We start from the raw sequence: 144,179 nt of genomic DNA, 5'->3' as shown, positions 1-144,179 counted from the left end.
GGAAATTAATTTAGTAGTTAATACGTATGTCCCATTTTGAGACAGAGAGGGATTGGAACCAGCAGCGCTCCGGCTGGTTAGGTTTCCTATCCTATGTTTGATAATGTGAGTGATACAGAACAGCTGATTTTATTTTTAAATAAATAGTTGACCCTATTGTAAAGTAGTAGTAGTTTCAATTCAGTAGTCCAATGTGTGGCCCTTCACTCACTTTATGGAAGTCAGTATGGCCCCCTGGGAAAAAATGCTACCCACCCCTATACTATGCACACTTGACCAGCCCTTATACTTTTATATGATATTGTTACTGTTTTTTGTTACTAGCTTTTCTGTACTTGTTCTCTACCCATACCTGTATCTTTGTTTCATCCTAATGACTAACTATAACCATAACAATAATACTTAGTCTTACTATGTAACCTTTTTCACGAATAAAATGTTATTTTGCCCAACCTGTATGATAGTATGTTAATACAATATAACTTATACAATTGGAGTTGTATTTTTCTAAATACATGTTTATTTTTTCATTTCCTGAAAAAAAAAAAAAATCTCAGTATCATTTTCATGATAGTCTTTGTAATGATGTGGATATGAGTAGTAGTACTGTAGCTTAGTGAGTACAATGGTAATAATGAAACGGTAATGAGAATGATATGAATACGGTATTAATTATGATTGCACATTTTGTCAGTCTTTTGTATCATTTTGCTTTCCTTGGGTTTTGTTTTGTTACAAAGCACACTGAAATGCATTTCTCATTATTTGACGCAGACACCAATTACTGTCTCAAAGGTACTGCTATAAAAACTGGTCAAACATTGGCCAAATTGTGAAATAATATAAGAAAGAGGCAACATTTTTGAAAATAGTTGATCTACAAGTCTCATTGTGAGCTTGTAGATAATATCACAGAGTTAGTGTCCTGTGTTTTATGATGTGTTAGATTTGTATTAATATCCCAATTTGGTTGTTAGCAGAAAATAAATTAAGAGGAAAATTGTGGGGAAAATGTCTATGAAGTGTTTATTTACAGAGAGAGCTGATAAGCCTCTCCCACCCTACTTCATTCCTTCACTTATTTACATCAACATAAAAATGCCAGATACAAAGCTATATACAAAAACAAAACAAAACTTCACTCTCATGGACAGTCACTGAGCACTGGTGGTTGCTCTTCTAAATTCAGCGAGAGTGTCACATCTGTAATTGACAGATATGCAGCATCCAGGCTGCTGACAGGAAGGCTTCAGTTCTATCTCCCACAGAGGACTGTAACATGCTGCATATTTCAAACACTTTTTCTGGAGTGGAAAGTGTCCAGGTCCTCAGCTCCTCTGAGCCCCGGTACAGCACTGCTCCAGGTGGGCTGTGGGGGAAAAAAGACACACAACATTAAACCCTTGGAACAGGGGTTCTCAAAGTTTTGATGCCAATACTTTTGTACTTTTACTCAAGTAAGATTCTGAGTACAGGATGTTTACTTACTATTTTATAAATATTATGGTATTTGTTCCACAGAGGCAGTACTTCTTCCACCACTGATTATGAACGATTTGAAGGTAACTGGTATACCTTAAATACATCTGTGGACTGGACATTCATGATTGAAGAAAAGGCATGGTGTTACACTGTTTGACCATTAGGTGGAGTCAGAGTCAAGCTTACCCGAGTTCTACTCCCTTGTAATCAGTCACAGCATCAGGCATGTATCTCTCTGTGTCACACCAGGCAGCATGTTGACCCACCATGACACTTGACAGGGTGACACACTTTGAAATGGCATTATTTGCATTTGGTTTATATTCCTGCTTGACAGTTATAAGGAGAAAAGAGTAAAAAACAACAAACAATGAGAAGCAGTGGTGGAAGTAAATGTCTGTATGGCATGAAAATATACGTACAGTACCAAAGTAAAAGTCCCCAAGCTTTTAATATGTCAAAACCTTTTCGAAAATAGCTGATCTACAAGCTCACAACGCGACGCGTTAGGCAATTTCGATTTCGATTAAATATATGTTTTTTAAGTTTTCAAAACATTGTAGTGGAGTAAAAAAGAAAAATATTTGCCTCTGAGATGTCGTGCAGTTGAAATAATAGTAACTAGGAATCTATCAAAAAGAAAAATGACACTCAAGTGCAGTAACTAAGAAATACCTCAAAATTGTACTTAAGTACAGTACTTGAGTAAATGCACTTGAGCTTGTACAGTAGCTTGGCTATTTTCACTATTTTACTTCTTTTTTAATATAATAATAAAAAGGACCTCTTTTAGACATAATGAGGTTTTCCACCCGACAGCGGCGATATGAGATCCCCGGGGGTGCCTGCCTGCCTCAGCCTCAAAACCCCCGCTGCACTTAATTAGTTCAAGAAATCTGCGCGAAAATCTCGTGTTGAGTTTATCCACCCCTAATTGAGATGTGCTTCAGACCACTTCAATGGGCCTCTGGTGTCAAAATGACTTCCCTTGCCACAAACCCATGGGGCTTAAACCCTGCAACATGTTAAGACCGCACCGCGCTGGGAGGAAATCTGGGTTTGCAGACCTCAGAGGGGAAACGCAGCAGGAGATGATGAGGTCTATAAAAAAAAGATGGTGGGGTTTAAAGACAGAGAGGGATTGGAACCAGCAGCGCTCCGGCTGGTTAGGTGCAGTGGTGGTACAAAAAAGTACTCAGTACCCCTGTACTTGAGTCAAAACTATAGGTGGTACAGTGAAGGCATGCAAAGTGAACAGTTTGCATACCCTTTAAGAGCAGTGGTTCTCAAACCTTTTCATGTCAAGGACCCCCTTAATTGACATGTATTTGGCCACGAACCCCCCATCTGAAAAGGTTTAGTGTCAGGGACCCCCATAAGAGAAGCTTTTTTACTTTTTCCCCCAATACTTTCAAGATAAATGTTTTCTTCTCCAAAATAGCAGATGTACAAGCTTGCAAGATAGCACCGACCGATTCATTGGAGGCAATGTAGTGTTCAGTGTCTTGCCCAAGGACACTTCGACACCAACTCTGGGGGAGCCCGGGATTGAACTGGGAACCTCGCGGTACCCATCCAGCCACTTTACCGGCCACTCTACTCCTGAGCCACCGCCGCACATGTTGGTGTCCACTGAATGAGTCTCAGTCTCTTCTATTATCATGCTGACGTCTATAATACATTTTCAGGTAGGTGACCAAAATGCCAGCCAATCAGGAGAGAGTACCCATTTATCATCTTCATTTTGATAGTGATCCAGTTCCAATTTTGTCAGCTCATTTATTGTCATCGCTTCCAATTTCACTTTCAGTTTAATCTGTATCCTGACTGAGTTCTCCATCCTGATTGGATAAAATTGGTATCCCGACCTGAAAATGCATTTTCTGTAAAGAGCTGGAGAGACATCCTGACTCCTGTTACTGAACAAACACTCTATAGCAATGAGTACTATCACAATATAGCGCTAATCTAACACTTATTTTAGCCAAAGAAAATCACTTACCCTACCTTTAAGTATTCAAAAGTTAAACATTATGAAGTACATTTTCTTTTTTAATATCATTGCATTGATATGATTGAGATGATGAGGTCTATAAAAAGATGGGGGGGATTAGACTGAAGGGATTGGAACCACCACACTCCAGCTGGTTAGGTGTCACAACTAGTGCAACACTGTAGGGGCGTAATCGACATAATTGATTTAATTGATCAAAAATAATAGATAATCGATTATCAGTGATAAATGATTAATAATCGTTTTGGGCATATGTATCATTGTAGACTAAAAAAGACAAAAATAGTGAAAATAACCTGTAGGAGCTCACAACACAGGTATTTTCACTAGTTTTGCACAACGCTATTGTAAGATGAAGTATAAAACAACGCTGTGTGGATAATCCTTGACCATTGATACATTTAAAAAAAGATACAACTTCTCAATGATTCAATTAATCTGAAAAGTAATCCATAGAAGAATCGCTAAGAAAAGAATGGATCTAACGATGGAGTTTGTTATTATCATGCGCCTCTCTTTTCATTTCCATCCTCCTTGCATTCTGTGCTCTGTTAGTGGTCAGGGTTGCCAGATCTGCTTATTATAATTTCCCCGCAAGATTGTATTTGAAAATAGCCGATCTACAAGCTCACAACGCGTCGCATCGCGACGCGTTGTGAGCTTGTAGATCTGCTATTTTCAAATAGCTGATGTAAGTGCTCATGTGGCCCATAGTCGCTTCTTTTGGGCTGGTTTTCCTAGACCTGGTTGCTTGTTTCTCTCACAGTATCTGGCAACACTGGTTAGTGGTTCTCAAAGTGGGCTCCAGGGACCCCCAGGGTCACAGGTCTGTAACTCTGAGAGTGTGAAAATAAAACCAAATGAACCCATTCATTTGCACACTCTCACGAGTTAAAGATAGGGTAAGGGGTTTTGTTTGGTTAACATAAGTGTTAAATAGCTCTATATTCTGATAGTACTCTACTCATTGCTATGAGTAGAGTACTGTTCGGTGTTTGAACGGTTTGTTCAGTAACAAGAGTCTCCATGTCTCTCCAGCTCTTTATTAAACAGAAAATGCATTTTCAGGTCGGGATACCAATTGTATCCAATCAGGATGGAGAACTCAGTCAGGATACAGATTAAACAAGTGAAACTGGAAGTGATGACACAAAAGAAATGAGCAGACACAATTGGAACTGGATCACTATAAAATTAAGCTGATAAATGGTACCCTTTCCTGATTGGCTGAAAATGTGTCACCTACCAGAAAATTCTGTTTATTAACTCATTGAGTGCCATTGACGTGTTTCACGTGTTTTTAAAAAAAAATGTAAAAAAAAAAAAACGTTCAGAACCCAAGATATCATCATTTGAAGATTTGCTGCTCCATTCACTTCTTGTTTAACTCATTACTGAAAAAGGCTGTATCTCAGCTCCTGAGCACTTTTTTTTACTATGTATTTTTGGCTGGCACAGTTTGCAATTCTTTTTTTATTTCATTGGCACTGAATAAGTTAAAGAGCTGGAGAGACAGGGAGAGTGATGCGACGCGTTGTGAGCTTGTAGATCGGCTATTTTCAAATAGCCTATATATAAAACAGGGCTAAAGTGGTTAATGTATGTTTTATAATATAATAATGCAAAGTAACTAGTAACTAAAGTTTTCAAATAATTGTAGTGGAGTAAAAGTACAATACTTGCCTCTGAGATGTAGCGGAGTAGAAGTGAACATTGGAAATACTCCATTAAAGTAAAAGTACCTCAAAATTTTACTTTTACTTGAGTAAATGTACTACTTTACACCACTGCATGACGTAACTGCACTTTTGAAATGCACAACAGCACTTTATTATACTGTTCTGGTAACTTTTTAAAGGATTGCACCATGGCACTTTGTATATATGTACTGTGCTAGTAACTCTCAGATGAATTGCACGTCATACATATTGGGTTTCTTAGATAGGTTTGTCTATGTTGTGGTTTAGATTTTGTCTGTTTGTGATGCCTTTTAAATGGCTTGTTGTTTTATAATGCACTGCAAGTGACTGAGGGGGAACAGTATTTCATATCCTTTATGTATGTAAGTACAAATAAAGCGATTCTGGTTCACTCTCTCTCGTCTGTCCCATCTCCTCCTCCTCCTCTGTGTGAATGGCAGCCGAGCAGTGAGCCTCAGTAAGAACTGTGTGGTCGTCCAGATATCCCATGTCTCTTCATTGTCTCCGCCAAGCCGAAGGCGTGGCCATGACTGTGATTTTTCACCCTGTCCATCAGTCCGTGTGTCCGTCCCTGTGTTCGTCCATCTGCGAGCAGCTAATATCGATCGATTGCAGCCAAACTTTCAGCCAAACTGTGCACACACACTCCCTGGATGCCAGAGCAGAACCTCTGGTACCGAATGTTTCAGATTGGCCTGATATAGCGCGGATGGAGGCCGATTTTTGCAAAACACTTTTTTTCTTATTGCTCCCACAGATTTTGTACATCACGCAAATCGGTACACAGTATCTCTATAGTCGTGTGATCAACACAGATCTGTCTGAGTTTTCATATTCCATCCTGATTGGCTAAGATTGGCTTCCAAAGTTTGCAGGATTGGTCCGTTTTGAACAGCATGCCTCAAATCATGAACGCAGCGTCCGATTTGGCGGTGAACCTATTATAGCGCCACCAGGAGGCTGCCTGACCTGGCGGAGACCTGTGTTCCGAGGAGCACTTTTTCATATCCTCCTTTCCCTCCTCACTGGCATCTTTTCCTTGCTTCTCAGCTCCTCCCATCAAGGATTCATGGACAACACCAATGCGAGGAAACCAAGGAGCATATCGTTGCTGTCGGGGAGAAACCTCTTATCTCCATATTCTAACTTTTTGTGTTTTTTCGTAAATCAACACCCTACTTAATCATACTACAGAGTCACAGAAAAGTATCAAAAGTAGCAGATCTACAAACTCGAAACACAGGTAAACTAAGCGAATGTATGAATAAAAACTATTGAATTGTTGATCTGTGTCCAATAATTGGTTCAGGAAAATAAAAGATCACACTTTCCGATCTTTTTTTTAATGTGCACACTATATCATTTTATTGAAGTATTTAAAAGAGCACAAAGTACGTTTCTTACTCTGTATCATGGATGAAGACAGTACCCAGTCAACTGTGCCCTTTAGATACCGCAATAAAATGATATAGTTTTGGCACATCAAAAAAGAAGAGATCATAAAGTGTGTGACGTCTACTTTCACTTTCCTGAACTGATTAGTTACAAAGACCGCCATAAATCCGCGTGACCTCTCCTTGTTCGATATACTCCTTGGCTTCTTCTCGCCCTCGCATGGTTTTGACCATGCATCCTCAGTGAGAGGAACTGAGATGCAAGGAAAAGATGCGAGTGAAGGAAAGGACGATTCAATTAAGAGACATGGGTTTGGGTCAAAGTGTTACCTCTGTCTGTCTGTGTGACTGTCTGTCTGTCTGTCTATGAAGGGGCGCAATAAGCAGACAGATAATGAGCTGTCGATCAAACATTCAGTGATGTGGTCTGAACACGGAGCCAAGCAAGGTGAGAGGGACGAGGGCAAAGGAGAGAGAGAGAGAGAGAGAGAGAGAGAGAGAGCTGATGGAGGAGGAGGAGGAGGAGGAGAAGAGAGGTGGTTAAGAGGAGGGATTAAGGAACAAATCAAGAGGAGATTTGAAATGTGGGAAGGAGAGACGGGTGGGAGGAGTAGAGAGAGAGAGAGAGAGAGTGTGTGTATGTGTGTGTGTGTGTGTGTGCGGGCGCGCGTGTACGTGCGTGCGCGTGTATGTGCGTGCGTGCATGGATTGTTTGGTACTTTGAGCCAATGGGACGGCAGGGAGGTGATAACATCCACATGCGGCTGCCGCACAGCCGCCAGAAGCCAGACTTCAAACATACGGACAAGACGCACAACTCAAAACACGCACACACACACACACACACGCACACACACACACACACACACACGCACACACGCACACACACACATGTGTGCGCATACACACAGACAGGCAAGTGCTCACAGTTAAGGCACAGATAAACACCGGCATATATACTGTACTGTACGTGCACTGCATTGAGGCAGGGTGTACTGCCACACACACACACACGCTGGAGATCAGGCTGCACACACACACACACACGCACACAAAGGCAACACACACACACACACACACACACACACACACAGAGACAGGGGTAAAACTCTCAGCAAAGCCAGACGTCCACACAGAGAGCCGAGGCACAGAAACCTTGCACACCAGCGCTCAGAGACGTATAAAAGAGGCAGGACACAGAGCAGTCCGCAGAGAAAACACAGAAGACATTTCACTGAGACTCTGACACACACACACACACACAGAGACCGGTCAGCCCCCCCAAAAACCAACCCTGGACACAATGACGGATAGCAGAGCCTTCTGAAGTTCCTGCAGGAGCTGGAATCAAGGACACGAGGACAGGCGGAGAAAACAACAGAGCTTTGGGGGGATTAATACATTAAAAAATAAAGCCACAACAAGAGGTAAAGCTAAACAGTGTTAAAGATAACAAGACAAAGAGAGATAAGAGAGAGAGGAGAAGATAACAAGCTCCATACGAAGTCAAAGGATCACCAGCGGAACCAGAAGATTCCTCCGCTGAAGGACCAGGGTCTCCAGAGACCACCTTCAGATTCAGGACCCCCCCCACCCCCACTCCATCCCTCCCTCCCTCTCTCTCTCTCTCTCCCCCTCCCCGGACAAGTACCAATCATCAGCTGCTGTGCTCCCTGTGAGCTCTATGTGTTCAAGCTGAATACGTTTAGATCCAGATAGCGACTGACCACCTATAGTCCATGGGCTATACCCAGCTGCCTCCTTCAGCAGATCCCACACCGCCACCACCAACCAGCAAGTCTCCAGTCAGACCAGTAGCCGACGAACCACCGACCAGCACCATCAGCAACAGCAGCACGGCGACAAAGACCCAAGCTGTGATCGGACCAGTACCTTAATAGCGGGCGGCACGTTGATTGGTACTCCTCCACGAACGGGGACCGGGAATCTGCGTCCGCTACACCGGCGGTCCATCGGCCAGAAGCGCGCCACCTGGGACTCGAACCTGTGATCACATCATCATCATCATCCCCGGCTTATTCCCCAGCCTGAGCTCAGCTCCGGACGGACCCGACGCAGAGAGGCGAGAGAGACAAGACGGAGAGACCAGCAGCATCTTCCATCTGAAAACCCAAAGAAATAAGGTAACGCTTCAATGTTTTTGCTCGTCTTGTTTCGTGTAAAATTGCAAGATGTAATTGATTTGTTCCTTCTACCCTAATAATGCTTGAATCAATAACCAGACAATACTTATTTATTTGCTTTACGAAGAGGAATACATTTAGTCTGTCACAATGTCACAAGTATGTACACTTTTTTTTTTTTTTTTTTTTGTATCCCTCGATTTTGTAACCCTTTTTTCACCCGGTGCCAGTATGTACACTTTTTCTAATAAAATAATAATAATAATATTAAATAATATAAGAAAATAAAGTATTTGATTTGTGACCAATACATAGTTTTAATATATAGCCTACATTGTATGTCACTGATTTCATTTTGGTTTAATGACCCTGAGCTCAATTTAATGAAAAAGTTAAAAGAGTAAAACAAACTTGAAACTTGAAAGGGATTTTGTATTTATTTAGCAAAAATAAAACAAAAATCCGCTTTCTTAACTGAATTAACCCCGACCCTGTGTGATGTAATTGAAGGTTAATTTGATTTTGGATTGTGCGAAAGCAAAGCTAAAGTTCCACGCCAAGAACCAGCATGTCTTCACACCATGTTATTGTGAGTGTGTGTGTGTGTGTGTGAGAGAGAGAGAGAGAGAGAGAGAGAGAGAGAGAGAGAGAGTGTATGTGAGCAGAGAGAGGGAAAGTGTAAGTACTAAGTGTGTGTGTGTGTGTGTGTGTGTGTGTGTGTGTGTGTGTGTGTGTGTGTGTGTGTGTGTGTGAGAGAGAGAGAGACTGGGGCTGTTAATGTAGTTAATGATCCGCTTAATGATGTATTAGACTTGGTGAGCGCTCCACCTTGCACAGTTAAGCCTCATGTAGACTTTGGCGTAGGACGGCGCGGCGCGCCAAAAATAGCAAATCGACAAGCTCAGAACGGGTCGCCTTTGCGACGCGTTCTGAGCTTGTCGATCTGCTATTTTCCTGCGCGCCACACTGCCGTACAATGGAGCATAAATTAGGCATTAGGCTTGTTTGGGGAAAGGGGATTGAAAGGAACAGGAAAAATCTGTAGACAAGTTGTATTTTTGTTCCATTTTCCTCCGTCTAGAGGCTTTTCCACTCTCTGTAGTCTCAGGTCAACCATTCACTTTAGATTTCTAGGAGAACATAAGTGAAGCCGTACAATACAGAGATAAACAAGGACATTAACCGTTAACAAAGAAAAAGTGCTCTGTGGAAAACAAAAAGAAGAAACTGAAATAACTGAAATTAATTTTGAATGTGGATGTTGTTGTGGATTTGATGGATGTTTGTACATCTTTGCTCATTCCTTTAATGGTGATGATGAGGATGAAATGTAATGATACTTCACTTGTAAGTAGGATAGAAAGTCTCTTAATTCAGGAGTAAAGACACAACTGGTATCGTGCCAGTAGAAATAACGGACCATCCCAGCCAAAGGCACATTTTACCAGTATAAGCCTATAACCCACGTTCAACCTCATTCCACAGCTTGGAAGGCAAGATGGAGAAGAGTCTAGGACAGTTTGGTTCTCAAAGTGGGGGTCCTTCAGGGGGTTCCAGGGGGTCCCCAGCAAAAATGAGGAACAGTTTAAAAACGTTTCTCTTCCATTTCTATTTTTCTATATTACGGCCGTTCAAAAATTGCTGAACTACAAGCTTATTATTGAAACATTTAGAAAGAAAATCGAGACAAATCAGTTACGGAGGTCCCCTGGCACAGAATCTTTTCAAATGGGGGGTCCGCGGGCCAAATGTGCACCAATTTGTGGGTCCCCTTGACATGAAGAGGTTTGAGAAGCACTGGTCTATTAGGACGCGTCATCGGGAGGGGTGGGAGAGACATGAAACAGAATGCTTGTTTAGTTAATCATGTTTTCTTTAAGGCAGCAGTGAGTAGCCTGCCGGTACCACAGCCTGTGAGGGTCGGCTCCTGGCTCAGCACATAAAACACAGTTTTCCCTCTCTCTCTCTGCATTATTACGGTGTCCCTCTCCCTCCGCTGTGGCACAAGGTCCCTGGGACAGCAGCACTTAACCACTTAAACCCCTGTCGCCTTAGAGAACCGGACTTGAGTTACGACTGTGCTTTGACCACTTCCTGCCGTCTACACCGGAATCTCTTCGCTCAAAAATAGCCGATCTACAAGCTCACAATATGCGTCATTGTGGGGTGGGGTTCAAGTGGTTAAAGGCGTTCTGCTTTAAGATGCTGTGTTGTCTACATTGTATTGTTTTAACTCCCCCCACTACATCAAATCTCTTCGTCGTAAATAACAGATCTAACAAATTCAGTCGCTTTTGACCTCACATGCGTCAGAGCTACTACTGTACTCCTCTTAATGGCTTAAGGAAGGTGACCTTTAGTAAGTCAAAAAAACGTTTGGTGAAACGTGCTGTAAAAAACTTCCAGAAGTGTGATCTGGACAGCATATCTGTCCTGACTATTTACCAGCATAGCAGAGGCGTTTGGTTTTGGACTCCTCCTGGTGATGGGTTGGTGTTTATGTATCCAGAAACACTGGTCTGCTGTTTGATACAGAGAAAAAAAAATGAAACAGAAGATTAGATTGATGCTCTGTTAGTGGCAATGCTTCAACACTATCTGCTTTAAACTGCTGCCTGACAAAGACCAGTTCGGGTTCAAATGTTGCTTCATAAACCCAACAGGAGAATGCCAACAGGAGCATGTGCCTATAGAGAGGAAAATAATGTCTTTCTGTAATTAACCGCCATCATCATGAGGACTGATAAGGATGCATCTTTTAAAAAAAAATATGACTGAAATGTTCACATTAACAGGACCGCAAAGCATCAAATTTGAAAACGGCAAAATTTGTTAATCTAATCTAAGTAAGGAACAGTTGTGTGCTTGGATCAAATCAAAGCAGCACACAGGAATCGGTGTTCCACGCCTATTAGTGAATCAGGTGGAAATGACCCCGCTTGAAGACAGATGTCACTCGTGAAACCATGGTGTCACTGAATGCTGAATGTCAATCAGAGCGAGACGCTACTGTTGTATCGTGTTGCACCTGTTTCAAATCTGATATCTGGGTGGCCCTGTTTTTTTAAATTTTACTTTAGTTTTTCAATACTTCTACTCCACCGTGTCAGAGGCAAATATTGTATAATTTTTTTTACTCCACTACAATTATGTGAAAACTTTAACATTTAACAAAATCTTAAAGGGATAGTTCACCCCCAAAATGACTTTTTTTCTATCAATTAGTCACCCCATGGAGACATTTTTTTCTTAGTTTTTGTCGCATTCCTAATCCCATACTTTGAGCAGCGATTCCGGTAGGAGACACAAAGAGTCTCCTTTGTGTCTCCTACCGGAACCGCTGCCTACCGGTCCGCTGGTCATCACATTATTGGCATAGGAATACGACAAAAAACGAAAACATATCCATGAATTCAAGTCTCCAAGGGGTGACTAATCGATAGGAACATTTTTCCCTTTAAGTGCATCTTCTTACCACTGGTGTTATGCAAGTGTCACCACAACAATTTGTCGTACTTGAGGAGGAACACAGGAAATACTGTTAGGTCTCCAACTGGACAGCCAGGGGAGCTTGATGTGAGGCCAAGGCTTCTGACGGTAAAGTGGGATGACAATACAAGGTTGTTAAGCCACACTTAACTCATTCAATACGGGAACGTATATCTCTGTCATTTAAGATTTCTTTGGCTATTCAGAAATAAGCAGACAAGCTCATAGCGCGGCACTCGGCTTGTAGATCTGCTGTTGTTGGGGGAAAAAATCGTATTGAATATACATATATTTTTCAAGCAAACATTTGTAACTCAAATCTTGGCTTCTGGGGGGTCATTGGAACAAAAATATTTGACAAATATTTGACAAATTTGACAAAATAGCAGATCTACAAGCTCGTAGCGCGGCACTCAGAGTGCCGCGCTATGAGCTTGTAGATCTATTTGGCTATTTTTGTATAGCCAAAGAAATCTAAAGTGACAGAGATGCGTTTCCGGATTGAATGGGTTAATAGCTGAGACAATAGTCGATGTTTTATGCCAAAGCCATAAAGCTTACCTACCGCACCTCTCGCTTTCACAATGTCTGTGCAAGCCAGCACTCGGGGAAACGTAATCATTCTGTTTTGATTCCAGGGAGCAGGTTTAGAAAACGCTTAATAAATCAAACGTTCGGCAAAGTAAAAGTTGGAGTCGTGTAAGGCAGTGGTTCTCAAAGTGGGATCCGGGGACCCCCAGGGGGTCCTTGGGGGGGGGGTGATACCAGGGGGTCCCCATCAAAATTAAGTTAGTATAGAGTTAAAATCACTTTAACCATATTTTATACTTTGGCTATTCAAAAATAGCAGATATACAAGCTCATAGCGCGTCACTTTGTGGCGCACTGTGAGCTTGTAGATCTGCTATTTTAGAAAAAACTTGAAAATTCGTGCAAATCTTTGAATACATATTTTTAACATTTGCTTCTGGAGGTCCCTGGCATAAATTTTTTTTCAGATGGGGGGGTCCGCAGCCAAATACAATATAATTGTGGGGGTCCTTGACATGAAAAAAGGTTTGAGAACTGTGTTACACAACATGACCCCCTTTCATGTCTCAAGACGTCGGTTTCGCGAGAACGGCAACAACGCAACTCTTCTTCTTCCAACCAGGATGTGATACTGTGCACAAACTCACCGTCCAACTATTCACTGTCAAAGCCGTTTCCCGGCTTTGCAGTAAAAAGAAAAAAAAAAGACGCTGTTTGTTTTACATCTGTAATTGCGTACGCTCCTGGCTCACCCATATCTCTACTGGCTCAGAGCGCTGACGTCGTAAACAGAGTGCTGTGCTTGATCCATCCTGCTTGACACCTAAATAGCAACAGAAGCAAAAGGCAGAATCATCACATGTTAAGAAGAAGGGGGTTTGTTTGCCAGGCAGCCTAATGGTAACAGAAGTCGTTTCAAGGCTATTTCAGGGCTGGATTCGTCTCAACAACCTGCTGGATGGAGGAGAGATGAATAAATATCACGTACCCTCCTCCCACGGATATCATCACCCTGAAGCTTCTCAGTTACAAGCCAGTATTGGGTTTATTTTTTTGGTGCTTGGCAGCTACCAGGTGTGAATGTGTAAAAAGCACTTGTGAGAGTTAAGCAGCAGTTGTACTGTAGGTGGGGAACAAAGAACTTGGGCTAACCCCCTTTGGTTAAATCGGAAGGCATTAAGAGGTTTAAATTGTTTCTTTTGTGAAAACGTGCTTCTCCTACAGTGAACTAGCAAAGACAGGAGGGAAAAACAGATAAGGATTAATGCTCTCATCTCCTAACCCCTTATCTCTTTCTTTTAGTCAAAAATTATATATTAAGCCATTAGTGCTTAAGTTGGACCTCATCAGGAAAGACACATGTATGTATGCATACAAATGCACATACAGTACACATACAAACTTGCATGTTATACGAGATACATCTCTCTGTGTCTCTCACACACACACACACACACACACCTCTGCCGCCTACCCACTTAAAGATTGATGGTGTGTGTTGTGTAACCGTCAAACTGTGGGAGATCCAGGCAGAGTGTGTTTGTGTTTGTGAGTGAGAATATGAATGTTGCCTTGTGTCTTTACATGCACTAATGTGAAGTTCCTGGGTTTGTGTGTGTGTGTGTGTGTGTGTGTGTGTGTGTGTGTGTGTGTGTGTGTGTGTGTGTGTGTGTGTGTGTGTGTGTGTGTGTGTGTGTGTGTGTGTGTGTGTGTGTGTGTGTGTGTGTGTGTGTGGGGTGTCTACCTGGGGGCTTTGAAAGGAGACAGAGGTTTAACTTCAGAAGATCCACCAGATCCCCCCTCTGAGCCAATCATGTCCAACACTGATCCTTATTGGCTGCATGCCCAGAGAGAGAGAGAGAGAGAGAGAGAGAGAGAGAGAGAGAGAGAGAGAGGATATAAGAGGAGGAGAGCTACCCAGCAAACTCCTGAGTGTTACTTTAACTCCGGGCAGTATTGTTACAGTGTATACAGTCTACCTCTTCCATCCAGTGTTAGTTCGGTCTGTAGCAGGCGCCTCCATGGCACTATAGGGGGATCAAACAGGCCTTTGGGTCTTTGGGCTCCAATCCTCTCTTGACGACAACATCCCCTGGACTGTATGATCCCTCTGGATCTTCAGCATCCACAGAGGCTCCATGCAGAATCAGAATCAGAATCAGAATCAGTTTTATTGTCACATCACAGGTTTACAAGGTAAAAAAGTGGGTGAAATTCTTTTTTGTACATCGTTGGGGGGGGAGAAGAAGAGGGTGGGGGGCAGGTGGGAAGGAGATCAAAAACAAGAGAGCAACAGAAGGCCAGACAAGTTATCTACATATTTACAAATTACCTGAGATAATAAATAAAACTAAAAAAACTAAACTAAGGTGCCTGAGCATAGCAGCAATGTATTGTACTGTGCATGTTATACTTATACTGTGCATGATAGACAAGGACGTTAAGGTGCTTAAGGAGCACAATAAAAAGACCCAAAAAAAGTCAGTGCGTTATACAAGGGATTAAGGTGCAAAAGGTCAGTGCGTGTCCACCTAGAGTGGACTGACCCTAGTATAATCCGCATGTAGCTCCATGAGGGAGCAAACATGTCCATGGTGCTTCTAGATACAGTATCTCACAAGTTAGGAATTGTTACCAGATCCCAGAATTGACATAAGGGCCCATTGATCAGTCTGGCATTGCCAGACTGATCACGTGGGATCACTCCACGCCAACTTGTGAGTGATCAGTCTGGCAATGCCAGGCTAGGTATTTCACCCTAATGAGAAACCATTAACTTGTACTCAGACCTATAGGCACTTTTAAAACCACTAGCACTGTATATAGTAGTGGTTAACCACATGAACCCCTAGCGTACCCATTCTGAGCATGTCATGAGGGGCAAACATTCACCGAAAATAGCTGAGCTTCTGTCATCTTGTAGATCGGCTTATTTTTTCGGTGAAGAGATTTGGCGTAGAGGGACAGGAAGGGACCCTGGTCAATGAAACACATGCACAAGGGTTTAAGTGGTTAAAACAAGCACTCATTCACTGCTGGCAGGGCCCAGCAATACTTGGAAAAACCTGCAATCTGTTTTGGTTCTGCATCCCCCTAGCTTAAGAACCCCATGCTGTGAGGAGTTTGTATATAAGCGCACCCCCGAGTTGAGTGAGTGAGATTTATGTAAGGGCTCAGACGCACGAACTTCTACCCTCGATGGCCTTCAAACCTCTGTGTCCGGCTCTCCTATCTGTCATCTATAGCAAAAAGGCCAGTGCAAAGATCTCCCACAGCTTGACAGAGTTACACACCCACACATCAATCTGCTACTGGGTGGGAGGCCGAGTTTCTCTCTCTCTCCTTCTCACTCGCTGTTATTCTTCCACTGTGATTGTGAATAGTTGAACTGAATCCTGTTCAAATTGGTCTAACCTTGCCATGCAACTGCCAAGGAGGCGTGTGTGTGTGTGTGTGTGCGTGCCGGGGTGTTATTTAATTGTTTATCTTTCCAGGCAACTGGGTTTACCCAGGGAGATAAGGCTGGATTTCCAGCCCAACAGGAGGCACCTTGGCTGGGGCAGGCTAAAAGCAGACGGGCCCCCCTGGTGGGTAGGGTACCACCCCAGGGTGACTGTGGGGAGGGTAGGGCAATTTAGGACAGTCGTATAAGGCAGAAAAACTTGTATCTCCATAGTTAAACTTTTCATGTATAGGGCGTTGAATGATACTCCTTTCATACGAGGTGTCACGCAAAAGTAGCGGAAAATTATGAAAATTATGAACGTTTTTCAAAGTTAAGTGTAAGAGGTGTGGGTTTTATCAATATTTTACCACTGAAAACATTTAATAACGTTTTTGGACATGCAAGATTTCCACCCGACAACCGCGGAATATTGTGTGCGTGGGTGTGTCTGTGTGTTCATGTTTGCTTCTTTGAGTGTGTACAAGACCATAGTATGTATCGTTGCCATTGGTTAGAAACCTTGTATCTCCATAATAAATTATTTATTTTTTTCGTAAATTAATGCCCTAATTCCTCATCATACAAGAGTGTTGCACAAAAGTAGTGAAAATAGCTGATCTACAAGCTCACAACGTGTCACGATGCGACACGTTGTGAGCTTGTAGATCAGCTATTTTCACTATACATGTTTTTTAATGAATTTTAATAAAAAAGGACCACTTTTCCACCCCAACAGTGACGATATTATATAGACATGAATCAGGACTCCAAACCACTTTGGGTTCTCATCCAATCAAACGTCCCCAGCTCAGGGGTGAAAGGGTCAACAAGCTACACTTGCGGTGTGAGCCAATCAGGAGCCAGGGTCAGAGGTCAAAGGTTGAGGTCAGCAGGGGTCACACCGGAGAAGTTGAGCTTTATTTAGCTGCAAGCCTCGGAGATACCGGGAGGTCACACACACACACAGACACACAAAAAAATCACAGTCACTCATACACAGTTGGTGGATTAAGTTTTCAGATTTTTTTACCTACTCAAAACTTTAATTGAATAAAAGTACAAAAGTATCTGTATCAAAATATACTATACGGTTAAATGAACACTGATGATTCTACAGTGTAGATTGAGGGGGTCCCCAAGATCAAAATGGTACCAAATTCGAGGTCCGAGGTCTAATGCATATCAAATGCTGGGGGGGTCCTTGAAATTAAAACAGTCTTAACCCATTAAGGCCTGAAGCCGATTCTACAAAATGTCTTTTAAATCCTAACAGTTAAAAAAAAAAAAAACTATGTTGGTTCTCAAACCTTTTCATGTCAAGGACCCCCCAAAATGATATGTATTTGGCCGCTGACCCCCCTCCCCATCTCAAAAGATTTTGTTCCAGGGACCCCCAGTAGCAAAGATTTGTTCGCTAAAAAAAATAAGAAGATTTGCACACTTTTTCACGATTTTTCTAAAATAGCAGATCTACAAGCTCATAGCGCGGCACTCTATGAGCTTGCAGATCTGCTATTTTTTAATAGCCAAAGAAATCTAAAAATGACACAGATGCGTTCCCGGTCTTAACAGGTTAAAATCACTGCTATCGCCGTAAAACAATAATCTCTTATGGGGGTCCCTGGGCATATCCTTTCAATAGGCGTCAATTTGGGGGTCCTTGGACGTTTCGAGAACCACTTGAAGCGCCGTATACTTTTTTGAGTAAACGTACTTAGGGGTTTCTACAGTAGATAGAAGACAATGGTCCTATCTATCTACTGTATGAGTTACTGTGTGAAACCTGTCACTGATGGCCGGGCCAAGATAGGACAAACGTCAACGGGAATCTACCATTTGATGTGGTGATGAAAGTGACTTTTCAAAAGCTTTAAGAACTACAGCCAGACTAATATTCATCTCTGTCTCTCTCACACATCTGCTCTAAAGATGTCCAACATGGAGACACGGAGGGAGAGAGAGGGAGAGAGAGAGAATTGTGACTCACGTAACAGAAGGGAAGGGGATTTTGAACATAATAGGCACAGTTTATTTCCATTTTTGACATGAACCGCCGATATCCTCCCTCAACACTTGGCGTGATGAAACGCAGAGTTGAATTTGAATTAACCCACTTAAACCGGGAATGCATCAGTGTCATTTTTAGATTTCTTTGGGCCATTCAAAATTTAAAAAATCCATAATAGTAGATATACAAGCTCGTAGGGCGGCACTCATCTATTTTTTGAAGATTTGTGAAAATGTTTGCAAATCTTTGAATATATATATTTTAAAGCAAACATCTGTAACTCAAATCTTTGCTTCTTGGGATGCTGCAAATTTCTAAATCCTAACAGTTTTCTGAAACACTTATGTTGCTATAATATCAGTGGTTCTCAAACCTTTTTCATGTCAAGGACCCCCAAATTTATATGTATTTGGCCGTGGACCCCCATCTCAAAATATTTTGTACCAGGCAGGGACCCCCCAGAAGCAAAGATTTGAGTAAAAAATTATCACTTAAAAATATATATATTCAAAGATTTGACATTTTTTCCCACGTTTTTCCTAATATAGCAGATATACAAGCTCATAGCTATGAGCTTGTATATCTGCTATTTTTTAATAGCCAAAGAAATCTAAAATGACAGAGATGCGTTCCCGGATTGAATGGGTTAAGATGGAGAAAGAGACACTGTGTGTGTGTGTGTGTGTGTGTGCGTGTGTGTGTGTGTGTGTGTGTGTGAGAGAGAGAGAGATCATTCCTATAGCTGCATGGGTCCTGTCAGTCTGACTGTGGGACAGGAGGACAAATTAGAGCTAATCTGTGTCTTCCTGTCCTGTTCTAAACTATGTGGGAGAGGAGAGAGGGATCACAGGAGGGAGGGAGGCAGGGAGGGAGGGAGGGAGGGATGGAGGGAGGAAGAGGAGCAGTGGTGGAAGAAGTACTCACATTTCGTTGCTGTCGGGCAGAACAGTTTGTGTTTTTTTGTTTTAAATGAATGTCTTAGTTGATCACACTACGGCGTCACAACAAAAGTATAAAAAAAAACAACAAAAGCTATTTTTGAATTTAAATCCTGAAAAGTTAGTTTTGGACATGTGAGGTTTCCACCCGACAGTGACGATTTGTTACTTGAGTAAAAATACCAGTACCACAATGTAGAAATACTCTGTTACAAGTACAAGTCCGGTGTCCAATATTTACTTGAATAAAAGTGCAAAAGTATTGGAATCAAAATATACTACACTAATGGTAAAAGTGCTCATTATGGAGAAGGTCCCATTTCACAAGTTGCCAAATGTATTTAAAGGACATATACATATTTTCTATCAATTGCACACCCCATGAAGCCTTGAATTCATGGATTTATTTTTGTTTTTGTGGCATTCCTAAGCCAATAATTTGATGACCGGGTGTGTGTCCGGTAGGAGACACAAATAATCTACTTTGTGTCTCCTACCGGATACATTAGCCGGTAGGAGACGGGAATCAATTTATTGGCTTAGAAATGCCACAAAAACAAAAATAAATCTATGGATTCAAGGCTTCATGGGGTGTGCAATTGATAGAAAATAAGTAATTTTTTGGGTGAACTACTCCTTTAAGCCTTTGGAAATAGCAGATCAGCTATTTTCAAATAGCCAAACTATATATAGGGCTGAAGTGGTTAATATGTTTGTGATAATAATCACAATCTACAAAGTATTAAGTAACTACAGTTTTCAAATAATGGCAGTGAAGTACAATATTTGCCTCTGAGATGTAGTGGAGTAGAAGTATAAAGTATTGACAAATGGAAATACTACAGTAAAGTAAAAGGGGGAGGGGGTCGGGTGAAGAACGGTTAGAGAGAGAAAGAAGAGGAGGAGAGAATGTGAGCAATAGTAAAGGGAATAAAGGGGGAGAGAGGCTAGAGACGACATTAATGGACATGGATGAGGGGATGAAGAAGAGGGAGGGGGAGAGAAACAGAGAGAGGGAGGGGATGAGTGACAGAAACAGAGAGAGAGAGAGAGAGAGAAAGAGAGTTAGTGTAGACAGACATGTACCTTTATTGATCCCGCAGGGGAAATTCAGGCGCCAGAGACAGCACAGCTGTAAAAGTTACAGACACAGTGCAAAGTAGTACAATAGGTACAGAAGAATGACATCACAATAAAGACTTCCTCAAACAAATATGAATAAAATACAGTATAGAGCAGAGGTCTTCAACAGGGGGTCCGGGACCCCTAGGGGGTCCTCAGAGTTACTACAGGGGGGCCGCCAAATCTTTGTGTGATAAGAACTTTTTTTTTTTACATTAACCACTTGAACCCTAGCATTCCTATTCTTTTTTTAAAAGATATTTTTGGGGGCTTTATTGATTGGAACAGCAGACTGACAGGAAATGGGGAGAGAGATGGGGGGGTGACACACAGCAAAGGTCGTCGGGATCGGGGGTCTAACCCGTGACACGCTGTCACGCTAGGATTACCAGCCTAGGTGCCCAGACGGATACGCCAACAGCCCGGGGCTAGCATCCCTATTCTGAGGAGAACTTTAGCCAAAAATAGCAGATCTACAAGCTCACAACGCCTCGTGTTTTAAGAGGTTAAATGTCTTAAACAAGTCTATGAAGAAATCTATGAAAAAGTTGAATCTGCAACACTATAGCGGGGGTCTCTGTTTCACCTCTCTCTCAGCTAGGGGGTCCTCCTTGGGCTGAAAAACGTTGAAGACCCCCTGCTATGGTATATTTAATGGAAAGAATAACTCTGACCCAGGGAGCTAGCGGCCTCTAGATGGAAATAATGTCAGTCTTGGGTTCTTTATACAAATGTATGCACCCTATAATCATCCTGCCTTGTGCAGAACAAGAGACACGGCAATAAATTTAAAAGTATACAGACGTATACACTCTCTTATCGTCTCTGTCGGTTGGAAACCTCATATTTCCAAAACGTGTTGCTTTTCAGGCATTCAAATGCCAAAACGTTGAAAGTAGCAGATCCACAACGCGTCGCTTTGTGCCCGTGTTTCGAGCTTGTGAATTTTGTGTGATCAAGGGCGTTCATTTACGGAAAAAATAAACAAATCTTTGCTTCTGGGGAGATCCATAGAACAAAACCTTTTCATGTCAAGGACCCCCAAAAAAAATTTTGGCCGCCGACCCCAATCTCAAAATATGTTGTTTCAGGGACCCCCCCCCCATATATGTATTCAAAGATTTGCCACAACAAATGTTCAAGACTTTTCCAAAAATAGCAGATCTACAAGCTCATGAGCTATGAGCTTGTAGATCTGCTATTTTTTAAATAGCCAAAGTATAAGCTAATGGTTAAAAGTGGTTAAAATCGACAATGACAGATGCTCTCCCGGTCTTAAGTCACAGAAAGCCAGTGACCGTTGCCTCGTTACACATTCTCAAAGCAAATCTCCTGTCTCCATATTTGAACGCCCTACTTGAACATACGTCACACAAAAGTAGCAAAAGCAGCAGATCCGCAAGCTCGACCTTGTAGATCTGCTGCTTTTGCTGTTTTACTGTTTTTGTACGCTGCCAATGAAGTATAAATACAGGGTTAAGTGGTTAATCAGACGAATCGATTTAGCCGATCGATGAATTGATATATATAAGGAATTAAAAACAGATTTAAAAAAAACTGCATCTTGATTATTCAATTAACCTACGCGAGCAAGATTAAGTTGGTTATTGATTCTAAATATCGGTTTCAATATATTTGAGGTAATTGCCAAGCCCTTAGAGAGAGAGAGAGACAGACAGACACAGTGAGAGAGAATTCACATGAGCAACCTGCTGTCGAAGTTGCCACCAACTGCAAGCCTGTAGTTGGTAGCAGAGGAGGGATGGAGAGAGAGAGAGAGAGAGAGGGGGGAGATGACTAAAGAAGAGGCCATTTGAAGGACGGGGGAAAGGAGGCGAAGGAGTGAACGTAGCGAAGGAAAGAAAGGAGGAATGAAAGACAAGAAGGCAGAGAGCCCGATCACAGACAGTAAGGGAGGAGGGTTGAAAAAAAGGTGAAGAATGTATTGGGGAGCGGGGGGGGGGGGGTGTAATTACACAGAGTAATTCGCCAAGACCATTTTGTGTACCAATCATCATATACATGTCACAGTTTATTCTTACACTTTCAGTGTTAAATTAACACCCCAGACTTTGCAGTGTATACATTGATTTTAAACTTTTTTTTTTTTTCAAAAAATGTGAGCAAGTTTGTTGCTTAGACGGACGTGGCGGGGGCCTCGGTCCAAAAAAACAAAAACTTTGACACGAGATACAGGCTAGGAAGCCTTTAGATAATCATTACGGTTTAACCGGATCACGGCCATAACACCCACGACTCAACCCCCCAAAAAAAATGACACAGTCAGCCGCACTCATAAGTCTCCCCTATAGGCTCAAATACATTCGCTTTAATCAATACACCCCCTGTTTATCCAAGCTTATTCTCCCAGTCAGCCAAAACAGCAAACACAAGTAATGGCTCAATTAAGACCAATTAAAGTGTCCCTCAGCCGACAAATTAATTTCCCCTTTTCCCGCCGAGAAAACAAACAGAGCGGGGCTGGAGGGGAACGAATGGGTGAGAGTGTTTTAAGTTTTTTTTTTTTTTTTTCATGCAACGTCTTGGCTCGGAGCAGCTCTTTGAGAGCACTTCAAGCATCTGTCACCGGTAATGCGTAATTTATGCCCCGCCGTACGGCGAAGTATAAATCAGGCTGGGCTCATGCTCTTTGAAAAACAAGCCCAGGAGAGGTTGTTGGGATAAGATGGAGTGGGCTCTAGAACAAGGGAAGCTTTACAATCTCAAGATGACGATGATGACACCGGTTGGAAGAAAGTAGTACTCAGGTTTTTTTGGCTAAAAATTGTACTTAAGTACAATACTTGAGTAAAGGCACTTAGTTACTATAACGTCTCTGTCGGAAACCTCATACAGTATGTCCAAAATACTGAGCTTGTGGATCTGCTACTTTTGATGCTTTTGCATTGTGTGACGCTGCAGTATGATCAAGTGGGGCGTTCATTTACGAAAAAACACAAAAAGTTAAAATATGGAGATAAGAGGTTTCTGCCCGACAGCAACGATAAATCAGACAGACCTGTGCTCTTTGCAAACGGCCCAGCAGAGGTTGGGATAAGATGGAGTGAGCTCTCGAACGAACAAGGAGAGCTTTACAATCTGAAGATAGATGATGGTGATGGTGGTGCTGGCAGTGGCTGGAAGAAGTACTCACGAGTTTGGACTCGAGTAAAAGTAGCAATACCAGAGTGTAAAAAATACTATTGCGTAAATATCGAGTAAAATGGGAGTAAAAAAATAAAGTGCAGTGCTTCAGTGAATGTACTTTAGTTATTTTAGTTTACACCACCTGGATTGCTGGTTGTGGGGGATGCCAGCTGTGGCAGATGTATTATAGCAAGGAAGTGTCAGCTTCCTTGTAAGAATCATTTGTGAAAGTCACTGTCGGGGGAAAACCTTGTATGTCCAAAACTGTTCCTTTTTTATAAAAAAAACCAAAACATTTTAACCCATTAACCCCCCTAAGACCTGAAGCCGATTCTACAAATGTCTTCTAAATCCCAACAGTTTCCTGAAAGAACGTATGTTTCTATATCAGTGGTGCTCAAACCTTTTCATGTCAAGGACCCCCAAAATGATTTGTATTTGGCCGCCGACCCCCATCTCAAAATATTTTGTTCCAGGGACCCCTAGAAGCAAAGAATAGAGTTAAAAATGTTCGCTTTAAAATAATATATATTCAAAGATTTGCACATTTTCATGATTTTTCAAAAATAGCAGATCTACAAGCTCGTAGATCTGCTATTTTTGAATAGCCAAAGTGTAAAATAATGCTTTTTAGCTCAAATCTAAAAATGACACAGATATGCGTTCCAGGTGGGTTAAACTTTTTTTTTTGTCACTAACTTTTTGTGCGACGCTCTTGTATGATGGAGGAAAAAAAAGAAAAACTAAAAACATAAAAAGGTTGAAATATGGATATACATGGTTTCTGCCCGACAGTAACGATAAATTGTACAGACACTGCAGCCAGGACCCATTTAAGTCCAGCCGGTCTGGTGATGATTGAACATAAATACTGCACGACGGCGAGAGAAATGGACATGGGCAGCATGAAGAGAGGTGGTTATGCACACAAACACACACCGGCGTTTATTCACTCACAGGGCATGGAAATGGACCTGTGATGATGATGAACGAGCACAAACAATACAGACAGTTATGAAGATGAAATATGAAACAGTAAAAGTAAAGACCGGGATAATTTCCTTTCTTCACGTTTACTTGGATGATATAAAAAAAGGGGGGAAAAAAGCAAGAATTCATTCATGCAAAATTGGAACAGGGGAAAGTGAATGCCTTGACAGCAGTGGTGTAAAGTAACTAAGTACATTTACTCAAGTACTGTACTTACTGTAGGTACACTTTTGATGAATTTTTTTTTACTTTACTGGAGTATTTCCAATTTTCAGTACTTTTACTCCTACTCCACTACATCTCAGAGGCAAATATTGTACTTTTACTCCACTACAATTATTTGAAAACTTTAGTTACTAGTTAGCTTGCAATTATCACTTATATTAATAATATTACAAATATTACAATATTATAAAACATACATTAACCACTTTAGCCCTATATTATTACATAGGCTATTGCAAATAGCAGATCTACAAGCTCGATGCGACGCAGTGTGAGCTTGTAGATCTGCTATTTTCAAATATTTTGGTACTTTAAGTACATTTTGATACAAATACTTTTGTACTTTTACTCAAGTACATTTTGACTTTTACTTGTAACAGCACTTCTACATTGCAGTATTGATACTTCTACTTAAGTAAAGCATTTGAGTACTTTTTTTTGTGGGCGCTGCTTGGTGGCAGAATGTAGAATGACATGGAGTCGTTGCTGACAGGCAGAAACCTTCCATCTCCATATTTCAACTTTTTCTTTTTATATTAATGCTATAAATTAACGCTCTACTGTACTTCACCATACAAGTGTTGCACAAAAGTAGTGAAAATAGCCACTTTTTTAGCAGCTCACAGCGCGTCACAACGTGACTATTTGAGTGATGGACTATTTTCACTGAATGTTCGCCCCAGAATAGTGACGCTAGGGGTTAAAGTGGTTAAAGAGCATACATGGTCAGCCATGGTTAACCATGGTTAATGATAGCTAATTAAAAAAGCTGTTACATACATAGTGTACATTTATACATGACAGCATTCTGTGAATGATCACAAGAAACATTTAGATGACGACATAACCCTCCTTCCTCTCAGCTTCTGCCTGTAAGAACTGTGGGAATCTTGAGTATGAAGGCTAATTTATTCTATAAAGCTTAAATTAGCCGTAAGCTTCTTAGAATTGCCGTGTGACCCCTCTGTATATCTACACTCGCACATTTACTAATGCGCGCGCGCACAAATATTGCATACATGCATGTGTATTAGAAGGTAAAGTAGCTACAGTAGACCTTTTTAATCCCTCTTGCTCTAATGCCATGTGGAGGTCTAAAGGCCAAGTAAGATTTATTATACAGCATTGCTCTCAGTAATGCACTCTTTGTAATTCTAATGCAAATAGTAGTTACTTAGAGAATATAGTCATTGTATTCTAAACATTACAAATCAAAGACTTACTTTTAACGTGTAATCAAGTTAATATGGATGACGCAACATTTGGAATGTTGCTCTTTTTCAAAATACACATTTTCAAAAATGTTATCAACTTAAGGTAAATAAGAACTCGTTAAAGGTCCCAGCTGATATAATACATGTATGATGTCGGCGGCCAAATACATATGAATATTTAGCAATTCTATATAACTTATATGAAAATTGTGCTTACCCTTTGAATACGCCAATCTATGAATAAAAAGGTTGCACGATGTGTCACTTGTGGCTGAAAGGTATAACTATAAGATCACAAACTAACAGCTTAGCGAGCTCAAGTTTGACCCAAAAGGTCCGCATGTGGCCAGATTGGTGGCTTTAGATGCAGTGCAACTATAAGATCACATAACCAGCTTACACAGAGCTCAAGGTTCCGTTTAGTGACCCATGCAGCCAGAACGGTTGACGAGTGAGAGTTTGGTCCAACCATAACATGATGGCATTCCTATAACATAATTGGTTGAACTTGAACATTGCACTCTGTCACCACCACTGACCTGCCAACATAAAGACCTGCAAGCTGAACCACAGCCAGTGTTGCCAGATTCTGTCAGAGAAACAAGCAACCGGGTCTAGGAAAACGAGCCCAAAAGAAGCGACTATGGGCCACATGAGCACTTTAACATATACATCAGCTATTTGAAAATAGCAGATCTACAAGCTCACAACGCGTCGCGATGCGACGCGTTGTGAGCTTGTAGATCGGCTATTTTTAAATAAAATCTTGCTGGAAATTATAATAAGCAGATCTGGCAACCCTGACCACAGCACACCTCATCAACTAGCATGGCTCGCGTTAACAACGCAAGCCACCCAAACTCCATTAAGTGTATGGCTCTGGTGAGAGCTGGCCGTTTCTTACCAGACCCTTGTACCACTCGGCTTCTTGTTTATATTACTGCAGAGAGAGCGATGAGTGGAACTGTGGTAACACACACACAAACACACACACACACACACACAAGAGGACAGAGAGAGAAAGAGAGAGATGAAAGACAGTAGTCAAAACAAATACAGCATAGCCCTGGGCAACAGCTATGTCCGAATAATTCCAGATTTTCAAAACCGCTTCATGTGCGAACGACTGCCTCACCATGTTTTTGCTTCTTCTCGTTTCTCTTCCCTCCTCCTCCCCCACAACTCCCCCAGGATGTATTGGAAGGTCTTGCTGTCAGTCCTGGCGGCCGGCTTCCTGTTCGCCGTCGGGGTCGAGTCGCGCAAGTCCCGCCCCCAGGGCTCCATCCCCTCCCCGTACAAGGGGGGCAACGGCAACACCTCCGACCGGCGCACGCGCAACAAACAGGAGGTCCTGGCCTCCAGCCAGGAGGCGCTGGTGGTGACGGAGAGGAAGTACCTGAAGAGCGACTGGTGCAAGACGCAGCCGCTGCGGCAGACGGTGAGCGAGGAGGGCTGCGTGAGCCGCACCGTCATCAACCGCTTCTGCTACGGCCAGTGCAACTCCTTCTACATCCCCCGGCACATGAAGAAAGAGCAGGAGTCCTTCCAGTCGTGCGCCTTCTGCCGGCCGCAGAAGTTCACCACGCTGACCGTGGAGCTGGACTGCCCCGACCTGCAGCCGCCCTTCAGACACCGCAAGATCCAGCGGGTCAAGCAGTGCCGGTGCATATCGGTCAGCGTGGCAGACTCCGGGAAGCAGTGATGGATCACCAAGCACCGTGGCTAAGGAATTCCCGGAGCCTCCTAATAAGATATATATTGTTAATATATACAATCAGATGGGCACTTTCATTTAAAGTGCCTTGCAAGTAACTTGAGTGCATACAGTACAGTACATACCCAGTGGGGAATAAGCCCTGATTGTCATAGTGACATGCTATACTCCATGAGCTACTGTACTCAACACTGGGCATCTAAAGCTCAAAGATGAAGAACCACCATAAGAAAACCATATTAATGTAGACTATTTTTTTTGGCCTCCGAAATGATCATTTTTTACACTCGCCGTAGCCCTTCACCAAATTCTACTGGTCGGAGAGGCTGATAACCCACGATGGCCCAGAAAAAGTCTCTTCATCTTGTTTTCAATCACAGCATTTTGTATCCCCAAATGTCATCATACCAAATACTTACAAGGAGGGACTGAAAAATGTCTGCTGCCAAATAGCGGCAGATGAGAGCGGGAGACATCTAATGAAACAAGGATTGTGGGGCCCACGGTTAAATGTGACACTGGGAACCAAAGATTAGACTTACATCATCATCATCATCGTACTGCAGTCCTTTAGCTTTGCAATGACCTTTGACGCTTTTCAGAACTTTGTACAGCTCTTATCACAACGGTGTTTACTTGGGAGTGTGAACTGATCCTTTTTTCTCTCTTTTTTTTAAAGAATGACAGAACATCTTGCATAAAGTTAATCTGAGGACCAAACTGTATGTGTATGACATGTCCTGTACTTTTCTGCTACATTATTTACTGAATTAGTTAAACTACAGGAGATTGTACAACACACGACATGCAAACAGCAGCCATACAGCCGACCAAACAGTTATGATACATGGTCAATTTTACGAGGCAACGCCAACCTGCGTAGATAAGGACTAGCAAAATGGGTTGCAACGAAAGTTGTGGCGGATATGACAAATTGCGTGGGTTTTAACATAACGGGTTATGCAACAGAAATCAATTAATCAATATGATATAAACAAGTGGCGCACTCCCTCACACATCTTTCCTAATCATCTCAGTCAGGGATTGCTTGGAGGTCTACCCTCTATCAGTATGGAACTATGGATGGCTACATTTCATCCTCAGTACTGGAGACCTACACCAGTGGTTCTCAAAGTGTGTGTGTGTGTGTGTGTGTGTGTGTGTGGGGGGGGTCAGGGGTCCATGAGGGGGTTTCAGGGGGTCCCCAGCTACATTTATTGACTGTTAGAAAGAAACCAAATGGAAACGAAAGCGAGAAAACAAGATGATACATCTCAAGGGGTTTATCCTTTCAATAAAGGTACTACGTATATATCAATGAACCCTTACATGTCTACAAATGGAACCAAATGGACCCGTGGCCCTAATGCATACCAAACTGGGGGTCCTTGAAATTAAACAGTTTGAGAACCACTGATTTACACGTCTAACTGGCTATGGAGCCTGAGTCTGCACCTAGAATCAGTGAGGGCAAGTGTATATAGAACCTAGGAACCGAAATGGTGGTATATAGGCTACTAGAATACTTTTGACAAGATTTTTGAAAAGACAGGTTTGCATAATCTGATGACATCACAGTTTTTCCTCTTAAAAGCGATGATGTTTAAAGTAAATTGTATTCAGAAATCTAGTGACCTTTCATTGGGTTCCAGCAGAGGTTATGTTTCGATCAGCACATGACAAATGGCTAGCAATAATAAAATAAAAGCAATGCAAGTAGTTTGCTAGGATATTTTGTTCAAATAGTTTTCTCTTTCTTTTGCTTTACTAGATCCTGTGACAACAAATGAAAATGTTTAAGCTAACTGCTCCCATTGTCCCATTGTGATGTATAACCCGTCACCTACCACGTGACCATTGACTAAAACCACATCCATCAACATTATCTCTTTTAAGACTTTTCTGATACCATGTGTGAAGATTTATAATTTTAAACAAGTTGAATGCATTATATCAAATGTTAGAACACATATAGATATGTCAAACGATGGTACATTACAAGAAAATGTGTACATATATACTGTATATACCTTTTAAAAAAATTAATAAATTATACACACTGTACTAAATTCATTCAAGTACTCAACTGTTTTGTGTAAACCCTTTTTTAGCGTGCGAGTGCTGCATGTGTAGAGTTGTTGTTTATGTTATTTCAACCACTTTATCCATGTTTTATACTTGGCTATTCTAAAATTGCAGATCTACAAGCTCATAGCGCGGCACCGAGTACCACGCTATGAGCTTGTAGATCTGCTATTTTTGAAAAATCTCGAAAATCTTTAAATCTTTTTTTTAGGAGGCAAACATTCTGAACTCAAATCTTTGCTTCTGGGGGTCCCTCCCTGGCACAACATATTTTCAGGTGGGGGTCCGCGGCCAAATGCATATCAATTTGGGGGTCCTTGGCACGAAAACGTTCGAGAACCACTGGTCTACTGCATTTGACAATGACAATATCACCACAGTATCATTCAGAAAGAAAAAAACATAGCTTGGGCGATCAAAAGGAGTTAAGCAGACCAAGTACAGAGCCAATTCAGGTCACGTTTACTAAGTATAGGGCAGGGGTCTTCAATAGGGGGTCTGGGACCACTAGGAGGTCCTCAGAGATACTGCAGAGTGGCCGCCAAATCTTTATGTGATAGGGGCTTTATTGTTCTATTTTTACATTAACCACTTGAACCCTCACAACCCTATTCTGGTGGGAACATTAGCAGATCTATAAGCTCACAACGAGTCTGTGACATGTCGTGAGCTTGTAGATCGGCTATTTTCGGCAAAGAGGTTTGGTGTACAGGGAAAAAAAAAAGAGCAGACAAAGTACCGAGCTAAAGGTTAAGTTTACAAAGTATTGAGGGTTTAAGTCGTTAAATGTCAGTAAACACACATTTAACATGAATTCAATATGTAGTGGGGGGGGTCCCTGCTTCATCTCTCTCTCAGCTGGTATAGAGGGTTTAAGCGGTTAAAATGTGTCAAAAACAAACACGGCGGCAGAAACCAGATACAATGCAGAATGTATTAATGAATTAATCAATCCTTTTATTTTACATAAATAACACTGCTCTCGAACCCAAAGCAGACATGTTGTGCAGACGACACGGGTAGAAACACACTTATTGCACGTGAAGCTGTTGAACCTCCCATCCTCAACCTACTGTGACTGACCGTCATGCTGGGGAACATTCATGAAATCAACAAAGTCTACCGTTTCCAACAGTGGAAATACTTCTTTACATTGATTTAAAAAAAAAATGAATTAGAGATATAAATACAATACTTTGCATCCAGCGTGAAGTTGTACCTGGATGCAAATTAGACATTTCTTCAGGCGGTGTTCTTACATAAAGATGATTAAACCGATGAGTTACTCCTCACATAATCATCGCTGTCGGGTGGAAAACCATTCAAAACGTTCCCTTATCATTTTTAAAACAATTTAAAATAGCCGATATACAAGCTCTCAATGCCTCACATTGCGAGGCATTGTGAGCTTGTAGATCGGCTATTTTCACTACTTTTGTTCAACACTCTTGTATGGTGACGTTGGGCATTAATTTACAACAAAACAAAAAGTTGAAATATGGACATAAGTATCTGCCCGACAGCGACCACACACACACACACACAAAATGCTATTGTATGATGGCCGTCACTCATGCAACAGGCATGACATCTCATTTCCGACATTAACTTACACATGTATGTTTACTTTCATATTCTTTCCCTCCAAAATAAAGTCTGTACAAGCACATATACTGTACCTGCTTTCAATGCCCCATACCTAAAAGCCTATTCAAAATTAGCAGATCTACAAGCTCATAGCGTGCCGCGCTATGAGCTTGTAGATCTGCTATTTTTTTTCGTTAACATTTTTGCAAATCTTTGAATATATAACTTTTTTTTTTTAAAGCGAACATTTGTAACTCAAATCTTTGCTTCTGGGAGGGTCCCTGGAACAAAATATTTGACAAACGTTCGCATTAAAAACATATATTAAAAGATTTGCACACATTTTGTGCGTCACTTTGTGCCGGGCTGCGAGCTTGGTACATCTGCTATTTTTGCACATCTTTGAAAAATCTTGAAAGTGTTTCAAAAACTTTGAATAAGACGACCAGAAGAAAAGATTTGTGTTAAAAAATTCAAAATGTTTTATCTTCTCTTCTGGGGGTCCCTGGCACAAAACATTTTCAGATGGGGGGGGGGGGGGGGGTCCACGGCCAATTACATAACTTGGGGGGGTCCTTGGCACGAAAACATTTGAGAACTACTGATTTAGAAGGCATTTGTAGACTCGGCCCCAGGTCTTAACGGCTTAAGTAGTATAGCTCATTGGTTCTCAAAGTGGGGTCCTTGGGGGGTACCAGGGGGTCCCCAGCAAAATGTGTTAATATAGCGTCACAATCATTTTAACCACTTAAACCATAGTTCATACTTTGGCTATTCAAAAATAGCAGATATACAAGCTCATCGAGTGCCGCTTGGAGCTTGTAGATCTGCCATTTTAGAAACATCGTGAAAATGTGTGCAAATCTTTGAATATATACTTTTAAAAATGTTCAACTAAAATCTCTGCTTCTGGAGGGTCACTAACAAACTATTTTTGAGATGGGGGTCCGCGGCTAAATTTGGGGGTCCTTGACATGAAAAAGTTTGAGAACCACTAGTCCCCTACCCAGAGGAAACCTGGTCTGGATCCAGGCCCAAGAGGTGAACCCGGGCGGGTACAGCCCGAAAAAAGGCGACGTGGATGTCTTTCCATCCTGCAGGTCCACCACCTACGAGAAGAGCTATCAGGGTCAGTTGCGCTGCCAGAAAGCTGGCAGTGAAGGTGGAGCCGGGCCTCGATGGACCAGGCCCTGGGTTTGTGATGTGGAACGTCCACAAACAGGGGGGGCTTACCTCTACGCACAGCAGAGGCTCTGCAACCACACTCCTGGAGAGAGAGAGGTTGGACACAATTCTTCTCCGGAGTTGCCCAAGGTGTGAGGTGCCATGCAGGTGTGGGAATAATCAGCCCCCGGTTGAGTGCCGCTACGTCTGAGTTTACGCCAGTGGAGACCCTGGAAGGAGTCCTGCATGGCGCCCCCAACAGGGGACTCCATAGTCCTACTGGGAGACGTCAATGCACTGATATCGTCGCTGTCGGGCAGAAATCATATTATATCTCCAAATTTTAACTTTTTGTGTTTTTTTCCGTAAATTCACACCCTACTTGATCATACTACAGCAAAAGTATCAAAAGTGGCAGATCCACAAGCTCGAAACGCAGCACGAAGCGACACGGTTTGAGCTTGTAGATCTGCTACTTTTGAATTTGAATCCTGAAAATTAACAGTTTTGGACTGAGGTTTCCACCCGACAGACGATATGTACAATGAAAATTACAGTTTTTAAGAGTGCATTTGTCTTGGTCAAATCTACCCGATTTATTTTCGCAGGTATAAATGTGAGTTTTACTATGGCCCCGTCGAATCGTGAATGGAACTGCCGACTCCAAATATTGAACACAATGTGTACTGTCACACCACAAATGTATGGTACTGTACATAGGTTTTTATTTTAAACAAGGAAAAACAACTTAAAATAAAAAAACGTTTAAAAGGGAGTTCTGGAAAAGACACATTGTCCAGATAAATTATACACAAATATATTGCTTTTGAAACACTTTAGACTCACTCTTGTGTGCAGTTATGGATTTGTGGACAAGCTTGAATAAGAGAGAGACGTCGGGCATTTTACACAAAGTGTACATTATAAGTGGCAGCCTGCAGAGATGGTGCATGTGGTCATTCCTTTCAAATAACACTATTCGTCCGTCACGTTTAGGCAAGTTGCGGTGATCCATAACTTACATGATTGCCGGATCGAGGCGCACCCTATTTGGGAGACGGTTCAACCAAAACAAGCGCACCTGCCGAGTCCAGAATCGCAGAATCCATCCTCAGGTGCGTTGGGTATAACGTTGTCAGTTGGCTGGAGGGGTGGTGCAACGTAAGGCAATGGGTCCAGAGAGCAGGCAGGGGTTGGGGGGGACTGGACAAAGTTAAAAATAAAATAGAGGGGGCTCTGGTTCAAGTGTAATAGTCATCTGCTTATACTGTACAGTGTACATGCAGTCCATACTTGTTCTGTGTCCCTGCGTTTCATCTTGTGAGCTTTCTTTTTATTTTGTGTGTCCAAGTGCAATCAGTCACAAACACATATAAGTCCTCAGATCTTCATTCCCAGCTTGGCTTTCTGTGAAACAGAGAACAAAACATTAAAAAGAAGAAAACAAAACAAAACGCTCACACATTCATAAACGCCAAGTATTTGCTGAACCGTAACGCAACAGAATGACAGTTGAACATGTTGAACGCTTGAAGTCAAAATTACTGACTAAAGCTGACTTTACCATTTCCTACAATTTTAAATTTAGACATTTAACAGATGATCTTATCCAGAGTGACTTACAAAGTTCAATGAACGGAATAAACCCTAGTCAACAAACAACAGTGTAAATAGTCAAGTAAATAGAGTGCCAAGAAAACAATTAACCTAGGTGCTGCTTTTTGAGGTCAAACAACGAGTCTGACAAAATAAAATGATATACACACAAACAAGTAACCAATATGCATCTGCATAGTATAACAAGCATCTACCAGAAAATAGGCAACAAGAAGTGATTCAAGGAAGGAGTGGAGATTAGGTGGAGTCTGGAGAGGTGAGTTTTCAGACTGCTGCAGAAAATGGGGAGGGGGGGAGATTCAACAAAAATACCAGATCTACAAGCTCACAACGCATCGCAACCAGTTGTGAGCTTGTAGAAAGATGTAGAGATTTGGTAGAGCATTCTGTAGCTCTCTGCCTAGGTTTATTTTCTTCCAAGATATTTTTGGGGCTTTTCTGCCTTTATTTGGATAGTACAGTGGAGACAGGGAGTGACACTCTGCAAAGGTCGTCAGGCTCGGGAATCAAACCCACGACTCACATTAGAGCCTATGTGGTATGCGCCTTAACCACTCGGCCATCTGCACCCCCCTCTGCCCGGGTTTCTTAAGTCAGTCTGTGGACTCACAACTGCTGACCTCCTAGCCTCAAACACATTTATCTGACCTTCAGATTATCGAAAACTATATAATATACTGTAGTCCTGCATATTTGAAAAAAACAGGATAAATTAAGGTTCAAGTGAACGTACGATGCCAGAAGCGTGTTTGGGCTTAACACTGTAGGTGGCCTTCTCCTTCGCTTGTCGGAAGCACTCCTCTGCTGCTTTTAACCTGGAGAACAAGTAAAAAAAAGTGTTACATCGATGGGATGGTTTCTGAGAATGCTGCAAGCAGCCATACCGTGGTTCTCGACAAGGAGAACTCCCTCTAACTCAAGTCAGGCTGTGGTCTCCGTCCTCTTGTTCTGTATTATGCTACAATGTGCCCCCCCCCCTCCTCTTCACCATAGCGTGCTGTGCTGTAGCTGTTGGGCTAGTTTACATGACAGAGTTATGAGTTGACCACTGAAAGCTCACCCCTTGGAGACCGACAAACACTCACTCACACACCCACACCATGAACACACACGCACAGACCAGAGACGCAAGAATGGGAGAGACAGACAGACAGACAGACAGGCACAATGGTCCTCACAAGGTCTATTTTTCAAATTGTACTATACTATATACACACACACACACAGGAAATGAGGAAGATTTAGCCATACATGTACAGTACTGTATACATATACACACACACACACACATACATACATACACACACACACACACACACGGAGGTAGGTGTTGAGAGCACATCAGCGCAACAGTAGCCAACAGGCTCCAATAAACATTAAGGACCACAAGAGGAAGAAGCAGAGAAGAGGGCGAGCAGGGGGGGGGAGGGGGGGGCAGGGGGTTCATCCAAACACGAGGAGATTGAAGTCAAACTAAACATAGTAAAAATGTAGTCATGAATAATAATACATATTACAATGATAGTGAATCTGACTCCAGGATAACAGCGCATGGCTAAATATGGAGTAAGTTAGTCATCACAAGAGAACAAACGTGTGTGTGTGTGTGTGTGTGTGTGTGTGTGTGTGTGTGTGTGTGTGTGTGTGTGTGTGTGTGTAGGTGTCAGCAGAGGGGTCCAAATAAGGTCTGCTGCTGTATGCTAGGTCACACACACAATCACACACGCAGGGTGGACTCACTCGACTGTGAAGGTTTAGCATGAGATGTAACACACACACACACACACACACACACACAGAGGAGTGGAGACAGACAGGATGAGTTTGTAGACCATGGAGGACTGGCATGAGAAATCAAAGAGAACGACAGAGCAGGGAGAGGATGAAGAGACAAGAGATGACTGGACACACACATGAACATGATTACTGTGTGTGTGTGTGTGTGTGCGTGTGCGTGTGCGTGTGTGTGTCTGCGTGTCAGAGAGAGAGAGAAGAGAGAATGAAAGAACAAGGCAGGGAGAGAGAAAAAGAAAGGGAACTAGAAAAAGTGCTCCTCGGAGCACAGGTCTCCGCCAGGTCAGGTAGGTTATTGTGGCCTCCTGGTGGCGCTATAATAGGCCAATGTGAAAAGGGTGGCATTTCTTCTTAGGCCTTTCAATCGGACACTGCATTCATGATTTGAGGCATTTTGTTCCAAAAATGTGTTTTGCTAAATTAGACCTGCTGGTGGCGCTATAACAGGCCAATGTGAATGTGAAAAGGGGGGCATTTCTTCCTCGGCCTAGTGGGAATCTCCATGCAAAATTTCACGGAAATTGCACACTGCGTTCATGTTTTGAGGCATTTTGTTCAAAACTGACCAATCCTGCAAACTTTGGAAGCCACTGTAAGCCAAATAGGATGGAATATGAAATATCGGACAGATCCATCAGAATCACATGACTATGGAGATGCAGTGTACCAATTTGCGTGTTTTTTTGACAGAATCTGAAGGAATAATCTCCAAAAATATATTTTACATAAGTCGGCCTCCTGGTGGCGCTGTAAAAAGCAGATGTGAAAAATGCAGTCCAGATGTTTTTCCTTGGCCTCTAGGGAGTGTGCGTGCAAAGTTTCACGCAGATCGGTGCAGTTATAGTTAAAAATGCAAATCGGCCAGTTATAGCGCCACCATGAGGCTGATTTGAAAATGTTCAACTAATTTTTCAACGAGGGTAAAACATACTCTCTCGCCATGCCTTTCGGCCTGGCGGAGACAACTGGCGGAGACAATAAGACAGAGAAAAGGAGACCTAGGGAGAGGGGGAGAGATCACATCATAAAGAGAAATGGAGGGAGAGAGAGCGCAAGAGGTAGTGAAAGAGAGAAAGGGGAGGAAGGGAGAGGGAGTGAAAGAGAGAGAGAAAGGGGAGCAAGATGTAGTGAAAGAGAGAAAAGGAGGAAGGGAGAGGGAGATCAAGAGGGAGTGAAAGAGAGAGAAAGGGGAGGAAAATTAAGATTCCTGAGTTGGCACATCTGAACAGTAGACAAGATGAACAACATCTCCAGCTGCTTCCAATAAGAACACATATATATTCATTCAAATACGACCAGGGTTCAAACTCAATGTGAAAAATATTCATTCAGATAAGACCCAGGGTTCAAACGCAATGTAAAAGGTGTCACGACCCACTAACAGCACGAGTCACCATCCTGTCCATACTTTAGCATGGAAGCTCATGTTAATGCTTCTAGGGAAAAAAACATGCCATGGTAGACTAGAATGGATCAGAACCAGAATTATATTATGCAAATCGGAGCAATATGTGGCTTTGAAATATTTATTTTAATTCATGCAGCATTTTCTCAAAAGTGTGTGTATGTGCCATGTGTTATAGGACTGTATACCTGCAGAACATTTTACTGTACAGTATATCCTTTTAATTACATTGTATCTACTTTGGACAGAACATTTAACCCTTTAAGAACTTTCTTTTTTCAAGATTTTTCAAAAATAACAGATCTACAAGCTCATAGCGCGGCACTCGGTGCCGCGCTATGAGCTTGTATATCTGCTATTTTTTAATAGCTAAAGAAATCTAAAGTGACACAGATGCGTTCCAGGTCTAAATGGGTTCAAATCAATTAATGTCAAATAAAAATAGATTTTTAATAAATAATTTAAACATGCGTGGGAGTATACCCATAATGGCCAAGGACAAACTCGGTGTAAGCCAAACATCCAGTGCATTAAGAGCCCTAAACCCAGACTTGAGATAGACACACTGCTTTGCTTTGCGGTTGGGGGGAATGAATGAATAAATGTATGAGTGACTGTGTTTTATCTGCGTGTCTGCTATTTGTATTCATTGACTCTAATCAGGAAACCGCATCTTGAGCACATGCTAAGCTAACCGTGGCGGTACAAGCTCTCATACTGCCACAGAGGGGATTGCACTCAGAAGCCAAATTCCAATACTCCAGTTTCTGCCCCCCAGCCTCCTCCATCCATCCTCCAGCATTGGCCGTGTTGCAGTGAAATTGGTGACCTTCTGAAATGCGTGACCATTTTGTAGACTTCACATGACATCAATGTCCGAATCATAGACTGTAAAAAAAATATGGATGAAGGGAACGGTGACGTCACCCATTGGTTTCTACAGACCAGTTTTGAAGCAACTTTTTCAGCTAATTCAAATCCACCATCTTGGAATTTCCGGTCCCGAAAAGCAACGGGAAACGAATGCTATTGGCTGGAAGGGCAGCGAGGGCGGGTCTTCACTCAGTAGAGCCAGTAGAAGCGCCAGAAGAATACCCTACTTTATTATAAATCTTCTAATTAATGGGACCATAGTTTACTAAAACACATATCATGGTAATTTAAAGAAGACTTTAAACTAGCGACTGAAAGCATAAGTTCTAAAGATTAATTTATGCTCCGTTGTACGATAACGCATGCCCAAAATAGCAGATCGACAATGCATCCACGACGTCTGTTTCCGGTACGCGACACCGTCGTACGAGGAAGTATAAATTAGGATTAAAATGGGGTTGTCTCTTTGTTGTCTCTTTGGTCTGAAATAGGCTTAAAAACAACTAACGGTCGTGATTTGATCTCGCATTCAGGTATCGCAAACTTATTTCAAGATCAACTTGTATTAAAGCATGGGCATTCTTGCACATGCATGCTCATGAAATTCACTCATGTTTTAAGAAGTATTCAATAAACAAGAAAAGACATTAGGATACCAGGTAGACATTAAACCAAGCATCAAAACAATTTAGAAATAAGCTAAGTAATAACATTTATACTAGTTCATCTACCAAAGTGTGTCCTTTGGTGCGTTCCAAGTTGTCTTTTATTATGTTTTGAAAACTTCCCTGGCCAACAAGGTATTAAATTGGCCGGTAAATTTCTAAAACCAACGGCGCTCGTTTTATCTACTGTCGAAAAGCCTGATTGCACAATTAAAACCTGCAGTCCGCAGGCCATTTTTTTTCTCCTCCTGCAGTGCAGTAACCAGTAAACCCCAGTGGGTTCAGTGGCCAGTCCGCCAGTCCGCCCCCCCCCCCCTGTCTGAAGGCATCTAAATGAGAACAGATAGCATCTAATGTCAAACATATGGAGCCACGTTACGGGAGAGTGGCACTCAGGGATGCATGTAACTGCAGTGACAGAATACTAAAGCAGTGACAGTGACTGAATACTAATCACATGAGCGGGGATACATCTGAATGTGGTTTCGCATTTTGAGGAGGGCTCGTTGGCTCATCTTGTGTGGCGCTCGATACAGCCACAGCATTACAATACGTTCATTCAATACAATAGCCAAATAAATCTTGACTATTCCAAACGTGTCAAAGTGGATTAGTCTGTGGATGCACTGCACGTCTCTGTTTATTGTCTTATTGCTCTGAAAAGATGGCTGCTCATGGCTTGTGGTCAAGCGTTGTACCATTAAATCATTTAGGGAGCACAAAAAAATAAAACTAACAAAGAAAAAAAAACGTCACTACTAACAATGTGCTCAACTCTCATTGCAAATGCTGAAATAGATGTAATTTCCATAAAAAACTATAATGGGAAAAAGAGAGTCCAATGTTCCCAACATAATAGCCTTAAACCACCGCACTGGTCTGATCAAATTTATGTTTGTTGTGCTTTTATCCTTTCGAATTAATTTTCAATAAAGTAATCAATCAATATATTTTTGTTTGCAAATCCGCCTTCTTCTGTTAATGGGATGTTTAATGAAGGAGGTGTATACGACTAAAATAATGGGTGCACACGTGTATGTGTGCGTGCACTGCACATGTACTCAGCTCTTTTGTGGTGATCTGTTTCTTTACTCAGTGTGTATTTAGGAGCGACTGATTGATCGTATGTGTGTTTAGGCTGCTTGTGTGGCGCTGATCTCGCCATGCTACGTTACTAACTAATGTATGGAATCCTGCCTTTCTCTGCCTCCCTCTGTCACTACAAAGACTCGGGCCATCACTCACCGAGGTGTAACAAATCTAACCACACTCAGCACTGTGGACACACAGACACACACACACACGGTGGCATGCGTGTGTCTTTGTGCTGTGTGTTGGGTGGTAGGATTAGAAAATAAAACACATAAACTTCAAACAAAACAAAAAGGTAACTCATTTCAAGTCTTCGGTAGAATTTCTTGGATGACTTGACGTTTCGTATGCTGCGATAAAGTATGTGCGTGTGTCTGTTTCCAATAGTGCTTGACAGATAACTTTCTGGAAGCGAACGGAGATGGAGGGAGGGTAAAGACAGCAGGGGGTTGGAGTGGGGATGATAACTTATGAGGGAGGAAGTGAGTGAACTCAAAGTGATTTAGCTCCAGCTGATGAGCGACCTCGACAACGTCTGGTCAAAAAGCAGGCGTTGCTCGCCGCCATGTATTTGGTGCCTGAAGACTCTCACGAGGGGGCAGAATACATTTCGGTTCAATGTGGGCCGTTATTCCTGCTTTAATCCATTAAAAGAAATCGCAGATCTACAAGCGCGGCACTCGGTGCCACGCTATGAGCTTGTATATCTGCTATTTTTTGAACAGGCGAAGACATCTAAAAATGACACAGATGCGTTCCCGGATTGAGTGGGTTAAGCCAAATCACTACAGTATGTGGTGTTCAGTGGTGAAGCTGTACAGCTATACAGGCTGGATGCTGGCGTGCATGTCCTAGAGTGGAGACGGTTTACACCTTATTTGTCTAAATTGAAATAGTGATCGTTAGAAATATTTCCCTTACAGTAAAAGAACAAAAGTGCTTCACAAGAATAATGTTGAGAGCATCACTGATTTTTTTTGATTTATTGAATCAAGTATTTTACATATATCCAGTATGATAAACGTATATACACACAACAAGAATTATGGCCCAGAGTTGTATCCGTTTCATGATGTCAAGCCCATAGCGACACAAGCTGGGACATCGTACAGACCAACCCACCCTGTTCTAGACGGCTTGGTATTCGGCCACACTGTAAAAACTAAAGGGAATCTGCAACCATTTATTGCTATTAAATCTCAGTCTTATAATGCACAACTCATAAAAGTGCACAGAATTAAAATAAAAACAAGAGAAGGTGCGCCGCACTGCACTCAGTAGAGGACATGTCTCTGCCAGGAGGCGTGAACTCATACCTCCTTCCATCTGTCTGTCTGTCTGACTTGAGAAAGCTCGGACTGAGTTGAATGTGTGTTGACATAAAGATTATGAAGGAGTAGCACAGGATTACCAGTTGTACATCATCTACCCTCTTCCTTCCACTGTACACATTCATTGTCAACCTCCCTCCAGCGTTCTCTCCGTCTTCACTCAGTTGCCTGTGCATGGACATTAACTCATTGACTGCCATAATTGATTCATTGAATCCCATAAGCTGCACTGTGGCCCAAGGTCCACAGTGCCAATGACGAGTTGTGTGTTTTCAGTGGTTTCCCACTAGATAGCGCTGTTCTCCAACCTATGGGCCAACATTTCAGGCTCAGTCACACAGAGATCTAGGAGATCACGTGATCACAAGATTTACTCCTCCAGGCATTCACTTCTTGGTTAACGTATTAACGTTTGTTGTGTTCTCCTATGCATTTTTGGCAAGACATGCCATTTTCAACAGCCTATAACAAGCGAACTGCTGGTCGCGGTTATTATTACTTTTTTTTCTTGAAAAACTGTGATAAGCAACAATCGGGGGATCGATCATACTGGAGATAAATATTCTGTGACTAGTTGAAAAGGTAAGTAAAACGAAAAATCGCTGGCAGTGGGTGATTTACTTATATCTGGCAGTGAATGAGTTAAGACTCGAGTAATGTCGGGGTTACGGGGGTATGTTGTCATCAGCTTAAATGTCTGCAATTGGTCCAGTAATTGGCTAGTTGGTGGCAGGATACATCCCAATGCCTGGAGGGACGGTAGAAACGGTGTGGCTCCAATGTGGAACTCAGACCTCATGTGACCAGCCTGTGCCTGTGGCATCAGTCATCTATGACGTTAAATCATTTTTCTTTTTCAAAAAGTATGAAACATTTGTGAAGAAAAATGAGTGGAGGCATTTCTGTGGTTTACGGGGCAGCGTGCACAAGAAATTGGCACTGATCCATCCAGGAGTTTTCATGATCAGCTCTGGAAAGGCACACACACCCTGTCATGGAGAGCTATAGCCTCCTGCAGAACCACGGCATAAAGAAATGATATTGTGATCCGTTATCAGTGAAATATTAGAGAATTCAGGTGCTTGGCCTGCTGCACAAGAAATACGAGTCGTACGCAAGATTAGCTGTGGACAGACGGACACACACAGGGGTGAAAACATGATCATGTGCCAGAGATAAAAAGCAGCACATACTGAACCCTTTGACTGCATGTTACAAATGGATGGGATGCTAGATCTACAGGCAGAGCCAAGATAGCGATCTGGTTTCCGTGAACCTTCTCAAGAACGATGAATCCTGCCCTGCTGGATTGTTGAATTGTAGACAAAGGGCCTGGATTCAAACGAAAACCTGGACGGCTCCGTGCCAGCGGCCCCGGCGTACAGTGTAGCAATGTTGGATATGATTGACAACGTGTGGAGTTCATGCTTTTCATTATGGACACTGCAAAATGCCAAGGACACTGGCACGGGTCACCTTACAGCTTCCACACGCACTGCCTGTCTGGGGTCAGAGGCAGTGTGTTGAACAATGCCAAGGCTCAGGTCATGCAGACAGATGTTTATAACCTAGGAGTGAGAACATTATGCACAGCACCTTAAGCTCTTGGACAACGGTCAAACCGTTCCCTTTTATTATTATTGATGCAGCCGCAATGTCTGATAATATAAAAATAATTAGACTCTCATGTACCTGTCCTGTACACAGGTCATAACAATAAAGAACACCTGTGTGAAACAGCGCAGGAGATGAATCCACTTTACACACTGTCTGAATAATTCAAGGTTTTGTTCGGACTATAGGCAAATCCTTTTTGTTTCTCAGATACGATCTTTAGGACCGACTGTCCACACTGTTATTTACACGTGATCAGACCGGATTTTGTGTGTAAAAACCGCAAAAGGTACAGTAGATGAAAAGACGTTGAGAATGTATATCCTTTAACGCATTAAGACCGGGAACGCATCCGTGTAATTTTAAGATTTCTTTGGCTATTCAAAAATAGCAGATCTACAAGCTTGTAGATCTGCTATTTTTGAAAAATCGTGAACATATATACATTTTTTAAGCAACATTTGTAACTCAAATCTTTGCTTCTGGGGTCCCTGGAGCAAAATATTTTGAGAGCTGGGTCCGCGGCCAAATACATATAATTTTGGGGGTCCTTGACATGAACAAGTTTGAGAACCACTGACAGCAACATAGGTTTATTCAAAAAAACTGTTAGGATTTAGAAGACATTTTGTAGAATCGGTCTCAGGTCTTAATGGGCTAAAGTGCTTACAACTAAACTCTAGTGAGTTACAAACCATTTATTCACTGTTTGTACGCCTCTTGTAAATGCTTTATTGGGGCGGCGGCAGCGAGCGACGGGTTAAAATAAAGACAATTGAACAACCCAATTGTAGAGTACAGCACATTGACGTACCTCTCCTGGAGAATGACCTTGTTTTCCTTCTTCCACAGGTCCTTGAAGTCGGTGGAGAACTCGTGCCAGACAGTGAAGAAGGTGTTGGGGGAGACCTCCTTCTCCCCACCCTTGGGCTTCACCGAGAAGAACACGGTCAGCTCCAGGAACCTGGGTGGGAGACAAGGGAGAGACTTTTACAAGTCAAACTTTTCCAGTTGCGATGTACTGTTGGTATACCTCATGCCGGGGGTCTTTATAACAATGTTGACATGTACAACATGGACCCGTGTCTATAAACTGTGTATTAAACGCGTTTTCCAGACCTTTTTAGTGCAAATTCCCATCCAATTATCCCGTCATGACCCAATTAATGCTTTCAGACATTCTCAGACTTCCCAGATCTGTGCAGGAACCTCAGCAAGACCTCAGTCCAGACTTTTTGGGGCCCACCTCAATTCCCCAGTTTCATTCATTTAACCCCACACACTCTGGCTCCATGGTGCTATACACTGCTTTTCTTAAACACAATTTAACAGCTAGAGGGTGTTTTGTCTGCGCGACAGATATGTTACCACCATTGCAATCTATTACGTTTTAACTGTGTAAGTACCCCTTCAAACAGCTTAGGGCAGTGTTTCCCAAAATTCAAGCGGTGACCTAATTTGGGTCACGGGCCCGTTTTTATGTGTTCTATACCTTTCCTCAAAACATTTATCAAAAATCAAAAAGGTTTTCCGGAAAAAAAAAACAGTAATGTTAAAACATGTTACAATTGTTTTGGACGTAGTAGATATACATGATTACGATGTGTCTCATTGTGAGCTTTTGGGCTTAAGTGGCTTATTAGAATTATATATTAATTACATACGTCTTGGTCCCGGGGACACGCCAAACTTCTCATTTAGGTCTCGAGCTGACAAAGTCTGAAAAATAGAAGCCGTTCTTACGTCTTGTGAGTGCTGCTGAGTTGAGTGTCATGCGTCTCCATATCAGTCTTAGCTGGAAAAAGAAAAATTACAAGATGAAATAAACATAGAACATAATTATTATTTATCTTGAAATCTTGCACATCAGTACACGCTTCTCAAGAAGCTACTGTGCCAATAACCACCTTTTCTTAACAAAACAATGACCTTGATTTATGTGACATCCTGTTTTCAACATGCTGCTGCAGCCGAAGGAAATGTCCCGGTTGGATTATCTTTCTCTGGGCGACGCTCACACGTAGCGTGTGTGTTTACAAACAGTCGGACAAGGGATCATAAGGGATATACATTTTCTGTGGCCAGTTGAAAAGGAAAGAAATTCGTCCATTTTGGCAAGAAATTGTATATTCACACATGCTGTTAGACGGCAAGGCAGCCAACGCGGTTATATATTTTTTTCTCTGGGCACGCATACACATAGCGTTTGTGTTTACAAACGATCAGACAAGTGATCATAATGAATATAAATTGTCTGTAACCAGTTGAAAGGATAAAAAAATTAAATTGCTGGCAGTGGGCAAACGCAGCAAGAAATAAGTCTGGCAGTGAATGAGTTAATGGGTTAAGTATATTTACTCAATACTTTTGTAATATATATATATATATTTTTTACTTGTAACCGTATTCTTATATTGTGGTATTGCTACTGTGTTACAGTAGCGTAACGAAGCGGGACACCTCCGATTACTTTAAAATAGATATACTGGTTGAGGCGGCGAATATGGACTAGATTCAGGTCAGAGAATCAGGGAGTCTGGAGAGGGGATTTCTTTCCAATTATTTATTTCTCTCCAAGTAGCAATACCACACTTACTCACAACACTTACAGAAGAACTTTCTAGGTATTACAGCAGACCAAGAGCAATGATGACTGGGTGCTTAAGTATCGTTTGCACCTTCTGAACTCTCTCTTGTGATGACATGCATGTGTGTACAGACACCCACAAGTTCACACACACACACACACACACACACACACACACACTCTTAAGGCCATGTGTTGTCTGTTGTTGGTACAAGGTAATTAATCAGACATCACAGGCAGTGAAACCATGCCAGGAATGTTGGTAGCTAATTATTGGTCTTTGGGCTTAAAGAGAATTTGTTCAACCACCGATTCCTTCCCCTGGATTGTTTAAAATCAGTATTCATTAAGACAATTTCGTGTTCATAGTTCACAGAAGGGGAGATATAATTACCAACATTTGTTTCAGTTTTGTTTTTGCTTCATGGAATTTGTATAAGAGTCTACTGATTAAAATAAAAATAAAAACCATTAACTGATTTCACGCTAATCTTTAAAAGACGACGGGAGATATACATTCCTACAGCTTAATTTCCTTAACAATCCAAGTTCTTTAATCAAACTACATAGTCAGAACAACAGCGGGATAATATTTCTTTAGTTAACGATTTGGTAATATCATTGTTCAAAAGCCTTGATTTATGTTTACTTTACAGACACAAGCTTCCAACCAAAAATATTTTAACCACATGAATGCTTGGCATGTAACAATAGGCCGACATTATGCGAACAGGAGGTGAAAATAGGCCAACATTCATCAAAAGATTGATCTACAAGCTCACAACACGTCACATTATGAGCTTGTAGATAGGCTATTGCTGCTATTTTTAGGATACAGGGTTTAAGTAGTTAAGGAACAAGGCAATCATGCCCTATTGCCCTGAGTGAATTATTGAGCTCTAATAATAAACATAAACATTACTGCAACAACTTTGTCTTCATTTTATTTAACTACATACAAAGTTTAGTATTGTCTGATCTAAAGCAGCGTTTCTCAAAGTGGTCCTTGAGGAGACAGGGGTCTAACTCAGAGTTAGGATTTTATAGTGTAGATTGGGGTCCCAGCGATAGAAAATGGATCAAATGGGGTTCCTTGTCCTCATGCATATCAAACTGGGGAATCCTGGGAAACTGGGAAAATTCAAAAGTTTGAGAAGCCCTGATCTAAATAATATCCATCTAAACCATGGGATGTTGGTGAAGTACTTTCCACTGACACAACCCACGAAACTGGATAAAAAATTGTCACGTTGGATTAGCGGGCCCTTTGGAACTACATAATGATATAGTTATATATATGATTATAATTATTGAGCTGTCTGCAGTGCTCGCGGTGAAGCAGGGAGAAATCAGGGTTGCCATGTCCGCTTATTATAAGCGACTTTGTGCTAGTTTTTCTGTAAAGTCGCTTGTAAATATTGGTAGTTGCGGGTAAATATTGGTTGCATCCCGACACGTTGTGAGCTTGTAGATCGGCTATTTTCAAATAGCCGATGTATATAGGTTTAAAGTGCTCATGTGCTGGTCTATTCTTTTGGGCCCGTTTTCATAGACCTGGTCGCTTATTTCTAAAATCTGGCAACGCTGGTAGAAACGTCTGTGCAGTGCATACATACAGTTACAGCACAGTGCCATGTACGTGAGAGTCCCGGAGCCAGGGAGAAACAATAACAACAGTGGAAGTATTACATTATAAAGGCCTAGGCTTCAATCAGAAACAGACCCTGAGCTGAATAATAAACACAAAGAGAACCCCACCACCCAAAAAAAAAAAAAAAAATGTTGTGGAGAAATGTGCACACCAGGGCACATGAAGGAATGTACTGGAGGAGAGAAAAAGAGACATACTGTAGATATATTATTAAAAAAAATAACACCCAGTGTGAAGTGGGCGGTGTGGTCATCACAGTGGTCATCATAGTGATGGAAGCTCACATCCAAAAAAAAAAAGATTTTTGGAAGTGCATAATCCTATTTATAGGTTATTAACACATTAACCGCCAAGAACGTAGTCCTACGGTCCGTTAAATCCAACTGTTAAGCGCCGAGACCGTAGCCCTACGGGCTGCGGTCTTTTCGCGCATGCGCGGTCCGGGTGCACTTTCGGAATTTTTTTGATCCACTTCCGTTTCCGGTTTGATGACCGGAAATATAATTATTTGGGATCCGGTTTTGACGATCACGCCCGCTCCCATTCTACAGACGAAACTGAAACTCAATTCTCTTCCTGTAGTTTTTTCTCCTCGCATTTCACTGTTTAACGTAATCCGCTCTAACTCAAACATGGATGCCCCGTTTGACACGCGATCTTCACTGGGAGATACAGGGAGATCTCGCGGATGTAAACAGACCGTGTAGAGCTCAATCTTAAGGATTTTAACAAGATCTATGGCGACATGAAAAAAACAACAAAAACACCTTGGCACTGGTGAGTACATTATGAGATTAACCTCTGGCGGTCGATGTGTTAATGTCATCATGTGTCTCGCTAGCCAATCACAGTGCTGAATAGAGCCAATAGAGTCAGCCAATCACAGTACAGCTAGGGGTCTACTAATGGGCCAATCACAGTGCAGGAAACTAATACCAATACTATTAATACACTTATAGGGGCGGCTACACCGCCCAAAAACGGATCAATTATAGTCATACCAAAATTACGCTTATTGGTTCCCTGTTTGGTGTTGATATTGTCGCTGTTGGGCAGAAACCTTGTAATCCAATGTCCATATTCAATCTTTTTGTGTTGTTTCTAGATGCATGCTCTATTTTATACTTGGTCAATTGACAATGTCGCGCAAACGTAGCCAAAATAGCGGACCTTTGTGGCGCGTTGTGACGAGAGGCTATTTTTGAAAATATATATAGATTTTAATTTACATGCCCAAAATAGGGAATGCCAGGTTCAAAGTGTCTGTCTGTGTGTAGGTTGAATGAAAAGTATTAACACAAGCTTGTGATTTTATACAAGAATAGGTTTTCCCAATGGATCACATTTTTTACCCATTGATACCTGGAACGCATCTGTGTCACTTTAAATGTCTTTGGCTATTCAAAAATAGCAGATATACAAGCTCATAGCGCGGCACCGAGTGCCGCGCTATGAGCTTGTAGATCTGCTATTTTTGAAAAATCTTGAAAACATTTTTTTCCAGATTTTTTTCCAAAAACTGTTATGATTTAGATTTTTTTTTAAAGAATCACCTCAGGTCTTAATGGGTTAAAAATGTACGGTTTAGGACATGCCAAGGACAAGCCAAGGTTTCCGCCTGATGGATACTATATGAGCATATATTTGTTGTAAACGTACAGCATGAGGTGAAATTGAATTTTTGACAACCGTGTGCCAATGTAACATCTTTCATCATTCACTTTGGGTACACAGAGACAGATAAAAGGGGAAATCATCAAAACATTAAAAACAAAAATGGTCCCGGCCCAAAGCAGAGGCTCCGCTGTGAATCTGCTTTCACTTTGGTGTAGCATGGTGGGTTTCACGGTGGGTTCGCTGCGACCGGGGAACTTCTTTTTGGGTATACATAAAGAGTTCCGTCTCCACCAAAAAAAAAAGGAAAGAAAAGAAGGCAGCTCTCTGCACGCAGGCATGTGAAAGAGTGTGTTGGAGATAGTGAGAGAGGCAGACATGCAGAAAGGGAGGTAAAAATGAGTAACTAACTAGATTTGACTAATTTAACTAAATTTGTGCGGCGGGGGTTTCACGGCCAGCTGACAACAACTGTGACGACAGTTAACTGTGACCTCAGAATATGAAATTAGCCGCTTAAACGAAGGCTGTGGTGACGGATTGGCAGAGAAATATGAGGCCGGCTGTCAAATGAGGTCTGTGTTTCATTTCCGCAGCCTGTCGCCTTGTCGTGTCTAAGCAGCAGAGCGTGTAAAGTCGGACTCGTGGTCTGTCATACTGTACGACCACGTTGTTCGGAGAATTGCTTGATTTTCAAGTGAAAATGTGTTGAATTTGTCCCCTTCTCACTCTGCCCATTTCCTCTGTTCTTTATCAGCCCGTTTCCTAAATGCTCTCCCTCTCTTATATCTGACGCCGTTACCAACAGTTATCATACATACAGTACTGGTGGATAAAGTACTCAAACCCAGAACTTAGGTCAATGTAGAGATACTCCTGGTCAAATATTACTCAACTTAGGGGTGGCCATAGCTGAGTGGTTAGTGAGCCCGCCTAGGGAGCCAGAGGCCCTGGTTGCCCTGGTTGCCCCAGGTACGATTCCAGGCCAGGCCAGCAAATGTGTCAATGAAATGAAATGTGTCCCTGAGCAAGACTCTTAACCCCTAATTGCTCACAGGCCCTCATTGGAAACAAGACCGCAAGGACTTTCATGAACGGACCTGTTAAAGGAATTATCCTTTATCCTTAACTCAACTGCAAGTGAAAGTTGTTCTTTCAAATTTGTACTTAAGTAGGGTAAGTGATTTTTTTTTTGGTATTTTTTTGTTGCTAAAAATGTTAAAGTACTATATTCTGATAGTAATCATTGCTACAGAGCGTTTGTTCGGTCACAGGGGTCTCTCCAGCTCTTTAGTAAACAGAATATAGTACATTTTCAGGTACAGTAGGTGACACATTTTAAGCTAATCAGGAGAGAGCACTGAAAAAGCATTTTCTGTTTAATAAAGAGCTGGAGACAGACATGGGAGACTCCTTTTACTGAACACTCTATAGCAATGAGTACTATATTACTCAGAATATAGAGCTATTTAACACTTATTTTAACCAAAGTAAATCACTTACCCTACCTTTAAGTACAAATATTGGAGAACTTGCTTTTAAAAATACTCAGTTTTCAGACGTACAAATTACAAAGTACATTTCTTTTTAATATCAATGATGCATTGCTGTATTAAGACATTACACCCCAAATTTTAAGATTTTCCGATCTTTTAGTAGTGAAATAGCTACAATAATCTAGTAATGCAAGCTCACAATGCATTGCGACGCGTTGTGAGCTTGTAGATGTGCCATTTTCACAATATTTTAACTAGGGCTTAAGTGGTTAATTCATAATGCACCTTTTCCCGCCTGTGACTTTGAAATGTAGTGGAGTGAAAGTAATAAATATCCCCAAAATACAAATACTCAAGTGAAGTACAGATACTCAAACAATTTACATAAATACAGTATTCAGTAAATGTACTTCATTACTGTCCTCCTTACTGTAGTGTACAGTAGGCCAATCTGCAGAGACAAGGACTAGCAAATGGGTCACAATGGATAAAGAACATAAATAGAAAGAATACTGTGGTTCATTATTGTTGATGAAAATGACCAATTACATCGTGGTTTTAAGATGAACTCGTACAGGATTGTGGAACTAAAAGCAGTGGACCACTTAAATAAATACTTCACACCCAAGATGAGTTTTTCTCCCCCCATCAATTACTCAGCGCATGAAGCCTTGAATGCATGGAGAATCTTTGTTTGTGTTGCATTCCTTCACGGTGAGTGAGGAGGAATCCAAACACGAAGAGAATACTTGATGAATTGGAGAAAATGGGGTTAGGGTTTTTGTTGTATTCTTTCACCGTGAAGGAATGCAACACTATACAGTATACACTTCACTAACAGGGTCCCTCAGGGGTCTATACTTGGTCCCATCTTTTTTTCGCTTTACAGTAAATCTCTTGCGTTGCGACACGATGTGAGCTTGTAGATCTCGTATTTTCACAGAATGTTCATCGCCAGAACAGGGTCGCAATGGTAGTAGTTAACCACTTTTCAATAGCTGTAGTGGAGACTGTGAACGCAGACACTGGGAAACATTGTAGTGCATGCAGTCATGTATTAATAGAGCAGTTAAACCTTGCTGGTGAAAATCTCTCTACGCTCTCTCCATCTCTACTCTCATTTCTTGGAATCCTTGTCGTCTCTTGTTGTACCTAAACGTGATGCGATGCATTGTGAGCTGGTAGATCTGATATTTTCCGTATTTTCGTGTGTGACACCACTGTACAATCGATGTACCGCACTGTTGTGTCATGACCGAACGAAATATATACACGGATATACTGTACACGCGTCCAAAATTAGTTTTCTCAGGCGGGTGGTTGGCATCTCCCTTAAGGAGACACCCGGGAGAAACTGGGAGTAGAGCCGCTTCTCCTTTGCACGGAAAGGAGACAGTTAAAGTGGTTGGAGCATCTAGTAGGGATGCTTCTCTGGGGCATCTCCCTAGGGAGATCCTCTGGACATGTCCCGCTGGGAGGAGGCCACGGGGCGGACCAAGGACCAGATGGGAGCATTACATCACTACGCTGGCCTAGTGGCCTTTGGGACGCCTCGGGATCACTCAGTATGAAGTGGCTAAATGGCTAATGTGACCCGAAGTCTGGAACTCTCCGCTGGAACTGTTACCCCTGCGACTCGACAACGGATAAGCGGAAGCAGTGGTGGAAAAATTACTCACTTTTTTTTCTGAAGTAAAAGTATAAAAACTGCAATGTAGAAGTACTCCGACTTGAGTAAAAGTACAAAAGTATTAGTATCAAAATGTACTAAAAATACCAAAAGTAAAAGTACTCATTATGCAGAATGTCTCATTTCACAATTTTTCAAATGTATAAAAATCTTTTGAAAATAAGTAATTAGAAACTAAAGTTTTCAAATAATTGTAGTGGAGTGAAACTACAATATTTGCCTCTGCGATGTAGTGCAGTAGAAGTAAAAGTATTGGAAATTGGAAATACTCAAGTAAAGTGCAAATACCTCAAAATTGTACTTAACTCATTCAGTGCCAAAAATATTTCTGGCTATATCACCCCTGTGCCAAGGCCAAAAATACATTGTAAAAAAAAAAGTGCTTAGGAGCCGAGATACAGCCTTTTTCAGTAAGAAGTGAATGGAGCAGCAAATCTTCAAATCATCATATCTTGGGTTCTGAACCTTTAAAAAAAAAAGAAGGTTTTTTTTTATTTTTTTTATGACGTCTCAGACGTCATTGGCACTCTGGGCTTATGAAAAACGTGAGTTAAGTGAGCGGAAGAAGATGGATAGATGGATGGACCAACCATTCTACAATGAATTATAAAATAGGGCTCAAGTATTAATCAGACTAATCTATTTGTGGCTATATAAAAATGCAAAAGATTCGAACAAAGTAATCACGAAAGAAAATAATCAATAGTTGAAGGGCCTAATTGGTTGTTCCCTTTCCACGTTTTAATCGTATTGGTTCTCTCACACTCTCTGACAGTCAGCAGAGCCCATCTCCTCTCGTCCAATACGAAACCTGTGCTCAGCCTGTGCAACAGCTTGTGAGGTTGATGGACATGGTGGGAATGATACAGGGTCTCCTAAGGGTCAAGGCAGGGGTATTTGAGGTCGGGGGGTGTATGAGTTTGGAAAGTATAGTAATCTTTGAATAAGAGGAAGTGCATGCGTTTCAATGGTTAAACATATACATTCCGTTTTTTACATTCTCAGAGTTTAATTTGCCCTGAGGATTGTACGCGCACACACGTCTTATTATCCAAACGTGTGTGTGTGTGTGTGTGTGTGTGTGTTTACACCTGTGTGATTGAGTCTGTGTGTGTGTACACACACGTCTCTTCTCTTTACAAATGCCCTGTGTGTGCATATCCCCACGGATCCGACCAACAATCACATTAAGCGGCACCGCGTCCTGTTGAGTGGCTAATGGCAACCAGACCGCTCGGCTTTTCCCAGGCAGGCAGCAACACAGCAACAATTTGCCCAGGATGCATCTGTCATGTTGATTTATAATGCCGCCCAAATAGGTGACATTCGTGCCAATGGGTGGCATTCATCTCAAGTTGATTCCTTGATGGTTAAAGAGGTGGAAATTCCTTCGAGGAAACAAGTGGAAGAGAATGCCAGGAATTCTTTTTTCAGAATTCCTGCAATTAAGCTGGGGAAAAAAAAAACGAAAAGGGAAAAGACACTAAGACGTTAACCACACGAAGCCTATAGCGGCCCTCTTTAGGGGGCGAACGTTTGGCGAAAATAGCAGATCTACAAGCTTGTGAAGCATTTGCGAGCTTGTAAATCAGATATCTTTGGCGAAGAGATTTAGTGTACAGGGGAAAAAAGGAGGAGGGCCCTTGGGGGACTAAATACATTTATAAATGTATTGTTGCAGTTGGGTTTCCAAAGCTGTTACTTTTCAAACTCAAAAATAGCTGCTCTAGATCTGCCAGTTTTGCTACCTTTGTGTGACACTGTAGTGTGAAAAACTAGGGCATTAATTTACGAAGAAACATAAAAAGTTAAAATATGGAGATCTGAGGTTTCTGCCCGACACATACGATATAGTGTGTAAGTGAAATCAAGTGAAATAAAGCGAATGGAATGAGCTTTTCCCCCATTTGAACACGCATACAGGGACAGGATACAGAAATGTATCCAACACTACATCCACAGCATGACGTACAAAATGGAATAAGGCCATTGCAAATCATAACCAAAATAAATACATATCCGCCAGTGTGATATGTATTTATTGATACATTCGGCATGAATGTATCAATAAATACATATCACACTGACGGCATGTCTCTTGTTACAAGGGAGAATAAATGAAAGCTAAAAGAAACGGATTAAATACAATTCTTATGAATGTGGATGTGTATAAGGAACCTTCAATCTTCAGCCACGTCTCCGACAAACGCAAAACAGTAATACAATAACAGCAAAGCAGAAACACAATCAATCAGGCGGCCAATCAATCAATCAAGCTGCCACCGAACCAAACATAACCTAATAAATATCACGAATCCATACACAAGCCTTAACCCATTGAGACCGGGAACGCATCCCTGTCATTTTTTTATTTTATTTATTTGGCTATTCAAAAATAGCAGATATACAAGCTCATAGCGAGTGCCGCGCTATGAGCTTGTAGATCTGCTATTTTTTTTAAATCGTGAAAATGTGTGCAAATGTTGGTATATACATTTTTTAAACCGAACATTTGTACCTCAAATCTTTAATTCTGGGGGTACAAAAATATCCTGGAACAAAATATTTTACAAATGTTCGCTTTAAAAATATATATATATTCAAAGATTTGTACACATTCACGATTTTTCAAAAACAGCAGATCTACAAGCTCACCGAGTGCCACGCTATGAGCTTGAATATCTGCTATCTTTGAATAGCCAAAAGGAAATCTTAAAAGGACACAGACGCGTTCCCGGCCTTGATGGGCTAAAAGTAAACCCCTGATACATCAGACTTTGGGCCGAGCGTCTGGCAGGACAACAGAGGGAAAAGCTGAAATTCCTAACCAAGGTACCCTATAGTAAACGTACTGTACAGACTTTTTATGTAACAACACATGGATGGCAACATCAATGGGGTTCGCAAACATCAAAAGTCTGCAGCCCTGGCTAAGTGAGAGCAGCTTCGCCACAAATCTTCAAGCCCTGGTGCTGGTGTCATATGGTTTCAGACCACAAGCACCACTGTGTGAGAGTGTGAGAGACTGTGTGCGTGTGTGTTTGTGTACTTGCATGACTATACTTGTGAGGGCCAAAATGTCACATGTATAGTACAATTTGAGAAATAAGAACATTTTCCTGGTCCTCACAAGAAAAATGGTTGTGTTATGGTTACAAAAGGTTATGGGGGAGTTAGACTTAGAATTAGGAACAGATTGAGGTTGGTGTTAGGGTTAGGATTAAGCATTTAGAGGTTAGGTTTAGGGTTGGAGTTATGCCTGATTTATTATTAGCTGTGTGCCGTGGTCAGGCACTGAAAATAGCAGACCTGCAAGCTCACAATGGGTCACACTCTGATGCATTGTGAGCTTGTAGATCAGCTATGTTTAGCTTTAGGATTAAAAGTAGCCCAAAAGAAATGGCCATCCTAAAGTGTGGATGTCCTCAGAAGTATAATAATACAAACGTACTTGTGTGTGCGTGGGTGTGTGTGTGTGTGTGTGTGTGTGTGTTTCAGCGTGAGTGGGTGTGTTGCAGAAAACGGCACGTCTGATTTTGTGTTTGTTGTTCTGCGTGTGCATTTCTGTACAGTACACACTGGTGTCTGTCTGTTTGTTTGTCTACCAAAAGGGCGTGACAGAAACGTCCTCCTTCTGTTCTGCTTCCCAGGAGTGATGGCTTACAAATGTAAACGAGAGAATGCTTGCGTGTTTCCGTCTTTGATCCGAGGTTGGGTCGTGACTGTACGTGTATGCGGGTCTTTACCAGTGTTAATTGGGTCGTGACTGTATGTGTATGCATGTCATTACAGTGTTAAGCTTGAAACCCCCCCCAAAAAAAGCGGCGCTCGCAGGCTTTAATAGTGCGCGGAGGTTTGTGCGCGGCTGTTCTCGCCAAACCTGGTCGCAGCGGGACGCCTGGTCCATGAGTTTCAATGATAATGCGGGTGGAAAAAAATTCTTTTTCTGCCCGGAGGGAAAATAATTATAATCCGTCCGTGCCCGGCCGGTCATTCGTTAACATGGGAGCTGGAAAAAAAGGTGTATGCACGCTTGCGCGCCCTGTGGGTTTCAAGTGTTAGTTGCATGTGTATGTTTGGAGGAAATCTATTGGCTTAACCCATTTAGACCTGAGGCCGATTCTAAAAACGCCTTCTAAGACCTAACCATAGTTTTCTGAAAACGTTCAAATTCTTACTAAAAATAAAAAACTAAAAATAATGTTACTATATTATAGCAACAGCTAATGAGACACAGAGGTGGCATCCGGATTGAAAGGTATAACAACGTATAGGTAGCAACAGGTCTCAATGGGTTAATAGCCAGGTGTTTGAATGTGTGTGTACTGTATGTTTTCAGTACTACAGTAAAGTGTATTCATACATTGACAGAATACTGAAATAACGGGAGGCTGATTTTTGTTTTGTTTTGTTTTCAAATGTGTACAATCCTGGGCTTTCAACCTGGTGTCCCTATTTTGAGCATGTCAAAGACGAGCACTTAAAAAAACTAAAATCTAAAGTAGATAAAACAGAAGATGTACAAGCTCACGTGTCGCTTTGTATATTTTCGCAATTTGTCATACGACTAGTTTATACAGGGCTCAAGTCATTCAATCAAGTTGCATGTCACACATGAAAATCATTCATGTTATTTGAACTGCGAACATATGAACCTAATCCAAAAGATTTTTCTGAAACGTGTCCACATGTTCTGTGGGGTAATTGAACTCAGAAAGACAACAAGATTTAATGCAAATATCAGTCAGTGATTAGTACTGTGAGTGTGTGTGTGTGTGTGTGTGTGTGTGTGTGTGTGTGTGTGTGTGTGTGTGTGTGTGTGTGTGTGTGTGTATGAGAGAGTGTCTGTGTGTCTGTGTGTCTGTGTGTGTGTGTGCTTTTTGCTTCACCTTGGCTCAGAAACTGGTCCATGTTGTCTTTGAAGGGTTGCAGATGTTCCTCCTCTGACACCTTACACACCTTCTCCACCTCCGACGTGCACGCTGCCAAGAGATTAAACACAACACTGTTACGGCAGGTCAGACAAGTAGCCGGAGCTTTTTATGCAGAGTCATGAAAAGACGAGCCAGACAACAGAACAGGTTAGACTCTCTGAAGCACCAGACACACCAGGAGGTCTTCAACAATAGAACACCACGTGTAAGAGGCAGGGAGAAAGGGGAGAGAGAAGAGGAGACAAAGGAGAGAGAAGGAAAGAGGGAGGAAATAGAGAGAGAGAGAGATTGGGACAGAGAAGCGAGAAGGGGGGAGAGACAGAAAGGTAGAGAAAGGGAGATAAGAGCAAATAGAGCAGGAGGCCATTCACAACAGTACAAGTGTAAACTGAACCAGAAGATCGATATATTAAATTCAAATAACTGTTTGAATGTGTAAACATAATGTTTTTAACATTGAAACATGTATTTACATTTTCAAAATTGTTGTTTAGGTTTGGAGAATATAACGTTTAAAAGATGTGAAACCTGCACAGGACAGAATTTCACAGAACTTGATTTATTGAGAGATCAACCTTTCCGTTGGTACAGATGGGTTTTAAAGCTATACAAGGAGGAATCCAAAAATTCTCAAGAACAGAGTCAAGAAGGGGTGAAAGAGGCAATATTCGGTTCCATTAATTTGCAATAATATTAAGGGAAATAACGGTAATTGCATGTTGAATAATTGCAGGGACTTTATTTTGCAAAGATGTACAAGCATACTGTCATATGACAAAATATAAAATAGGGCATTAATTAAAAAAAAAAAAAAAAAGAATACTAGGGATCCAGCACAAGGTTTTTGCCCGACAGTGACGATATGTTATACTTCTGCAAACGTTTGCTCATTTATCTGTCAGTCTGTATGGGCTAATCAGTCAGAGAGGGCATTCAGAATTGGGGTAAAAATGGCACTGCAATCACATGTGAGCCCTCCCTGTCACACGCACACGCACGCACACACACACACACGCACACACACACACACACACACACACACACACACGGCCCTCCCGTTGTAAGGAATCCAGTGGAACTCTTAAGAAATGTCCGTGAAGGGCCCAGAGTCACGTAGGCCAATCAGTGGATGAAGATGGATAGGCAGGCGAGCTGCCCCACCACACTCTGCCTTCATACCAATGTAATAACCATCTGGTCTATTAGGGGCATTTACCTGACCCTGGGTGACCAAGATGGCAGGGGTGAGAGGAGAGACTGACAAAAAAATACTAGGGGGAGGGGGGGGGGGGGACAGAAAGAGAGAGACAGACAGACGGAGAAAAAGAGAGAGAATGAGGCAAGGGGTGTCCGGTAGAGCAGTGGTTCTCAAACTTTTTCATGTCAAGGACGCCCAAAATTTGACACTTATTACCCCCATTTGAAAAGATAAGCCAGGGACCCCCATAAGAGAAGATTTTTACGGCTCTAGCAGTGATTCTCAACCATTTTAATTTGAAGGACCCCCAGTCAGTTTGACATGCATTAGGCTACGGACCCCATTTAATGGCATCTCTATCTCTGGGACCCCAATTCATATTGTAAAATCAATGTTAATTTAACTCTGAGAGTGTACAAATGTAACCAAATGGACCCGTTAGGGTCCATTTGGTTCCATTTGTACGCTCTCGGGGTTACAGACCCATAAGGGTCCATTTGGTTCCTATCCATCATTTAGCTGGGGACCCCCTGGAACCCCCTCAAGTACCCCTGGGGGTCCCCGGACCCCACTTTGAGAACCAATGCGGTAGAGGATCCAAGTCAGAATACATGGTCATTATAAATGTTATGATGACCTCCTCTCTCCCATGCTGTACCTTCTGTTCTCACCCACTTTTCTTTGTTTTATAAAGATGTTTTATAAAGATTTTCCTTCTCCTCCATCCCAACATTGCTGCCATTCTTCCATATTATGGCTTTTTCCCCACTTTCTGTTCCATTGCATACGCTGTCACTTATATTGGCTGTGCGCCACAAACATTACGCAAAATCTCAGTCAATAAAGTTAAGCCGACGGGTCAGGTTGGCCACTCATGGAAGCCTGAAGCCTACAATCTCCTGAACACACAGAGAATCTCTGCGTTCTCAGACCCGCGGTCAGACAGATACAGATATTCGTGTTTTTTCAGGTTCTTGGAAACCGTTGGCCTGCCCGAATTGCCATTCAGCACTGCACACATCAGGGTCACATTCGGTCGGACGCTTTCCGAGTTACGCCGGAGTGACAGACACACACACACACACACACACAGATTTGGTGAATTATGGTAGAGAGAAGACAAGAGAAGGGGAGAGATAGAAATGAGAAAAGGGGAGAGAGAAGAGAGAAGGAAACAGACACCGAAAAAAGGAGGGGGAAAGTGGAAGCGATAGAAAAAAGGGGAGAAAGTAGAGAGAAAAGGAGAGAACGGCAGAGAGAGAAAAGGGAAGAGCGAGAAGAGAGACAAAAGTGAAGGGAAAGAGGAGGGAGCAAAAGGGGGAGAAAGATGAGCGGGGAGAAAGGATATAAAAAGGGGGAGAACAGGAGAGAGCGAAGAAGACAGAATTGGAGAGATAAAAGAGAAATAAAAGGGGAGAGTGAGATAAGGGCAGATTAAGGGGAGAGAGGAGAGCCTGGAGAGAGAAAGGGGGAGATGACAAGAGAAATGAGGAGGGAGGGGGAGAGAGAGAGAGAAAGAGATAATGTGAGGGGAATCTTTTTGAAATTCACATACAAGCATGCAAATATTTGACCTTCCACAACCTATACAGCTGAGTGTAGTCTGACAATATCTGAAACAGAGACAGACAGAGACAGAGAGAGAGAGATGGTGCCAGACCAAGGCCTAAAAAAGAAAAGAAAAAGACAGCAGACGGGGAGGAGCGGAAGTGATGGTGGGGTGGGTGTGGGCGATACAGGGTGGGTCAGGGAGAAAGCAAAACGGAGATGAAAAAGACAGAAAGTGTCGGAAGAAAGAATAGAAGACGGGGGGAAATAAAAACAGATTTGCTGCCGGGGCTGGGGGGCTCTTGTTTACCCAACTCTCTCCCTGCTTCCTGGTCTCATCATCATCATTATTATCTGAGCAGCTAGGAACCACTTGGCAGGTCAGCAGGGGGCAGGGGGAGAGGATAATTGGTCGCACCAATTACGCCCCCCATCCATGGAAACGGGTTGACCTTTGAGAGGGCAAGGGTGGGCATTGTGTGTGTGTGTGTGTGTCAAAGATAACGGTGGGATACCAGGAATTCAAAAATGAATTCACTTAAGACAGACACAACAGACAAGTGAGAAACAGGAGAAGCAAGGGCATGTGTGAGTGTGAGTGTGAGTGTGTGTGTGTGTGTGTGTGTGTGTGTGTGTGTGTGTGTGTGTGTGTGTGTGTGTGTGAGTGAGTGAGTGAGAGAGAGAGAGAGAGAGAGAGAGAGATCAAGTCAAAGAGAAAGAACACAAACTAGAGAGCATGGGTCTGCTTGCCATTTCTGGAGCATTCACAACATCCAGTCCAGTCAGACATTTAACCTGGCAAAGCAGCATATGACCTTGAGAAATGACCTAGTAGTTTTAAACTTCTGTGTTCAAAGAGTTGCCTAAGGACTCCGCGTCTATGTCAATATTTACACATGCGAGTGCATTCATTCATTTGTTGTCACACGATATAGGAGGGGGCACTGGTTGTCTAAAGGGGGGGGGGGGTTGTCATTGGATGGCTGCCAGTTCAATCCCTGGTCCTGACTGGGAAAGGCTATTAGGGTAGGGCTAGTGAATGAGAAACGCTCTGTCGGCTTGAGCAAGGCACTTCACTGCCAAACTATCCCAGTACAGATACTCAGCTGTCATATTCAAATGCGTTTTTACTGAACGGCAACCCTACTGTCAGTGTAAAGCCTGGTAATTAGGAGCTACAACATGGACTCACAGGATTCATTCAGCTTAACGAAGTCAGAATTAAATTAACCACATTTACGCCCCCAATTTGGTAATACGTTTCAAAATCTTTTTTTAATTCCGCACATTTATACGCATATAAATCTACCAGTTCACAATAAATGTTGTCTATAAAATAGCTATAAATACTGTATAAAATGTATTCATCATAATTATGTTTTAAATGATTGACCAAATTACCCTTTCAGGAAATGTTATTTACTGTAGATATACCAGGTTTGACGTAGACTTGTTATTCTGTAGCTTTGCAGCACATCATTTCTTAACGCTTTAATTCATCCAGCACTATGAATGATAACTATAAAAATTACCATAATACTGATAATGATGTGAGCATCCACACTGAGTCACTGATGAACGCTCTGTAAAACATGTTGAACTTGAGTGATGTGTTGAATGTGACGCCCTGATAATTCAGATGGATTTTGATTGTCAGTGACGCAAATTGCTGTGAAAGTGACCCCAACAATATTGTTCTCCACTAACGTTGTCGTTGTGGTGTGGCCATTCACATGAGTTTGAGCAATTTCTAAAAAGACATAAATTATACTTTGTTACAGTTATCGTCCGTTCACACCGTTGGTTCCTTAAGGTTTCTAGCATTTACTCTGACCTTGCACTTCTAGTCGATCTGGATAAGAGTGGCTAAAATCCCTACAAACATTTTATATACACAGGAAAATGCTTGTAAACATTTTACAGTCGCCTGTCACCATAACTGTCCAATCTAATTGACCCTAAACCTACAGCAGATTCAGTCAAAGGCCAGGCCAATGCATCATAACTTAAACTATTGACCAAGAACTAAATGGGCTGTGGACATGCATTTGGTTTATTTCCATACAATAAAAATGATTTTAATGAGTCTGGAATGCGGCAGGGGTAGGCGGACAACTGTCCAGAATATGACTTTTATCTGTAGCATGCTTCTCTAACAAATGTAATCATGAGTGCAACATGGGAGAGCCCGTTCAAAACGGCACGACAATGGAACGAAAAAATGACTACATCTCCCAGGCAGGACGCGCTGAAGAGCCCCCCGGTCTGTGGTGTACAGGACAGGACGCATTCTGCCTTTTGTGCACATACAACATTCCCGGATAACTAACGTGTGTCAGCCCCTGTTTGGTGCGGTTTGAAAAATAGTCAGGAGTTGTGACTTTCCCTTTGAAAAATGCTTGAGAAAGCCTTCTACCTCCTTGCGGCCAGATGGTTTGGATCAGACTCGACACAGAACTTAAGTACAACCAGGATGCACAGGCTTGCTTCAGAAGCCTGAATACAAAGACCTTAAGATCCTGGAGATAGCAACACATATGAGTTTGACCAGGGCCACCACTTATATTCGCGCTCGCTCTCTCTTGGTCACATTTTCACTGTCAAACCTGCCCCCCCCCCCCCCATTCATTTCTTTCCATTCATGCTACTTTCCCCCCCCCCCCACTCTACCACTTGTCTTCAATAAGGACTTAAGCCTGATATATGCTTGGTTGTGTGCCAGTGTCGTGCACCAAAACGCGATGAGTCATGGTGCCAGTGCGTCGTGAGCTTGAAGATCTGCTATTTTTGGCGTTGAAGACAAATTGAGCAGCAAGACACATGGATGTAAAATCATTACCGTATGTTTTTAAATACGCAACACTGTCAAGGGTTTAAGAAAAGGTTGACTTTGTCATTGAAGATAATAAATCTTCAACTTTATCTCTTTTGTATATGGCTACGGTGAATACTCCATTCTGATTGGCCGGAGGGTACGCATTATTTTCAGCGCACTGTTGAGGGAGCGGCCTTATCACTTAATACACAATGTAAACATTTTACAGTATTAACAGTTATTTAAACTAACATTGCTACAGTGCATGCTATCCTTAAAAATAACAATCTTTTGGGGGAACAAGAAACATATGTCCAGTGGTTCCACTAACTGCTTTAGTTCATTGAAAAGTACGGTAACTTTATGTTTATCCTAAGCCAATTTCTAATGTCATATACTTTGTTATTCGTCACCCGTTATCTTGAACGTCTTATTTGAATTTTCCAAGTTGCTGTTGGTAAACAATGGTTATGGCATGTTTAGCAACCTGGCTCCCACATGACATGTCAAACTCTCTGCATAAAGGCCCTAACACACTGAAAGTGACAGGCCATCATCATCGTTTACAACGGCGTGCCACACTGGAGGCGTCAATTGGACACGTCAAAACCGGTTGACGTGTCTTTCAGAGCTTGGCTCTGAAAGACGCACAGCACACAGACCATCCGAAATGAGTTTGAGCAAAGCAGAAAGGTAACCTCTTTTTATTTCAAACTTGTATTGCAGTGTCTGTATGTTTGTTTTTCACTTGGTTGGACCGTCCTAGAAACACAAGTCTATTTTTTTTTATTAAATAGATGACGTGAACAGGCAGACATGCTTACACACATGGATTGCAGCAAAATAAAATCTCACGACTGAAATGTTTTGTCAGGCCCAGTCCTAATGTGCAATTTGTGAGACAGGGTGAAAGTGAACTGACTGAAGCGTTTACTAAACAATTGACAAATCACAGATTGAGGCTTTATCCTTTGCTTTTATGAAATATTACAGACCATTATGGTTTTATCCCATTTAGACCTGAGGCCGATTCTAAAAACGCCTTCTAAATCCTGACCTAAGTTTTCTGAAAAACTTCAAATATTTCTTCAAAAATTACAACAAATGTATGTTGCTATATACTGTACATCAACAAGAACCCCAAAAGGGGTTCCCGTCCAGAAAGGTATAGTTACAAATAGGGGTTCCCGCCCAAAATGGGTTATGGAAGATGCTTCCGGACATATTGCTAGTTTGACGACTTCAAATGCCCTAATCTGAAAGTAATAACCGAAAATAGCCCCTTTACAAGATCTCTGCGCAACATGCTTTCATAGAAGAAATGCTGGCTTCTATGGAATCCAAGTCACTGAAATCAGTTTGTGGCGACTGAGAACTTTAATCCATGTACACCATGTCAAGGCCTTTACAGAGATTGAACGGTACTCGCAACAGAGAGACAGGTTTATCATCAGCCAGCATTTTGGTTAGTGCCTGGTGCCAATATCTGACCCCAACTGGTAGGCCTGGCTGAACCCTTGTAATAAAACTATAAATTGGAATCCAGACCGTGCCTGTTCACCTTTCACAGAGCCTTATTTCCAGAACCAGACGGGGGCCATTATCAGTCCCGTCTATGGGCTGGGCATGTCTAACTGATGCTTATCAACAGCAGAGGCTCAGCGGGGCTCCGGTTGTGCGTGTGCGTGCGTGCGTGCGTGCATGTGTGTGTGCGTGCGTAAGGTCTGTGTCCACAAAAGTAGTGTTTTTGTGCTGCCAGCACTTTTCTGCCATTCCTTTCTATGGAGAAGAAGCACAAGAGCACTTCCCCTTCCCAGCACTGAGCATCGCGTTTCAACGCTCTCTCTGCGTCCAGTGTTTTTTGGCACAGCGCGCTCCTCTGCTCAAATTAACACTTTCTGTGGGCACGGCCCCTAACACGCCTCAAGTTGTTTTCTTGTGTGTTTGTGTCAGAGGTTCATTACTGTACCTCTCAGGTCCTTCCTTAGTCGACTCAGGTCCCTCGTAAAGTCTTCAAACTTCATCTGAGAGGCCTGAAACAGGTCCTGAGGCTCTGGTATTGGATACACGCACGTCTCTCTACCCGCGTCCTGAGGGTGAACACAGATAAGACAGATGGAGACACGCACGCACACACACACACTTGAGTGAAACCCCACTGACACCAAATTGTTCCAGCGCCATTTTGGAGAAATGCCAGTGAGACACAACAACATATTAAGAAAAGAAGAAAAAGTTGCAACGCAAAGGAAACAAAATCAAAGAAAACAAAAGAACATCTTGGGGCAATTCATTCCATTTTTCATTAGTCTCGCACTGCGGAATAAACGCACACATGCCGCACACACCCACACATACAAACAAAAGCACAATGCGCAACCAAAAACACCTTGGAGGCCAGCAACATGTGAGGGTGAGAATGCACAGACTCAGGTTTGGCTCAGTCGCGGCGGCTTCACGCGACGTAAACAACCTTGAATGCAACACGGCAGATCAAAGAGACACGTCGACATCAAACAAAGTGTTGATCTGCTGGTTCTGGGCTGTTGATCTCTGGGCTTGTCCTGTGGGCTTAGGCCTGGCCAGCGAGCCAGGACTTTACACATCATGAATGGACAGAGAGGCCAAACGCAGGCATTAGAGCAGGGCTGCCCAAAGTATCCCGCAAATTTAATCTTTGGCCTTCCGGAATGTTTCCAGACCTGTTGAATGTTCTGTTTCGGCAATTGTTGCCTGGAACTCAGCAGAGAATCTGAAGAAAGATTCTGAGCCAATATTCGTCCGAGTTCTATAAAAAAATGGGGGTAATAAGAGAATTGTCAATGTGCCCACTACCCATGCTACATTCTCTCCCTTTTCCCTCTATATGTTCGCCATGTTGAAGCCATGGGTTAGGAATGTACTGGGGTTTTAACCGCTTATGAACGAATTAAAGGCCTTTTAAATATTACATGGAATGCCGTTTTCTATTGCTAAAGGTCAGGCGTGGGTCGTATCGCCGTGTGAGCCCACAAGGAACACGTTCAAACACTGGTCCAAGTGCTTCAGCATGACTTGGCAAATATCGGGGAGCTTTGTACAGTCGTCTCATTCACTTTTCTGAGATTGACAAAAAAATTCAGTGATTGTCTCCGATTGCCTAACTGTCCATTCCCGATGTGTAAAGTCCTGGCTCGCTGGAGACATTGAACGTTTCTGTAATTGACTGAAAATGCCTGGCAGAGTTGTCTGTATCGAATTCTGAGCCTCCACAGCACAAACTATCACTCAACTCACAAACCAAGCATAACTGAGTTCATTTCAAATATCAAATTAACCCACTTAAACCCTATACACTTAGTTGACAGGAGTCCCCCAGGGCTCTATATTAGGTCTGGCCGTATTTCGCTCTACACCAAATCTCTTCCGCTGAATATAATCGATCTACAAGCTCGCCACTCGTCGCAACGCGGCCTGTTGTGAACTTGTGAACTGCTGTAAACTGTTGTGAAAAAGATCTGCTAGTTTCGCCGACTGCTCACCCCATAACAGAGGGTTCATGTTGTTAATTAGTACACTTCCCTAGACTTTAACAAGAATTTTAATTGTGGTCTAGTTTTAGAGGGGTAAATCATTCGATCACTTTATTAAACATTTTGAACTTTCAACAGAGGCTGAATGTTGGCTGCAACTCAAGACTTTGGGTTTGAAAAGCACCATTACTGTCAAATGTCTGGCTTTCTGTTGGTGTTTAAAACAAACACAAAGAAGCAATTATCCCATGCGTTTATTTGCATCCGTACAGTAGAGAGTATTATAGGTTTGGTCAGCATCACATTTTCAGGCAAATGATCTGTCTGAGATCTGATGCTCTATCTCGAATAGGGATGCAGCAGTTCATCGAACGAATCAACTTAATCGATTATTTAAATGGCTTGTGACGCATTGTGAGCTTGTAGATCTGCTATTTTCACTATTTTTGCAGGACACCATTCTGTGACAAAGTATAAACTAACACATAAGTGTTTCATCGATTTGTTGATATATTAAAAAAGTGGTAAATTAAAATCTTATATTTTAAAAAGTACACAACTATGTGAAATGTGGAGGTACTTCTGTAGCCTACTGGCAGTGTGCACAACATAATTGGCACTGACCGGACAGGCTGTTTGCGAGATTAGCACGGGACACACAGAACCTTTTCTAGGCAGCTAAACTCCGCAGAGCAACGCCATAAAAATGAATACAAAATTACAATATTTGTATCCATAGAGGTCAAAAAGAATTAACGTATTGCATTTCATAACACTTGTTTAGCTCCATGTGTAAGAATTGTTCCATGGGATACAGCAAAACAGGAAATGAAATGAATTTACAGATATAGTAGATGAATCCATGTTAAAATAGAAAATCATGTTAAGGTTGATTGTTTAATCTCAGTCAAATTGTGAGAAACAAACAGGATGACAGATATGTAAATAAGAACAGTCTCAGTTCTCTTGGTTGCTCCTCTGCCAACAGAGTAAGAATGCGTGTGGTGTTTGGATAAGCCTACCTCATCGTAGTGTCGGAGATAGTAAGCAACGATATAAGACAGAAGACTCCTCGTGTTATCCTGCGGAAGAAGAGTGGAGAAAAACAAACCATGAAATCAGATTTGTATGATGGCCTTTTTAGAGTAAAAAGAAAAAAGAATCTCACTATGGTATTGCTCTGGATATTAGTACTTCAATGTAGGAAAAATCATTCAATTTAAACTTCATTTATTCCCAATCTTGATATCCTGGAGCAAAATCGTGAAATCAATAACTCACTAATAACTGCAATCTTCACTACTATAACCCAAGGGACAGCCATGGATTATGTGTCTAGTACCCTAAGTTCTCCCAGCAGACCAGTTGTCAAAATGTCCTTCAAACTTGACACAAAAAAAATATGTTTACATTATTGAACCACGACGCACATTTCCCTCTATATGCAAAGCCTGTCCTTACAGTAGATCCCATAGCCTGAGAGGATGTGCGGGTGAACATGTCGTGCTGAATGATCAGGTCAGGGAAGAACTGCCTGTGTTTCAGTGAGTGACGACGCAACGCAGGTGGATATCCAGCCAGGCAATGAAGCAACTGGTGAACTAATCATTCGTCTAATAAGAACAATAATTCACATTCCCATCACTACTAATTGCCTCAGTCTGTGTCACAGCCAGCTGTACATAACGTTCTCCAGGGACAAGTCAAACAGCGTGAAAGTTTTTATTGTGGGACATGAGGAAGGAAGAGCTGACAACACTGGTTTACAAGGACCTGCCCAGATAAGTCATCCATTTCAAACAAATGTTTGAAATTAAATAACGTTCTGCTTTCATAACAAATTCTCCAACGACTTCTGCTTCTCACAAACAAAACTGCCGTGGTGCGTCTACATGAAGGCTGTACAATATGATGGATCAATATAAATTACACTCAAAGGTGATAGGGACAGTTGAAATGAGGCCCGGCAGTAGGCCTGTCTGTTCCTGGGAAAAAAATAAGGCCCTCTCTGAATTGAAATTAAATTAACCCCTCTGAGGCACTGGTTCTCAAACTTGTTCATGTCAAGAACCCCCAAATTAATGTATTCGGCTGTGGACTATAAAGAAAATATTTTGTGCCAGGGACCCCCATGCAAGAACTTTGTCTGTAAAAAGTTAAAAAATTGATTAAAAAAATCCCCCAAGATTGTTAGAAAATAGCAGAGCTTGTAGATCGGCTATTTTCAAATTGTCAATATACATAGGGTTAAAGTGGGTAAGCTGATTTTTATATATTTTGATATTTACTCATTTTGCCCCCCCCCCCCCCAAAAAAAAACGCTGGACGTCGAGTGCACTGAAACGCGATGCTCGGCGCTGGGAAGAGGAGCTCTCCAGGGCGTCTTCACCATAGAAATTCATGACACAAAGGCGCTAGGCAGCTCAAAAAACGCTTTCAGTGGACATGACCCCTGACACTCCCCCTCTCTTCTTTCCAACCTCCCTCCCTCCGGCTCCTTGCACATACTCACAGCGCTCTTGACGTCTTTCAGTTTGGGCAGGATGTCCAGGGTGAAGCCGTCCGCCTGGCCCCGGGTTCTGTTCCCGCCGTTCATGAAGTTACCGAAGGCCAGAACCAGACCCAGCACCCGCTTCACCGCCTCACCGCTATCCAGGGTCTGCAGCGTGAGGTAGAGGAGAGACAAGATGGAGAGAAGAGAGAGGGGGGGGGTGGGTGTTTAGATCAGTGGTTTTCGTGTAAAGGAACCCCAGTTTGATACGCATTAGGCACTAATGGGAGCCCAAACTATATTGTACAATTTACGGTGTTAATATAACTCAGAGAGCACAAATGGAACCAAGGACTTTGAGAACCGCTGGTATAGATGAATGTGGAGAGAAAGAGTGAGTGAGTGACTCACAATCACACATAGCCCCCCCACACACACACTTATCTCAATATTTAACCACTTAAAGGAGTAGTTCACTCAAAAATAGTACTTATTTTCTATCAATTACAAACCCCATGAAGCCTTGAATTCATGGAGATTTTTTATTGGCTCAGGAATGCGAATAAAACTAAAAAAAATCCATGAATTCAAGGCTTCATGGGACATGTAATTGATAGAAAATAAGTAATGTTTTGGATGAACTACTCATTTAAACCATATCAAATATATATTTTGGGGTATAGAATTCACTATGTATTTTTTTTGTGATCTTAAATCTGATTCAGTCCAGTCTTTGCTTGTTATCTTTATTATTTTTTAGTTTGTTTTCGTTTTTCCATAGACAAAATGGTTCACCAAGTACCTTTATTATTATTACTATCCTATACATCTGCCTTTTCTCTTATCGTTCATTTGCTTTTTGTAACCTTGTAAAGAAAGGTGCCTCTAACCCAAGGAAGCTCTTTTCCACTTTCTCCTCCCTCCTTAAACCCCCTCTCCCACCCCACCTTCATCTCTCAGCTGACGCTTTTGTCACCCACTTTGAGAAGGTGGTTGATGACATCAGAAGCTCCTTTTCCCCATCTTCCCACTAACTCAAGTGTCTGACTCACCCAATGCTAACCCCAACATATCATGCCTGTCCTCCTTCTCTCCTCTCTCTCCAGATGAGGTCCTAAATCTAGTGACCTCCACTAGACCTACCACCTGTCCTCTTGACCCCATCCCTTCCCCAATCTTCCAGACCATGGCACCTGATCTGCTCCCCTTCATTGCCTCCATCATCAACACATCTGTGACTTCAGCAGCATTTGACACAGTGAACCACCAGCTGCTCCTGGACACCCTTGCTGACCTAGAGGCATCGCTGGGACGTCACTGAAGTCCTTCTCCTCCTACCTGACTGACCGGACCTACTAGGTTTCTTTGAAAGGTTTGCTTTCATCCCCCCGCACCCTCCTAACCGGGGTCCCCCAGGGACCTGTACTTGGCCCCCTCCTTTTCTCCATGTACACTAAATCTCTTGGCTCTGTCACCTCTGCTCACAATCTATCTTATCACTGCTAGGCCGATGACACCCATTTCTATTCCCTCTGCCACTTAGGTGGAAGAGCGCATCGCTGCATGTCTGGCTGACATCTCACAGTGAGTGTCTTCTCACCACCTCAAGCCACCTGTCCCACGCCGGATCTAACCATTTCCATAGACAACGCCCTGGTGACTTTGGTTCCAACAGCCAAGAACCTTGGTGTCATCCTGGACAGTGAGCTCTCATTCAAGCCACACATTGCAGCGGTCACTTGATCCAGTAGGTTTACACTCTATAACATTCGAAAGGATCAGACCCTTCCTCACCCAGGAGTCTTATCTAGACATCAGTCATATCAAAACTTGACTACTGTAACTCGCTCCTTACTGGCCTCCCGGCATGTGCACTTAAGCACCTCCAAATGATCCAGAATGCCGCAGCACGCTTGGTCTTCAACCAGCCAAAATGTTCACATGACTCTTCTCCGCCCCCTCTATTGGCTCCCAGTTGCTGCCCAGAGTACAAAACACTGACGTTGGCCTACAAAGCAACCAAAGGTATGTCACGCCCATATCTTCAAAGCCTGATCCAACCCTGTACAACCCCTCCCGCTCACTCAGATCAGCTAACACAGGGAAGCTGTCAGAACCTTCCCTAAATCATCCGGGACAACACTCCACACGTCCCAGACTCTTCTCCCTTCTGGCTCCCAAACTGTGGAACGAACACCTCATTGCATTTAGAACTGCAGACTCACTCCAAATCTTCCGATGTAATCTGAAGACTCACCTCTTCAGACTCCATTTTAGCCTGTAGCACTTGCCTTAGCACTTCCCCTAGCCTTGATGACCTTGCAGGCTTATGCAAAGGCTAAAATGTAATTTAGATAGTATGTTATGTAGACAGATGCCAGATTAATTTGTAGACCCGGCATCCTATAGTGTGTATAGTTTCAATGTACAGATTATGTTTTGATATTAAACTGTTTAAAATGATGATAGGTTCTTGGTTTACCTATGATCTTAGATTACTATAGCATTTGATGTATAACCTTGTGTTTACCTTGCTTACTGCAAATCGTTCTGGATTAAGAGAGTCTCCTAAATTGTAAATAAACAAATGAATAAACTAGAAAAAGTGCTCCTTGGCTTGGAGCATAGGTCTCCGCCAGGTCAGGTAGCAAAACTTGGCCTCCTGGTGGCGCTACAACAGGCGTGTGTGAACTTTCATGGCAATCGGACGCTGCGTTCATGATTTGAGGCATTTTGTTCAAAGCTCCTCACTCCTTTAGATGCCAATCTTAGCCAATCAGGACGGAATATGAAAAAGTGGACAGATCCGTTGTGATCACATGATTATAGGGATAATGTGTACCAATTTGCGAGTGACGAAGGAGTAATATAAAAAATTTGTTTAGCAAGAATCGGCCTCTTGGTGGTGCTATAAGAGGCCGATGTGAAAAATGCAGGGCAGAGGTTTTTCCTTTTTCCCTGTGTGTGCACAGTTTCACGTCGATCGGGCCAAAGGACACATGGGTTGACAGACAGGGGACAAAACAGTCTCTGCCAGGCGGATTATTTTTTTATACGCTCTCTCTGTTTGACACATTGCAATCATTGTGGTCCTTGTTTTTTACCCCCACTGTTTTTTGACCGTCATGCATCTACGTATATTCTACAAATTAACTAATGTGAAAACCATAGACAGACTGTGTTGAGAGGGGATCACCTTGCAGACTCTCTGCAGGATGTCCAGCTTCCTCTGTAGGGACGAGATGCACTCATGGAAGGTGGACTGGAACAGGATGCAGAAGACTCGGCCAGAGAAGTTGGGGATCTGGGAGAGCTGGTAGAGGAATCTAACAGGGGGGAAGAAAAAAACAGAGCTTAAAGCTGTAGTTATAGGGTTAGGCTCATGCTTTTTTTGGTGGCAGTGACTCAGATCGCCTGGAAATGGGAAAGATACAGTTTTATCCCGGGTCCACCCGGCATAGTTCTGCTCCCCGGGCGCTGCTCATGAGCTGCCCACTAAGACCTGAGGACGATTCTACAAATGTCTTCTAAATCAGTAGTTTTGCAAACTTTCAATATTCTTCAAAAATGTTCAAAAATAGCTGATGTACGAGCTCGCAGCGTGGCACGAAGTGACCCACCTCAGGTCATAGTGGGCAGCTCCTGAGCAGCATCCGATGAGCTTGTATATCTGCTATTTTATAATAATAAATATAATAATAAAATCTAAAATGACACAGATGCTTTCCCGGTTTTAATGGGTTAACTTGTGGTTCTCAAACCTTTTAATTTCAAGTTTGGTATGCATTAGCAGGTTACAGAACTGTAGGGGTCCCTTTTGTTCTAACTATCAATAATTTAGCTGGGGACCCTCTGGAACCCCCTCAAAGACCTCTGGAGATTTCTGTGGTTGGCCACTGCTATTGTACCCTACTGGCTCACCTGCCAGCGAGGAGCCCCCACCGGGAAGATGTAGCACCTCAAATCCACCCTACTCCTCCCATTCAACGACCCCTGCCTCCCCAGCCCGTAGGAGTCGCTAGTGCAGTGACAAACACGGCCGATTGTATTCGTGTAGACGCCCGGCAAACCGGAAGCATCTCTGAGACTCTACAAATGGAACCAAACAGACCCAGAAGGCTCCATTTGGTTCCATTTGTATACTATAAGAGTTATGGGGGTCCTTGAAGTTAAAAAGTTTGAGAACCACTGATTTAGATGATTCTGTAGTGTGCAGCTGTGCCACCCCTGAGTGTGATGATCTAACAGGGTGTGCAGAACTAGTAATAAAGTAATAAAGTAAGGTGTTCGCTCTATAAAAAAAACCCCAATATATACAGATAGTGTTAATTTAACTTAGAGTTAAAAGGATTTTGCAGGATTTTTCAATAAGGGTTAATTATGGCCCCTCTGTTGTTAACTGGATGGAAAGTGAGTTCAGGAGCAGTAATTAAACCCAGAGTGACTCACTGCTCTGGTTTGTCCAAGGGCTTGGCGCTGTCCTTATCTTTCGAGGACTTGATGTGCTTCTCGATCTTGTCCATTTCATCTTGTTGTGCTCTCTGGAACAAAGAGATACATGTAATTAATCATAATCACATTAACCCTGGCATCCCTATTTTAAAAACCTTTTCCCACATTTTTTTAAACACATTTTCAAAAATAGCAAATCCACAAGCTCAACTGAAGCTTGAAGATTCTCAATTTTTTGCAATCCGTTGTACAGCAAAGTTGTAATTTAGCTTACTGTAAGTGTTTACGCTAAATTACGTAGAGAAATACAGGACCAGTTACCTTTTGGATTACTTAATTTGGCTAAAATGATATGAAAAGAATCATGGTTTAGACCATCAGAGGATTATTTATTTTTGTTGTCACAAGGATTTATAAAGGATCAAACGTTTTTTTTTTTAAAACCACTTTTCATCCACTTCCTGGATTTCATCCAGACCTGGCGCCTCAGTGCATGGAAGAACCTCAAGCTTCCATTAAAATCACAGTGCTGGAAGCGGGTTACTCATGTGTAACCACTACTGTCAGCATTGTAGCTATAGTATAAGAGCTTATATAATGAGGGTATTGTGTTCGGCAGTGCCGAACTAAACCAAACTGTTTCCCTTTTCGTCACAGGTATTTTCCGCTTTGGAAATGAAATGAAAATGATTCAAGATGCCATCATCTCGTCTCGTCTCCCCACCCGTCAGTGATTTAATGTGTGACTGGCAAACATAATCGCCCGACATCACCTGCTTTAGCCTTCAACCGCATTCAGATAAACATTGTCTTAGGGTACAGTAATCACACACGACAACACTTGCGGTTTCGTGTTTCACCATCATAAAGTGCTGCTTTGGTAGCGGCCGTCTTGTCCTGGAAGCACGCAACCAGGCCATTGTGCACGCAGGCAGTGACGGGGCAGAGGGGGGGGGGGGGGCGGGGTGTTTGCAGGGGGGGGGGGGGGGGTGCGTGTGTGGGGGAAACCCGTGGCAGTAAAAACCAGGAGAAAAACCACACTGTCTAAAACGTTTCCTCCACCTCGACGCGTTTTAGCATAACAGAGGAACGCGGTTAACCTCGAAACCATGGAAAAATGTTTAAGGCCCGGGTTGAGAAACAATGTCAATGAGGAGATGACAGTATGGGCTGTCCCGCTGGGAGACGTGGGGACACGGAGACATGGGTACACAGTCCTGTATGTTAACGTACAATGTGTTGCAACTACAAGGGATCCCAGGCTGCCCATGAGAATCACAAGTATCAGAGCTCTGTAAGCAATTATCGTTTGCTTTTTAGAAGTTTAAATGACTTTGCCCTTTTTGAGATCGACGAATAACATTTTCTATTATTTGATTAAGTCGTCGAACAGAGAAGGAACGCAGGAAGGAACAAGGGCTCTAAAAGTTTATTTTAGTGAGCGACAAGAAGGTGTTGTTACTTATAGTATAGAGGCTCTACTGATTTTGTGCCCTGCCGTTTTAACAGCAATATGGGACAAACCTCTTTCCTATACTCGGGCAGCAGTTCAGTGGAATGGTTTACCTTCCAACCTTAAGTTGATCAGTTCCTTTGAAAACTGTAAATTCTCATTAAAAAGATGGTTGTCCAATAATATTACTCAAATTTAAACCAAGTACTGATCATTTAAATTAAAATTTTAGATTTCGTTTGTCATTTTTCTGTTGTTTTGTTTTTGTCCCCGTTTTGTATTTGTATTGTTGCTCTCTGCCCCCCTTCCCCAAAAGGACCACAATGGAAACAAGCCTTCGGGCTTTCTTGTGTATTTATCCTTTTGAATTCATTTTCAATAAAGTGCTCAATCAATCAATCAATCAATCAATATTTCTTATATTGTATGTAGTCATACATTATCATGGAATTTTAAGAAATTGTCTCTTCTGTTATGTGAATTCAAGACAATGCTTGCAAGAGATAAGCATCAACTTAACAATGGCCTGTACAGAGAAAAATCCTCAGCGCCAACTCTCACAATCTGAGAGCTGTACGGATCCATTTAGGTAATTCTTTTCACTCACAGAAATACATTTGACTGATTTGGCTGTGTGCTTACTGTGAACCCATCAAGTTGAATTCAGATCATTTCAAGAAAGCCTTATAGTCTCGACTCTGAATAGATGTTCTTTTATTCACATGTTGCGGTCACATTCACACAGCTTAGACCAGGAAATGTTAGGTAATACTCCTAGGTGTAAATACAGGAATGCCAAGATTTTTGAACTGTGCAGGAGGTACGGGAACCCCCCTGGCTGCTGCCAATTACCGCCTCTAGAGTGACATGGCCTGGGGTAGGTTTGCAAGAGCACGCTCCTCTGTACGAAAAAAAAAAGTTAACTTTGGGGTAAAAAAAAAGAAAACCCATCTCTCCAAGCATTTGGAAAAACCTCTCTGTCCATTGAGCCATCCATCACAAGGATCAATCAATGAAACGCGGGAAAAGAGTGTGTGTGTGTGTGTGTGTGTGTGTGTGTGTGTGTGTGTGTGTGTGTGTGTGTGTGTGTGTGGGGGGGGTGTTCTTCAAGGCCTCTCCTTCTGTTCCCCTTTCTCCTCTCTTGCATACTTCTTCAACACTTCAAACACCGGGGCATCAAACACAGTGATTAGTATTCTATTGGCTTCACCAGCTGTCTACAAGGGCGCGCGCGTGCCTGCGTGTGTGTGAGAGAGCACTCACTCACTCACGTACACACACACACACACACACACACACACACACACACACACACTCCCAACTCTCTGCTTCTCATTTAGAAGAGTCTACATCGCTTTTAAAGTGTAAATAGTTTTAATAGAAAGCAGCCTGTTCCCAAAGCCAAGCCGGTGGGGTGGGAGAGTGCGTGGACGTTCGAGCGCACGCTGTGCAATGGTGAAATGCTTAATTGGAAAAGGCAAGAAGGCAATCAAAAGGACAACATGTCTCTGTCGGAATGTATTCCTGAGGCCTTGGGGCATCGCTGATATCTGCCAGCGATAAACATCAACAGGCATCGAAATCGGGGGAAGACACACATGGATGAAACAACGTATCAGATTTTTTTTTAAATATTCAAAAAGCTGCTCACACGGGACAGTTAGAAATGATCCGAAGGAAGTAATATATGAACCGAAAACCATGGGAACAAGAAAATGAAAGGCCGCAAGGAATAGTGTGTGTGTGTGTGTGTGTGTGTGTGTGTGTGTGTGTGTGTGTGTGTGTGTGTGTGTGTGTGTGTGTGTGTGTGTGTGTGCTTTAATGCTGCATCAGCTTTTTCTCTAAAATACTTTTTTCTTTTAAGATATTTTCTGTCTATAGTTTTAGAAAATATCTAAAACCATGCACAGACACACGTGTGCACACACACACACACACACACACACACATGCATTTGTGATCATTTTTGATCAGTAAGAAATCCTGTTGACAGCTGAAAGAGAGGCCTGATACTGTTAACGACTGACTCCAAGCTGGCTAGACAAAACATCTTAATTTCCCTCTTCCATTCATTCACTCATTTGTTCATTTGGTCTCTAGCTTTTCCATCCCTTGGTCTTAGTTGTATTCGCTCTGCAGAACATAGGTGTTTCTCTTTTATGAACACTTGTGTTTACCAAGTACAGATGTTTCTACTGAACCTGTGATGAGTATGTTGTGATCTAGTATACTACTAGTACACATTATGATATATATATACTGTAGTATAGTACGCACACACTTAATTTTTTGTACAATCTTGTCAATGTCATGCTCTTTAACATCTCTATTGATTGTAACTGCTTGAACTTAACTGTCCTTTATAATTTAGTACACTTTGAGCACCTTCAGTTGTACATAAGGTTGTTATTATTAGTATTATTGTGAATTTATGTGTGTGCATGACCACTTTTCCCATCATATTTCAATCCCTCTCCCTCCCTCCCTCCATGTTTCTCTCCTACTCTGGACCTCTTCCTCTCTCTTTTCCTTCATCCCAGCGGTGTGGACCGCCATCTCTCCGTATTGTGTTTCACTGCCCCCCCCCCTTTCACACTCAAATTAAGAGGGGAGGCGACAGGATGGAGTCGAGAACACGAAGGAGCCAAAACAAGACAATATAGAAAAAACAAATGTGGAAGTCTTGAAACAGCACCTCAGGCAAAACGGAGAGAGAGGGGGAGCGAGCGAGAGAGAGAAGTAGACCAGAGCAGACATGAGGGCCTCCCCTGTTTGACCCTGACGTACAGAATGTAATGCAACATGTCCAATTCTGTCCCGTTCACAGCTCACATGACCGAGGGGTCTTCTTTGTTGTTGTTGTGTGGTGGCGGTGGTCTCGGCTACCTAGACATAACCATTTAAGGCCCTGCAAAGCGACCCACTTTTCACTGCATGCTTGCTGGATTACAGCAACGCTTGGGCCTCCTCCTCAATTTTAGGAGTTATTTTTACGGCAAAAACATGATTTTTTTCCCCTTTTGTTCTGCATTTGACTGGCATTATGTTGTATCAGGGTCTGTGCCAATCATGCTGAGGTTGAAAAACACACCTCACATCTTCATCTCTTGGGATTGGTGGGCATTTCTCTCTCTAAGATCACACACGGGAGCACCCGAAGTTAGGGACACTCCGATCAGGTTTTGTGGGCCCGATCACCGATAACCTGAAGCCACATCGACCAAAATCAATCACCGATCCTATCATGTGGGAGGGCGATATTTCTATTTAAAGAATTAAGTTGTTTATTTATTATTTATTATTTATTTACCATTTATTGTGTAGCAATAAAAGTAGCTATTCTTAACAGCAACGTTGAAAACAAAAATAAAGACCAAAGTGGCCTCTAGAGGACACTCAAGAACTGGCAAGAGTTACCATCAAGTTCAAAGGACAAACGCATATTAACAGGCTAAAAGGACGATTTAATCAACAGTGTAGTCAACAAATAAAAGACAGTATGTCTCAAAACACGGATTTACAGTTGAATTATTAGATCGATTTTATCTAATAAGTTTGTGTTGACCAAAATCTCTCAGATCTTATGATGTCCACTGATCTTAAAGTATTTGGAAGAAATTTGAAGGCTCGATAAACAGAAATTCAACGTTTCGACGTTACACCGTTATCATACCGTGATTGCCAAAGGGGGGAGGCAGTACCACTTCTCCCTTAGACAGACGATGTTTTTACGACTCTGTACATAGTGTTTTTGTCTGTATTTTGTGATGATATTGAACTGTTTGGTGCTACTTTATATGTTTATGAATTGAATACCAAGGACCTCAATGGAAACAAGACCGCAAGGACTTTTTTGGACGGACCTTTCAGACAAAGTGTTTTAACTGTACTTGTGCTGTTTTTACATTTAAAGAAAAAATGTTTAAAGATCAACTAAACTCACGTCATCGACAGTGCTACGCCGTAAAGGATGGCCGCGCTCCGAGCTGGAACCAAACCCACGTCATTCACCAGCGCTATCCACCGGAACGGCGCTGAGTGGCGAGGATGACCGCGCTCTGAACCAGAACCAAACCCATGTCATCACCAGCGCTCCACTGTAACGCGCCGAGCAGCAGAGGATGCCCACGGTCTGAACCAGAACCAGACCCATGTCATCACTGGCGCTACACTGCAACACGCTGAGCACTGAGGAGGATATACCCCACGCTCTGCAGACTTTTAACCCATTAAGAACGGGAACACATCTGTGTCATTTTTTGATTTCTTTGGCTATTCAAAATAGCAAATCTACAAGCACCAAGTGCCGCGCTATGAGCTTGTATATCTTCTATTTTTTGAAAAATCTAGATTTATTTTTGCGCTTTCAATATATGCTTTTTAAAGCGAATATTTGTAACTCAAATCTTTGCTTCTGGGGGTTCCTGGAACAAAATATTTTACAAATGTTGGCTTTCAAAAATACATATTCAAAGATTTTCACACATTTTCAAAGATTTTCAAAAAATAGCAGATCTACAAGCTCATAGTGTGGCACTCGCGCTATGAGCTTGTATATCTGCCATTTTTGAATAGCCAAAGAAATTAAAAAATGACACAGATACATTACCGGCCTTAATGGGTTAATAAACAACATCAGGTACCAAACGTGGGTGCACACACACAGCCCAAAATGTCATTTCATGAGTTTATATATCAAAGTCAGCAGCATTAATAACGGCACAACTTTATATAGCATAATATGCCTACGTATGACATTATGAAAAATACAACAAAGACATGCATCGACCGCGAGCCTTCTTATAAATGTTATTCTACACGAAACGAGAAGCGCAGCGCTTATTCAGCAACGTCAAATGAGGGCAATTTAAGCTTTTACAAGACTTGTTCCTCAAGTAAACAGAGAACATTCTTTCAGTTTTGCGGTTTCCATATTCATTTTTTTTATTTTTTTATCTGCCAGACATTTTTTATATTTGAAGTCCAGATTCACTGGAAGAACCTTCCAAGCGGAACACACGCACATGTAAGCGTGCATACAAGCACACACGGCTATATACGGTAAGTGCATGCTTTTGCATGTTGAAATTCACTCACTTAGGTGCATGCAGGCATGTCTGCACGTGCGCGGCACGCGCACACACACACACACACACACACACACACACACACACACACACACCCTTACTAATTGATATATCTGAGGCTGTTATTTCTAAATCAATGTGATTACTGAGGGATTAAATAACAAGAACATTTAATTATTCAATTCGACATAGAAAATACAGTAGGTTTTCATCTGACTAATAGAACAAACCCACATTGAAAGGTTTGATCATAAACAGCCCCTCTCTTTTATTAGCTCTGAGTGGAACCAAATGGGTAATGCTCAGAGAGAATACAGTCTCATTTTTCCGTGCCACCTTTTTTAGAGGAATTCGTTTTGGAGATAATGTAAACTGGATTGTGAAACAAACCCTCATCAGTTCTTATCACCTGTGTAACATGGACAATTACCAGAGATCCCAGCGGGACGACGCAACGTGAAAAAAGTCGGGGAAGCAACAAAGCTGAGATGGGGAAAATCCTAATTACAAATAAATACGGAGTAACATGCGTGAAAATGAGATCTTCAAAAGAAAATATCAGACAGCCAAATGTTTCCACTCAATGTTTGAACTTGTGAAAGGTCACAACTCTGTAAGTAGAGCTCAGTCATTAGTCTACCTCATGACCCTCTGAGAAGGTCATCACAATTGATTTTACCATCATATTCAGCATAGTAGAATTTGAGAAATTATACAAAAGTGTAGTAAAGTGTGTGTGTGTGTGTGTGCGCGCGCGTGTGTGTGAGTGTGGGGCTTACATTCTCAAAGAGGGCCTGAAGGGTCTCCAGATCTACCACCGTGTTGTCCAGGTTCAGAATGGCTGGAGAGAGATGGGGAGAGAGACAAGAAGACATGCATTTAAATGTGTCACATACATCAAAATCTGCTCCAAATCATAGAGAACACTGCTGGTCGGCTGAATTTAATGCACTTCATGAGCCTGGCCCCTAACTACATTTTTGAAGTTATTAACCCCTTGCGAGTCTCTGCACAGCCTGAGGTCCCCGGGCAGGAACCTGCTAGTGTGGAGGCTGAAGTAAGGATGGATGGCCATGCCTTTGCTGTCAGGGCACAGTTTAAAGCAGTTGGTTCTCAGACTTTTTTTATTTCAAGGACCTCCATAACTGTGAGAGTGTACAAATGGAACCAAATGGACACGTAAGTGTCCATTTGGTTCAATTTGTACACTCTAAGAGTAACAGACCTGTAAGCAGGGCAAGAATTTCACGCCGGCCACGGCCCTCGTTGCCCCTCTCTTTGGCCGTGTGCCCCTCGAGAAATTACATGCCCTACGGCCACAGTGGCCTTGATGCCCCAGCTGATTTCTTATCGGCTATCTTCCTGTCAATACGGTAGACACCACCAGTCGTCTGGTTGAGATTTTAAATTCTTATTGGACAACATCAAGTGAAACGCTGCACATATAACCAGTGGTAGGTTCGATTCTTTTCTAGCCTATTCCACCATAAAATGCTGCGGAAGCCAAGCAACGCTTTTGACAGAGAGAGAGCGAGAGATAGTTTTGCCACTGATGTGCCCCGATGTTTTTTTATTATCATTAATTTACCCTACATTTGTCTTTTAGTTTTACTTTTACAACTTGAAATATTTGGGGAAGAGGTTCTTCCTTGGTCTACTGGCAGTGTGCATGCAAACTTTCACGGTGATCGGTCCAACAGTGCCGTAGATTAGCTGTCCACAGACAGACGGACAGACAGACTCACAGGAGCGAAAACATAATCCCTCGCCTAAGGCCATACCGGCGTCCTGGCGGCGATAATGACAGAGAGAAAGAGGGGAAAATAAAAGACAGTTGTAAAAAATAAAGTGAAAGCTTGCGCGAGCCACAGTGAGATGGACAGAGAGAGAGAGAGGAGGAGGGGGTCAGCCATAGGTTGAACTGGCCACCGTGTACCTAAAGGGATAAGGCTGATGGTTTCTGCTAGTGCTAGCCCCTGGTCACAGGGTTAGAGGTTGATGTGACGGGGCTTTATTCGTGTGCTCATCACAGCGTCACAGGGCCATGGAGGGACGTGGCGCCAGTCCACTCCAAAAAATGAAAAAAAATAATAACGCAGACCCGGTCAAAGCCGGGCCATGCCGCGCCGTGCCAAGCGAGACCGTGAGGCGCCAAGCCCCTGTGACGCCAGAGAGTCGCCCTGCCAGGAGGCTTAGCGGACATGGGTGGCGAGAGAGAGAGTGAGGTGTTTGTGTGAACGGCCAAAGGGGCGGAGGGGGTTAGAGAGAGAGGGGGGGGGGGGGGGTGAAGACGTATGAGGTCGAGATTTTAAAATACTGTCCTACATTGTCATTTTTTGTATAATTTTTTTCGACAGTCGTGCAGATAAAACACATTTTCTTCACAGAAAACTGGAAAAGAGAGAGAGAGCGAAAGAGCGAGTGAGTGAGAGGGAGGCGGGAAACAAAGAAGGCAGTAATGGTAAGGCATCCAATAAGCTCTCTCCTGATAGGTGCTCAGTCCATAGAGCGAACAAACTAATACTCCCTCTCTCCCCCCCTTTCTTTCTCACACACACACACACACACACACACAGTTCTAATCTAATCCCCTACAACTCTCTCCCGCCAGCAGAATTAACCCTAACTAGCGACCCCAACGTGGGGTCAAACCCTGAGTGTGTAAAGCTGACGGTTTAAGAACAGATTTGGGACAGATTTCTTTCCTGTTCACACACCTTAAATGTCTTACCATGCCACCCACAGCTTACACACACACACACACGCACGCAACAGATTCCTGTCCTTTCTCACAGCATCTAGGCCTTGTGAGTGAGAGGACAAATGTGTGATTTTGTGAATGAATGACTGCATTAGATTTTGTACAAACTGGGAATCTTTAGTCAGAAGAGCTTTTCTCCAGAGTTCCAGGAAGCCATTTCTTGTTTGAGGTGTTCGAGTGTCTCTAATGGGAGACAACTGTTATCCTACTTATCTGATGAATACAAGACTGCTTTTTTGGCGACGTGCAATCCCACCACCTGACTCCCTGCCTTGCTCTCCCTGACACACACACACACACACACTCTTGAGGTTAGCCAAGCCTGACACCCGTGGCATTAAGCCGCTTAATGCGACGTGAGATGAGAATGACAGCCAATTAACTGCATTGGTCTGTTGGGTGATGGGACCTCCGCTTAGACAGACAGACAGATAGACAAGACACACAGACACAGTCTCTCTCTCGTTCTTTTTCCTCACACATGTGATGTTCAGTAAAATGTTGACTTTACTTGACTTTTTTTTTAAGAGTCGAATAAACCTCTTGGTTTATGGTTTCATCAGTGACATCATAACTTTCGTAGAGACCAGAATGACTTTGAACCATACAGACAGACCATCGTCAACACACAACCATATCAAAGCTACACGTGTGCATACACAACTGATTAGGAAGAATGTTTTTTCTTTTTTTATCAAGTGGTACAATGATCGACTGCAGGCACACACCTCTCCACCACTAACTATCTCTCACACACACACTTGAACAGCTTCAATTTCACCTGCCGGTCTACTGTATAGAAACCTGGATACATTTTTAAGTGCTAACTCATAGGTGGATTACGCACATACAAAATCACACTGCTGTATGCACCCACATACAGTATACTGTATGCATGCGCACACGATTGGCAACACACACATGCACACGCACGCAACACATTGCTTAGCACTGGGATGAAAGCAATATACCTCAAATCAGTCAGAACAAAGAGAAGGAGTTGTGGCTTAAATTCCTCATGTCGCCTTCTTGTCTCGGCCTCAGCGCTGAGATCTGGCGCCTAACTCTGTAATCCTTAAAAAGTCAATGTTTGAACACAAACACTGAGCGAGTTGTCGATTGTTTAATTTAAGCTATAGTGTTACACAGAGCCGAGCCGAGAGGAACAGAACAGGACAGAGTGGAGGCGCGTACATACGTCTGTATGTATGTAACATAATGGTTTGTGTGTGTGTGCGTGTTTGTGTGTGTTAGTGCGGCTATGTGTGCGCCAGTTCAGAGGTATGTGAGGTTTGCCCCCACAACGTTCTGTGTTCCAATAACTGTCTTAAGCCATTAAAGCTGTGTCAGTAATTTGTGAAACAAAAGCCCAAAGCCTGAGTTATACTTGAGCTGCGCGCGGGTGTCGCGCAACCAAGTATAAATCAGGTTTAATTTATAGGCCGTAGTAGGACAGTGTCGCTTATCAAAAAGATCTTATTTTCAAGGTAACAACGCCTCACACCGTCATTCGTTGGAGTAGAAATTAAGCTTGAGTTGAGAACTTACACCATACAGTATATATCAATATGCAGTGCAGAGGCCTTGTGTATCTGAAAAGCCTCTTATCAAGGACAATCAAGAGCTCTGATACTGCTTGCTACAAACATAGATAGGATTTTAATGTATCATCTTCAGACTCTGAGACATCAGTTTGTCTCAGTGTCCAACATTAACATCGTATCTCGACAGAGAGAAAATGTTTACTACGAACTGAGAAAAACTGGTCCTAGTCTAAACCGTTCAACTGGCACCTTATCGTGCCCGCAGCACTCAAATATTTGTTTTTCTCCATTTGTAAGAAGGCCAGATCTCTCAGGCCTGTTGCTGTGTTGTCTTTATGCATGAAAAGCCATTAAAAAGGATTGCCCTTGGGAATCCCCCCCCCCCATCAGAAAAATAAACTGGATATTGGATACATTCACTTTGAGGTTGTGCACTCCAATTCCTTTACTGTAAATACATGTTTTATGTGTGTAAGAGTGTGTGAGCACGAGTGTTTGTGCACGTGGGGTGTATACAGTATGTAATTGGTCTTGTGTGTGTGGTTGTACTTCACATGTGCTGTGTGTGTGTGTGTGTGTGTGTGTGTGTGTGTGTGTGTGTGTGTGTGTGTGTGTGTGTGTGTGTGTGTGTGTGTGTGTGTGTGTTCAGTTCTTAGTATATTTGTAAGAACTGAATAACCCTACAAGTATAGCAGAATTTGATCTACTGAGGTTGTGAGGACAATTTTCCTGGTCAACAATCACCAATTTCATGGCGATTTAAAAAAAGGATATTTAGAGTTCAGGTTACAAAGGTTTAGGGTTAGGGGGAGTGGCCAGCATTAGTTCTAGTGATATGTTCGGGATTTGGAGATTATGGTTAGGATTGGGTTAGGCTGTTAAGGTTTAGGGATAGTGTTAGGTTGCAGCAGCAGGTTTAAGAATAAAAAAATATGGTTGCGATGTCCTCACAAGTATAGTAAGACAGCTGTGTGTATGAGCGTGAGGGTGTGTGAGTACTGTGTAGGTACACTTGTTATGTGCTGGCTAAAGTGTCAACACTGGAAAATCCGAGCTGATACAAACCGATTTAAGACGAAGTTGGTATATTGTTTTACTGTTGAGTTTTGAACCACCGGTAAACAGAGGTTTCGAAATCTAAACCCTTCAGGCCAAAAACTGGACCTTGTGTTTAATGTCCCCATTTATCTGCAATAAAATGTGTTTATTTCCGACCGCACCAGTAGTAGCAACAAAAAACACAGCAGACAAGAGGTGTGAATTAAGGAAACCAGACTCTGTATGTGCATGGAGTACAGGCTACAGTACAGTGCGCCATTAAGACGTCATTAGGACCTAATCCAGGCATATTTGCTCTAACTAAGGAAATCCATGTTTATCATTCTTTGCGATTTGCAGTGTAATCAAACCTCCATATTAGACAGTGCTAAACTGCCAGTGTACTGTATGGTGTGTTTACAGCACATTCTGCACACAAAGAACCAAAGTGTTGGGAAAAGCAATATCCCATAAACAATCACTGGAGAATGGTTCGTTTTGGGTTTTCTTGGGTTTCCTATATAGTCTAGTCAGCAGAATATGACCCCGTTAACCACATTAACCCTGGTGTCGTTATTTTGGGCAAATTTTCTAAAGGATGTTTTGTTTTAAAAAAATTGCAGATCTACAAGCTCCCAATGCGTTTGTTGAGAACAAGTGTTCATAATTGACAACTTCAAACTGCCCAACAACACAAACACAAAGCTGTGGCCAAAACCCCTCGATGCAGCAGACAAACACAAGGGCGTAGGAGCTATTGTGACAAGATTGTAGTTATTTTAATGGTTCCAGTCTGAATTTTGGCTTATCCGGACTGCAATCAGATTGTTTTTTATTTAGTCTGACAGCAAAAAAACACACGGAAACTGATTTTTTTGCAAATCAGATTTGAAACACATTCCTAGGTGGTTTGAAATGTGATTCAAATTTGATTTGTAAAGTTGTGTCTCTGTCTGGATGCTCTAGCCACTCAGGTTGGCTTAGAGTCAACAATCAAACTGCACAATACATCACTCGCAGTGGAACACATCCTGATGATGTAACATACGGTAAGTGACATAACGCAGTGGTTCTCAAACGTTTCCGTGCCAATGAGCCGCAAATTGATATATTTGGCAGCGGACCCTCATCTGAAAATGTTTTGTGCCGGGGACCTCTAGAAGCAAAGATTTGAGTTAAAAAATTCACTTTAAATATATATATATTCAAAGATTTTCATACATTCAAGATTTTTCAAAAATAGCAGATCTACAAGCTCATAGTGTGGCACGAAGTGAACTATGAGCTTGTATATCTGCTATTTTTTAATAGCCAAAGTATAAAATATGGTTAAAATGATTGTGACACTTTATTAATTAATTTTGCTGGGGACCCCTGGTACCCCCCGAAGGACCCCTGGGGGTCCCCGGACCCCACTTTGAGAACCACTAACATAACGTAAGCATCATTATGGAAGAAATGGAGAAATGCCTGCTGCGACTGCAGCATGGAACATAGTTGTGTACATCGGCCTCCTCTGCCTTATTCCTAAACATAACCTCAGTAAAACTAGGCCTAAACCTAACCTTATTCCTAAACTTAGCCTCAGTAAAATTATGCCTAACCCTAAACTAATGCCTAACCTTAACCTCAGTGAAACCGCTGGGAGCGAGCGGTCCGTAGAACAGTTTTTCCAGTTACCACTGGAGAGCAGTTAGGGGTTCATCATCTTGCTCAAGGACTCTTCCGACAGTAAGCCAAGAGGGGATGGGGATCGAACTAGGAACCTTCCGATTCCCAATCGGCAGCTCCAACTCCTGAGCGACTGCGGCGCTGGTGTGCCGGATGAGCTCTGCAACGCGGCTAGAGTGTGCCATTCTATTTATATATCCATTTTTGCCAAATGTTCATCCATTTTTACCGAAAGTGTTCGCCTGTTATGACATGCTCAGAATAGGTTCATGCGGTTAAGAAAACATTTAAAAAAAACATTGCTCTGATAGTGTGTTGAAAACTGATTGATGGAATATATCTGTAATGAATATATCCATCCATAAACATGCTGGAAACATTTTTTTTCAATTGGGTTGTGAGAACCAATAATGATATTCAGTGCAGGATATGGGATTCATGCTGAAATGAGTAATGCCGCATTCTTCAAGTGTGAGACTTGATGAAAGTCTCACTGTTGACTGGAAGTGTTTAGATAAGAGATTTTATTGGAAATGCAAACAACTTCCAGATTTAAAAATAAATAAATAAATAGAAACGTTGCCTCAGACTACCAGTACAAAGATTTCGATGGTTTCCATAAGAGCATCATGCTTTCCCCACCTCCTACTCCAAAAAAAGTGACAGCTCCAACTGATTTAGAAAAACCCTAATCACTGCAAAGAGTGGTAATGCTCAATGCTCTTCACCTAGGTCAGCAACTAGTCAGTTGCCAGGGAAGAGGCACTTAAATTACAGTACAAGTCACATGAGCGATTGAGCGTAGGATCAAGTTCCTTTTGGACGACAAGTTAACAAAGTGAGCCAAAGATTGTGAATTTGAGCTTGATTTTACAGCATGGCTCTGCAAGAGGCTAACCATCTATAATTGTGTGTGTGTGTGTGTGTGTGTGTGTGTGTGTGTGTGTGTGTGTGTGTGTGTGTGTGTGTGTGTGTGTGTGTGTGTTCTCATCTGGCCACGTCTGTGTATACTGCTAGACCAAATAAGTACCTACTGTAGTGTACAGCATACATTTTAATTATCAATTTGTTTTACTCTTCATAATAATAATTTGTTTACATAAAGGACACTTGTCTCCTTGTCCTCTAGATTCAAATGCATGAGCAGTGCCTGTGTTTTGATGACGTCGCTACATGGCGTCTATTGCTCCATTTAAGCAGTTCAGGTCAAGTGCAAAGACTGCACTGGGCAGCTCCAAGGTGTCAATGTGTGAGCCTACAGTAACATCAAGTTGAGCTGTGCCGTCTCCTGGGTAAATAACGCTTTACAAAACAAAAACCGAATGCTGTATAGAATAGAAAGTGGGGTTAGATCTTCTAATGCTGCGTGAACACAGCATGGTATTACAGAATGTGATCCTAAACAGGCCTCTAGCCTCAGGCCCACCTCTGGTGGTTCAAAACACGAATGCCAATACGTTTTTGTTTTCGAGGAAGGAAATTATGAAGGGAGGGAAACAAACCAGGCAGAAAGAAGAGAGAAGGAGGGGAGGAAGGGACAGGGAGGGAAGGATTTTTTAAAAATGTTATTAGTCAGGTCAATAGTGCAGTGCTATCACACAGTACATGATCATCCTTAAAGTCGTGTACTGTACATGCCGGGAGATCCCAAACTCAACCTGCCAACTGCATCCCAGTACGTGGGACTGAAACGCTCAATCTCCCTGCAAATCTGCGACTGGATGTTTAACAAAAGGAACCTCCTAATCCCCCCGTAACGGACACACAAATCCAGTGTGTTCAGACCCCGTGTCTGCGGAGCCTAGCAAAACGTATAAACACATTGATTACACGAAAATTAAGTACAAATTCTTCTGGCCCTGGCATAAAATATACACCGACATTCCACCTCAATAGGCCCCTATGGGGCTTGGCTGAGCTAAGATAAATGGAGAGAAAGCCTCTCTCAGCCACCCAACCCTCCCTCCCTCGCTCCCTCCACCCCTACTTCTCTCCCTCTCTCTCTCTCTCATCTCTTCATCCGTTGCTTGGACTAAATTCAGTCTACAGGATGGAGGTCAGAGTTGGACAAAAATATAGAAACCATCATAAGTTTGCTAACTGCCACACACAGCTTGATAAACAGCTTACAACAACAAGCTTTTACTGTATCGGTATATATAACGTTTAATAAAAATTCGAATGAAATGCCTACGCTAATTTATCCACACATTGTGAGCTTGTAAATTAGCAATTTAATTATAATTTTTTTAAGACATTTCGGATTAGGCTAGGGGGACTGCAGCCGGAGGCTGAGGCTATTTGGGGGAGCCTGGCATGGACACGTTTGGGAACCCCTAAAGTATATTACTCGTTACAAGGAAAAGTGAGAGACGTGCTGCTCCCCCGGACAGTTGAATTAATGGGCAAATAACTGCAGAACGTTTTGAGCAAAGTATTCCCATTTTGTATATATGCAATAGCATAGAATGCTTATTGAAGATAAAACATAAACAAGTAAATAATTGCTAACTTTTCAGGCTTTAGTTACAGGCTTTTAGTTCGAATTTTTCATTAATTTATCAGACAGATTTTTCCATGAATATCTGTAGAAAGTAGAAACATAAGAAAAGGGAATCCTGGCTACTGTAAACTGCACAATTACACCAGAGGAGATTTCCCTTGGCCCTTTCACATATAAATGCAGCTGAAGGTAATAACATTAATGGCGGGTGCATTTCATTTAGGTTTTTCTGTGTGCCAGCAAGAAGTTAACTGTACAGGTGCTGTTCATGCTGGCACACAGCAACACCTAAATGAAACACACGCACCATTAATGTTATTACCTTCAGCTGTCTACCTGTCAAAATGTCTGCAGTGAAAAGGGCATATTAAGAAAAGAGTGCTTAACAACATTTTGCGAAAGCTTTCCGGGTTTAAGTGGTTATGGTCATAAGGTATCAGCAATTGTTAGTTGCTAGTTATGGTAGAATGCCCTATACCTATGAATATCGTCGCTGTCAGGTGGAAACCATGTACCGGTATGTAAAAAAAAACATTACTTTATAGGAAATCTTAAAAATAACGTGTATTCCAATGGATCCAATTTAGTTATTTAGCTCTTTTTAATACATAAAAAAAATTGTTTAAACATAAAAAAAAAAAAACAACTTGACCACAGCAATGACTGTACAGGTACAGTAGAAAAAAATATTTGTTTCTCAAAGCTTCTTAAGAAAAACAAAAAGTCCTAAGGGTACACAGTACATGGGAACACAATAATACAATCACCCAGTCCGCCTGTTCCTGTGAATTTGACAGCATTTTTACTGGTTGAGTAAAGTCAAAACATGCAGTCTCTATAGGGATTTGTGCAACCTCAAACAATCACTAATGTACACTCCAGCACATGGAAAATGAGAGCGGGGGCTATGTAAATGTGAAGTGGTAAAGCGTTGCAGGGAAGAGGACCAGTCTCAAAGGGATAGCCCACGTTACTCATGCAAATTGTACGGAAATCTGCAAGCGATTCGTCTTTCTCTGTTTATAATTTAAATATGGAGGGCAAACAAAGCCACGACAGGCAAGGCCTTGAGAAATATGTCGGAGAATATTCTCCCCACTTGAGGTTATTTGTGAGCCAATACGCAACGTGTGAGACAAGAGCCTGAAAACATGGAAAAACTCAACATACAATCTAATTAAGATTTGTTCTACCATGTCGCACTGTTCAAGTTCAAATCTAATATAGTCATTTATACTATTATTCTCCCCCTAATTTTGTGTTCATGACAATCGTTTTCTGTTCTGGTCTATGCTCACAATTGTTCTGGGATAATATTTCCACAACAATGCTGTTTACAGATTGCTCTCTTCACTGGGCTGTGATAAACAATGAGCTTCAAATGTGGTGTGTTCACTAGACCAGGTCATTTCACAACCTCCCCAACAAATTTACTATATTTTGGACAATGTTTACTGAAGAATTATATATATAAAACAAACTTTTGTCACAGACGGGTTTCATACTGAATATGGACAGAAAAACCTCAGGATTTCATGCTGTGGGACAATTTTCCTGTTCTACATAAAGTAACAGAGCTGTACAGTATCAAAGGCCTCATTAGGTTATTTTTGTATTCATTGTGCCGTCAAGAGTTTCTAAAAACTAGACTGAATTTTTCCTGTGGATTTCCTGGGATGCCCTTGAGGGCATCTGTGGGCCACACTGCTATAATTAAATTTTATCATCTTGCCATGTGGTCCAGTAATCCCCTTGTATTTGAGTTGATGTTGCATGTAAAAAGACAATACAGATTAAAAAGTAGATAACTTTCAACCTGTCTGCCCTATTTTGGGCATGCAGTTATAAAATGTATTTTTAAAATACGTGTCAGGTTGAGACATGTTGAGCGCTTATACTGTGGATTGGCTACTGTATTTTTGCTATTCGTCACACGACAATAGATAGACAATAGAGCTTACTGTAAAGTGGTTAATATCTCCTATGGAACATTAATCATAACTTTATTCATACAGTACATTGTCGTGTCCTTTTCTGTATTGTGTAAAAACAAATTGGAGGATAGTTTTTTTTCTCTGCTTCTTCATGTTGAGCGTCTGAAAACCATTGTTCCCCGCTGGGAACCTGAAAACCATTGTTCCTCGCTGGGAACCTGTCAAATAACTGTCACATAAAACTGGGGATGGGCTGTTTCCCCAATCTGTCGCTGTACAATGATCTTACCACATGAAGACTGTATGCTCGCAATGTAACGTTTGATGCGCAGCTGTGCTTGGATCAGTTCGTATTCCTGTTTTGTGTTGAAAAGGAACTATTCACATTTTGGGGTTTTGCTAGAATAGTTGTTCTCAAATAATTGATGCGGTCACTGGAAGGTTAACCCTATCCTGACCAGTCGCTTTGTGAAAAAAAGTTATATTTTGCCACGGTTCACTTCGCCGGTCAATTGCATCTTTGTCTTATATCGTCTCCGTCGGGTGGAAACCTCATACAGCCTGTCAAACTATCAGATCTACAAGCTCAAAACGCGTCGTTTCACGTCACGTTTTGAGCTTGTGGATCTGCTATTTTTGATGCTTTTGTGTAACGCTGTAGAATGATGCAAGTAGGGCATTAATGTACGAAAAAACACAAACAGTTCAAATATGGAGATAAGAGGTTTCTGCCCGAAAGCAACAATATTTCCATTTAACCCATTCAGCCCTATATACTTAGTTGACCAGGGTCCCCCAGTCGTCTATGCTTAGCCTCTCTATATCAATTCTCTTTGCCAAAAATAGCCGATCTACAAGATCAGAACGCATCGAAATGCAACGCGGCGTGAGCTTGTAGACAAGTTATTTTTGCCAAATGTTTGCTAATTATGACATGCTCAGAATAAGGGTAAAGGATGCTGTATTTGTATTTCTTCTTTTTACATTTCGGTCTCATCGAGTCACAAAGAAAAGAGGAAATTGACACAGCTCAGCAGTGGTTGGTTGAGGTGATAATTACCTATTTGACACATTTTGATTGCTCAACAGGGAGAGTAGCTGTTACTGATTAAAAGTTTCAAACTGATTACGGAAATTGTTAGGACAGTAAGTGGAAGAATTTAACTAAAAAAATAATGTCATAATCCAAATTAAGCTCAAATTAAATTATAGTAAATTAGAATACATTTTGGTGTACCACATTCACCATTATTCATTTGTTGGATAAAGTTGTTGTTGATAATTGTCACTGTATATTTGCCCATACGGGAAATATGTCCTCAGCAATTAACACCATCCTACTATTAAATAAATATTTCATAATAAAGCATAAATTATCTTTATAACGATTTTATTTTGAGCTGAAAAGTGCAAGAATCTGTGCCAAAACATTGAAGGAGTGTTTTCTCAAAAGTTCCGTTTTTTTAAACATGTTTCTTTAAGCTGTATTTCCCAAACTGCTGGGTGAATCCAAGCAAGTGTCGGCTCATTTTGTACCTCCGATTGTCTACTTTACTATGAAATGAAAAGAATAAAAAATAAAATAAAATGCAAAACCTTTCAATTACCATCTAGTTGCTGCGTTGTGCCAAGCATGTGTAGGCTGTCATGTCATGTAAAAGTTGAGGTCCCTGGATTTACATTCAAGTTTTAGTCAAGCATTCAGAGTTCAGATCAATTGCTCAACCCACTGAGGAGAACAACCAAAACTGACTGACTGAGATTTCCTATATATAGAAGGATAGTGGAAATAGCAATCTACACCCACGACGCGTTGTGCACTTGCAGATCTGCTATTTTCACTACTTTTATCCGACACTCTTGTATGATGAAATAGGGCGTTCTTGTATGATGAAGTAGGGCGTTAATGTATGAAAAACATCAACAAAGTTGAAATACTGTATGGATATAAGGTTTCTGCCAGACAGCAACGATATCACTGCATATTCTGAAAACGTGTCATGTGTCAAGTTCCAGGGGTGCTGTTACAATTACGCAATGATATTATGTCTACTTCAGTGCAATATTTGTCTTTTAAGGCATTATAGACTACTAGAGGCCCTCACACCTACAGTACGTTGCACCGCCGATCCGACCGATATACCCTTATATGGAGATCTTTATCTGTCAGCCCTTGTCCCTTTTATGCCCATACATGGAGATTCCTGATGTCATCATTGTATGCCCATATATGGGCATGCCCCCTTTTGTGCCCATATATGGAGCCGACTGCATTGGGATCTCCTTATATGGTTATGGCTGAGTCATAGTGACATGAGCGTGATGCCGTGGTCTGCCGGCCATCCGGTCCTCCCATTAGCCAATTTTAATATAAGGATTGTCTTTTCTTTTTGGGCGGTGAAACCACCCCTATAAGTGAGGTTTGGATATTTGTACAACAAATCCTGCGCTGTGATTGGCCAAAAAGTACCCCGCCTAACCCTGCACCGTGATTGGCCAATCACAGTCTATTCAGGACTGTGATTGGCCAGTGTCACATGACACATGTGCATAGCCCTATATAAGAAACCATAACTTTTCATGATGGTTTCGTCCATCATAAAGAGTGTTTCAATAAATGTATTTATTTTTTGTACATGATTGGTTGACTCCATTCAGTATTGTGATTAGCTAGCAAGACACCGCCCACTTCACACAGGGTGTGATTTTTTACATGTTGATGGATTACGTAGATGGAACTGAATGTATAGAATAGGGAACGTTATCATGGCAGTATGAAACATAGGACAGATACATACAAAAAAAAGAAAAGAAAAGAGATGCAACAAGTAACTAAGAAAAATAGTAAAGAATAAGACTGAATTTGTAGTAACGCACAGGGATTAGGAATAGGATACCGAAATCCAAGAGGAGATGAGGGTCCTGGCTTGGCCCTCCGCATTTGGACCACCCGGGATTTGCATGTTGCATGAGCTATTAACTGGTATAAATATATGTGCATAAATGTATTTAAGGTTAGGAATGTATATAAGTGTACATAAACAATCTATCCCCAGTATTGTGGAACAGTCAAATCATATGGCTGATTATGGCTGACTATGTCAGTGTGCGTGTGTGCGTGTGTGCGTGTGTGTGTATGTGTGTGTATGTGTGTGTATGTACAATCTATCTACAGTGAAAAGCATTTACTGCAGTTTGCCTTGGCAGGCCTCTAATTATGATAATGCCAGAAGTCCCAGTAGTCCCTGAGCAAAGGCGCCAGAGACATGAGAGAGAGAGCATGAGTCATTAATCTGAGGACAAGGCGGAAGGTCTGGTGGAGGAACGTCCACAAGTGTCACTGTATAGTTTCACTGTATGGCTACCAGCACATAGGATCGACAGAGTCGGTCCTGTGTGTGTGTGTGTGTGTGTGTGTGTGTGTGTGTGTGTGCTCGCTCAACTACCCCGCAATATCCCCACCATCACCTTATGGAGGGGCATCGGTTAACACATTAAGACCTGAGACCAATTCTACAAATGCCTTCTAAAATCAGTAGTTCTCACACTCACGATTTTTAAAAAATGTTCATAAATAGCAGATGTACAAAAATCGAAAATGACACAGATGCTTCCCCCGTCCTTAGGAGGGGTTCCAGGGGGTCCCCAGTGAAATGAGGAATAGTTTAAACACACCCATTATCATTATAAAATAGCCGATCTACAATCTCAAAGACGTTGTCATCCTATCCCGGGCATTTTTTTTTTTTTAATGGGGGTCCTCGGCCAAATACATATCAATTTGGGGGTCTTTGACATGAAAATGTTTGAGAACCAATGCCATACTCATTCAGGACACTTTAGCCGTTACAGGGCTCAAACCTGTGACATTTTGACGCAACAGTCTGTCTAATCGCTGTAAGCTACTACTGTATACGGTTCCAGGGTCCTCAACTTATATGTGACATGACAGGCCTTTAATGTAACGTGTCTGCTAAACTGAAATGTCAACATAACAGCTGCGTCCATTTCAATTGACATTAATAGTTTTTCCTATCGTTCCCTTGTTAACCAGTCTGTTAAGTCCTATTTTATACTTTCAAAACTGTTCAGGAATAGGGAAAATAGCTGAACTTCAAGCTTAGTTAACGTGCTACGAGTTGTGAGCTTTTCGATCGGCTGTACTCGCAACTTTTACAACGTTGCTCTGCAGGAGTCTAGACGTCTATAAATGAGTCGATCCGTTTGTCCGTGTCTGTCTGCGTGTCCAGAACCTTGCAAACCACTGGGCCCATCGGCGCCAAATGTCTTGGCCTCAGTGCCAGTAGAACACAGAAGTACCTTATGTTTTATACTTTTTGAAATATTAATTCTATAATGGAAATCAATTGGGCTCCGATTGAAAATGTGGAGTCATACATAATAGATCTGTCATAGATGACTGATGTCTAGTCACATGAAGTCCCAGATCCACATTGGAACACGGCGTTCCCATGTGGAATCCGAGATCCACATTATTAGATTTTGTTCTTATTTGTAAAATTTGTATTCAATTACATTTTTTTCCAGGCCCAAAATAGGGATGCCAGGTTTGGATGGCAGGCATGTGGGCAGTTAGTTTACAGTGTGCAGTCCGTCTTTCCACTAAAGCAGGGGTCTTCAATGGACCCCGCTTAGCTGAGAGAGATGAAGCAGGGACCCCCACTACATATTGTATAAAATTGTGTTGCAGATTTAACTTTTTCATAGATTTCAATGCGACTTGTTTGACAGCACTATCATCAGTGTTGTGTAAATGAATGTCTTTCGTTTTGTTTTTTTGTTTTCAGACATTTAAACCGGCAATACTTTGACCTTTGTCTCTGTACTTGGTCTGCTCCTTTTTCCCTCTACACCAAACCTCTTTGCCAAAAATAGCCGATCTACAAGCCGATCTACAAGCTGTAGTTTGTGAGCTTGTAGATCGGCTATGTTTGGCCAATGTTCCCATCAGAAAAGGGATGCTAGGGTTCAAGTGATTAATGTTAAAAAAATAAAAATTCTATCACACAAAGATTTGGTGGCCCCCCTGTAGTAGCTCTGAGGACCCCCTAGGAGTCCCGGACCCCTTGTTGAAGACCCCTGCAGTAAAAGCCATCAGAAGAGAGAGTCTGAGGATATGACGTTTGCGGTTACGATAGCTGTGCGATAAATGTGACTTGGGGTCACGAACTGGCGCTAAAAACAATACTGTCTGCATGAAGTGCCAACGGGGCAGACAAAACAAGACCGCAAAGAACAAGGAGGGTGAGAAGGAGAAGAATGAAAACAGAATGCTTAAGACAAGATCTGAGAGGAAAGCCCCGGTTTCACACATTTCATTTCAACCCTCTCTCTCTCGGTTTGGTCTCACGTCGAGGTGCAGGGGATGACATGAGGACAGCCTGCAGCCACGAGTGCATGGAATGCTTCATCTGTTGAGTAATACGCCCATAAATAGCCTAACAGATCTAATCCATTAAAACTCTGATCCGAGTGCTATAGCCATGTACTGCCATTTTTGTCTAATCTGTTTATTTGGAAAAACAAAGAATATAATGTACAAAAAAATCAATAAACATATCGTCGCTGTCGGGCAGAAACCTCTTATCTCCATACTTTAACTTGTTGTGTTTTTTCGTAAATTCACGTTTTTTTTCCGTAAATAAACGCCCTAATTGATCATACTACAGCGTCACACCAAAGCATCAAAAGTAGCAGATCTACAAGCAAGAAAATCTGCTACTTTTGAATTTGAATCCTGAAAAGTAACAGTTCTGGACATATGAGGTTTGCACCCGACAAAGACGAGATGTAAAAACAAAACAAACAAAAAACTATCTAATCCGAGGGGAAAGCCCCAGTTTCAGTACATTTAATTCCGACCCGATTTCGTGTTGCGCCTCGCGTCGAGGAGGTTGCAGGGGCGACACACAAGGACACCCTGCAGCCAACGAGTGCATCATGGAATGTACTCATCTGTTCAATAATTAGCCAATAAATAGCCGCTAACAGATCCAAGTCATTAAAAATGTGCCGTTCCTTACCATGCTGAATGTCTTTCATGTCCAGGTGCAGGGAGGACATGAGGATTCCCACTGCCTGAGAGCGCTTGTTGTTAAGGAGCTTCATAACCTGCGAAAAAAAAACACAACAGTGGAAATCATTGTCAGGAACGTCCGCCATCACGTCACAACCCCAGGAAAGACTACAACACGAGTAAAATCCTGAGTGTTCGTTTTAACTGTTAACCCATTAAGACATTTTTTGATTTCTTTGGCTATAAAAACAAATCTAAAAAAATCTGATCTATTTATATCTATATCTCTGAGCTATGAGACAAATCGTGAAAATGTGTGCAAATCTTTTACATTATTATTATATATATATTTTATATTTTTAAAGAAACTAAAATCTTTGCTTCTGGGGGTCCCTGGAACAAAATATTTTACACATTTTCGATTTAAAATATATGTATTCAAATTTTTGCACACATTTTCTAGATTTTTCAAAAATAGCAGATCTACAAGCTCATAGCACGGCACTCGGTGCCGCGCTATGAGCTTGTATATCTGCTATTTTTGAATAGCCAAAGAAATCTTAAAATGACACTGATGCGTTCCCGGTCTTAGTGGATTAAAACATGGAACCAAATGGACCAGATGTCACGGCGGCATTGGGTTGGCTAATGGGGATCCTAATAAAAATAAACAAAAAGGAACATCTTCATTACATTCTACGTTGGCCGTCATGAGGAATAACCTCATCTTTTTCACAGCTGTATACAGTATGGTGAAAGAGAATGACAAGGAGAGACACAGGAAACAGGATTATCACAACCTGGCCAAGCCAAACTGCGGAGAAGCCAAGAGAATGCTTTCTAGAACAAGTCAACAATAAGGCATGGGTTCCCGAACGTTTAAGCTCGAGACCCAGAATAGAAACTTTAGATCAAACCGGGGCCCAAACTAGGGAAAATATCCGATCTACAAGCTCACAGCGCGTCGTGATCTTGTAGATCGGATATTATCACTACTTCTTAAAAGTTTCATTTTTTGTTTATTTATGGAATTTCATTGATTTATTTATTTATATTTAATGTATGAAAATGTTGTGAGTTTTCTTTTTGAAAATCTTTTGAAATAATAATTTAAAACAAATGGAGGGGACAAAAATAAAAGGGATATTTACTCGCGACCCATGAAAATGGGTCCCGACCCACTGTTTGGGAACCACTGAACTAAGTGCTTTAATGCAGTGCTTTTCAAACCGTTTGTGTCAAAATCTCTAGACGCACCTATGTTCATAGAGAAAACAGCCGCTCTACAAGCTTACAACGGGTTGTGATGCGACGCATTGTGAGCTTTGTGTTTGAACATTTTGCAGAGAGAAAAAAACGAGAATTTGCCTTTGTACTGAAATGAATGCACACAAGGTACTGATGTAGTCAATTACATGTGAAAACAGCAAACGTACTCGCATGTTGCGCAACCGACCTTGTCATTTCAAAACAATTCTTTGAAAATGTAATAAAAGTGAAATATTTTAAGCTCCGAATTTCCTGTAAGGAAACTGTTCCAAACGGTGACCTCATAGCGGGGTCGTGCACAAGACATTTGGGAGGGAAGCAGTGATCAGGAGGAGAAAACATGGGATCCCCTCAACAAACAAACTAGCACCTAGGCCTTTTCACAATTCAAGATTTGTTTCCTTTGAGGTTCTTGTAGGTGCTGTGTGCATAAGTCATCCTTCAAAATATCATATACTGTACATTCCAAACTATTTTAATACCGTGGTAAAGTGCATTTATTTCCGTAATGTTCTTATTATATTCTAACTTCATTACACAAAGTGATAATATTTCAAGTCTTTTTTGTTTTAATCTGGATGATTATGGCATACAGTGCTTGAAAAGAAAAAAGATCAGTATCTCAAAATAAAGGATTTATAATACAGGAATGTCGACCGTCTGACAATTATGTTTATGCACTCAATATTTGGCGCATAGACCAGGTCCATTGGCCATAAAGCTTTTCAGCAGACAGGAGTATGAAGTGCTCTACAATCTCTCTGGACTTATGAAACACAGTGGACACCAACCAACACCAGCAGATGACATGGCACACCAAAACACCACTGACTGTGGAAAGATTCACAGCAGTCGTCTACCACGAGAATTTAGAACTTCATGCTTCCGTCTGCTGAAAAGCTTTATATGAGATGCTGACTTGCTTTTCCAGCAGAAATTGGCACCACCTTCCCACAGTGCCAAAACTACTAGTAACCGGTGTGTTGACCACGGTATTACTGGGCTTGACTGGTCAGCCAACTCGCCTGACCTGAACCCCATAGAGCATCTATAAAGAGGAAGATGAGACACCAGACCCAAAAACGGTGATGAGCTGAAGGCCACTATCAAAGCAACCTGGGCTTCCATAACACCTCAACTGTTAATTACCTCCACGCCACGCCGCTTCCGGATCCCAACCCTAATCCTTGCAACGGTCAGTATGCGTCAAGTGACGTCTCCCGGTGAGGCCGAGTAAGATACTGAAGCCACACTTCTTACACCTTATTTATACTTAGTTGCGAGGCAGTGTTTCGCACAGAAAACAGCCTATGATCTGCTTTTTTTTGGTGCGAGACACATTTCACAACCAAGCCTAAATCAGGGCTTTATTTTCTGTATGGGCGTTCAATCTCAATACCTGAAATGCAGTGCAACACTGCCGAGGGGCGCGGGACGCGTTGCGTTCCCATGTCCCGAACCAGTGACCCAGCGCAGATCAAAGCTGAGGTCAGTGTTGGCCGATCATTAAAAACATGGACACAACAAAAAAACATAATTAAAATGTAAACAGAGATGACAGCTGGAAACTCAAGACTTACGTCTTGCGATCGTATGATTGCGAGTTTTAATAGAGTCCATTCGCACATCAGCCAGCAGCTGTTAGATCTCCTGTCTGTGAATGAGTGAGAATGAGAGTGTTTCTGCTTGATTAAATAATTAGCTTGGATTTCCATGTCAGGGCCGGACAGACCGAATGGAAAGGGGAACATAAGGTCAACTGAGCTGCAGTGTGTGCAGTGCATGCTGAGTGAAGCATCGTGTGTATGTTGGCATGAGTGCATCTATGCGTGCAGTCGTGTTGGCCGCGGCGCGTGTGCGTACTTTTGTGCTTGCGTGGGTCACGGATATAACGTGTACTGTAAAATCGCATGGACTGACAAGCTGCTACAGTATGTGTGTGTGTGTGTACGCTACATAAGCATAACCTTCCTCTCTCGGTGTACAGAACAAAACCTATTCTCTCTGGTTCCAGTCATGTTTTCAGATGTCTATCAAAGCTCTGGACAATGGTCATTCTGACACAGAACAACCAGACTTCATCACCACCACAATGGGTTTAGTACAACTCTGGGGGCTCTCCTGGCGTGTTCTGAGCTTGTAGATTAGCTGTTTTCAACGCATGATTTCAGAACAAAATCAAACAAATAGGGATTTGGTTCCTGGTTTGATCCGCGGCTCCTCCTGGCTGAGTGTCGAGGTATCATGGCGTAAAGACACTGAACCACTAACTGCTCCTGTTGAGCAGGTTTGGTTGGTGCCTTGCATGGCTTCGGCTGCCGTCGGTGTGTGAATTTGTACCACGTGTGACGTAGTGTGTGACGGTGTGTTCTGCCGTTGTGGCGTGTGAATGGGTGAGTACATTGTGAGTGGTTGGAAAGATTAAGAACATTTAGAATACACTACATCATCACAAAATCTGGATTAATTGTGAGTTGTGTTTATATACACAGACCACAGATGTATGCTTGACCCAATCCAACTGATAAACAGTTGGACCGTAGCACCGGATAAAAATATTTATATGAGAAAAATCATAATCACTTTGAATTGTCAATCTGGTTGGAATGGGTTACACCACGGTCTCTACAACAACCGGCTGTGGGGAATCTGACCGAGGACCTTTCGCTAGCACAGCAACAGGAATTTGACCAATCTTCCACCTTCCCGCCCATCTAAGACTCCCACATCACAGACTCCTAGGCGGCTATTAATTGTTATGACATATTTCCTCTAGGTTAACCCGTTTCCTATGGCCGCAGTGCCCTGTACAATGACAACAAAGAAAAACAGCATTATTTTCCACTATCAAAATAAAAGCCTTCCTGGTAGGAGCAATTTCAGGGGAGAAAAAAAAGGATTTCCAATTATTTCAATCAGTTAGTGTCAGGGAAAAAGGAAATGCATGTGTGCCCACGCATGCACACGCGTGTGCGCATGGACGCGCGCACACACACACAGACACAGTGCTCAAAGTAAGCATTTCACATCAAAAGGAGAGCCTCTCCACCAGGCTATTCACAAGGTTAATCGCCGAAACAACTAGAAATTCCTAAAACACTATTTGGCAACTCAAAATTGCATCCAGATTTACCACACACACAAAAAAGAGCAAAAAACACCAGTCGGCATAAAAAGACTCCGGCGGTGGGACAGCGATAGTTCAAAGGAGACACAAAAGAATGCTCTGAAACGCACGCGACACGCTAAACCGCCGACTTAATGAAATGTTATAAAAGTTAACTGCAGCCAAATAGCCCCATAATCAGATAATAATCATGCAGGAAACAATACAGAGAGTGGGATGGAGAGATGGAGAGAGAGAGAGAGGGAGATTATAAGATGCATAGTGAAGCAGGCAAGGGGGCGAGAGAGACAAGCAGAGAATTGATGACAGAGCAAGAGAAGAGAGAGAAATATGGTAGGGGTGTGTGTGGGGGGGGTAAAGAGATAATACATAGAAAAATACAAAGGGAAAATGGACAGAGGGACAAAGAGAGAGGGGAGGAAGAAAGAAAGAGAAGGCAAAAGTGAGGGATCAGCAGAAAGTGAGAGCGCGAGTGACTTAAGCCTAATTTATATTTTGTTGGTAGGCGGTGTCCCCGGGCGGAATATAGCCGACCTACAAGCTCACGATGCGTCGCGAATTCAACATAGTGTGAGCTTGCCGGTCGGCTATTTTCGTCCGCGTGACACCGCCCGTACAACGGAGCATGAATTAGGCCGATTTTAGAGGTGCACGTGTTGGGAGGAATCCAGGGAAACCGCGTCGTGTTTAGGAGAGCCTTGTAAAATAAATAAGCTCTACATTAGTGGAGACCCTGGTCTGTCTGCCATCTCCCACCGCAGTGCATCGTGGGGGGAGGGGGAGAGCGCTTTTAAATGTGCCTCTCTGGCCCCGTTTCACTTAAGGACTCACAAATATTATGAAATCGACTTCAAAGTTGAAAAACCTCCCGTACGACCCCCACCACCCCCTCCAAAAAAAGAAGGGGAAAAATAAATAATCACATACACTGAAAAAAAAAGTACCATCGCACAGTGCAGCCTTTCATAGAGAGTATAGTTTACCCACTTGAGACCTATTTTATCTTTTGTACCACAATGGTGTTGTGCAGCGAAAATAGAAGCTCACAATGCATCGCAGCATGTAGTTCTGTAAATCTTTTTGGTACCATTTTTTCATGAAAGAGGCTTCGCCTAATTTATGACATGCCCAAAATTAGGAAGACACCAGGTTGAAAGTGTTAACGCGCTAAGTAGATAGGTGAGAGGCTAAAGTAAAAACTGTCTGGAGTCAGTGTCACTAGATCGATCCCATCTTCCAAACCCATAACCGTTATATTGTTTCCATTAGGAGTGCACGGCTGATATGAAAGCAATGTTTCGGAGTTTATGCCAATGCGTGCATGTTGATGTGCGTCCCTGTGCGAGCGAGAGAGGATGCAGCTGTAGAGCGAGGGGAGAAGAGGAGGGGGGGGGGGCGGGCGGGTGTCGGGACGGATGGAAGACTTTCTTCTGTGTAGCAAAAAGCCACAGACGCCAAAACACCTCCGAAACAGCCAGCATCCCCCCCCCCCTCCCTCCTCCTGTTGCTCGGTCACAGACATGCGGACATACACAGAGAAAAGCAGACAAATAGGAGACCTGCAAAAGTGCATCCATACACAAAAAACCCACACACACGTGACATGAAATACAGTAGGTTGAAAATATATACGTTTGCAAGTTCAGTCTAGTTCATCTATACAACCAGAACAACTCAGGTCACAGAGACCATATAAATATTATTTTCTATTGGGAGATTTTCCTTTACAATAACGGGATTCAACACTGCTGTGGCGTTTCACAGGATCCTTCGAGACAAGGATAGACATTAGATGCATTAAAATCTTTGCATATCTTATCATATCTTATCGCAACGATAATAAAAAAATAATTATTAACTGTTTTGGAGATAAGGTTTCCACCCGACAGCAACAATATGCACATCATGTCAATAGAGTCAATGAGAGGCTGACAAAGGATGGAGATGGAAAGCGAGGAGAGGGAAAAGAGGGGAAGGGAATTTCTTATTCCCTTCTGAATTAAGGGAATAAGAAAGAATGAGGAGAAAGGGAAGAGGGAAGTTGAAAGGAGTTGGAACAGAGAGCAAGTTCTCACACATGCGGACCTGCTTGGCCTTGGACTTGGTGATGGTGTCCGAGAGCGGCTTCTTCTTCTCCTTCACCGCCGTCTTGGAGAACAACTCCGAAAACTCCTGGAAGTCCATGTCCGTTGGCTCGTCAATGGCCTCCCACACCAACGAAGACGACACCTCCCTGAGACAAAGCAAAGCATTCACAAGCAGAAATAGAAGTTAAAAGTAGCCATGATAGATAGAACATGCTATGTAATAATTATGGATGAGGATTGGGCCACATTACATTCAAATAGTAGTAGTAGTAGTAGTAGTAATAATTATTACTATATTATTAATAACAATAATTTATGAAGTAGGGGTGCAACAGTTAATTGAGATAATCAATTTAATAGTTATAAAAATCTGATGACTTTCTGAGTCACAAACTGAGATCTCCGTCTACAGGACTGTTTTATGTAATTTTTCCTAGTTTGAAGAGGTGAATCCTGAGTTCTGAATTATAGTTTTCTTTTAAGATTTGTCTTATTGCCTTTGTTGGATAGTACAGTGTAGAGAGACAGGAAACAGGGGAGAGAGTTGGGGAGAGAAACGCAGCAAATCCGCCGACAGGCTCGGGAATCGAACCCGGGACACGCTGTCAGGCGTCAAAGCCTATGCGGTACGCACCTTAAATAAATACATGACTTTTTTCCTATCAATTACTCACCTCATGAAGCCTTGATTTCATGGAGATTTTTTTGTCGCATTCCTGAGCTAATGATCCAATATTTGACTAATTGAAGTTAATAGGAGACCAATCTTATCAAGAGCAAAATATTTAAAACATTATCTTTGAACCTGGATCACCAGTAGGCTCATCAGTGATTACACTGTGAGAGATGTTTTGGAGTTTATATTATTCTTTTATATAGTTTTGCATTGGTCTCCTACCGCAGCAGACACCGCAAATATAGAATTATTGGCTCAGGAATGCGACAAAAACAAATTCCATGACTTCAACAGGTAACCACTGGCCATCGTCGCCTCAGTTCTGACGTGTAGTTGAACACGGCATAATATTATCAATCAGTGCGGACGTCACATGTTTCCAGACACAGCAACATGGTGCGTGTGCATACAGTCAGTGTTGATTTCGTCAACTAAAACTATAACAAAAAATATTCGACCACCTTTTTTCACTGACGAAAACGAAATAAAAACTAAGCTACGATGACTAAAACTAAGACTAAATATATAGACAATTTCGTCAACAAATAAAAACTAGACGAGTGGAGAAGAGATCCGGTAGAACTAAAAGAAGTAATTTTATCTTTGGTTGCGCTCAGGTGTTGCGCTCTGAAAATAGCAAATCTACAAGCTCACAACACATCGCGCTGTTACACGTTGTGAGCTTGTAGATCGGCTATTTTCAGCATGCAACCAAGTGTAAAATCAGCCAAAATACATTTTAGTCGACTGAATCAACTGTAGATTTAGTCGACTAAAATCTTATGATATTTAGTCGACTAAAACTAGACAACAACTAAAACATTTCAGATGACTAAAATATGAAATATGAAAATGGAATTTTATTCAAAAGACTATAACTAAATCAAAATCTGCTGTCAAAATCAGCACTGCATACAGTCATACATGACGCTCACCTCTTGGTGTGCAGCTGTATCCTGGTCCAGTACAGTGGTTTCATGGGCCTGGGCGGCTCCACCACGGCCTTCCTGGGGGGCTTCTCGTGCGCAACGCCGCCCAGAGCATAGAGGCCCAGTGGCAGAGGAGGAACCAGGAAGCCCAGGGCCCCGGGAGGAGGCGGCGCTCCAAAGGCACCCCCCGGGGGAGGAGGGGGCGGCGGGGGCCCACAGCCAGGCGGCGGGGGAGGAGGCGGCGGGCCCCCCATTCCAGGTAGCGGGGGAGGAGGCGGCGGGTCCCCCATCCCAGGTAGCGGCGGCGGAGGAGGCGGGCCCCCCATTCCAGGGAGCGGTGGAGGAGGCGGCGGGCCCCCCATTCCAGGTAGTGGGGGTGGAGGAGGAGGTCCCGGCATGCCTGGCAAAGGAGGAGGAGGCGGCGGCAGGGCCGAGCCCGGGGGCAAGGGGGGCGGTGGAGGAGGGGGAGGCATTGCACCTCCTGGTAATGGAGGAGGAGGAGGAGGCAACGCGTGTCCTGGAAGCGGTGGCGGAGGAGGGGGAGGAGGTGGCATCATCGCTCCTCCGGGGAGCGGTGGTGGCGGGGGAGGAGGTGGCATCCCTCCCGGGAAGGGCGGAGTCGCGTAAGTCTGCGGCTGCTGTTGGCACGCGCATTTAAACTCCGCCTGCACCGCTTTGGGCGAGGTGGGGACGGGCACGGGGACGCTCAGCTCGCCGGTACGATCCGCCGCGTCCGCGCAAGGCACTCTGAACATGAAGCGCTCGTCCATGGGCGAGGTCTGGACCGACTTGGCTTCCAGGCAGTCCGCCGTGGCCGTTTCCGTCTGCAGGTGCACGTCACACACGACCCTGAGGAGGCCATCCTCGCCTCCGCACTCCTGGTCCCGGGTGCTGGCGGTCGCAGCGCTTTCCCTGTCCAGCAGAGGGGGCAGAGTCTCGAGCTCGGCGATCTTGGTCCTCAGGTCTTCTATGGTTTGCTCTAGCTGCTGGATGACGTTGATGTGTTCCACTTTCAGTTTGACCGTCTTGAACGAGCAGTCGTCCTGGAAATGGAGAGAGAGAGAGAGGACAGGAGAGAAGAAAGAGGGGATGTTGAGAGTCATCGTCAGAAAAAGAGACAAGTTGCTAGGGCTAGGCGATAACTAATTTAAATCTTTTGCCTCGATTACAGTTAATGAACGATTGTTAAAAAGAAAAAATATGTGAAAATAGCAGATCTACAAGTTCACAACATGTCACATCGCAATGCATTGAGAGCTTCTAGACCGGCTATTTTCACTACTAAACAACAAAGTTTAATACAGGTATAAGTCGTCAATCTAATCGATTTATTTGATTATAAAAAATCTATTAGAATTTGTTCATGTTGATCGTCGGTTTCAAATCATTTCCTAGCCCTAGAACTTGCATAAGAAAAGTTTATTTAAAACATTATGTAACACATAACAATAACCTCTTCAAAGGGAATAACATGAGCAGTCAAAAAACGGATAATATGATCTTGAATTTTGCCTTTTTGGAAAGTTGTAAGAAATGCTTTAAGGCCCAAGGGCTAAGCCACTGGAATACAAATGTACTGTACTAGTATAACATCCCAAAGGATTTATGGGAAAATCAACTACATTTTTGCAAGACTATGAAATTTCACTTTGCAACCATGAAGCTAATCTGAAAAGGGGGCATTCCATGGTTTCTTCAGTCCAGGATCAAACTTTTATAAATGTATTCCTTAATTCTGGGGCTCAACATAATGAAAACCATGAACCATGAACCAAATCGTTAAGTCTTACTTTTTTTTTTACATCCGCATCCATCAGCAAACAAGCGTGCTGTGACAAATATTTGACGTAGACTCATAACGTGAGAAGCACTGGGGTACAACGAGGAACAAACTAAGTAATCAGTCATAAAAACGTTCTTGCTCTTTCTGCCATTTTGAAAAAAATACCCCTCTGTAAATCCGTCCAAACATGACGTTTCACAGGAATACAAGATGACTTCAACCCTGGTCACCAGTTTGAATCCTTCACAGCGGCTTGGCAAATCTGAACCTGTAAAATCCTCATCCTGCAACTAGAGCTGAGTGATCTATACTACTATCTTAATATAGGGGGGCAACAGTTAATCGAATTAATCAATATGATCCGATTAATCAATAAAAGAAATGTTCGATAATCAATAATTTAATAAAATAATTTAGCCCTTTTGTTGGCATGTCACTATAGGCAAAAAGCTTTAAAATATATATTTAAAAAATAGTGAAAATAACCGATCGACAAGATCACACTGCATTGCGCTGCAAGGCGTTGTGAACTTGTAGATTTGCTATTTTCACAATTTTCACTTGACAAAGACGTGCAACGAAGTATAAAACAACGCTTAAGTGCTTAAACGATGTATTGAAAATTCCACGCTTCTCCATTATTCAATAAATACAAAAATTAATCAATAGATTAATCGCTAAGAAAATAAACGATAGTTGCAGCTACACTAGATCTTTGGCTATAGTAATATTGCGATTAATTGATCTTATGTCTTTAACTGATCTTAAAGGCTGCATTATTGTTAAGTTATATCATTTCCTTAACTCATATTTGACTTGTTTGATTAGGCCTACCTGAGTGAAACGAACAACAAATGCCTCTACCTGTTGGCTCATCAGATCCACATGAATGATTATTAATGATAGTCCCTCAAAATGTACTTGATGTATGAATATCTTTGGAAAACCCCAACAGCTATTCAAAAACATTTGTAACATTATCGATATTATAGGTAATGGTAAAGAATATTGTGATGCAATCACAAAGCCATGCCTCCAGGCTGTTGGATAAATAAATACCAGGGTATTTTAGGTCAACTTGTCCGCTTAAATAAGGTTTAAAAACAGGAAGATCAAGAACACTTGGGTCATAATTTGTGTTGCCAATAAAGCGCTGGTGTTGATTTACAAGCCGGGGTCATGGTGGTGTGACTACATTTTTCCACAGCACTTGATCTACAACATGACTGTTTATCAGCCCACCAACTCGCTTAACAAATATGTGCCTATGCTGCCACCTGCTGGTTAGACAGTGGACGACACACGGTAGACTTTACATTTTAGTAGTAGTAAGTATAAAGGACCACCAATCACACAGAACACATTTTATTAACCACTTAAAGTCCTGTAAGTGTTATACATATTATTTGTAAATATATTTACAAATTAAAATGAATTTAATATGTGATAAATAGTCCTATATTCGGAGAGCAATCATTGGTATCGAGTGTTTTTCAGTAACAGGAGTCTTCCCATCTCCCCAGCTCTTTAACCCATTTTGGGTCTGCTTTGTACAGTATATAGCAACATACCTTTGTTGTAATTTTTGTCCTGACCTAAGTTTTTCAGAAAACTTAGGTCAGGATTTAGAAGGCGTTTTTAGAATCGGCCTCAGGTCTAAATGGGTTAATAAACAGAAAATAATCGATTTTCTGGTCGGGATACCAATTTCATCCATCAAAAGCCCCCCCCCCTCCTGCAAATTGAACACTATTGTATCCCTCTGCCATCTTCATAATCAAATATATGAAAGAAAACGACTGACCTGTAGTTCTTTGATGTCTTCTTTCTGTTGCCGTTTAAGACCCAGGATGGCTGACTGGTATTCTAGATAAATACATGGAGAGACTGTGTAAGGACAGTAACACAGGCACCATTCTGAACTCCCAGGTACAAATGGAACCAATGAACTCCCAGGTACAAATGGAACCAAATGGACCTGTCCATTTGGTTCCATTCACACACACTCAAATGCAATTTATTTTTGCTCAGCAGCATCAAATCAAATGTATGATTGCCTAACACCTAATCACTAATGCTGAATACATTTGACGCTGACAAGTCCTAGTTGACAATGAACATGATTTACTGAGGAAAACCTCTGGTGAGACACTGGTGTAACACCGAACAGATCATGCTTCACTCACAGAAAGGAACTGAACTGCAATGTTTCATGATTTCATAGAGTAAAAAAATATATATATATATATTTGAATGGTTAAAACAGTTAAGATATCTGAAAATGAGATGGCATGCCAGAGCTATTTGCTTTGAGCAGACAGATGGATGGATGTTAGAATCTCACTGACAACAGCAGGGGGGGATAATGAGGGAACAAAATGTTGTCGAGTGTTTGAACGCATCTTTAGCTGCCCTGTTGGTGACTCATTCACTGTTGCTATGCAACCATGCCCACTTTTATACAATGTTGTGGACTTGTGGCACAAGGCAGACACACACACACACACACACACACACACACACAGTTTGAATGAATCATAAAGATGAGATATCCAAAGCTCAATGGAGTAAAAATTCAAACAAAAGCAAACACAAATTATTACTCACCTTCACTGTCCTCTAAACATGTCACAGCATAAAGAAAGAGAGATTCCATTCAGAATAAAAGAAAAAGAAAACGTGTGAATAAATAAAAGTCCTTGCACAACATTCACTGGAAGTCAGTGATCATTACAGTTTCTAGTCTCCATATTATGTTGTCTTTGATGCCAAGCCACGACTTGTTCTGATTTAAAAAAGAGCGTATACATGTGTGCTGTCATTAATTGCCCCTTCCTTTTCCCTGTAGACTATCCTAAACCAGGATGCATAACATATGTGTAGCAAAGAATTAAGCATCTGCACATCTCATCCAGCCTGAAACCTGCCTGCATCCTGGTTCTAAGTCCTCTGCTTTAGAGAAGACGAGGTACAACAGTCCCTGCATATATTAGCACCATGTTCTCCCTTTTGTGCATAAATCTAGGAGGAAACAAAAAAAGGGCCAGAGCGCCCCGGACTCTCTTGGGCTCCAGAGAACAAGGTTAATCGAGTAGGAAGAAAAGGAAGACATCAAAGCAAAAAACAAATGGCCAGAGAGAGAAAGCACATTGACGACAGCGAGAGGGGATGTTTTTTCCCACACAGCCTGATGCCATGCTCAGCAGTACTGTAGCTGGGACTGGGTGACATCATGGCTGTGCTTTTAGGTTCGTTCACCAAATTAGAAAGTTATGGAAATCTCTCGGCCACTTTACTGACAAATTCTACGCTATTTTTGAATATCAACTCCCACCTTTGTTTAGTGAAGATACAAGGTTTGACAAAATTTGAAATCTAGTACATTTCCTTTAATGATACTTTGCTTAACACATCGGGTGCCAAACACGGTCTGAACCGTGTTTGCGCAGAGTAGCGGTCCGGTGCCGAACACGGTCCAGACCGTGAAATATGTCTTTTTGTTTTTTTCGTTTTTCTCCACACGGGCGGGGCTAGAGCAGCTCTGGGAGTACCCATTGTGATCTTGAGAAGGATAGGCCAGATAGATCACCGGAAACAAAAACATGGCCGCCATCCACTTCCTGTCTATTTCCTTCTTTAAAACACCTATATCTCCGAATCTGTTTCCGGTGGGGAAAACCGGTCATGCGCGATGCGCGATCCCCCCCCATTGTAACTCGTGAGTGAAATGTTATCGTTCCAGGCTGTAGCCAGGGTCATCGCGCAACATGAATGGATGTTTTTTTTTACATGGATTTGCTCCTCGTGGAGTCTAGAGCTTTAAACAGCAAAGCGCAGTCAATGGGGAGAATGCTGGCACCAAACGTAAGTTGTTATGAAAAAATGCTGGCACCCAATGTGTTAATAAACTGGATTAATTTGAACAAGTTTGAATAGATTCCACATTGGAAAATGGAAATGGAATGAACAGGCAATATAAAATGTTATCTCTGTATTTCAGGCACAAATGCAAAAAGCTGCTTAGTTATAGTAACGAAAAGGGAAGTCATGAAAGATTAAGGACTATAATGAACAAGCTCATCAAACAGAAGGCAGTTCTGGGTTGCCATGGGCTTAGGATGTTTTGAAAAAAATAGTTCTGTTCAAGGCAGAGGCAAAGAAATAATCCTAAAGAACTCTTAACACTGACAGTCTTTCCCCAGGTATCTGGTAGTTACGCTCTTACTATTTCTGTACTATTGTTATTTGTTTGTTGATTCGTCAAGGCCAACATACATTGTTACATGTTAAAAAATATTATTATCTTTAAGTTTGATCACACTATAGTTCACAGATTTCTGCAGCTTTCCTGATAAATAAGAATGACTCATTATTCTATTATTCATTCTATTATATGTCCCCATGTGAAAATTAGAAACCATATAAGTTATACTCGCCAGGACTATTAACTCTTTAACTGCCAAAAACGGGAATTCCCGTCCGATGGCTCTATGGCTATCATGGCCAATGACGGAATGACGAAAATATGGTTTATCTCAAAGGAACTAGGAGATAACGCTATCCAAAAAATTGCTGCTCCATTCACTTCAATGTTAAAAAACAAACAGAGGAAAAATGCACCTTTTTCCTGGCACTGGGACGACACAGTCTGAAATAAGTCTGGCAGTGAAAGAGTTAAGGTACTAAGTCTTGTTAATACGTTTAATGATAAAGCAAGTCAAGCTCAGTCTAAATCCAATAGGATTTGTTAATACATTTAAATGATAAAGCAAGTCAAGCTCAGTCTAAATCCAATAGGATTCTTGCACAAAGCCCTTCATTCCATGTGTAGGATCTACTATACACTGTAGATTGAAATCCCACAGACCTCGTCAGTAGAATTGCATTGCTAGGAAACCGCCTCGGTCCAACTATATTTCCTGCCCTCTACAGTATCGACGCAAACACTGCAACAGGAAACGGTGTGAAAAGGTCTATAGTGGAAGACAGCCATAGACTATTAAATGCCTTTTAAAGCCTCTCATCCTCTCCCCTTACCTTCCAGACTCCAGTGCGTTCTAATCACAAGGATATGGTACGACATACAGTTTAAGTGGATATAAATCCCAACAATCTCCAGTTGTTTTTCCAGGGAGAGCACAGAGGAGAACTGGGCCAATCCATTCTGTAGTCTAACGATAGAGCTCCTGAACATTTAGTCTAAAGGGTAAATGGACAACGTACATGCACTATAACTTGGCCTTTAAGACCCAAGCAAAACTCTGATCATCAACAACCAAAAAGTGGGCAGTCTCCCTGTTATGTCACTTTGTGTGCACATATTTGCATGTCTATTATACTTTCACATCATGTATTTATGTGTAACGTCAGTGGGTTTGTGTGCCTCTAAATGTGTTCCTGTAAACCAAAAAATGTGTCCATTATTCCAGTGTTTGTTTTTTTATCCATCTATCTATCACCTTTAGCCTGGATGCAGGGACACATTCATGCTTATATGTTTATGCATCAACAGAATTCTATGTGTGTGTGTGTCTGTGTTCCTCTGTCTTTCTACTGCGCCTGTGGTTCTGTTCTTACCAGCCTCAGAGTATTTGAGTCCGGACCGGTCCTCTACTCCAACCTTCGGTGGAGGCCAGAGGCCCCTGATCTGCCCCGGCAGTCTGCCCTCAAACGGCTCCAGGGAGTGGGTAGGCTGGCTGACTGCTGCCCATGTGTACAGCTGATCTTGCTGCGGCGACAGAGGGAGCGAGGGGGGGATGACAGGAACAGAAGAGAGAGACAGATAATAGGCAGGAATTGAGAGAGAGAAATAGAGGAAGAAATGGACAGATGAGGAAAAAGAGAGGAGTCTGTTAAATGGTTTTATTTTCAATCTTACTTGCACTGATATAAATTGCTATCTGTTGATAGGTCACTAAAATACTGATGAATCTCAGCTCTTAAACCTAGCTAAAGAGGGGAACAGAGATGTCAAATAAAGTGCAAGGTTCTTTAAGGGGGCAGCTTGATTATACAGTATGTGAAAGTATATTATTTTGCATAGATTTTAGCTATAGGATATCATTCGCCATGATTTTTATATTATCCGATATTGATTTAACAAACACTAAATATAACATTTAAAAACCAAGTATCTGTTCATACCATACATAACTTAGTCTTAATTTTGAGGAACAGTGCAAAGAACATTGAAATGTACAAAAACATAATCACGATACCAGTTATAGGATTAACTATGGATATACAGAACTGTGAGTGAGAGTGCCACAAACACTTCCATTTATGTCTACTCTAATGCCTAATTTATACTCAATCGTACGATATAGAGTCCCATGCCGAAAATAGCCAACTTACAAGCTCACAACTTATCGCACTGCAACGCATTGTGAGCTTGTAGATCGGCTATTTTCGGCACAAGACAAAGTATAAATCAGGCCTAATTCTATGACAGTGGCGTTCAGTGTGTGTACCTGCAACTGTTCAAAGAGGCACTAAAGCGTTTGACTAAATGAGAAGATGTCCACCTGCAGGTATTCAAAGAGATTGCAATTCCTGCGGACAGTCTGTGTAAGTTTAAGCCACGCCAGGTCCAGCAGCTTCTCTCTGTCCTCGTCGTGACAGTGACCGATCACTTCCAGCAGCTCCTGGACAAACTGGGGCACCATGTCCGTCTGCTTGTCAGTGACGTCCCATCCGTCCACCCTCTTTTCCTTTACTTCTCCTCGACCGTCGCTCTTCCGCCTGCCTCCGTCCCTCCTCCCCTCCTCCTGGTGTCCCCTCTTCTCCCGCTCCTGGTCTCTCCCCTTCTCCCGCTCCTCCTCCAACTCCTCGTCATCTCCCTTCGCCGTGCAACTGTGCCCATTACCCACAAACGCATCCCAGCCATTTTCGAAGCCTGCAGAGTCTTTTACACCGCGGTCTGGTGCCAAGTTAGCAGCAGCGGCGGTGGTGTTATGCCCTGTTGCCACGGTTACACTCCCGCCTCTCTGCACCATGTCCTCGTCTGCCTGTGACGCACCGGTGGGAGCCAGCTCCTGCGCCGGCAGCAGCCTGGAGATGCAATCCACATGCAGCTGTGAAAGCAAGCAGGACGCGGTGCCGGCCACCGCCGCTGCCGCCGTCAGGATGCCGGTGGCGCACGCGGCTGTGGGTGTGGGCACATCGTCCGGTGATGTGGCTTCCATCAACGTGGATGACTCAGTGTCAGAATCTGATTCAGACGTATCCATGGTTCGGTTAGATTTGGCACGGCACCATTAGATTACGTGCATCATCGTGGTTGGCCTACTATAGTGGAAATATGCTGTAGCCTCATTGCAATAGCTGTTTTAAAGGCTGAAAACTTGTCTCTAGGTCCAATGATTATGAGATTTTCTTTGCAAAGTCAATGGAATAACATGGAATAAGCACTCTCAGCTGCTACTGTAGTCCACATGATAGAGTAGCAGCTACACTGAAGTTTTACTCATTCAAGGAACAATAATTCCAGTTCCAGTGTCGGGGCCAACAGTCGCCAGACTTCCGCAATAATGTCAAGGAAGATTCATTGCTTTGCAGTTGTTTCTTGGAACTTAGTCAAGACATAGGGCTGGACTGAAACCCTGTGTATATCTGGATACTGTATCTTCAAAATCTAAAGGGTGTGACCACACTGTACACTGAATTAGTTGTGTATCAGTGAATGAAATGCTCAACATGAAAAGAAAAGCGGGGCTCCACCCACCAAATGATGCCATGTTCGTACACGCGAAAACGCATTAAATTGAGGTAACTGACATCTCAGCTATGTGGCTTTCACCAGTGTGAAATTATCCAGATATCTTCCTCTGTCCAGGCAGATCCGCTTTTGGCTGACCGGTGCTGCATGATTTCCCATGCTGATGAACCCCGGTATGTATGGTAGCCCCTTACACTGAAAACACTGCATTATATATTCCATTCACTCCATGCAGAATTCAGTGGTTCATTTCCATGCATTATGTCTTGTCACATTCCCCACAAAAAGAGATACAGACTCAGAGCATAAGATGTATGCAGATGTAGATTTGTTCCGTTATGCATCAGTGGTGTTTGTGTCTGTACACGTATCCATTGGCGAGTCAAATTAATTTAAACACATCAAGGCAGTCAAAAAATAATCCATTATACTGTAGGGGTAGACAAAGCAGCAAAATAGCTTCCAAGATTTCTCCATAGTTACAGTATGCATGTAGTGTCTCGACTTCAGATATTGATACTTCTCCCCGTCTCTTCCTCTCTCTCTTCCCTGCTCCACCTCTTTAAATGATTGATACATCTTATCTATCAAATTAAAAGTCCTGTATCCATGCAGATGTCTCATGGTTGTTGAGGCTCGTTACTCAGCCTCTCTGTAGCGGGACGTCTTCCGTGATTTCTCCTGGACCCCCTATGTGAATGTCTCCATCACCCATTCATCTTTTCTTTCATCCTGTCCATTCATCTAGCCTTGATCTGGGCACTGATATCCTGTGTGAAAAGAGCTTAAAATTCCCTCCGCCACTCACTGCGTCCTTCATCACAAAAATGATCACAACTGTGTCCCCTGCTCCTCTTCCTCAGGCCTTCATCGAGCCCTCAGCCCTGTCCGGTCCTGCATGTCCTGAAAGCCTTCATCCCATGATACCGACTCCTCCTCTTCTTCAGCCCTTGCTCCGCCTGCATCTCTCTCCCCCCTCCCTCTCTCTCTCTCTCTATCTCTCCCTCTCTCTCTATGCTGGGGTTGCAGCTTTCTCTAACAGGCTGCAGTATGCAGTCAGATCGGGTTCTGCTGTGGTGACGAGGAACAGGCTCTGGGTGGGGACAGGGATGCGAGAGAGAGAGAGAGAGAGAGAGAGAGAGAGAGAGGAGGATGGAGGGAAAAGTGTGTGCACGTGTGTGTATGTGTGCAGGCAAACTTGGGTGTAGGCCGGGTGAGAGTTTGTGTTGAGACCACTGTGTGTCTGTGCGTTCGAGAGAATGAGTGGGTTTGGGTTAGAATCTATAATCAGAGTGTGTGTGTGCGTGTGTGTGTGTGTGCGAGAGCGAGCACGAGAGCAAGAGCGAGAGAGAGAATGAGTGCATTTAGGGCAGAACCTATAAGCAAGAGAGAGAGTTTGGGCTAGAATGTATAAGTGAGCAGGTGGTACGTGATAGAGATCTGTGTCCGTGGCAGAGGACAGTCGATGGCTGGCAGGGCTAGTCTGCCTTGTAGAACGTCTGCAGCTTGTTTTAGCTCCAAACACACATGCACCGTCTCAGGTTTCTCTCTCCGTGGGCTGTCATGTGACGCAGGTGACATCAGAAAGGTGCTGAAGTCAACAGTTTTAACCTCAGCCCAGAGGTCTGCAACATTTATGCTGGATCCTCATGCATTTACATGACTTTATCAAATTCCAATGCCATACTGCAGTGGTTCTCAAACGTTAAAATTCCAAGGTCTCCCCTTAACTCTGACAGTGCAAAAATGGAACCAATTAGGTTGGTTTTGTACACTGTCAGAGTTACAGACTTGTAAGGGTCAATTTAGAAACCCATCAAAGTACTGGAATCCACTTTGAGAACCACTGCCATACTGTACACATCTCAGAGTTGGGCTTCTGTTCCTGCAGTGATCCGACATGGGAATACAGGAAAGAGTTTTAACCACATAACCATATGATCGAGCCCCCCCCCCCCCCTCTACAATCTTCGCCAAAAATAGCCAATCTACAAGCTGCCAAATGTTCGCCTATTATGACAGGCCTAGAAAACGGATGCTAGGGTTCAAATGGATAACATTGAGCAGTTTTCTGTGCATCTCTGAAACTACATCCAAGTTGTGCTGAAATATGCATCGCAGTGATGCAGTGAGCTCCCTGGGGTGAAATCTGTGAATGTGAAAATAACTCTTTACTTTCTGGTTTTAGCTGCTAGCCTGGTTGCTCATGATATTGTCCTTGTTCCCGAAATAGCCAGAAAGGGGAAATATTCTCTGTCAATATGGGTTGTACGGGCCCAGACGGTTGGCGTAACCGTCTGGGCACCTAGGCTGTAATCCAGCCTGACAGTGTGTCGCGGGTTTGACTCCCGATCCCGGCGACCTTTGCCCGGCGACACCCGATCCCCCCCCCCCATCTCTCCTCCCATTTCCTGTCAGCCTACTGTAATCTATCAATAAAGGCAAAAAGTAAAAAAAATACCCCCTGTTGACCATGGGTCCTCAACAGGGGGTCCGGGACTATCTAGGCGGGGGTCCTCAGAGTTCCGACAAAACTTTGTGTAATAGGACAGTGTAATCTTGCATAAACAACTTTAACACTTGCATCCCTATTCTGAGGGGGGACATTCACTGAAAATAGCAGATCTACAAGCTTGCAGCGTGTTGTGAGCGTGTAGATCGGCTAATTTCAGCAAAGAGGTTTGGTGTAGAGGGAAAAAAGGTAGAATTTACATAGTATTGAGGGTTTAAATAAGTAAGTAGGTCGGGAGAGGCTTATTGTCGGTATCAGCCGATAACGCAGGAGTCTATCCCCGTTACAATGAGCTAGACCACTTGGGAGATGGATTGCTGAGGTGGAGCGCCAGACCTACCATCAGCTCCCAGTACTTACCGCTTGCCGCTGCCAAGCCGTGCTACTCATACGCTGAGTTGGCGATGCCCGGGATCGAACCCATGACCTTACGGTCCAAAGGCGAGAGCTCTACCGACTGAGCTCCCCGCACACTAAAGAAATAAATGTCTGAACTGTCAAACAAGTCTATGAAGCTACCGTATGTATGGAATCTATGAAAAAGTTTAATTTGCAACACAATTTTATACAATATGTAGTGGGGGTCCCTGCTTCATCTCTCTCAGCTAAGGGGTCCTTTGGCCTGAATAACGTTGAAGACCCCTGCTATAGACTATGATTATTATCAACAATGAATTGAAATGCACATCAACACAACAGCATGAGTGGTTCTCTTTAAGGGAACACACTGAACTGATTTTGCTGGGGACCCTCTAGAACCCGCTCAAGGACCCATGGGGGTTCCTGGGCCCCACTTTGAAACCCACTGATATAAAATCCCTGACGCTAGTCTGTAAAACCAGTTCCAGCTACAGTATGACATACAACACTGTGAGGGCTAATGGGAAAGGTACTATGCAAACTGGACAGAATCTTGCACAATGCACAGATGGCCAACTCACACTGGGAGACGCACATGCAACGGAGCACACACAACTGAGGGGTGTGTTGCCAAGAAGCAAATTACATCAAGCCAGAAAAGCCACTCATCACCTAACAACAGATTGACCAATCATCTCCTGAAACAAGCATCATGTGATCTCAAACATCTCTCACATCAGTACCCTATTTCCATGGAAACCATAACAATGTACCATTACAGAGCATGCTGAAAGAGAGGGATTGATACATGAAGTTCACACAAGTTAAAAATGCTTTGTGATGTGATGCACAGCGGGCTTATAGATCTGCAACTTATTTATTATTTTTTTGAAAATGTTAAAAAAATATTTTAACACAAATCTTCTTTTCTGGGGGTCCCCCAAGGTCAGAGTAAACACCATGAACTTATCCAGAGCAACTTACTGTACAAAGTGCAAGGTCAGAATAAACTCCATGACCCCAAGTCAACCAACAATGGGCTGAGTGGTACCTAGGATAGCAAGTAGACATAAACCTAGCATCTGACTAAATAACAATCTTAGCATCTATCTAAATAACTTAACAAACTGACAAACCTGCTACTGTAGTACAAAACAAAGAGAACTCTCTGCTGCAGTGCCGTCGCAAACCAACAACATAAGGACTGGTGATCAGTGGTGGAAAGTAACCAAGTACATTTACTTAAGTACCGTACTTGTAAAATTTGGAGGTAACTTGAGTATTTCCAATACTTTTACTCCACTACATCTCAGAGACAAATATTGTACTTTTACTCCACTACAATTATTTGAAAACTTTAGTTACTAGTTACTTTTCAGATATAAATTATGATATTATGAAACATACATTGACCACATTTAGCCCTATTTTATACCTAGGCTTTTTGAAAATAGCCGAGCTACAAGCTCACAGAGCTTGTAGATCTGCAATTTTCAAACTTTTTAGTACTTTTACTTTTGGTACTTTAAGTACATTTTGATGACTTTTGTACTTTTACTCAAGTACATTTTGAATTCTGGACTTTTACTTGTAACAGAGTACTTCTATATTGCAGTATTGGTACTTTTAATTAAGTAAAGAATTTGAGTACTTTTCCCACCACTGCTGGTGATACAGTATAAGTATAGTTTGATACTTACGTCAAACTTAGCTGTAGCTGCTGTGTTGGTGATCTGGGCGGCGCTGCCTCCCAGCTGTTCTCTGAAGCAGTCGGTGAACGGCAGCAGGAGGCCCATGGCCAGGATCCTGCCACACAACCTCTCCGCCTCCTCTGGCTCCGTCTCCTCTTGCTGCAGGAAGAGCTTCTCCAACAGGGTGCGACCTGGGCCAAGACACAAGAGGGAGGAGAGATACTAGATGTTAGGGATGTCAACACGGCATTATTCAAGCTGTGTGAGCTGACAGATGACTAATTTATACTAGAGCCAGATGTCTGCGTATATGTACTTAGCTCCTATGCCGATCCCGATTTTGGAGAGTCGTAAGCCCACTGTTCACCAATGTTTTGACCGAGATTGTGGGGAAAATGTCTAAGCAATTTCAAAAACGTTTGCACTGGCATGCCCAATTGCCAGTCAATTTACCAATCAACTGTAGGTCGTTAAAGGTGAAGAGTTTCACTTTTGCAGATCAACAAGCTCTACAAGCATGAGCTTGTAGGTGGGCTATTTCTGATGACATCTGTATTTTTGAAAGTTTTTGAATCAAGCTTAATCTAAAAACATCAGCTACATAACTCAATCATCTGAAAACCCTTTTGATTAAAGGCCTTAGGTGATTCCTTTGTTCTGACCAAGATGTTGGCGACAAAACTGTCCTGGCCTAGCCAGGGTGTCTGCATAGCCCACGTTGTTTCCTGCTGGTAAGAAATGTATACATACACAAGTGACTTTTAGAGAAGCACAATGGAAATAAGGCTTTATTGTGTTTTTATCCTCTGTGATATTGTGTCTGTATATGTTGTGGAAGTGCCCTTTCTTTTTATCACCAAATAAAATTCAAAATACATTTATTCATTCACTGTAAGAGACATGGAGAGATCTTTGGATGGAATGGGCTGCTCTTACGTGGACTGGTATCTATATTTAGAACAAGATATCAACAAGCAACAGAATCTCACCTTGCGAGGGAAAAAAATGCTGTTGGCTTGCATGATACTCTTCAAGATATGCATTCATCTTCTGCATGTACAGTACGTATATATTTTCCAGTACAGACGTAATAATTATCTGGTCAATATGTTACCCTTTCAGCTACCCGTTCGCCCACAGAGCATGTGAATAGAGAGGTGTGGCTGATTTATACTTTGTTGCGCATCGTGTCACGCACTGAAAATAGACCATCTACATATCGTCTCTGTCGGGTGGAAACCTCATAATGTCCAAAACGTTTACTTTTCAGGATTAAAAAAACAAATGGCCAAAGTAGCAGATCTACAAGCTCAAAATGCGTTCGAGCTTGTGGATCTGCTACTTTTGATGCTTTTGTGTGACACTGTAGTATGATCAAGAAGGGCATTAATTAAAATATTGAGATTGTGGAGAATATGGAGAGGTTTCTGCTCGACAGCAACGATATACTAGTACCCGTGTACACAAGACGCAAAAACAATTAACACTGATCAACACGCATTCTGAGCTTATACTTAGTCTATTTTTGGTGTGTAACAACAGCGCTCAGTATAAATAAGTATAAATCAGGCTTAAACTTGGCTCAGTAGTCTTGATACTGTGCACGGAGTAGAATCCTCTCCACTGCAGTGAGGTACGTCACAGCCTCCTACTTCCCATTCATCACCACTGCATTTGAGTTTATTACTGCAGCCTCTAAGCCAGTCATTGAACAGCAGATGTCACTGACGGCTCCAGGTCTGTGGTGGGTAAAGTTACACTACATTTTCATGACCCTTTGGCACATAAAGTAATTCATTCTAAACATTAGACTAGATAATTTTTTTAACGACCCTTCGGCTAAATGAAGTAATTCATTCTAACCATAAAGAAGATAAACCGCATCCACTTCAATCTATTTATGTTGGTATTCCGTTGCATGTGTATGTGCATGTCTGTTTGTCTTTCTGTCTCTTGAGTGTTAGTATTAACAGTGTTTTGGTTTCTTTTGACACCAATGATGAGTCATAGTCTCATATTTCTCCCATCTCTCCCTCTCTAGTTCTCACACTGCTCTTTTTTCCTTTGCTTTTTTGTATGCTTTTACATGCCACTCCTGCCCTGCCTCTGCTGCAAAATATTAAATGTTAAAATATTGTGAAATATTGAATATCACTGTCCGGTTCAGAAATAGCATCATGTCATACTGTCCAGCTATGCAATTATCTCATGCAAAGTGGTGCTTGGACATACAGAAATGGCACATTTATAAAGCATGGCCCTGGAGACGGTACAAGCCAGAGAGGTACTGTAATTAACTGTGTTTACATTGCAAGCATCTTTGTAGATTATGTTAATGTGTTAACAGGACCCTATCCAACAGTAAAACAGAATCACACTGAATCTTCTCACAACCACTCCAATGGCCAATTTTGCACCACTGTATGATGGCGTTGCGAACCAAAAATAGCCAATCTATAATTAATGCTCACAACCTTTCGTGTCCTTATAGATTGGCTATTTTCGGTTCGCGATGCTGTCCTATACACTGACACCAATATATACATACGTATGCACGCACAGACACATCATTGGATTCAGAATCCTATTCTAACCGAATACACGCCGGGACTAAGAGACTGAAAAACAGATTATTTGCAAGAACTGTGACAGCATTGGTGGACTCGCAACCGCCTCCACACACACACACACACACACACACACACGCACGCGCACGCGCACGCGCACGCGCACGCACACGCTATTAGTCAAGTGCAATATCCAGTGGTTGGTGTCTCATTTTCTAACTTCTTAGTTTAGATGTATGTATTATGGATGTTCTTAGGGTTAGGGTTAACAGACTTTTATGACTTATGACGGACCTAACAGTTTATTGCATAATGCTGTAGTATTTATATTATGATGCTGCTATTTGAGGTGGGTGCACTAAACTAGATTTTGTTGTATTCTGAATACAATGACAATAAACATCTTACGTTATTAGTATAAATCGGGCTTAACGCTTCCTTAATGACCATGGCTTTATCCACTCGTCCATTTCCTTTCCATCCTCCTCTCTCCATCTCTCATTCCCTGTCCATCATCTCCCCCATGCATATTACACACACTCCGTTCCTGTGAGCCATCAACTTGACAGGTGGTTAACTGGAGTATAAGTGTGCGGTCTACAGTCTGGATGAGGGGTTGGGCCATAGGCCGTAGGGCCAGACACGGACTGCCGTGTGAAAGGTTTCAAAAGACTATTTTAAGGCAAGTGCAACAGACCGATGTGGTCTACAGTAGTGCTGTCAGACCAGGGGTTTTAAATATCCCTGTGAAATACTCAATTACCTAGAGGGATTGTTTTCCTAGTCTGTTAGCTTGCAGTGCTTTTACATAAATGGTTTGTGTCATTATCAATTCATTATTACTATACTGTAACTTTCTACTTTAGTGTCTAAGTGGGTAAATGTATATGGACAAAAACATAGCCTTCTTGGCAGAGGTCACTTATAGCTGTCAAATGCCCAGTGTAGGTAATTGAGTAACTGAGTTACTCAATTAACTGTACCCTCTAGGTAATTGAGTAACCACATTCCTAGTTGAAACGTCTCTCTCCCCATTATACTGTGTGTGACACCTCCATTCCTAGCCAATAGAATTAAAACCGTAAGCCTGTTCAACTGGACAGTGTTCAGTTGAACAGGCTTACGGTTTTAATTCTATTCGCTTTCGCTCCATTGGTATCATTAGTCGATACGAGTTAACAGGGATCAGTGGAGCGAAGCAGGTCAGATTTTATTGATGAGAGTTTGAGTGGACAATGTCAGGAAAGGGCCTGGAAATGAAGGGAAACAACTGCATTAGTTATCGAGCACCATAAATTACTTAGGAATGTATGCTTTTTAAGGAGACTGATTGGATTCTAGGGCTGCATCTATCAATTGTTTTCTTAGCAATTATTCTATCAATTACTTTTTCAATTAATCTTATAGCACTTTCTTATACAAGTTTAAAAAAAAGTAATATACTAATCAAGTTTTTATAATCTACTAAATTGATTAGTCTGATTAACCACTTACGCCCTATTTTATAGCCTACTCAACGGTATTGCTCAAAAATACAGAAAGCTGCAGATCTATAAACTCACGTCTCATTGTGACGCATTAAGCTTTTAGATCTGCTATTTTCTGTATTTTTTAAGATTTGTGAAAATATCTGAAAAATGTCAATCTCTTTCCCCCAAAATCTATTATTTTATTCAAATTACATATATTATATATATAATCAATTAAATTGATTAGTAACTGTTGCACCCCTATTGGGATCCCAGTGAGGATTAAAGTCTGAAATATGTAACATCTGTTAACATCTCCCAAACAGTCTCGCTCTCAGCCAAATAGCAAAAAACTAAAATGGTGTCAATTTCCTCTATCTGCTGAGAAGTGGAGTTAAGCGGCTCACTAGGCAGGAGATTAGTATTAACAGTCGTTATAATCTGAACACCACTGCAGTGCAAACCGAGTGGGGCTTGGCCACGGCCATATGACAAGTTAATCACATGCAATATGGCGTGAAGTGCACTTATCTTGGTGCAAACGCATGTTGGTATATCTACAGTATACTGCTGCTCACATTATATTGATTACAAAAGATCAGATGCACAAGGCATCAATGTCAAAAGTCGAGATCACAGAATCCTCAAAAGAAAAAAAGAGCTGGCCATTTGATTAAATGAGGTGAAATGAGGTGAAAAGCATCTCAATGATTCCATGTGGCCAGTTTTATATCAGGCCCTGGAGAAGTGACTCACTGTCTCACACACTCACGCACACTTATAATGAGACAATCATGCACAAAGCTGTTGTTCCTTTCCAGGGAAGCGGTTTTCTGCAGAGTGTAGGCATAAAGACCACAGCATACCTGCCAACAGGGTGTTATAGGAAAAACAGAAAATCAGCACCCTGAGGGAATATGCATTTCCTATTTTCACTGAACAGCTCTTTTGCCTCAACTGTATATTGGTTGAAAAAAATATGTTTTCTTTTTAAATCCCCTTCATTGACCATCAAGTTCCTGGTTTCTCAGACTACCATAAATGTTTACCCATATGACCAAAAGTAGCAACATAATAAACAGTCTGAGTGCAAGACAATGCAACATTTCTCATTTGGGTTATTCTTATTGGTTCTTATATCGTTTAATAGAAGTTTTACTCCATGCACAGTAATACTTAAATGTTATCTTACAACCAAATTAAACACAGACACATTTTACATTAGTAGTTTTAAATTAAACGTGACATGTGCTTTCATTGTGTATACAGATTCACAGCCTGGCAGCCTTGAAAGCAGCCTGGCTGTCTAGATGTGAAACCTCAACACTTTCACAGCGTACTAACGCACAGTATCCAATCTATTTGTTATGCTATTGAGTTAAGTGCACGTGTACGTGCAAGAGAGAGGGTGTTTGTGTGTAAGGTTAAGCTCAATGTCTATTGATGAGATGCTGTGTGTTTGGCACCCATCCCCCATCACAACCTCCTGCATTAAGCCGGTTTCCATGGCAATCTTCCCACAGCATCCTGCCTCTTGCCTAGTAGCAGCATATCCTTGTCCAAAAACCAACGCAGACACTAATGCCTTTCTACCCGTGGATCCCTTCTGAAATATTAACGTGTCCCACCTCTCATGGGTGGCTGGGGAATTAGAATCAATACCTAAAGATCCACCGAGCATGCTCAGAAGAGGCCATCTGACAGAGGTAGCGGAATGGCGCGTCTCTCCCTTCCACCCCCTCCCTCTCGGGGGTTGTGTGTGTCTGTGCTGTACTGTGTCTGTCTGACCTCATGGCCCTGCTGTGCTCTCAACACCAAGTACTCAGACGGCACGGTTATAGTACACAAGAGTGTACTATTATTATTGCAACCATTAGCCTGCAGGATGGCGAGAGATGGGGAAGAGATGTCTAATGCAGAGATGGAATCACAACAGATACAGAACAGAACAGGGGGGGGGAAAAGGAAAAGAAAGGATCTACTGTAATGCTTGGTTAATTATAAATAATTGGTTAATTTATTGCTCGCCGAAAACATCAGCTACACAGGATCAGCTGCTTTCGGCAAGCGACACCATTGTGCTATGAAGTGTAATTAGGCTTAAAGAGAGGAGATCCGCTGAGCATGCTCAGAAAACGGCCATCTGACAGGGGTAGAGCAATGGAGCGAAGTCCTCTTGCTCTGTGGGGGTGGGGGGGGGTGGGGTGTATCATGTGTGCTCTGCACTGTGTCTGTCTGACCTCATGGCCGTGATGGGCTGTCAACACCAAGTACACAGACAGGACAGTTACAGTACAATCGACTGTTACATCACTGTCAAGCCAAACCCAATCAGACAGCACTGCCTGAGGTCAGCATCTCAATGAACAGCTGAATGACACCAACACCAACTACAAAATCAGTAGGCAATGCGTTTTAAAGTCACCTCTAAATAAAATCTAATTCAAATTTATTTAAATGTTAATTTCCAGTGCTGTAGTTTGTTTGGTTTTCGTCATTATACATTTTTCCTAAGTTATTTCATCTTTTTCCTAACATTGATATTTTCATTGATTTTCCATTTGAGTTGAGTGGAGGTTATTACTCTGCAAGTTGGACTAGATTTAATTAAATCTATACACAGCAATGATTATACACATCTCTAGAAGATTATATAGTACATGTAACAATCTATATTTTCTGTAGCACCCCTCCCTTAACTCATCTCTGGTTAGCAGATTTCCGTTTTCTGTTTCCAGAAAACACTATCCTTTGGCAGGTCTTGCGTGCACAGTTCAGCAATGCCACTCTTGGAGCTGCTACTAAAAATAAAAACGCTGTTCTATAGATTTCCAACCTGCTTCTACTATTAGCCTGCCAGACAGCGAGAGATGGGGAAGGGACGGCTACTGCACAGAGAAGGAATCACAACAAATACAGGAACAGTTAACATACTTCTATTAGAGATGCATGATACTGAGGAAAGAAATAAACTAATGTAATGTTTAATGTATACTATATTGCAAGTCTAAAGATGCAAAAATAGCTATCTACAAGATCACAATGAGTCAGATTTTTGGTGAGCAACGCCGCTTTACGACTAAATATAAAAAGGTTTATGGGACTGCTTAGCCTGATTTATTCATTTATTTATTTTTGCATGCACATTCTTGTGCCCTGTGAATCAATGCCTTGTGAGCTTGTAGATCTGCTATTTACATCATGCAACACCAGCGTGCAACTAAGTATGAATCAGGCTATTAGTCCACTCTGTGTTTCATGTCTGTGGCCTGTCCGAATGTTGACTGTCTGCGAGCCGTTATCTGTCCTCTGTCTCTCCTTTGTTTTACTGTGTATCTCCCACAATCTTTACTCCCTCAGTGTCTTTCTCTTCTCTTTCCTCTCAGGTCTCACACACTATGTATATGCATTTGTACATCTCAATTTGTGTGTATAGTATGTGTACAGTACTTGTTAGGCCCAAAACAGTCTTCTTAAGCCTGATTCATTCTTAGTTGCACAATGGTGTTGCATGCCGTAAATAGCAGATCTACTACAAGCTCACAATGCTTGTAGATCTGCCATTTCCTGAGCATGACACCGGCACGCAACTAAGTATAAATTAGGCTTGTTTCACAGAAGACAATGCTGAATAGAGTATGGACCTGAAAGCTGAAACAGCTGTTCTCTGCCCTCTGTGCCTTTCATTCTGTGTCTATGCCATCACTCTAGCTGTCTTTCTATCTACTGTATCTCTTATCCATCTCATTCATTCTCTCTGACAAATTAATATTCACATGGTTCTATTCCTAACTGGTTTGTTTTTTCCCCCATAGCCTTCCATCTTTTTCTTGCCTCCTTTGCATTTCCTGCACCCCATGCCCCTTGTCTTTTGTCCCGCTTTCAGAAGTAAGTCGGCCACTGTTAACTCATGAGTCAGTCAATGTGTTTGTTTCTCTTTCTGTCCATGAGAGAGAAAAGCTGCTCTGTCTCGCTTGGTGAGAGAGGCTTTGAAACAAAACAGTGCATTCTTTTTCAGCCAGTTCACGCTAAGCTCAATAAACATCACTGCTGACTAATGTCGACTGATTATGCTCGCTATTAAAAATCGAGCCAGAAACTCTCCTCACAAGCTAAGTAACTCTGTTTTCTCTTATAACTTGTTATGGGCCGAGTTGGGTAAAGAAACTGCCAGGTTCACTCTTGATCAGAGTTGTGAAGATAATACAGTATGTTTGTAAAACTGCAAGAAACTAAAGTGAACTGCCACAGATAGTACAAGGGAAATTAAAGAAAGAGACGGCCCCATGTCAAGCACAGTGCTCATTCTACAATGGAATACACCGTTAAGAGACTGAATCAGTTTGGTGGCACACGTTTGACACAAGACAGACAGAGACAAAGAGAGAGCACAACAAAGACGGAAAGACAGGGACATGGTCTTGCTCTGTTGTCAAACTGCAAAGTGGGCAATAACGAGACCAAGGCCAGAGACTACAAGTGTTACTTAACAAGTGTTACTGTTTTACATGCTGTTATGGCCTCACCTTGCACAGCTGGTGCCAACTATGCAATGATGCTACAGTACTGTCATAGCTCTTGTCCAGGTTGCCTTATACAGAAGAATGCCATGGTGCTGCTGCCCCTTTTCACACATTGTAGTAAAAATGCCAGCCATTAACACCTTCACTTCAACTATGATTGTGATGAACATGAGGATGGTCCTCCACCTCTCCACACATTTGGTGAAAATAGCAGATCTAAAAGCATTTTTTAAGAAGATATTTGGTGTAGAGGGGAAAAAGGAGCAAACCTGCAGTGGTATAGAGCCCTGGGGGACCCCAGTCACAGGAGGCAGATTTCCAATAACCCTAAACTGCTGTTTTCATTTACATTTCGATTCGAGTGAGCCGGGAGAGCGAACCCATCTCAATGAGCGTGCTCTCTCTACTCACCGGTGAAGACGTCTTGAAAGGCACAGGAGGATCTCCTGGTGGCAGAGATGGGCTGACTGCCTCCTCTCACCCTGTCCTCGGAGCCGCCAAGGAACTCCCTCGACTCGCCCCCTGACCATCCTCCGTCGTCGTCTTCCTTGCTGCGCCGCAGCCTCCTCTCCGGCTCGAGCTCGTCCGTCCAGTCGGCGGAGCGGCTCAGAGGCCGGACCAGGGACCCGCCGACGCTCTGAGACCGATGTCTCCGCGCCCGCCTCCGATGTTCGGCGACGGTTCTGATGGATTAAAAATGTAATGTTTTGTTTCTTTACTAAGTGCATTATACAGTAAATGTGCATCACAGAAGAAAATAGAGAATGATAAAAATTATGCTTAACCCATTAAGGCCTGAGGCCGATTCTACTAAAATGTCTTCTTAGTTTTTTGAAAAAATGTAGCTATATCAGTGGTTCTCAAACTTTTTCAGGTCAAGGACCCCCAAAATATTTTTTTCCAGGGTCCCGCAGAAGCAAAGATTTGAGTTACAAATGTTTGCTTTAAAAATATATATATTCAAAGATTTGCACACATTTTCACGATTTTTCAAAAAATTGCAGATCTACAAGCTCGTAGCGCGCTATGAGCTTGTATATCTACTATTTTTGAATAGCCAAAGAAATCTTAAAATGGCACAGATGCGTTTCTTAATGGGTTAAAAAAGGTCAAGCCTTATCTCAACATGCCCTTTGCCCTCACGAATGTACGTTTTATGATTCAGTAAAATGACATTTTTCTAAATCAAATCTGAAATTATGTCGGTACGCGCTTACCTGTAGACCTGCTCGTGCACCCTGTGGTGGGAACGGGGGCTCAGGGAGGGAGAGAGACAAGGGGAGTGTCCGGGCGAGCTCAGCTGCCGCGTGGTGGTCTTGATGTAGGTGGGGAAGATGGGGGGGTAGGGCTTAACCGTGGGGCTGGAGGAAGAGGTGGAGGCCGTGGAGGACAGGGCAGACTTGAGGCGGCGCGTGGCCAGCGTGGGGCTGTCCTGGGGCGGCCACTGGTTGAACGTGACGCTGTTCCTCCTGTGCGGGGGGACGGCGAGGGAGGCACTGGTGGCGCTCGAGTGATCCGGTTCCGACTCGGCACTCAGACAGTCCTCCAGGGACTCGGCGCTGGTGCCGTCGTCCGGACCGCCCTCACCTTCTTCAGACGTCTGCGAGATCACCTCCACTCTAGGTTCATGACCCCCGGAACTCCCGCTGGGGCTGTCTATAGAAGGAGCAGGAGCTCCTCCCTCCGTCTCCCCCTCTTCTTCACCTCCTTTCTCCTCCTCGTCAGGGGGCTCCACGGCACTCTCGAACGAGCCTGAGAGGGAAGCTGTGGGGAAGCTGTTAATGCTGGTCGTCGTGGCAACAGGACTAACAGCCACCAACACCCCATTGGTCACCGTGGTGATGGCCGTATGAGGAGGTGGTGGTGATGGGGGCCGCTGCAGCACCGGAGCATGCTGGTCCTTTGTCCCCGTGGCAACACAAAGAGAGGCCTCGGAAGTGTGCTCCTCTGGCCCTCCGTGCTGGCCCTGCTCCCTTGCTCCGTTTAGCTGCTTCACGCGCACGCCCACCTCCTCCTCCTGTTTCGTCTCTCTCCCCCTTACCTCCTCTGTTCCACCGAGGGAGAGACGCAGGGCCGGGGCCAGGCCGTTCTGCCGAGACGAGCCGGACTGCTGCCCCGTCTCCAGGAATGACAGCGCGTCCGATCCCAGCTCCAGTTCTTCCAGTTCCGGGGTCAGCGGCAGCGGCTCAGGAGGGGTCAACTTCACCCCTGCTGCTGCTCCTCCCGTGATGGAGTTGACAATACCTCCCTGCTGCTGGTGCTGAAGCCTGATGGCCAGCTGGATGTCCGCCAGCAGGTCCTCATGGTCCGCCGCCGAGTGGAAGCTGTATATGTCCGTGTCCGACCCCGAGCTGCCTCCCTTGTGACCTCCCGACTCTGCGGGGGACGTGGCGGTGGCTGCCACCGGCACCGGAAGCTGCGGCCGGCCCTCGCCTCTTCTCAACCCTCCTCCGTTCTGTTTCTCTCCGTCCGTCTTCTTCCGTCTCCTCGTCAGCTTGTCGGCCTCCGTGTCCGACTGGCCCAGCTCGTCGGCGGACAGATCCGGCGTCTTAGTTCCCATAGACTGCGAGTGCGTGCTGTCCAGCTCGTCGCGCTGAGAAGGCGCCAGGACATCCTCCTTGGAGCCGTTGGTGGAGGAACAGGCGCCCGCCTTCCCCTTGAGGTTGCTCTTTCGCTTCCGTATAGAGGAGAAGACAGAGGACTTGGACTCGGACTTGTTCTTCTTCTTGGTCGGCAGTGGCCCGGCGTCATCCCCTTTGCCCCCGTGCTTACCGTGGGACTTCTTCCCTCCTTTCTTCGTGCTCTCCATCGCCCCATCTCTCCATCCCTCGTCGGCGCTGCTCCCGTCCCCCGACGCCGCTGCAGCGGCGGCTGCAGCCTTCCTTAGCTTAGCCTCCTGGTTGCCCATGTCGGCGGAGGATTTGTGAGAGGTGCCTCCCCTTCCTCTCAGGCCATGGCTGGCCGATGTGCCGCTGTCTGGGCAAGCTCGCAGGCGCTTGTGCCCGCAGAAGCCTGAATCGCTGTACTCTAATTGCCGCTTCTGTGCACAGGAGTCAAGGAGGTGGGGGGGAGGATGATGATGCTCTTGTTGTCGTTTGGCTTTGTGTGCAACGCGCAGCAATTCCTGCTCTCCCCCGCTGTCGCTTTCCGGTGACGAGGGCCCGAGCAGCAGTGATGGGGACGCCGATGCGTACGAGACGTACTGCTGCCGCTCCTGCTTGTTTTTTCTAATGCAAAATGCTTTGATTACCCTACCCCTCGAAGCCCTGGTCTCTCTACTCCTCCTCCTCCTCCACTGGTCTATCTCGCTCTCCTCCCCTCCTCCTCCTGGAGGTGTGACGCAGGCTGCAGCGCGTGCCTCCGGGGCATGCTCAGTAGAGCTCTCCGGCGGACAGGGGCTGTGTGCGGCTGCGCGTGACACAGAGGGAGAGATGGAGGGGGGCTGGGATGACAGTGGCAGGGGCTGATGATGCTGGGGCGAGCTCAATCGTGTGGACTGAGGCTCAGAGAAAAACATAGACATGTTTGCCATAGACTGACAGAGAGGAGAGCAGCCTGGCTGGTACTGGGGCCGAGGCTGACAGGGAGACAGAGGCTCAAAGGGAGACATCAGGGGCTGATAGGAATAATGATTACCACCGCTATTGTGATGCGTGTGTGGCTGTGGTGGCAGGGGGTGGGGCTGGGGAGGGCGCCGCGAGGCGACCCAGGGGTGGGGGTGGGGGCTCGACAGTGGCTGTGGATCGTTCTCTTGGGAGTGCGCGCCGCTGCTGTCATCCTGGGGGCTGCTGCAGCTTTCAAGGATGTGTTTCCTCACCGCATCTCCCATGAACCTCAGGCTCTTGCTTACACCTCCCAGAGCACGTGTTGTGGTGTGGAGCGCCCCCTTTATCGCTCGGTCTCTAAAGGACGCCCTGTGTGTAAAAGGTGTATGGACGGAGGTCTCCTTCAAACAAGACTTGGGGGTCTCGATTGTGTGAAACGCCTTCATCTTCTGACATCAGGGCAGAAAATCGGTCAAATCTGTCATTTAGAAAGAGAATACTACATTAACAGTTAACACTACAGTCATGTGACAGAAGTTGGTTGTTTAACCACTTTCACCCTGGTCACTGCATCCTTATTTTGGGCGATCTACAATTATGAGCCCATCTACAATCTCACATTGTGTCGAAACACGCTGTGAGCTTGCAGATTTGATATTTTTGAGAAGTGACAAATAGAGCTTAACCCATTAATACCTGGAACTGTGTCATTTTTAGATTGTAGCTAAAAAGCATTATTTTACACTTTGGGCTATTCAAAAATAGCAGATCTACAAGCTCATAGCGCGGCACCGAGTGCCGCGCTACGAGCTTGTAGATCTGCTATTTCTGAAAAATCGTGAAAATGTGTGCAAATCTTTGAATATATATATTTTTAAAGCGAACATTTTTAACTCAAATCTTTGCTTCTGGGGGGGTCCCTGGAACAACATATTTTGACTGGGGTCTGCGGCCATATAGCCTACATATAATTTTTGGGGGTCCTTGACATGAAAAAGATTGAGCACCACTGATATAGAAACATACGTTTTTTTCAGAAAACTATTGGGATTTAGGAGACGTGTAGAATCGGCTTCAGGTCTCAATGGGTTAAGTGGATAAAGCCGCAGAGTGGCTAACAACAATGGAAGGTTTTGCAGGTCCAGTCACTTTTTTTTTTTATTACAAATTTAAACCCATAACTAAATTGTTTTATACCAACATCAGTATCATGCTGCAAACAAAATCAAATGCTCTTAGAGGTAGATTACCTTTTAGTCTAGGCAGAATTTCAGAAAATGTGCTTATTTATAGTGCTGAAGGCAAATCGTGTTAATTTAGAGCATATATGTTTTTTAGGGGCATTAAGGGGTGCTTAATCCAAATCTGCTGTATTAGTGAAGACATTGTCCCAAGTTCTTTGTAATATCCCCTGTAAATGACCATTTTCACAATGTAAATGAGTTTTAAGAACTTTCCTCACATTTTGATGTCAAATCAGAATATGGCATTGGATTCCCCATACTGTATATGAAAACCTATGAGGGCAAAATTCGATCAAGTTTCTACCTTGTATTCAAAAGGATATGTTTTTAATATATTTCAGCATAGTGGTGGGCCGGCCACCATCTTTAAATTGTCAATTCTGAGGCATTATCAGCCATTTTTGAGCTGGGGTCCAGCTCAAATTCAAATCTGCTTCATGCCCAACTTAGATTTGGATTCAGCACCCCTTGATACCCCTGAAAAACATGTACGGGTGCATTTGGTTCCATTTGTACACTCGTATGGGGCCATTTGGAACCCCTTCAAGGAACCATGAGGGTCCCTGGACCACAATTTGAGACCCACTGGTGTAGCAAAGTGTTTCCAGTGAGCCAACATGCACAATACCAGCACACTGACGAACAGAGCCTTCATTAGTATCATTGGTAACACCTGTGAAGGAAGTAATTTATTTCCAGTATGGTTGCTGTGCATAGATATAGCCTATAACCAATAATACAAATGCAGTAAACAAAATATAGCTCTCCCAGCTCACCCTACCTCCATGGTCAAACCAGCAGAGTGAGCAATGAGGTGCTTACATCATTCACACACCAATAACCGAATCCAGTGCACATTACATTTGCCTCCTTACATTTGGCTCCTACAACTTGAAAAGGGTAGAGAACCACTGCACTAGAGAAGACCAAACCTCAGTGGTTTGGTGCATAGATGGTTTGGTGTTTTGTTGTCAATTAACCAGAAAGCTGACAGCTGTGTAACTCCTGCCACAAGTATTATGACAATAAACGATTCCTCAATTGTGACAAAGAATATTCAGTGCATGCCGTTCGCCTATTAGTAGGCTATGGTCTTTTATTATTCACTTTTGAAGTTTCTACTAGAAACACACTAGAAACTTTCTAGTGTGTTAGGGATAACTCGTGTGTGGATACTTACCGATATATTATAATTCTATGATACTTACACGGTTCGTGGCGTTCATTGAACGCACCTGTCTTCCCAGTGAGGCCGGAAATGCGAGTGTGTATGCGTGTGTGTGTGTGTGTGTGGCACTAGCTCTGGTCCATAGCGTTAGAAAAACCAGATCTGTAGGGGGCGCAGTGGAGTAACTAAAATTGTTTTTCCATCCGGTGAAATATTTTCTTTTCTGGCCAAAAAGTGTATTTTAGACGTAAGGTGGGGGGGTCAGACTGTTCCCACTAAGAGAAGTAGGTTTTCAAAATCTTAAAACCGTCTTTGTTTTGGTGAGTAGCGAAAGTGTATTTTTTATTTTGACTACAGACGAGAAGCTGCGCAGCCTGCCCTGCGCTACCGGGGGTGGGCGGCAACGGCTCGAAGGTAACATAGCGTTAAGGAGAACTCCTTCTAAAGGCCAAGCCGCACCTGATAACGCGATGGACCAGAGCGATCGCATCGCATTGCATTAAATTAGTAGAAAAAATTGCAGATATGTAAATTCTGCTTAGTTCACACGGCGTTGCACCTTGACATGTTGTGAGCTTGTAGATGATTTGCTATTTTTGCGCAACAAAGTATATCCAGTGGTGGAAAAAGTACTCAAATGTTTTACTTAAGTAAAAGTATCAATACTGTCTGCGATGTAGAAATAATCTGGTACAAGGAAAAGTCCGGAATTCAAAATGCACTTCAGTAAAAGTACAAAAGTATTGGCATCAAAATGTACTTAATGTACCGAAAGTTATTATGCATCCCATTTCTGAACCTTTCAAATGTAAATAAAAATGTGAGGCATTGTGAGCTTGCAGATCGGCTATTTTCAAATGGCTGAAATGTATTTAGGACTAAAGTGGTTAATGTATGGTTTAATGATAATCAAAATAAGTAACTACTAAAGTTCTCAAATAATTGTTGTAGAGTACAATATTTGCCTCTGAGATGTAGTGGAGTAGAAGTAAAGTACTGAAAATTGGAAATACTCCAGGCAGTAAAGTAAAAGTATCTAAACTGTTTACTCAAGTACAGCACTTGTCTTGAGTACATTTACTTAGTTACTTTACACCACTGGTTATACACATACACACCACGTGTGCGCCTGTAGATTTGCTATTTTCACGCAACAAAGTATGTCATGCCCAGATATTACGTACACAGTAGCTCTATGTACCAAACTTTGAACCCTGTGTCTAACATCTTGAATATTCAATGTATTATCAACTCGGTAGTTTGTTTATTTATCCATATTACACTGGACATATTGTTTAGTCTGACAGGTTATTAAGCAAGGGATAATGCATGGGGAGGTAGTCATTATTGAAATTTAAAGCCCGACAGGGTGATAATGCACCGAGGCGGAGCCGAGGTGCATTATCACCCTGAAGGGCTTTAAATTTCAATAATGACTACCTCCCCATGCATTATCCCGCTTATTACACGGCTACTTAAATACATAAATAAATAAATGGACTCAAAAGTAACAACAAAACGAAGTATTTCCTTGCTTACGGCAATGAAAGTATTCCATAAGTATTGGGCTGGGCGGACAAGTTCGCCTCGGAAAAAAAAAAAAAATGAAAAAAAAGACTCGCCCCAAAACACACTCACCCCCCATTCTATATACCGCCGATTTGCCTGTAATACCGCCGGATTTGCCCCGGGGCGACTGTGTTTTGGGGCGAGCGTTTTGGTATTCCCCCGTCGATGCGCCACGATAAACAAGGAAGTGCAGTGGATCAAATAGAATCACTTTTCGGTTATTGCATCGTCTATTTCTCACTTCAAATGTTTTCAAAAACATTCTTGAGAGCAACGTTTAGTTGTAAATGACATTGGTTGTTTGTTTACATGGCTGTCATGTTGGATAAAGCATAAAACCAAGCACCGCAGGTTGGCACAGGCAGGTGTTCTGAGTCTCTGATTACACAGCGGTCCGTTATAGAGCTCATCGGTCATTATCAAGAAATAATGACCGATGACTGACCAATCAGAATCGAGCATTCAACCAAGCCGTGTAATAACCTGAAATAGTATTTCAGGTGAATAAGTTCCAAGAGAAATCACTTGCTAAATCAGAACGCTAATGCTCATCATTTTTGAAAGAACAGTGACATCTAGCGACAGTTAGGCAGAATGCATTCTGTCTGAACCATATTGTCCATAGCCTGGTTCCAGACGAATCTGCCTTTGCAAAATCGCATCGCACTTTAGCCGTCGGCAGATTAGTGTGTCGTGTGATATTGTCTGGCCACGCGAGGCTATATTGTCCATCCTACTGGATCAGTGGCGGTAACCATGGTAACGGATCTACAATCTCTGAGCCTGAATTGCTTCTTCTTCTTAAAATAAAATAAAATACTGCAGTCTCTAGATAACAGGCATTTTTGAAAATGATAGGACATTATAGACATTTTACATCTTCCATGAATTGGTTGACATGACAGGTTTGAAATAGCTGTTCAAACTTCAAATTACAACCTGCTGTCAAGTGACTATCAATTTAAAGCTACACTATGTAACTTTTTTGAGTGAATAAGTTGTCATTTTAACCGAATCTGTATGGTAGAGTATGTTAATATAACTACCACAAATCATGCAATGGTTGTATTTGGTCTCCCTCCCTGCTCTTCTACTGAGACATTTAGGCTAGATCCTGTGATAGCATCTGACCACTAAAGTGGTGGACCTGGATTTGAATTTCAGGTAGGACATCAGTGAAAGTTACATCTTTATTTTGGAGGTAAATCAGCAGGACCACTTATTGGAACCACGTGTCTTGTGTTGAAAGAGAGAGCGATTGAAAAAGAGATACTATAGAGAGATGCCAAATAGCCAGTTGAAACACCACACAGGAATAATATCGAATGAGACTTCACAATTTGACATTTATTTATTCCTCCTTTAATACACAACACTTCTAAAAACTCCCTTTGTTCTGTCAACAGTAAAATCATAATTCCCTCAAATCCATCATGCAGTCTGTGTCAGTCAGCTAAGGTATGTGATAAACCAATACAAACTGAACTTGCCTTTAGAAACGCAAAGTTAACCATACATGTGTTAAAAATGTAAAAGACGTTGGAAATAAAACGGACTAATGCCAATCTCAAAGCTGAGGAGCCTGAGAACTATGTCCAGTTTATGAGAATGTGTGACCTATGTTGGATATCAGTATTGTGTTTATAACCTACAGTATGTATGTCATTTAAGCCGTGTGTGTGTGTGTGTGTGTGTGTGTGTGTGTGTGTGTGTGTGTGTGTGTGTGTGTGTGTGTGTGTGTGTGTGTGCGCAGAAGTAGGGCTACATTCGATTCATTCCGTCCGGTTCGATTGGAAAAAAACGCATCGCCGCACGGTAAATTCGGAGCCGGTGTGCATGAGGTCATTGAGAACCATGTGTTCATTTAAAAAATTATATTTTCTTTTTTTTTTGTGCGAAAAATCGCACCCTGTCTGCAAAGGCCTTTAATCTTACAGACTACTTGGCCAATCTGCGTCATATCTTCATGACGTCAATCGGTTGCCTGTCTGGGATCTATATTACTACTCATTTCCCAATTACAACACGCCTGTACCTCCGGCTTATGGGAATTACCGGTACTAGCCAAACACAGACATGCAAATACGATAACAAAAAAGACAGTAATTAGATTAACACCAAAATGTATTAACATGACAACAAACCCCAAATCACAAGTCTTAATTTCTTTGCATATTCAAGTCAGTCCGGTCTCCGAGCTGTCTTAAATCAGTCTTTAGCCTCTTGACACAGTTTAGAGTGCCAACATTCACCAACGCATGCACCAAAATTGATACAGTAGCACCATCTTGAAATCATAGTTAAGCTGCCAAACGAGCATGCTGGATTTGAAAAGAACATACTTTGGGTGATTTGATCTGAATCTAACGTTACATATGGGTTGAGAGACCAATCTGTCTGTCTTCTCTCACACAGGTCTGAGAGCTCTTTCCTGACACCATGATGGCATGGTCTGCCACCTTTCTGATACTGTACATCATCAGAAGTGGACAAAGTACTCGACCCCTGTACTTGAGTAAGAGTACAGATACTCCTTGGTCAAATTTACTCCACTGTAAGTAAAAGTAGCTCAGTCAAAATGTTAAGTAAAAAGTAAAAAAGTCATTGCTTTTAAACATACTTAAGTATTCCAAAGTACATGCTTTGAAAAATACTTAAAGTACAAGTAAAAGTAGAAATTTTTATATCAATGAATTGCTGTAATGTTTTCACAATGAATTTATAGGACCTTGTAACTCTCTGAAACCACCTGATGTGCTTGTAGAACCACTACATTATACAAAGCCTTTTCCTCTTCATTTTCATTTTCCTCTTTTGTATATATATATTTTTTTTTTCTTTTTTTTTTTCTCTCGTCATACCAGTAACCTGAAAGCTGATTGTATGACATTCTGTATAGTAGTGTGTATACCTGCCTGCCTCTTATATTTCATCATGATTTGTGTGCATGGGGTCCTCATCTTAAACAAGCGTAATGCTTAATGAGGGTTTCCAGTTTAGTAGACCTTGTATTGTGAATTTGTACTTCCATGTACTGTTATGTACTGTCATGTACTATTCTCATGTCTTTCTAAATAAACTACATCAATCAATCAAAGCCTGCAGAAACACCTATAAAAACATAGAAATGACTTTTACTCCTATACACCCATACAATAAGTAACAAAGAGGCGAGCAGAGGGGGAAGCCAGAAACACGGCCAGTGTGAGAGCAGAAGTGTGGCCAATTGCATTTTAGGGAAGACAAGAAAACAGCCACCCTAAAGACCAAACCGCAACAATGCAATTAGTCGCAACTCCTTGCAACAAAACCGTTTCAAGGTCAACCGCTCCAATGCAACTCCTTGCAACTGCCATTGGGGGTAATGGTTGCAAGTAGTTGCAAGTAGTTCCATGTTGCAAGGAGTTGCATGGCGAATCATTGGTATGGATGTGGAGTGGGCTTAAAAGTGCTCAGTACTTTACAGCCTTCCTAGAAATGTACTCTAGTAAAAGTAAAATATTTGTCTTGGAAATGTAAGAGTAAGAGTAATAAGTATTAAAAAAAAAACTAATACTCATGTAAAATACAGATCCTCAGAATCTGTACTCAAGTACAGTACTCAAGTACATTTACTCCGTTACTGTCCACCACTGTACATCATAGCTGTGTACATCTCATTCTACATGCCATGACAACATTTCTACACTACTGTTGGAGGGGTTTCTGTCCACAGATTTGTCTCCATACAGCCTGTCTGCTCTATAATAATGGAATGACAGTCCTTTAATTTATTATATCCATTCCCCCCATCTCCCCATGCCTTTTCATAGTCGTGCACAACCCCAAAACATTGTCATCACATGCACCACACAGACCGTAAGATGGAGGGAGAGAGGGCATGTCTCCTGGTGGAGAGTTTAGCGCTCTACTGATCGCCCCTTCCTACTTCCAGGTATGCAGTGCATAAGAACTGGACCTTACGCTTGAGTCTTGACTCTGGGTACAGAAAGCAGACGATCAGAAATGTACTTTGGCCCAAACCCATTCAGTGCTTTATAAACCAGCAGTAGTGTTTTGAAAATCTATTATTTGACAAAATAGGAAGCCAGTGTAAAGACCTGAGAACTGAATTGATATGATTCACTTTCTTGGTATTAGTGAGGACCCGATTTGGAATCCATTGCAGCTGTCTGATCAGTTTTTTAGGGAGACCTGTAAAGATTCAAGATTCAAGAGGGTTTATTTGATATGTATGACAATTGTCATACAAAAAGGAAGAAGTGAAATGTTGCTGTGGCGTTTTCCACAAGACTGTGCAACAACATTACAATATAACAACGATAATAATAGATCATAATAGTGATAATACTGGATGTAATAAAATAAGGAGAATAAAATGGCACCATGTAGCCTACAGGTAAAACCGCTTTAGCAGTTAAAAAATTATGTTGGCAATAGTACAGGTAAAACCTTGCCTGATTATCAGACTCAGTGGAGTGGGCGCGGTCTATAGTCTGGAGCCAGGCTACTGTAGGTAAAATCACTTTAGCAGCAATGGTGAATGTGCAGAATATGGGTGTATCTGTAATGATGCAGTAGAATGTGCAGTAAGGTACTGTATTACACATCTATAAATGCATTCGCCGCAGATAGCCTAATGTATGTACATTAATACAAGTAACGGTGTGGGCAAAGGCTGCGATGCTGTATTTACATAGACACAGTTACAGCAGTCTCATTTACTGAAGATGAATGCATGGATACGTTTTCCAAATCCTGCTGAGACGTAACTCCTTTAATCCTTGATATCTTCTCAAAGTTGTCTCAATGTCGCTGTTGAAATTCAGGTCCATGACTACACCAGGACTTGGCTTGTGTTGTCAGCTTTCACTTCTCTGTTATCGAGAGAAAAGAGACAGACAGACAGACAGACAGACAGACATAGAGAGAGAGATAAGGTCAAGCGAGGAAGGTTTTGACGTCTAAATAGCCTGGGGTCAGAGGTGCTGTGCTTCTGTCACTTTCTGATATTCCAATGACGTGGTACCACTGTGGTCCCCATGGTAACCGACCGACCTGGCCAGATGACAGGTGATCACCTGGGGGCGGGGGGGGGGGGGGGGGGGGTGAACCAACGGGTCGCTTTGTGTGCATGTCTGTGTTTGGGGCCTATGTGTTTATCGGGTGAAAAGTGAATTTCAATATAGGGGATCAATGAAGGTTCAATTATATATTTTTCATAGGGTGCCAATGGGGTGCAAGCTGTGCGTGCGTGCGTGCGTGTGTGCGTGCGTGCGTGTGTGCACGTGCGTGCGTGTGCATTCGTGCGTGTCTCTCTGTCTAATCTCACAAAGTCTGGATCCATGGATGGATATTATTATTGTTGGAATACAGAGTGAAAGAGGGCGATGAAAATGTGGCAGAGAGGAAAACAATGGAATGAATAATAAGAGGGAAAAACGTGTATTCGAGGGAATACTGAATGAGAGGCCTGTGTGTGTGTGGGGCACTAATCTCACAAACCTCTAGTCTGGACCCATCAACGCCTCAGTTCTTCTGCATGCCAGTAGACCAACTTGGGATATACTAATCTCTGGTCTGAATATCTTTTACATAATTGTGAATTCATAATCTCAGATCCACCTTCCTGCCATCCTGCCATATGTGGGCACGTCTGACGTCATCAACATTACATCATCAACATGAGGTCAGAGATCCAGATTAAAGACACGCCGTTATTAGACTCTGTCTGCATAAAAAGAGATAATTTCTCTCAAACTATGATTTAGTCTTATAGAGATCCTTGTCTGCAGTGGGCATTCAGGGCAAAGTGAAGATGCATTAAGGCAGACGGCAAGGCTATTATGAACAATGGGGGGAAATGATCTCCTTAGTTACCCACCATCTCCCTTGATGACAGAGCAGTTGATGATTTACTAATTCAGTGATCCTCAGCCCTTTTAATTTCAAGGACCCCCAGTTTGATATGCATATACGGTATATGTATACTGTGACATATATATCTCTCGGACCCCAATCTACACTGTAAAATCTTCAGTGTTTATTAAACTCTGAGAGTTTACAAATGTACACTACGTTCATTTGTACACTCTCAGAGTTCAGACCTATGGGTCGATTTGGACCCCTGGTGGTCCCCCGACCAGAGGTTGGGTAGTAATTCACTCGCTACACCTTGACGTACGTACGTTTCACCCCCTTATGCAGTACATGCATGAGGGGCTGAGGACCCCATTGGTAACGAGTGTTTCACGATGCTAATGCATTATCCTGGGTTTAAGTTATATTGTTATATATTGATTTACTTGTACATCTTGTACCAAAATCGAATCGAATCAATCGTGCTGTTTTCTAAGAATAATATTGCCCCCACACAACTCATCAAAAATAAAAGAGATATAGCTATTTTTATAGCACCTATGGTACAGTACACTAGCCATTATGTAATCCTGCAATATTGTCTTTTGTAATAAAAAATGTTTTAATGGTATGCTAGCTGCCTTTTGGAAAGTTTGGCATTGCACCATGGCAGTTATTACAGAGGATAATGTCACATAGAGTCACATATTTCACAGCCAAGTCTTCTATCTAAGCCAAATGTTTTTTTTTTGTTCCAAATTGTTCCATAATTTTCAAAATGTTATCTGGTTTGATCTATTCCAGATTGGCTGAACCGCGGGGGTCCACATGGGCCTCTGAATGCCAAATCATCAATGCTTTTTCACACAGAATGGCTTATTTTCATCAAGCTTAAAAGGCTCCAAAAGGGCTCTGCTGACCAGACGTGCGCCGCTCTGTCTGCACCAGCTCGGCTCTCAGTATGCAAATCGCCATATAAAGTATTAATTCAAGTATCAATTCATTTTCAGAAGCAAGGACAAACATTAGCAGGTTGTCATACTGTACTCAGCTGTGCTAATATATTTACTTAACATTGCCAGACGTTGAATTCCTCTCCCCCCCCCCCCCCGCTGACTGCAGAAAAGTCTCTCTCTAAAACATTTTAGAAATCTAGCTAAGTCTGTGGATCTCAAAGTGGGATCCAAGGACTCACAAGATTCCTTGAGGAGGGGTTCTAATTTGACCCTTACAAGTCTGTAACTCTGACAGTGTGCAAATGGAACCAAATGGACCCGTTAGGGTCCATTTGGTTCCATTTGTACAGTTACAGACAGGTCCTTGAAAATGTTAAGTTTGAGAACCACTGAGCCAGGTCAATTTAAATACACTGTGCTGTATGTCTGTACATTCTGTGAATGTATGTACTCAACACTATCATCACACATGGAGTCTAAATATTTAGTCGGCTAGTACTGTCTGTCTCTTTCTCTGTCTCTATGCTGTAGACCAGTGGTTCTCAACCTTTCTTCATGTCAGGGACCCCCAAATTGATATGAATTTGGCCGCGGACCCCCATCTGAAAAGAGTTTGTGTGAGGGACCCTAAGAAGAGAAGATATCTGTTAAAAAAATGCAAAATTGTTCAAGATAATTCAAACGCTTTCAAGATTTTTCGAAAATGCTCAAAAATAGCAGATGTACAAGCTCGCAGCACAGCACAAAGTGACGCGCTGTGAGCTTGTATATCTGCTATTTTTGAATAGCCAACATATAAATGGATAAAGTGGTTACAATGTTTGTGATGCTACAGTAACTGCTTTTGCTGGGGACCCCCTGAAATCCCCCCAAGGACCCCTGGGGGTCCCCGGACCCCACTTCGAGAACCAATGTCGAATAGATGGATACAATTATTTTGAGGATTTGAGGATGTTCAAGACACAGCTGAAACCTTTAATTGGGGGCCGTATAGGGGGCGTTTATGGATCTGGATATTGGATAGGGGGGGGTTCTCTGACCCCTCATTGGCGCAACTCTCTAATAGAAGGCTCTGGGGGCTACTAACGGGACTTTTAGATGCCTAGTCTTGTTTCCCCACCCACATTTCCTTTCCACATTTGCTTTCTTTCTGCCACCAACCCAACTTTTTGTAGAGTTTAGGACACCGCAGGGAGCATAAAGCCCTTGATATGGTTATAGCAGCATCTGGCAGTTTTAAGGCGGTTACACACCGGCGAATATGCGAATATACGCAAAATTCGGACTCGTTCCGAATAATTAAAAGACTCGCTTTTCCGCTTTTTCGCGCCATTGCAGACCTACAAGCTCGTAGGTCGGGGGGAAAAAGAGCTTGTAGGTTGGGGGGTGGGGGGGGAGCAGGAGCAGACCATTATTCATTATTAGTATAAAGTGTTTAAGTGGGTATGTATCAGAATACGTACCGAAAATACACAACTTTATATTGGTTGCACCGTCGCAGAGATGTCAACCATTAACAATCATACAGTACGTACGTACAGTACATACACACATACAGTACTGTATACCACGTTATAGTGGCTGCTGTGGAGATACTTGTTGTGGAGACATCAGTTTGGTTGAACGTATTTATTTATCAGCCTAAGGAGGTAGAGCGGCTGCTTTATGGATTAGTGTTGAAGTGTCCTTGAGCAAGACACTGAACCCCTAAATGCACCCGATGAGCAGGTCGGTGCCTTGCATGGTTTTCCTCCGGCACCGTTGTGTGTAGGTTTGTGCGTATGTGATAATAGCGTAACAATCATTTTAACCACTTTAACCATAAATTAAACTTTGGCTATTCAGAAATTGCAGATTTACAAGCTATAACTTTTTGCCGTGCCATGAGCAATGAAAAGGTTTTGTGCCAGGAACAATATGGACAAAGTGGTTAAAAGGATTGTGATGCTATGTTAACTACTTTGGCTGGGGACCCCCTCAAGGACCCCTACGTGTTTGTGGCTATTGGTGATTGGATGATCGTGTCTGTGTGTGTGTGTGTATGTGTGTGTGTGTGTGTGTGTGTGTGGGGGTGGGGGTGGGGGTGTGTGCGCAAAGTAAAAATCAATGCTGTTAATTTAAGAGTGTAGGTAGGATCATGTCCAAGCCCAGTAAGGGTCCAACTTACACTGTGGATTTTACATACATTTGGTATAAAAGTGAAGGTTGGCACTCAGAAGTGTCTCAGTCCTCGTTGAAGAAGCTTCATAGTCTGTCCTTTTTCTGTCTTCATACTTCTTGTCTCTGTAGACCTACGTTAGGATTTACACATTGAAGCAGGTAAGACGC

The 144,179-nt window shown here is 42.5% G+C and overlaps 2 protein-coding genes across 2 annotated transcripts; one reads left to right on the top strand and one right to left on the bottom strand.

The window, feature by feature from the left end:
• The first annotated feature begins 8,415 nt into the window (after positions 1-8,415).
• On the top strand, positions 8,416-28,698 carry grem2b (gremlin 2, DAN family BMP antagonist b). Its single transcript, XM_080454479.1, has 2 exons — positions 8,416-8,734; positions 27,035-28,698. Exon 2 carries the CDS (start codon positions 27,036-27,038, stop codon positions 27,543-27,545), a length of 510 nt encoding a protein of 169 aa, XP_080310605.1. The 5' UTR covers positions 8,416-8,734; position 27,035; the 3' UTR covers positions 27,546-28,698.
• Positions 28,699-33,699: 5,001 nt separating this feature from the next.
• On the bottom strand, positions 33,700-130,418 carry fmn2b (formin 2b; the record flags this gene model as incomplete). Its single annotated transcript, XM_080455631.1, has 20 exons — positions 33,700-33,800; positions 34,744-34,825; positions 43,599-43,748; positions 44,528-44,579; positions 56,712-56,804; positions 64,287-64,407; positions 66,852-66,911; positions 68,342-68,488; positions 71,517-71,646; positions 72,770-72,861; positions 80,092-80,153; positions 96,808-96,895; positions 103,282-103,429; positions 104,895-105,931; positions 108,476-108,537; positions 109,279-109,290; positions 112,249-112,399; positions 118,961-119,142; positions 127,922-128,193; positions 128,728-130,418. 20 exons carry the CDS (start codon positions 130,416-130,418, stop codon positions 33,774-33,776), a joined length of 4,659 nt encoding a protein of 1,552 aa, XP_080311757.1. The 3' UTR covers positions 33,700-33,773.
• Positions 130,419-144,179: the final 13,761 nt, after the last annotated feature.

This window comes from Gymnoscopelus braueri, assembly GCF_963280865.1.
Source record: "Gymnoscopelus braueri genome assembly, chromosome: 17".
In the NCBI taxonomy this organism is placed as follows: Eukaryota; Metazoa; Chordata; class Actinopteri; order Myctophiformes; family Myctophidae; genus Gymnoscopelus; species Gymnoscopelus braueri.
The sequence above is the reverse complement of the archived record's forward strand: the minus strand, read 5'-3'. Positions and strand labels throughout refer to the sequence as shown.

What these genes read in the sequence shown, in the direction of transcription:
- grem2b (XM_080454479.1), top strand. Translation starts at nt 27,036, where the DNA reads ATGTATTGGAAGGTCTTGCTGTCAGTCCTGGCGGCCGGCTTCCTGTTC.